Source organism: Silurus aristotelis, assembly GCF_946808225.1.
Source record: "Silurus aristotelis genome assembly, chromosome: 11".
In the NCBI taxonomy this organism is placed as follows: domain Eukaryota; kingdom Metazoa; phylum Chordata; class Actinopteri; order Siluriformes; family Siluridae; genus Silurus; species Silurus aristotelis.
In genome coordinates, this window is record NC_139584.1 from 23,923,414 (window position 1) to 24,050,810 (window position 127,397).

The window sequence follows — 127,397 nt, forward strand, 5'->3', positions numbered from 1 at the left end:
AATTTTACAAGCAGATGTTACTTGAAAATAGCGTGGCTTGGGGATCTGCGCTTGTCATTTAAATTATAGATATTCAACACCCCCCAAGCCCCCCAGCTCATTGCACACCCATTTCTTGTGTTCCCTCCTTTTTGTCTCTTTTTTTGTCGATAAAAGAAAGCACGAATATGTTTTATAACCCCTTATTCTTATTTGTTTACACGTTATTGTATGCATTAACATATCGTATGTATTAAATGTTATGTTTTCAATAATTTCAGTTCTGGAGGTATGGTAAAATAGCCTTTGTTTATTAGTTAAGCTCCCAGATATAGATGATACAGTATATAAAAAAAATAAATAAATGAAAGACTGGAGTCAGGAGAAAGCATGCATTCTGATGCAAAAGGTTTTGAAACTGGTTTGAAATATGCAAAAGCGAATAATACCGAATAATACTGAGAAAAATAAGCGTCTACAAACCAAAAAAAACCAAACATTTATAAGTGTGATCACGTGTACAGATTTTTGAAAACGCCAGCCTATTGTTCTGCGCCTCCAAACTTGAGCGCGTGGCTTGTGTGGGGCGTTCCCGTGACGCGGTGAGCGTGGATAAATAGCGCGCGCGCCGAACCCTGCTCAGTCACAAACCGCGTCTTCGCAAGAGAAACACTGAAAACCTCATCCTCTGCAAGAATCGAAAATGACTCCGGCTGTGTGTGTCCCGTCTGGAGGTGGTGGCAGCACGGTGGCCATGAGGAGAGAGGCCTCGGAGATGCGTAAAACTTTAAAACCGCTGATGGAGAAGCGCAGAAGAGCGCGCATCAACGACTGCCTGAACCAGCTGAAAAACCTCATCCTTCCTCTAATGGGAAAAGATGTAAGTAGAAGTGAATCTTCATTGACTTTCAATGAGTACGGTGCGTTTTTTTTCCGCTTAAAACTCACGTTTGTTCCGTTTTTCTATTTGCAGAACTGTCGCTCCTCGAAGCTGGAGAAAGCAGACATCCTGGAAATGTCGGTGAAATTCCTCGCCGAGCCTCGCAAAACTCCCACACGTGGTGCGTTATCTTGTTCTCTTCTTCCTTTTTAAATATTTTATATACTTTTTTTTTTTTATATATCTCATCTTGATAATGAATGTTTCAATCACCTAATAAAATCACCTGTGCTTCCCACAGATGCTGCAGTGAATTACACAGAGGGCTACGACGCGTGCCTGCAGCGGGTCTCCGCTCTGCTGCCGCGCACGAGCCTCGACCGCGAGGGCCGCGCGCGCGTGCACGCCTTCGTCCAGCAGCAGCAGCAGCAGCGGCGCTCGAGCTCACCGCCGTCGTGCCGCGCGTGCAGCGCTCGCGCACTCAGCGCGACCGAGCCAGTCCCGCACGAGCGGGTGCTGCGCGCGCTCGAGGTCAGTCGGGGAGCAAAGCGCGCGGGCGTCACTCCGGAGAAAGTGCAGGACGCGGCCCAGGTCGCGGCTCACCACGTGTGGAGGCCGTGGTGATGCGGGCGGAGGAGGAAAAAGCGGCACACCTGTAATATAATGTATATGAATATAAAACAACGTGGAAGAAGAAGATGATGATGATGTAAATATTTGCAGCTGTAACGCACTGACTTGAGCCACTGGTTCAAGTCGATTTCTTTAACCTGAGTATTATATACTTCTTGTTTCTTTTTGTCAAAATTCGCTCGTTTTTGTGTTTATCGGTTCGTTTTCTTCGAGATCCTGCGCGTGAATAAGGCGGTTGTTTGGGCTGGGGGTCGCTGGGTGAAGGGGGTGAAGGGGGTTTGTAGAAAACGCCTATGTAAAACCCTACGGGTTGTTCAGTATGAGACATTTTGTTCTTTCACTTCAGTATTCTGAGTTTTTGCGGATTATTTTATCTGTATGCATCTTATGCTGTTAATCACAAGTCTCGTTTTAGAGACGTGCTATTTATTTATTTGTTTGTTTCTTGTTTACTTGTAAACACGTTTGATGTATTTTATTCAGTCTCGTTTTTGAGACGTGTTCATTCTTTTTTTTGATTAATTGTAAACACGTTTGATGTGTTGTACAGTCTCCGTTTTGGAGACGCGCTTTTTTACTTGTTTTTGTTTACTTGTAAACACGTTCGACGTGTTATACAGTCTCCTCTTTTAGAGACGTGTTTTATTTGTTTATTTATGTATTTGTAAACACGTTTGATGTGTTGTACAGTCTCCTTCTTAGAGACGTGCGTTTTATATATTTTTATTTTTTTGTTTATTTGTAAACACGTTTGATGTGTTGTACAGTCTCCTTCTTAGAGACGTGCGTTTGATATATTTTTATTTTTTTGTTTATTTGTAAACACGTTTGATGTGTTGTACAGTCTCCTTCTTAGAGACGTGCGTTTGATATATTTTTGTTTATTTGTAAACACGTAGTGTTGCCCTCCAAAGTCTCTTTTTTGACGAGACGTTTATTAGTATTTTTTGTATCTTTTATGTAAATATTCTGTATTTTAAATAAAATAAATAGGCTAACCAAATGTTTTATGTCTATTTATTTGTCTTAAGATTTTTGTTATTTTATTCAATTATTTGAAACACATTTAGCAGAGGAATGAGGAATTGAATAAAAAGCATAGTAGAGATGTTTAACTTGTCTAATAAATAAACTGTAAAGGTGCATATAGTCTGAAGAACTGATGTGATGGTGTACAGTTCATCTGTATAGTTCAATTGTATAAACTTAAATTTTAATTATCAGCTGGATTATAAGCCATTGCATTACATTACATTATGAGTTCACATTTGCATAACTAACTATTACTTTATTCAAAATAAAAAAACAACAACAAAAAATTAACAAAATAAACAAAAAAAGTGGGTTTGATTCAGTGTGACGGTCTCTGCTGCCACCGCGTGGCAGAATGTTTTTATGCACATTTGAGCAATACGTCTACTGCCTTTATCATAGCAGAAATAATTACTAATAAAAAAGCCTATTACCCAGAAAAATGTTTAAAAGAGCTATTAGAAAACCCTAGTAGCGTTTTTCATTCACATTACTAATGTATTAACCGTTAAAAGTAGCAATGTTTATTCATGTTTATGAATTTGTTTATTTTTATGAATTTCTACTCTATTCCGCTTCTGCAAGGACTCGGATTCATTTACATGGATTATTTTATACCTTAGTTTACACCTTATCGGGGTTTCTTTCCTCTCCATCATGGACATTTACACAACAAACTGTATCTGGAAAGCCACCAGCATTGTAGCTGATGACACACACCCTTCACAGCTTTATTAATTCCATAGTACAGGCACACAGCAATGAAATGCACACATGCAAATGAATATAAAGACTATGGGCAGTGAAAAATGTGCAGGTGCCGTTGAGCAAGTAAGAAAATATATACAGTTTATATATACAGTACATACACCGCTCAGGCATAACATTATGACCGTATAACATTATGATTGGTAAATGAATAACAATGATTTTTATGTCTTATGTTAGTGGGTGGGATATTATCACGCAGCAAGTGAACATTTTGTCCTCAACTTTGATGTGTTGGAAGCAGGAAAAATGGGCAAGCGAAAGGATTTGAGCAAATTTGACTTCTTCTTCTTTCAGCTTCGCCACAGCTGATCATCCGTCTCTATACCCCCCTGTCCTGTACATATGCCTCTTTCACCACAACCATCTGCATCTCCTCCCTCACCACATCCATTAACCTCCTCTTTGGCCTTCCTCTTTTTCTCCTTCCTGGTTGCTCCATTCTCAGCATAATCCTACCGATATACCCCATGTACCATATACCCTCTGCACATGTCCAAACCATCTCAATCTCACCTCCCTCACCTTGTCTCCAAAACGTATTTGAGCAAGTTTGACAAGGGCCGAATATTTTTTATCGTTTATGGTGATGATCTATGTTATTGTATGTGAAAAATAACAGCAACACTGCTAAAGGGGAGCAGAGATTAATAAAGCACTCATTTACTAATTTACACACACTAAACACACTGACCCTATACACTGTACTGACATACCTCCTAATGTCACTTACATTATACAATATATGTTATATTTCACTAACTATATTCCTTTCTTAGTCTTCTACTGACTTATGTTTGTGAACATACCTATTGTTTACCTATTTATATATTGTTTATACATTGTGTATTCTTAATTTTTTTTCATTCTTCCGTTTATTGTACTTTAAATAAAGTCTTGACACAGTATTTGGTCTTTTGCCATGACATAGTTGTTAAGGCCATGTGGGCTGGTTTGAGTAATTCAGTAACTGCTGATGTGTGATTTAGTTTTTTGGTGGGAGTGGGCAGACGTTGATGTGAGCTAAAAAGAAGGCAATGGCAACTTAAACAGCCACTCTTTAAATCCACGTTGAGCAGAAAAGAATTTCATAATGCACAGACCTTGAGAGCATGTAGTTATAGATTTTATGTGCTTACAGAACCTGGACACATTTTTGCCCAACAGATTTCCGATGACTGGCCGATTGGATTGGCTTGGATTCAAATGTCTGGTTTGGACAGAAGTAGTTCAGTGGAGGTGTTGGCCTTCTGATCAGGAAATCATCAGTTCAAATCCCAGCACCAACAAGTTATGACAGCTGGGCCCTTAAACAAATGTCCTGCTTAGAAACTGAAATGTTAACCATTTAAGGAAAAAATTACATTTTACTCACCACATGTTTGACTGTCTGATTGGTATATAGATTGCTCTGTGTGATCAGGAGGTCATGAGCTCAAATCCCATCACCACCAAGTTACCAGTGCTGGGCAGTTAAGCAGGGTCTTAAACCCTCATCTGCTCAGGTGTATGATTGATAATGGTGTTTGCCAGATGTTGTTATTGCAGTGTAATAATAATTGCATGAAGGTGTTCAAGTGCTGCTATTAAAGTGGCTGCCAAGTGTCAATGAAGGAAACATCTATCATCTTAAACAAGCTCCAGAGCTCTTTAATACTAATAGTATAAAAAAATATATATTATAGTATAATATCTTTTAGCTCTTGTGAATCTCTAGGAGCACACGATATCCGGTGAATCGATTCCCCTTTTGAATCCCACGTGCTCCGAGTGATTCAGAGTCATTTGGGAAGAGAGAGGCATATGTCCGACAGCAGAGCTGCTAACACAGCATCCATCATGTCTGATCCATCATCCTTACCGTCCATTCAGATATGCAGGTAGGATGTAAACAGTGTGATTCTCGCTAACAGGATGGATTTTCTCAGTGTCATGTAAACCGACTCTGCCGCATCCTGACCACAATAAAGCGTCACAACATGCGTGCGCGCGGCCCCGGTAATCCTCGGGATTTGGAACAGACAGCATTATATTTGAGTGACTCTGATCTGAAACAATAACTATATTATTAATGATAATATATTTTTGTTTTTAAATAGTTATGACCACGAATAAGGATTGCGTTCGGGTCTTCATCTGGTTATCTGGTTATCGGATACCGGTGTATTGGGACGCCTGCTGTTTGCTGTACGATGTGATGCTGAGAAAGTATTTTGGCTTTAAAACAGCCTGCAAGGTTATTCAGAGGTCATCAGGGCTACATCAGGACACTAGTCAGCAGATATGAAGATGTAAATGTAAAGATGTGTTGAGAGAATGGAAAGGACAGAATGTTCACAGATATATACGCATTCATGTATAGTGTTTAGTTAGGAAAGGGAAAAATCGTTAGAATTTAGAAATCAAATATGACTAGAAGAAAGACATTGTGGATTATTTCATAATTACTGCATTAACATCTAAGAAAAGGCCTTTAGAATGAATTGGCGCGTTATGACCGGCTGTTCCGCATACTCCTTTTTTGCTTCCCCTAGTGGCTGAGAATTGTAATTACACAGATTTATGACGTACGAAGAACGTCATTACGTGCAACGTAAATCTACGGCGGAATCCCAAATATTGTTTTATTCCCCTACGGAACTGCGCTATGTCCGGTTTAAAGTTGCTGACTGGTACAACCTATGTAGTGCATGTGTGTAGGCGATAGATAATAGTTTGGGATTGAGCCCACGTGCCAGTCCACGTGAAAATGCTTCGTCTTCCATTAGGGATAATGTCCGGGCGACTGGCGCTTATCACCTCTAGGTATGTAAAGTTGCGTATTCACATACCTGGTGGAAGTGCCTGAAACAGCGCATGAAGGCGAGACAGGTTCCTATGCGGAAGTAAACCTTAGGCTATGCGGAGATAAGCGACATAGTTGGAACTTAGTGGGTGCAGAACCAAGCAAGACCACCCCAAAGTCTATCTGTTTATATCTACTGATTTTCATTTTCAATGACTATCAGGTGCAGCCCTCAGTTGATAAAATTGAAAACCTACATCAAACCAGCCTTTTGTAGAAAAAAAAGAATCGGACACTCCTGGCCTAGACCCTAATACCTACATCTAGACCATGTCTGTCTGTCTGTCATAGAAGGTAAACTTGAACCTATACAAGCCTAAAATTAGAACCTCCAATCTCCAAAACCATCCATGGGTTCTTCCAGTCCGCCCTTTTCATTCTGCACACTTGACAACACACATAACTGGAATGTTAATCTGCATTATTTCAATGTTTATTGCTTGAGTTTTGGACTAACAGACAATATGAACTATTGACCTTTATGTTATGTCCATGGTCATGGTCTACGAGATAAAGAGCCTCTGCATTAGACATTTATAGCATTTGGCAGACACCCTTATCAAGAGCGACTTACATCTGTTTCATTCATACACCTAAACAACAGAGTGGTTAAGGGTCTTGCTCAGGGGCCCATTTGTGGGAGCTTAGTGAGGCTGGGATTTTAACTCATGACCTTCTGATCCGTGGTCCAATGCCTTAATTACCAATGCCCACTCCCACAGCATTAGAAACACATTGGTTTTAATAATCCGCCCATTTCCAGATTGTAGGCAACTGTTCTTCCGGAGGATGTGACTTTATGACTGTCATACGGTGAACTAACATCACAGAACTTCTCGAATTAAACATACTGTGCATAGTACTTATGTACATAACATTAAAAAACATATATATTTTCCTGGTAAAGTGACAGGGCTCTTGGTTAGTGGATATTTGCAAATTGTGCAATCAGACGTGAAAATGTAACCATGTCTCTTTGATCTTTTGAAAAGATTAAATTCTTCACTTACTAGTACAACAGTCTTCGTTTACATTTATACAAGTTTTTCAAACTTGATCATGTACTAAAGCTTTTGGAAAAACTATACCCAAGTACTAATTTAACACCAGCCAGATGTTCACAAGTTTCAAGAAATGACGATTTGATAACTGCCAAAAAATGTAGCCAAGATGAAGTAATAACATGACTAAAAGGGACAGAGGTCAGTAAGGTCATTGGAGTCTGTTGGTTCCCACAGACACACACCAAAACCTCAATTTTTATAGGTCAGCATTATTCATTCATTTTTAAATGGAATGGTTTTTAATGTGAAAGTTTTGAAAAATTGTTCGGTAAAATTGTGCATGCAGTTTAAATAAATCAATCCTACAACATTAACAATACATTTTCACATAATCGAGCCACACTGCGCATTTATTTGCTCAATTTCTCGACATCTTCTTAGCTACAAATGTATTTCCAAACTAACTAACTAATATCCGGTTTGAAAAATGAGCGCAATTGTGCTAAACCTCCTGCTAGATTTAACTAGATACTCCAATCATGTATCTTTTTTGAATAAATTCTGCATTAATCGAGGCTAATGTTCTTTCTGTGTGGATGAACTTAATACATTGTATGGACTCTACTCTAAACAGTGACTTCTTTTTCATCTTTTAATTGTATACAAGGGAAAACTGCAAAGACAATATTGATCTGGGTTGCAGACATTTTCTGCAGTTGCAGCTGTTGCATGGATACTCAGTCCACTTAATATTATGGATAGAAGGGATGACGTCAAAAAGATATGCTGAGTGTTTTTAATGCACTGGTTAAGCTGTGAGATGTGTTCGTTTTGCTCGAACTCTTCGGGAAAATGCTAAAGAGTCGGATTATACTGACAGAAGTCCCCTGGTTTCTGCGCTTTACGCTACTCAGGTTGGAATATGGTAAAATTTACAGCTTATGGTTTCTATTTTGTTTTAGAATATGACTCGCGTGTGCTATATGGATGTATTTCAGACAGATTATACACAGCGTCTAGGGTCATGTTGACTAGTCATTTGTGATAAATAGAGATAAAGATGGAAGATTTCACGATGATGATAAACTGTCTTTGGCCATCTGTCATGAGGTAACTCCTTCCACTGGTCAGATTAGAAAATGGTCTTTCTAGAAGCCTATTTAAGGTTGCTGGTGAGTTGTGCATGAACATGAGTCAAATGAGTGTTAATTAATAAATTGGATGTAGTAATTGTGCAGAAAACACAAAAACAGACACCAGACTCTGTGCCACATCTAATGTCATCAGATCAGCATTACATGATAGATCATGTGAAACACTGTGTTGCTAGAATTAGTTTTAATTTCGTGATGCAAGTGGAGTCGTTCATGTGGGGGGTCCCCCCTTGATGATTGCATAATCAGGTGTCCCCCCCCCTTATCCCCCCCTTATGATTGCATAATTATAGTTAACACTACTTTTAAGTCGTTTTTCATTTGCGGATCGCGGTTAAGGAAATGAGTTCTCCTCCACTTTTCTAATTAAAAGTTGACATGTGCAAACCAGTCAAGCCGTTTTTTCGTCAAACATTTCCTGTGAATGTGCACTTGCTCAAAACTTCACCACAGATGTGCAAATTGCCGGGTTAACTCTCATTGGCCCAGAACCACATGGTCTGAGTGAGGGCAGGGCCAGTCTGCAAGAGAACCATGTTACTGGTGGAGAAAGTGACGACATCATAACGTGTAGTATAAACAGTGATGAATGAAAGGCTTGGTTTAATTTCTGTTTCGGCTTTGAAACGCACTCTGCCTGTCTCCGATTTGTCACGCAGGAGTTTAATTGGGAGCAGAAATGGCTCAAATTCAGCTTACCAGGTAGTTACACATTCAACTTCTGTTTAACTAGAGCTTATCGTTGTATCGTATTCTATCGTAATGCATTTTCAGTCATATGCTGTGTCTCATATCAAGGCTTAATGAAGTCACTTTGATTTTCAAGGAGCTTACTGATGCAATGGGCTATAAAATGTCCCACTCAGCAAAAAACAATTTTTGTATCTTCTAGTTATTTCATGTTGAAGGAACAATAAATCAATCTTAATACGTCGAAGGTGCACACCAAAAGTACAAATGGTGTATAATGGTGTATCAATGCTTGAGAGAAACAATTTAGTGGTTAGGAATGTTAGCGATTAGTATTTTCTGACAGCATCGTCTGATTAACGTCCGCACAAACCGGTTAAGGATGTCGGATGATTGTGTCATCAGATAACATAGATTCTAGTTTGGGCAACCTGGAGGCACATAGCTACGTTCAATATTGTTTCTTTGTGTTAGTGGTTTTATATTGGCTTATACATTACACTTTAAACCTGCTGTACTTATACAGTCTATAATAACGTGACCCCACCACAGGCACGCTTGTGTAAAAAGCAGTTAATTGATATGGATGATTTTTATATTTGTCATCTCTTAAACCACTCCAGTGTCTACAGTGTGCCCGGGCTTTAACAGTCCGTTTAATAGACAAACTATATTGTAGTGACTCATCTTCCTGAAACTCCAAAATGTGGCATGATGGATGTTGCTGACTCATATCCAGGTATTACACATTAAAACAATTGGTTTTGTTTGTGACACAGAATTATGCGACCAGACGATGCCAACATCGTGGGAAACGTCCATGGTGGGACAGTCTTGAAGATGATCGAGGAAGCTGGGTGCATTATAGGAACTCGCCACTGTAACACGCAAACTGGGGTGAGTTATGGTTCCATGCACATTTTGAGCAGCGAAACTAGTGAAGGCCGTGAAGACGAAGGCCATCACATAGTGTTTACTTCATTTTCATCCTCAGCAAACTATTCAGTGATCCTTTGTGCCAATGGCAAGCAATCAGAAGAACAGTATTGACTTGCAGCAACTGTTCCCAATGAAGTTGATGATGAAAAGTACAAGTTTAATTTTGTTTTAACAGTTACAGATTGTTGTGGTTTGGAACGCTGATAGTTTTTTAGGATGTAGCTTTGTAAATTTAAAAACAAATACCTGCTTTTTCCTTAAAATAATGTGTGAGTGTTGCATTAATGGATTAAAACCACAGCTAGATAAATTCTAAAGCCAAACAAAACTTAGGCGAAAGTTTTTTTTTTAAAGGAAATCAGCATTTTTCACATTTATCCTTCTAACGGACAGTAGAAATGGTGGTCTAGTATTTAGGATGCGGCGCTCTCACCGCTGCGGCCCGGGTTCGATCCCCGGTCAGGGAACCATCCCCAGACACTCTTAGTGCCGGTCCCGAGCCCGGATAAATGGGGAGGGTTGCGTTAGGAAGGGCATCCAGCGTAAAAACATGTGCCAAACCAAACTTGCGGAGGATCCGCTGTGGCGCCCCCTAACGAGAGAAGCCGAAAGAAAATTAATTGACAGTAAAAACCAGTCAGCCGAACTAAGAAGATACGTGAAATGATCCCAATCAGCGATGCATGGAATCTCGATTTTTATGAATTAGGACAGAGAACCATACAGAACAAATCAGCTACATCGACTTCATGAACAGGACTGCTTTTCACCACGCAGAGTTACTTTGCAGTATTAATATATTTGTCTGATATCAGCCGAGACACCAGTCAAGATTGAGAAAGTACTCAATTCAAATATTGTAATACTTTTGCTGCATTAACGCTTCCTTTCAAATAATAATAACATCACACGGATACTGCTGGTGTGAGTCAACAGCAAAGTGAGTCGGTGAAAATCCCTTTTAGATTTACGGGGTGATCAAACACTGCAAGACGTCAGTTTATCTCCAGTAAGACGTTTGTCACTGTTGTGTGTTTGTGGTTTTTAGGGATAAGATGCGATCTGTGTTTATGTGTTGTGTAGATTGTATCTAGAAACCTTTTTCTAGATACAATCTACAAAAGTTTCCCATGTTTAAAAGGCACATCTGGATAATTCCAGACACATAGTTATTATTATTATTATTGATAATAATAATAATAATAATAATAATAATAATACATATAAGATATATGTTATGTGTACTGTATTTCTTGGACTATAAGCCGCTACTTTTTTCCCACGTTTTGAACCCCGCGGCTTAAACAACGAAGCGGCTAATTTATGGATTTTTCCTGGGTTTTTCCCGGTTTTACAAACTTTACAAACCCGGGTTTACAAACTTACAAATTTCATTAGACCAATGAAATTTCCGAACGGAAACGAAAATACGCACCTCACCTGTGTTCTGAGCTGCACAGCATCGGGAGAAAAAACTTTTTTTTTAAAACGAACGACGATGCCAAAAGATAAACTCCCGAGAGAAATAGTTGTGAAAGAAAGGAGGAAGACAGTGAACAATGACTTTCTTGGTAGGCTACTGTTTAGATACAAGCCGTTGTAACGCGTTGAGTCTGGGTAAAGGGAGAGCTCGCTAACTCCAGTTGCAACAGAAATCATATAAGCACAGACAGCTTTCCAAAACTCATGCTTTTTTATTTTTCTTAGCAACAGCGTTACGGGTTAGTCAAAGAAATGAGCATCAGGAAATAATAAGGACATAATTCTCGTCTTGAACACAGGCAGTAATACCAGAAAAATGCTGTGCCGGTCTTTTCCCAAAATACCGCTCTGCTCCTAAAGGAAGCGCAACATATTTCACCCGTTACACCGTGTGTAACGTGTCTTTCATTAAAGCCTGTGTAAAGTACATTAGTGTAGACTGCAGCTTATAGACAGGTGCAGCTTATTTATGTTAAAAATAAAAATATTTGTAAAATTCAGTGGGTGTGGCTTATATATGGGTGCGCTTTATAGTCCGGAAATTACGGTATACTTCTGCTACTTTTACATTATCAAGTGCTGTCAAATCTGTTTAAGTGATAAAATGCTAAATGATAAACCCCCCCCCTAATGCAAATCTAACATATGCAGATACGAGGCTAATAAATGATCATTATGAGATGTACTGTATGGGTGTGTGTGTGTGTGTGTGTGTGTGTGTGTGTATATGCGTGTCTCCAGTGTAAGCCTTTTGTTTACTCATCGCTCTACTTCACTTCAGGCCCTCCTGATCTTCAGTAATCCTGCCACTGTTTTTCTCCTATAAATCCGCTCGTCTCATTTATTCCTCGATAACGTTTAAACGTGTGAACATGAACGCCGTTCATCAGAAGTGACTGAATAGATTGTTTTTCCAGTATTTTTGTATACAGTAAAGAAATTCTGTTCTATCCTGTTTTTCCACCTTTTTTTTTTAACCTTTAAAATGTCAGTTGCACTTTAAATGTTATTCTTTCCATATTGAATGTTAGAGGTGAAACTCACAAAGCATTATAGTCTTTGTGTTTATGTTTGAATTAATACAAATTATTTAGTGAGTGGAATGTCACATTTGTTTGGGGTGATATTTAGAAGCATATTCTTCTTAGTACAAAGTTCTGAGTAGAGAAATACGCACCCTGCTTATTTATCATTTTGTTTATACACTTGATACAAATTGATTTTGCCCACATCAGCCTGAAGGTACTAGTTTTAGGTTAGTAGTAAAAAGAAAAAAAAAAAAAGAAAACGTATTTGGATAAACAGCTTGATTATTTGTTCTTTCTCACATTTCCAGCCCACAAACACAGAGGAAAAGTATGATGTTACATAAAAGTTACATGATGTTTATGGTTAAAATGTACATGTCTTTATAAGGTATTATGAAATGCAAAATATAAAAATAAGATTATATTATATAAAGAGTAAGCGTAAATCTTTTCTCAGAGAATTTGACCATTTGTTTTCAGTAACATTTTTTTATTTTATCCACTAGAGGGCAGCAGATATGCAAAAATATTCTAGCTTGAAGTTTTTCTTCAAGTCTTTCAGAAGGCTAAAAAATGTGCCCTTTGAGAAGCACTCTATATAAAATATGTAACAATTTTAAACAACAATAAATACTCAGATATGAGAACAGATCTTGAAGTACATGAAGCAGCTCTAGGAATACATACGTAACTGTAGACGTTCTGAGTTGTCTATTAAATCTAAAGATTAATTGCTAATTTTAAAAGGAGCAACTAGTTCAAGAGAAGAATATAGCCAAGGAAATGAAAATATAGTAACCTGAAAAGGCTGCTTTCTTTTGGCTTACAGGACCGTTGCGTCGCAGCCCTGGCACGGGTGGAGCGCACCGATTTCCTGTACCCCATGCTCATTGGCCAGGTGGCCCACGTGAGCGCTGAGATCACGTACACCTCCAAACACTCTGTAGAGGTGCAGGTCAACGTGGTGTCTGAAGACATACTTTCAGGTTAGTGGATATTCAGCAGGATCCTAAACAAGTCTCTGAAAACCTGTTAAAGGCCACTGTGCATGAAGGATTATTACTTGCATGCAAGGATAACACGAAACATCAGTTTTTATATAAACGTGTGGAATGTACGCAGTCTTTAAACCACAATGGTGACACACCAAATAATAAGAAATTGAGAAATTCATGTCAATATTTCTTATATTCGACTGGTCACTCGAAAAATTTTGCATGAAAAAATGTAATACGAAAAGCATTTCTGCATATTCGTTTAGACCATACTGCATAAATATTTAATTAAAGGGACAGGCTTTCTTACACCTACTGTATTATTTAACAGTATGTATGACTGTTTATTATCGCTCATCAGATATTCGAAAAAATGCTCGCAACAGCATAAGTGCATAAGTACGGTAAGTTTCCCAATGTTGCAAACGCTTTCCTCCAGCTTTTACGTTGATTGTCAAGGACAAATCTTCTCAAAGTCTAAAAATGGATCTGCCCAATTAAACAAAAGTAAAAGTTTTATCAGCTGTAGAATGTATGCAGTTTTATACACCAGACTGACATGAAGGTTGCACTGTGTCACTCTCTTATCCATATGTTTTTAAACGGCAGCACGGTCGGAGACGTAATTGCATAGTTTTCTGAACCTTAAAAATGAGTTAATCCACTCCTTAATTGTTTGACAGTGTTGTGTTGTTTGCTTGACATAAATCATGTAACAAGAAGCTGTTGAATAAGATGATATCTGCATTTTCAGCCTCTAGTAGTGTGGTTTGCTTTATGGATTTACAAGATAAGTATAGCTGAAGGCAGCTGCATGCCTTAACACACTGTTTAGTTGTTTAGAGGCTTACAAAAGCCTTTGTGGAGGTTTTTCTTTCTTTTTTATAAACTTCAGCCAAGTCTGGTTTGAATTAATTTCTGTTGGAGTGTTTTATAATTTTTAATGAGGCGGGTGAATCATAGTTTTTAGGAAAATACGTCATGTGGACTGTCGCATGGGATAGAAAGGATGTCATGGGAGTCTAATGGAGACAGGAAATGTTTCCAGATCTTATACTTGAAATACGGTTGTCAGAAATTGCTGCAACGCTCCTCATCCGAAAGCCACCATCAGGAGACCGACATAAGATAATGTGAACCTTACAGATCAGCTCCAAACTTGGTATTGGTAATAGCGAAACCTAAACAAAACTTAATAATAGACAGTTTATAATGTTTATTACCTCAGGTTGACATCAGGTAAGATCACCTAAGCATTACCTCATTCATTGTGATTCAGGTCTACCTCTGTGTTCGTCGTGGAAATGGTTCACATTGTGGAAATCAGCATTCCAGTAAATATGCATCAAATGCAGTTACACTGTTCGAATGCCATGGGTTCCAATCTGTGTAATGTTGGTTTGGTGGAGAACCTACACCAATTTAAAGTGACTGAAAGCTCAGGATTAAAAAGAGCTGACACAAATTATATAGATTGTACTGTTACAATCAGTAAAAATATGTATTTTTTAACCTTTCAAACAACACTAGCTTCACTCCACTGCAGTCTAGTGCATAATAAAGAGTCTGTAGATGTCGGACATTTTAACCCGTTTCTTTTTCCCAAATGCTGCTATGGGGCTCTTATTTTAGTTTTTTTCCTCAGATCAAAACTTTGTTTATTGCCTAAAACCTTTGTGGGAATGAATCTGTAATGATTGAATATTTTTTTAAGATATGTTAAACTTGTAGTACAATTTCTTGACAATATTAAGGCTCTGTTATATATTTATTATAAATCAATACAAATAGAAAGGAATGAATTTTTATACTGACGAAATGCACATCGGAAAAAAATATTTTAAATATTTTTTCTTGCTTAAAAAATTGTGTTCTAAATTGTCAGTCGAATCGAATTCATTTGAGCGTGTTGTTAAACCCCTGGTCATAATGTACGTAGAGTGTAATAAAAATTTTTTGTTGCGGGTTTAATGTTATAGGCTCTTCTGATTGTGTGAACAGTCTGCTACTCAACAGGACCAGTATTTTATTTGTGATCTTGTTCAGTGTGCCAAAAAAACGAGAGATGAAATCACACTGGTCCTTTTTGCAATATAAAAATATATTCTACAGCTGTAATAACTGTCCAAAGTTTCACCTTCTTGAGCAGAATAACGCAGAATGATTTGACCGAACATGTGCTTAGTTGAATACAGAAGGAACTGATATAAAAACGTGGACTGAAACATGATTAAACACAAAGAACTATCGGTCCCGGTGTAGGCCCCAGCTCAAGATGGTGCTAAAGCATTATAAATATAGATTTCTCCACAAAGCCAGATCACACGTCTTTTTTTTTTCTCTCTCTCCTTTCCATCCTGAATCTATTACTGTCCTAAACATAGCACTATTCAAAGCCTAAAAACAGGGCAAGCTGTCCCAGAAATGACAAATTCTTACCTGAAGAGATACTTCTTTGAGCGAGATAATGAATCAGTGATAAATGGCAGGAAATAAAAAGGGATGGCAGATAACACATTAAGCCAAAACAAAAGAGGTATCCCCAAGGTGCATGGTGTTACCACAGCAACCGAGTTGTCAAGGAAGCAGGGACGAGCTAGGGAGAGGTGAGATGCCGAGTCGATGGAAGGGATCCGCAGAGGCAGACAGACATGAACACATGATCTGAGGATGCGTTCTGGTGAGGAAGTAACAGGAACAAAGACAAGCACAGTGACATATAAGAATAATAACAAGCTCATTTACTTATATTTTTCAAACAGCTTTTTCACCCTGTTGATATACACCACAAAGTCAGCACATGTCTTGAGTTTGCATAAAGAGTATCAAGGACATTGTCATGTTGGCTGTTAGAGCTGTATTTTGACATTATTTGACAGGCGTTTAGCAACACTGGAATAAATCTCCCATGAGAAGGGCTTTCCGTCAGGCCTGCCAGACAGTGATTAATAGTTTTTCCACTACTTAAAGTGCTTTAAGTCCCAAGTTTAGACCAGGATTGAGAAACATTGTGTTAGGGCTTTTTTGGGGGGGGCAAGTTCATCTTACATGATTTGGTTGGATATACATTAAAAAGACAAAAACTTTTATCACTCCCAGATTCCTTAATCACAATTCTACTGTAGGTTCACACTTTGAGCCTACTGAGCCAAAGAATGCTAGTGATCATTCTCTTTGTTAGATTTGTTCATCCTGATTCAGCAGCATGCGCTGTTGCTTCTGCTTGAGTGGTGTAGGTCATTTTTAAACCACACCCACACCTCTAATTTACTTGATGAATGGTTGTTGAGTATAACATTCAACATTGGTGTTAACAATCATGCACTACCTTTCTGGGACATAATGGACGACAGGAAGTTGTAAATAATCTTGTTTGTTAATTAAATGTTTTTTTTTATATTTCGACTAACAAAATCCATGCCAGGATTTCAAAAAGAAATAATATTGGCAGAACAAGTCTCAGACTTCCTATCCTGAAATAACACCATACTGTTTCTACTGTGTTACTGGGTGGTCACGGCTCATGTTGGTATTGCCCCTTTCGTTTGCCTGCTGTGCCAGAGGGCGAGCATGAGGAACAGGAGCAGACATTATGTGCCTCTGTCATGTCAGCTTAGTGTCACGCTTCACCCGCTTTCACAGACCACAGCTACACAGGCAACAGCACCTGCAAATGTCGAGGCCTGTGCTCTCTCAGAATAAAATTAATTATCTCTCAGGATATGTGTGTTTGCTCAAAGCTTGAACATAGATGCAGAGTTTACAAATGCTATACAGATTCTATAATACTCTAAGACAGGGGTCACTAACATGGTGTGTATTAAACTGGTAGCCCTTCACATTCATCGGTATCTAAGAAGTAGCTCTCAGTGTCAAAAAGGTTGGTGACCCCTGATATAAGATATAAGATATAAGAGCCATTCTGCTAATAATAATAATGGAGGAAAATAAAAAAAAACATGATTGCTAGGGGAAAATAATTAAGTTTCTACATGCTTTGTGTATGTGTGTGTGATCAGAGAGCACCGAGTTTTGGTTGGGCTTAGGGCCATCACATGGTTTATAGACACACACACACACACACACACACACACACACACACACACACACACACACACACACAGTCAGAGCCAATCTAGTCTGTCTTGTCTTACTCACACTCCTCAGGGGTCTCCTGCTTCTGAACGCAGGGGCTGTGATGATTGGGGCCGCAGGCTAGTCTTCATCCTTCCCTTATTTAAAACACACACACACACACACACACACACACACACACACACACACACAGACACACCCCTAATTACTTCCATGTCAGTAACCAGATGAAATATTTTTAGTCATAAAGTTTAGTTAAACATTCTCTTGGGAATAGCAAAAAGTCCTCACATTGTCAAAAGAGCGAAAACATGCTCACACCACACCACACATGATGTACGAATTTCTAGTTGTTAAGTGTGTATGTGTGTGTGTGTATATATATATATATATATATAATATACGTATATATATATGTCGCAACACTTGTTTTTGTTTTTGCATTTTTAATGAGCTGAACTTAAAGATCGAAGAATTTTTCTATGAACACAAAAGGACTATTTATCTCAAATATTGTTCACAAATCTGTCTAAATCTGTGTTAGTGAGCACTTCTCCTTTGCTGAGATAATCCATCCACCTCACAGGTGTGGCAGATCAAGATGCTGATTAGACAGCATGATTATTGCACAGGTGTACTTTAGTCTGGCCACAATAAAAGGCCACTCTAAAATGTGCAGTTTTACTGTATTGGGGGTCCGGGGGGTCCGAAAACCAGTCAGGATCTGGTGTGACACAATTTGCCTTACGTGTTTTTCCATGTGCCGGGATTCATCCGTGAAGAGAACATTTCTCCAAAGTGCCAGACACCTTCGAATGTGAGCAATTGCCCACTAAACTTACGACGACGAACTGCTGTCAGGTCGAGACCCCGATGAGGATGACGGTTTTTGACAGTTTGAGCAGAAATTCTTTGGTTATGCAAACCGATTGTTGCAGCAGCTGTTCGGGTGGCTGATCTTAGACAATCTTGGAGGTGAAGATGCTGGATGTGGAGGTCCTGGGCTGGTGTGGTTACACGTGGTCTGCGGTTGTGAGGGCAGTTGGATGCTGCCAAATTCTCTGAAACTCTTTTTGGAGACGGCTTATGGTAGAGAAATTAACATTCAATTCCCTCAAAACCCGCGACATCTGTGGCATTGTGCTGTGTGATAAAACTGCACATTTTAGAGTGGCCTTTTATTGTGGCCAGCCTGATGCACACCTGTGCAATAATCATGCTGTCTAATCAGCATCTTGATATGATTGTGGATGGATTATTTTGGCAAAGGAAAAGTGCTCACTAACACAGATTTAGCTATATTTGTGAACAATATTTGAGAGAAAATGGCCTCTTGTGTCCATAGAAAAAGTCTTAGATCTTTGAGTTCAGCTCATGAAAAATGGGGGCAAAAACAAAAGGGCTGCGTTTTGGTTCAGTATATATGTATGTGTGTGTGTGTGTGTGTGTGTGTGTCTCAGCAAACATTTTTCTCTTTGTAATATAAGTGCAAACAAAATATATAAAAATAGTTTAATAGATTTTTTTGCTTATTTATATTTACATAAAATTTTATAATTAGTAGCATCTAACTATTATATATACAGTTCATTGATTAAAAATGTTTTATTTCTTATGCTGTAGTACAATACATATATAGTATAGTAGACTATACTGCTATGGTTTACTATAGTACAAAATACAACTGTAGTATAATCTGCTGTTATAGCACATTACAATATACCACTGTAGAACAAACAACTGTTAAAATGCAGTACAGTATACCTTTATAGTACAATCAGCTGTTGTAGTACAATCTATTGTTATAGTACAGTACAATCTACGTATATCTCTATAGTATAAAATCCCACTATTGTAAAGTCTACTGTAGTAGTACAGTACAATATACTACTATAGTGCATTCAACTGTTACAATTCAGTAGTCTAGTGCTCTAGAATAGAATAGCCTTTATTTGTCACATATACATTACAGCACAGTGAAATTCTTTTTTTCGCATATCCCAGCTTGGTCAGAAGCTGGGGTCAGAGCGCAGGGTCAGGGTTAAGGGCCTTAAGAGTGTCGGTTTGGCGATACCGGGGCTCCTGAACCCCCGACCTGACGATCAGAAACCCAGAGCCTTAACCACTGAGCTACCACTCCCCCCACTACCGTTTTAGTAAAAAATCCCAGTATAGTACAATCAGCTGTTATAGTACAGAACAATTTACTGCTATAGTACAATATATTGGCATAGTAGAACCAGAACTTTATACTATAGTTTATTGAAAGTTAGCGTTAACAATCTATTAGTGAAACTGGTGGAAAACATAAACAAAAAAGTCATATTTTCTATTCTTAATAAAAATACCTATTATTATTATGATTATTGTTAATATTATTATTTTTACAGAAATGAACATGTGAACAGTTAAACCAGAGATATGGTGAAAATTCCAGCAACGGATATGCACTTCAGCAGTTTACAACATCTGGACAGAGCATAAAATACAGTCGAATTACCACTTTTCAGAACCCATTTGCTAACTCTCAGACATTGTCACACAAACCACCATAAGTCAGCTGTTCTAATTGTATTTTTCTCTCTCTCTCTCTCTCTCTCTCTCTCTCTCTCTCTCTCTCTCTCTCTCTCTCTCTCTCTATCACACACACACACACACACACTTCCCTAATGACTAAAGAAAGGTTCGGGTTCAGCAGAGCTTGTGCTAATTACTACTGTTCTAAAAGCTCCAGCAGTTAACTAGACACTGACACTGATTTTAGCCTTTGCTGTGTGTCCGTGTGTACATGCATGAGTGTGTGTTTAAAGATGTGTGCAGCTTCAGACCTTAAAAAGCCAGACAATCTGTAAACAAACTGCACCCCCGCTACACCATCTGAAAACGTTCCAGTTGCAGAGACCCGCAGCACTGTGTTGCAAAATTGCAAGCAGTGCGCAAATAGCTGGCAAGCTCAATGGAAACTTTGAGTTGGTTATCCAATGTCCTAACATATTCAACAAGCCAACCATTGTCTCAGTCTACTGGCAACAAATGCTCCTGTGGGGTCACTGGTTTTCAGTGTCAAGATACAGGAAAAATAAATTATCTCTAAAATGTCATTCAAATGGATTGCTATAGACTACACAAAATGGTACATGGTTACATAATGAATTCACTCATCTATCATGGAAATAAAGCAATGTACTATGTCTAAGACTAAATACATGACGATTTGGTTGGGAAATCAATATACCAGCATCAACATTAAAGAGTGTGACACAGATCCCGCACTAGCTTTCAGTTTCATGCCCCCGTCATACAGCAGGTAGCTCTCGCTTTCCCGTGTCTTTAATTTCACTAAGGTCCCACCAGGAAGGAAAATAATCAGTTGCTTTAATATTTGAGAGCAACAAGCGAAAGGAGGTAATGATGTTGTGGAGGCAGCCAAAGAGAACAGCACACCCTCTCCAGTGGGTCTTCATCTCATCTAATTACGCTCTTAGTCACAGCTGCAGTGCCAGATTAATCTTTTTTTCCCCCTTCTTCTCTCACCCTCCCTACAAGCTTCTTAAGATTCAGTGAGCCATCGCAAGAAATTCCCAGTTTTTTTTTGTTTTGTTTTCTTTAAACAACCTCCCCCCCAAAAAAACCTTTCCCTGCTTGATTGTCAATTCGAAGGAGTCTGCGGCGTTTTTTTCTCATCATCAGATACCCGAAAGCACAGAACAATATCGAACTTCCATCTGTCCGGCACGCACGCTATTTTTAGCAAGTCAATCTCTTGCTAGCTGACGCCATGTAAATACGCCTCATATGTGGAAACCGAAAGACAAGCTGCCACAGGAACCAATTAGACAAGCCGCTCTCTCTCCATGGCAGCAAGCAGTGTCTCGGTGCAGTTGTCAAGGCAACCGGCCTGTCTGCATGCCGTGGACGGAGTGGAAAATGCAAATGCTATTCCCAAACGTGGTCTGTCAGGACTCGTCACTCACTTTCAGACGATCCCGGGCTGTTTGTTAAGGCGCCGATCATTTGTGCTTAGCTGAAGCACTTCTTAAGTGGTGTGAATATCTTTTGGAAGACTTTTGTTAGTTGCTGTCCTGGCCTTGCAACGACTGACCATTTCTACTCAGAAAACAAAGGATAGCAAAAGGATAGCAGGGTGTTTATAAAAGTGTGTTCGTGTCAGGGAATGGAAATATTTTGCATCCATTGACAGCATTTCGATTACATATTTAACATATTTTCCATCAGCAGACTTTGATTGGTGTGAAGGTGTTAAATCATATTCTATAACCACAACTGGCAGTAATTCTGATCCCAGTTTCATATATTATGAAAATGGAACTCACCATAATGCAGAATCAGTGGGGGCTTAATTTATTGATGCATAGAAAAACTGCGACAAGTGCGGAAAATTGGCACAGGCAGAAATGGTCTTTTTGTATTGTATTGTATTGTATTTTTTATTTATTTATTTTTTTTTTTATAAAACTTCCTGTAGACCATGAAAGACAATAAATTGTGAGGCCCAGTACCAAATGATATAAGGCCCTGTACCAGTCAGCAGTGGATAAAGGGAAACTTTAGTGCCACAGCAAGACTTCCATACAATTGTTTGTAGTAACAGTTTGTGTTTGTTTATTTTTATTTATTTATTTATTTATTTAATATATTATGCAGTTCACAGTATATGTAATCCAGTATATTATCCAGTATACACCATACAGTATATGTAACACGGTATATTAAACATTATATGTAACATGTATAAGTATATGTAATAAGTATATGTATTGTATTTGCAAGTAGACTGTGTACAGTGGCTAATAATTTAGGTGTCTCCTAAACCTCTGTAAGGGCAAGTGTTCCACTTTAGTCCTTTTGAGCAAACGGTTTATAACAGTTCCTCACCCCCTCAGAGCTTTTTTTTTTTTTTTTTCTCCCTGAAATCATAAATGCAGCTGACCCAAAATAGCCTCACTTGCACTTTGGAGAGAGCGAAGAAAAAAAAAGGTTGGTTGGGAGATTCTGAAGTCACCATGACAACTAAAGTAACACCATGCAACAAGCAAGCCACTTTACTGAATTTTTAAAAAATGGGCTTGTTTGAGAGCAACAAATTTTAGCAGAATAGAAATTACATTTATTAAGCAGCAGCTATTCATTGTGAAATCAATTTTCAAGGCCTTCTTGGAAGTTAGTCTTTCTGGCTGATACGCTGGTATACTTTGTTGGTTTGAAACTCTAGGATGGAAATGTTTTTATTTAAGCCATATCTCAGACCACACATGACTATTCTTTTCTGAAAACTGTGCATGTCTTTTTCAGGTGCCAAAAAGTTGACCAACAAGGCAACGCTGTGGTATGTCCCCTTATCCCTCCAAAATGTGGACAAAATCATTGAAGTTCCCCCCATTGAGGTAAGACACTATTTTGTCCTCCTAGAACAAACAATAACTTACAGTAATGTACACTATATGGACAAACATTATAGGTCATCTGACTTTTTCAGCCATATGTGGTTCTTCCCTGAACTGTTACCACAAAGTTGGATGTGATAATAATTGTATAGAATATTTTTGCATGCGGTAACAAAGTCTTTCCCTTCATTTGACCCAGAAGACCCAAAATTGTTTTACCATAACAATGTCCCTGTGCACAAAGAAAGCTCCATGAAGAAAAGGTTTACATGGGTTGTAATGGAAGATCTTGAGTGGCCTGCTACAGAACTCTAAACTCAACTCTACTGAATACCTTTGGGATGATTTGGAATTTTTGTCAATATAGTGTATGCCTATCGCATGCATAAAAAACTCCTGGAATTCTAAGTCTGCAGTTAGTGCATTGTTTGCTAATAGACTTTCTGCATAGTGACTGTGAAAAGTCAGTGAATAAGTATAAATGAAAATAACAGTTTATCTCTGTATGGATAAAAACACAATGGAATATGTTTGACGGAAAAAACAAAACAATTGAGAAACAGTTCAGATATTATTTTACTAATTGGAGTGGCCAAAATTATAGTTCAAATGCATTGTTGTGATTTGTCCTCTTTGTACAAAAGACAGATATTTGGACATGTGATTCTTAGAATCATAGAACAATTTTTCATTTTTTATTTATTTATATAATTTACAGCAAGGACAACATGCTATGGCTAATAAATAATTATGATTATGAGTGTTAAACCAAAATTATATTGAAAATCTTATCTTAAGAATATTTGATGACAGCTGCATGAAGTAGCTTACAAGTAATTACATCTTCTGATCCCTTGGCTCGTTTCAGGAATACAATTTATTTACTTTTGATGTTTAGGAAACAGGTTCACACATAAGCATTAACTTTACATATCATGTAGGTTTGTGTTGGAAACATATTTTAATGTCGGGTAGGTAAGTTTATAACTGGTGTTGTTTAATCTGTAAGTAATGTGTGACTCAAAAACTTCAAAATTCAGGTATATATTTTTTGTATGATGAAACGGTTTGAAACATTCATTCATTATGTTTTTGTTGCGGATGTTGTGGTTCTACTTCTGTCTCCAGCCCTGTCCTGTGTTTTTTTGTTGTTGTTGCTTGTTGCTTGGTTTGTTGCTTGATAGTGCTCACCTTTTCTGTGTTTGACTGCTTAATTACTGTACAATCACAAATCTTATTGGGCAACTTATCTGTGTTTTGTTTCCAGAATGGGTATTTTATAAGTTAACTTATTTATACTTTGTTTTTAAACATATATCTTATACGTTTGTGATATTTGTTTGCTGTATCAAATTTATTGTTCAAAATGATTGATTCTTACATTCAAGATAAAGCACATACTGTAACAGGTTTACATACCAGGCATTTGCGTCCTGTGCCATTACACATTCATTTAGCATTAAGTGCTTGAACCAGGTCAGGGTTGTGGTGGATCTGGCGAGTATCCTGGGAACAGTGGGCAGGAATACAGCCATCTTTAATATTAAGAGCATCTGGTAGACAATTTTGTTTTTGAGCTGTCAGCATTGCACAGTCTGACTAAAGCATGAGTACAAGGTCACAGGAATCTCCAGGACACTTGCACTCAGCTTCTTAGTGACTGTTGGGGTGTATGAAGGGGGTTATGATGTGGTGATGGCATTATATAATGTGTTGTGAATAATGTTCATGACCTTCCTTTAGGAAATATTAGTTAATAATGAATTAGTTGTCTAATGTTAGGATGGTCGGTCGGTCGGTCGTTCTGTCTGTCTGTCTGTCTGTCTGTCTGTCTGTCTGTCTGTCTGTCTGTCTGTCTGTCTGTCTATCTATCTATCTATTTATCTATCTATCTATCTATCTATCTATCTATCTATCTATCTATCTATCTATCTATCTATCTATCTATCTATCTATCTATCTATCTATCTATCTATCTATCTATCTATCTATCTAATCATGGACTCATGTCAATCATTAACTGTAAAGCCAACTGATGCAACCAATTGTTCACTGGTAAATTCAGACTCGCAAACCAACATGCGCTCGCTGCCTCATGCATATATTGTGCAAATAATGTCATAATAATTTTACAAATTACAGTATACTACCCCATACTGATCACCACTCTTGGGTAGGTTAGGCAACGTGTTACCTTGGTAATAACTCACTGAGATCTGATTTTCCCATTATCTTATGCTTGATGTGAACCTAGTGTTCTTTATCTGCCTAATTTTATGCAAGTGGGTCTCGCTACATAGTTGCTGAATGGATAATTGTATAAATGTAAATATGTTTAAAAAAAAAAAAAAAAAAACTGGTTACTTAATATAGTTGTGCTTATATGATTCCACAACACCTTTTATTTTACAGCCTCATGGTCTAATCAAATGACCCATAGTCTGCTTCTATGTATATTTTTCAGTATTCCAGTCCAAAACAGGAAGAGCTGGGTAAGAAGAGGTACGAATCTCAGAAGATAGAACGAGTTGAAACAAAAGAAAGGAACGATGATATTATTACACCAGTTTCTCTTCCAGGTAAAACTTCTCTATTTTAATTAACCCATATATACATGCACATCATATATTCATTTGATGTGCCCTGATTATGTAGAGCATATATATATAATTTTAAAGCTAATTGCTAGGCCCACTGGCCTTGTCATTGCATTATGCTAGTTTTTTTTTTTTTGATCAGCACATAAATAGTCTTTAAAATGGTCATGTGAGGCAACTATGTTGATCATCCTACATAAGCGATAAATATTTCATAAGTGTCATGAAAGTAGTGGTTTTCCAAAACCGCCACAATTTTACAATCCACCTCAGATGCCTCTAAGGATCCTTGCTATGTTGTTGTATTTTTTTGTGAGTTTTACTTTTAAATGGTTGCACCAGATTATTTTTTTATACAATGAGCAACTGTGGACAATTGAGTGAATGTCTCAGTAATGCAAAGCACTTTTGAAAGGATGGCCGAACAAAACCCCAAAAATGATTTTGAATAGTTTCTTATAGCTGCTTATAGCTGATGGTTGACACTTTGAAGAAGAAAAAAAAACATTTACCAGGATGATTTTTCAATGTATTTTTTTTTTTTTTTTTTTTTTAAGGCAAAATTTTAGCTGGACAAATTAACTTATGTGATTAACCTAATAACTAATTTCTGTATTCTGTGTCTTTTTCTGATTGCATGCAGAAAGAAAGACAAAAGGTATATATCTGTGCTGTATCTGTATGTATCCCCCAAAAATTTAAATGACAAACCTTAATTGTAGTCAAGACTACTCTTTCCTTTTTTATTACTGCAAAGAGTTTGCTCGTGCAACTGCTAATGAGTTTTCAGCAGTGAACAAATTAGTTCATTTACTCTGGAACAGTATTCTATTTTGAGTAGTCTACTTTCTGCTGTACTGTTAAACAGCATATCTTTTGTTTCTGAAGATAAAATGTAATCTTTCCATTAGAAAAAATCATGTTCTAGTTGTAAAGGAAAAAAGGTTTTGGTGAGTTGTTCATTAACAGTGTGTGTATGTGTGTGTGCTCTCCAGATCCATTTACCGTTGGATTCAGCCAGTCTAGTCTCATCCACTTGATTGGTCCTTCTGATTGCACTCTGCATGGCTTTGTACATGGCGGTAAGGAACTCAACAGTTCTGACTACACAACATTTACCGGATGTGCTTTGAACACTAGCTGAATGTTTTAAGAAATCAGACGGATTCAGTCTCATCTGGTTTTTGTTGAGTGAGAAGTAGCTTGTTTACTGGAAATGGAAATAAGGAAACAGGGCACAACAGTGTAATACTGTGTGTGTGTGTGTGTGTGTGTGTGTGTGTGTGTGTGTGTGTGTGTGTGTGTGTGTGTCTCGATAAGGTGAAAGTATTGGATCGAGACCGTCATGTCATGGTCTATAACTTCTTTTGCAACTTGCACAGAGCGAGAAATCAAAACTGCTGACTTGAACAATTTACATAAACACGGCAGGATATACAGCGGCTCAGCTCGGCACACAAAGCAATCCTAATGAGAGAGAGAGAGAAAAAGAGAGAGAGAGAGAGAGAGAGAGAGAGAGAGAGAGAGAGAGAGAGAGAGAGAGAGAGTTGCTAAACGGAATCTAATGGTCAATATTTGTCTCCTAATTGGACAGATTTGCTTCTTAGTCATAGAAGACCTGAAAACCTGGATCAAGAGCCAGGCTTTGACTAATCTAATTAGCAGGACCTTAGTAGGATGGGAGAACACACATATACACACACACACACACACACACACACACACACATATGCTCTCTCTCTCTCTCTCTCTCTCTTGTCTCTCTGTCTCACTTGGTCCCCTGTGTATTCAAACAGAACAGTAAAGCATAAAAGAGAGATTTGGACTATATGACAACAGATGAATGCTGTTGGGATTGGAAAAGTGTGTGTCATGACTCAATCTTGAAACAAAATTAGTTTGCAAGAATAACAACTAAAGTGCATTGCTGTGTATTTCGGTTCAGATGTATATAAATAGATCATATAGCCTCTATATAGTCAGTTTATATATCAGCTAGATTGTACACACAGTTGATATGCATTTTAAAAATTTTATTGGCATCCAATAATACTGACACCCTTAGTAAATATGAGCAATGAACCCCCAAGACTGTGTCTTTAACCTTTAGATTTTTTTAACTAACTAATATTTTAACTAACTAATAATTGAAACTAAATTAACCTTTTGACACACACATACATAAATATAATATTATGACAGTTATTGAGCATCAATACCTTGTGCTGCCTCCCTTTGCCATAATAACAGCTTTGAGTCTTCTCATACAGTATAATGCCTGATGAGTTTGGAGAATATATGGCAAGGACTAGCAGGACCTTGATTTTATTGTCAGTAAAACATTTTTGTGTTTACCTTGATGTATGTTTTTGATCATTGTCCTGCTGGAAAATCCCACTATGGCCTATATTTGAGCTCATATATATATATATATATATATATATATATATATATATATATATATATATATATATATATATATATATATATATATATATATATATTTATTAATTTTTCTTCCATATTTGCCATTGCATTCAGGCTGTGCTACCCGATTTGAAAGCTATTTAAATGTATGGCATTTCGGCAGACTTACATTTATTCTATTCATACAACTTTGCAGCTATGGGGTTAAGGGCCTTGCTCAGGGGCCAAGAAGTGACAGCTTGGTGTTTGGTGTTGGTTTTGAGCTCACAATCTTCGAAATACAATTCAATGCTTTAACCACTAAGCCACCATGTCCCCACTTTTATTTACATCAATATCCACTGTTATAAGAGGTTGAATACTGCACACATTAGCAGGTGTTGATACATTTTCTGTGCTGACTGAGAAAAGCAGATATATTCAAAACAATGACATGTAGTCATGTGACACAGTCACTTAAAATTTAAAACATAGTGAACAAGTTTATAGTCTGTGGTTACCTGTGGCAACAACCTTCCCTCAAAATACAGTATGATAATTGTCAGTAGGGGTGTCCCCAAACTAAGGATTTACGAAGTGAAATTGTGGGCAGGTAAACAAGAAACAACTTTCTAATAAAGCGACCAAAACTGCCAGTCAAGCGGTAGACAAAACTGACCTTGCCTTTTTAATGTTTTTAAAGTTAAAAGGCAAAGTGGATCCAAATTCGTAAAACCATTGCTCATAAAATTTTAGGTTATTTTCACAAAATGTTTTTATCCATTTTCTTCTATATGTTTCTGTCATGTTTTGTACTATATGTTGTTCTTTAAGTAATTAAAAACATTCGCATTGGATCTTTGATTGGAACATAATCAGCCTTGTTTTACGTCAGACTGCGTCACAGCATACTGTCGGTTCATTTTCTGACTTATTGATAGCCAAAGCAGCAAAGACGGAGATCAGTTAAAACAAAGCTGCTTGCATTTTCTCTTTTGTGTGGTGTGGGAATAAATTGTTGTCTGCGTCTTTTTATGCTATTCCTCTTATCAAAGAATGTATTTGTGATGAAAAAAAAAACAGCTTTCCTGAAGGCTATACAGCGATCACATTTTAAAGCAAACTACATTGAGACCGACCGACAACCGGGGAAAAAAAAAATCATTATGGCTTTCAGTTATTTGGATTCTCATCCTCCTCGAAATAACTGTGAGAGAACAATGAGTGAACAAATGACTTGGGTATTGACACTTCAAGCTTTTTTATTATTATTAATCACACAGGCTTTTGTAGTTAGCATCGACCATCCAATTTCGAATTCTTTTGAAGTAAGTTTTGCTTTCCATTGCATATTCAGTCAGATACGGATTGACTCAGATACAGCTGGGTATGATTTGGGAGCAAGCAAAGTTTACATATGTATATTAAATACAACCGATTATGAGTTATGGAAAGGTGTAATGCTGTGAGGTCAAGTCTCTGATACTTATACGGATCAGGCATAACTTTATGGCCATAGCCTAATATTGTGTTGGTCCCCCTTTTGCTGCCAAAACAGTCCTGACTCGTCGAGCATTACAGCTTTAACTTCTTTAGCAGTTTTAGCTACAGGAGCTCGTCTGTTGGATCGGACCACACGGACCAGCCTTCGCTACTCACGTGCATCAATGAGCCTCGGCCACCCATGACCCTGTTGTCGGTTCACCACTGTTCCACTGGACCACTTTTGATATATTCTGAACACTGCAGACCAGGAACATCCCAAATGAGCTGCAGTTTTGGAGATGCTCTGACCCAGTCAACTAGACATCACAATTTGGCCCTCGTCAAACTCTCTCAAATCTTACGCTTGCCCATTTTTCCTGCTTTTAACACATCAACTTTGAGGACAAAATGTTGCTGCCTACTATATCCCACCCATTAACAAGTGCCACGATGAAGACATACTCAGTGCTTTTCATTTATCGGTCAAAATGTTGTAATGTCATAATGTTATGCCTGATTGGTGTATGCTTACGGTTCCTGACAAAAGTTTGGAAACACCTAGTCTTGAAAAAAATATCTGGGCTATAGTTTGAATGGAGCTTGATAGAGGCCACTTCACTTGACCGTCACACCTTCCTAAAACCCACACCGAGGTGAAAATCACACCAAGGCTTCATTAAAACAAACTACAATTCCCCAAACTACATGCATAGTCTCCAATGATGGAAATTACATCCACCAGATTTAAGCTCCCACCATCTTTATATACCTTCTCTCAGTTTGAATTCTATTATTTATACTTGGTATATATTTAGATGTTTGCATTCGTCACACTGTGCGAATTCTCTATACTAAAATTAGAATAGAAATACCAGTTAATTTTTCATGCAAGCTTTCTAAGGTAATTTTCTGTGAGCTATTGCGGCCATGCTAATTAGCGCTAACTAGTTTCCTTTAAGCATTTTTGAGTGACAGATTTCAGAGTTTGTTTCAGTACCACCCTCAGTCTCTCCGTTTTGGGTTGCTGTGGTGAGTGTGAAGTCTTGCTACTGTGAGACTTGCATATGCTGTGACAAATGTGTGGCATTTCTGTTACAGTTTGTGCCACACGTTCTCACCTTCACGCGGAGAGTCTCTCTGTTGTATTTTGAGCATAGCCTTGTTAACATCTTGAGTAAGCTCACAGAACAATTGTGCTTGCTGTAGGACGGTGAGAGTGGCGTGGGTTAGACTCAGCATCGGTGAATGATCCAAACAAAAACAATACAAGAGCTTTGATGTATTTATTTTTGTCATCTGTTGTACTTTGTTATGCTGTAATTATACATTTATTATGTTCTTTATCGCACATGTGGAAAAGTCCTATATGCTGAACGGTCCCATGAAATAACAAAGGGGATTTAGAGAACCGTAAATTTGGGTATGGGTAACTGTCATGGTGTTGATGATATTTAGTATGTTAAAACAGGCTATGCAAATCAAATGAATATTTGAATTGCCATGTACAAGAAGAGACTTCTTTATGTAGCTATGCTCCATTATGTTGCAATACTTAGTCTGGCCAGCTTTTTTTTTTTTCAGTTTTTGGTTTCATCAGGGGTTTTTACGTACAATACCCCCTGGTTCCTGATACTGAAAGATCCATTTAAACTGATTAATCCTCCTCCCACTTCCATCATTGACAGCATCACCATAAAAGGAAGCAAAATTGTCCATGTTCTCTGGGATGAAAAGGAAGGCCTACTCTCTTCCATGTCAATCAAATTGAAATTGATGCTAGCCAATCACAGGCATCTGTGAGCTCTTATATGTGTATATAAATTTTATTCATTTATTCCCAACAGTTTATTCTCTTTATTTTGTAGCATTTCTCTTGGATGCACTGCTTCCAGTACGTGTGGATGTGAATTTTTTTCAATCAGATTTCAGTCTCTATGTGCTGCCATGTCAAGCTAATCTGCCCAGGGCCTGCAAAGTTTGTACTGATGGCCTTTTTACCATAGAGAATATTATGAATGGGTCTGTTTCTTTAACCAATCAGATTTTAAATTCGCCTCACAGGGCAGCTCCCTGGCCTAGAATAACGTCAGCATTTTTCCGTCCTCTGATTGGTTGGTCAGAGGTAAACTGTTACAGCCAAGTTCGACTGGCAAAACATGTCTGTAGCGATCTGCACACATTAATACATCTGAGTTAGACTTTTTTATGCCTACGGAGAAAAATAAATTGATTTGGTCTCGGACATACGTAAAAATCCATTTGGAAGAAAAGCTAGACATCGTGAGGAGAGGTCGGCCAACCCCGAAGCTAGCTAGCTTGTCTCAGCCCGGGAAAGGGTTTGTTCACCACTCCCAGACCAGTGGTGCTTTTTTTCTGGTTCTTTTCCTAGTTTGTTCACTATGAATAAAACTAAAAAATCTGCACCTCAGATACTGACTTGCTCACCCCCTGGCAGCGTAGGACTTGCGGAAAACTGCCAAGATGCTCGCTTAAGTTGAATTCAGATAACTGGTTTTTTTTTTTTTTTCGTTGCTGTGTCAAATAGCTTAATGTAAAATGTTGACCATTTGAACCTGTGTGGAGAAAATGAGATAAACCAATTTGTACACATTAGACTGGTTACAATGTACTATAAAGAACAGGATTTCAACAGAACAACATCGGACAAGGAAAACTGAGTGTATTTATATTTATTGTGTTTATTTCTCAGAGCATCCTGCTCTAATCCTATACCCTTATCGCTTTGCTGTATACTGGGTATGTGTGCCTGTGGGTGGGTGTTTCTCTGTAAAAGCAATGGAGAAAATGAATGGCACAATTACACCAGCATGTTAGTGCTGTCAGAAAAGAGTAGCATCCCGGAGAGAAGAGATCATGGGCTGGATGCGTCAACCCACTTTCTCTTATCGTTGCTCCTTGCTTTTGAAGCCGTAAACGAAGTCGGTGCAAATCAATTGCGCTACTCCATTTTTTAACTTACTGAAGACAGGGCAAAGACAAATTGAGCTGTTTTGGAGAAATTGAATGAATCACTGGATGGAGGGCAGAAGCCTAATTGGATTTTAAGGCAGTGATGAAGTGAGGTTCGAAAACTTCATTATTGAAAAGTACATTTTGCATACATGGACTGTGAAAAGTTTGGAAACACCTAGTTTTTTTCTTTTTTAAGACTCGTCAATGGTCTGTTTGTTCATGTGCAACACACAAAAAGTGGACAGTGATTGACTGGAAGAAAGTTCTGTAGATACTGTAGATGAGTCCAAATGTTTGGGTCTAACAGAAAAACATGTAGGAAGAAAAACAATAGAGATGTGAATAGATTGCTTCAGGCAGGATTTATTTGTGAAAATAAAGTGTAACATTTGTACATTTATGTATTTGTATGGTCAAAGTAAATCTTCATGACGTTCAATTACCTAGTTTGTTGCATTTAAACGGAATAAACATGCATGTGCCTCTCATGTAAAAGGCTCGATGTATCCAACAGGCACTGTATTGTCTTTATTAGTTTTTGTCATTTTTTCAGGTAGGAGTATTCAGTCCTGGAGTAGACCCATACCTTTTCTAACGCTTGCCCACAAAATGAGCTCTGTGAAGATACGGTTTACATGGGTAAGATTTGAAGATCTTGAGTGGTCTGCTATAGAGTTTTAAGCTCAAAAACCCATTGAACATTTTGGGAATGAATGTAAACGCTGGCTGCACCCCAGGGTTCCACAATTTACATAAGTACCTGACTTTACTAACACCCTTGTGGTTGAATAAACATAAATGTCCTCAAGTACACTCCAAAAACTAGTGTAACATCTTCCCAGAAATATATAACAAATGGGGATTAATTGTAGAAGAAGTTTAGTTGCCACAAAAAGAAACGTTATTTTCAAGTGTCGAAATATTTGACTATCTTGTGTATATGTGTTTACCGCTTTCTACTTTTGGGGAAATAACAGCTTGCCACACTGATGAACTGTGCAGGGCACTCGGTTCTCTCCTGGAATATACCTAGATCTGTGACATTTAAACACAATAAGATTATTTATTTATTTATTTATTTATTTATTTATTTATTTATTTATTATAAGTATAATGTACATTACATTAATTTGTGTTCTAAGGAAGGAAACTGACTAATTGTTCAGTGCAATCGCTCCGAATATCGCTCTTGGGTTTGGTGTTATGGATTGAAAGGTTATGGATTATAGGCTATACACAGGCCAGAGCAGAGGAAAATGGCACATTTCCTCTTCTATGCCTTCTTAACCACTGCTGAGTCTATAGGCAAAGATGTCTGGCACACGTGTACCCATAGACACACAGTGTGTTTTGTTGTTGATTTTTTTTTTTCCATTCTATTCTTCACGCTGTTTCTTTCCCTCCTGCACAGTAAAAGATGAAAGTGGGAAGCAGAATAATGCTTTTCTAAAGGATCAGAAGGAGAAGGACGGGTCTTTAGGATTGTGTGTGTGTGTGTGTGGCTCTTGGCAGGATCGGAAATGAATGCGGCCACAGCGGTGCTTTCGCACCTCAGCGGAAAGGAAGGATCCTTGTCACCTCGTATCTCTCTGAATCATCTTTCCAATTCTTTTCCCCCTCCCCTCTCTCTTCATTTTGCTACCACTATCTTTCTTATTTGGACTGTTATGTCTGTCTGTCCTTCCTCTCCATTCTCTTTCGTTGTAGCAGGGTGAGAGTGAGTGTTTCTGTGGAAACTGCTGGCTGATTGCCAGGGAGGAAAACAGCATGCGAGTGGAAAAAAAAGCGAACAGCAAGATGGAAATCTGTTGCTTTAAACATTTAAGTTCAGTTCACATTTAAGACTTGTGGACGCGTTGTTTGTTTATTTATGCAGCATCAGGATTCCATGCCGCTATAAGCCAGCGGTGTAGCCAGGAATTCATTTCATGGTGGCAGGGCTAAAGTAATATGCTTAGTAATAGCATAGCGTGATCTGCACAATAAAATCTAGAAGAGCAAGACACACATGAATTTTGGCTGGATGTCAGGCATTTTGTATGATAAACAAATTTCACCATGTTAATATTGGTAATGGGTTTAGAAATTTAAATATCTTTATCACATTTGCACTGATTATAATTCAAATAGCATGCTGGTAAAAGTAGAAAAATAAAAGCCCACACTTTATAATCTCATCTGTGCCCCATTTTCTTTCAGTCGTTCATCATCTGTCGCTTATTCTTTCTGAGTTCAAGGAGAACTATAACATTTCTCTGATTAAAAGTGGGGGTGCACAGTTTTTTCTGGTTTTGTATTTTCCTGTTTGCTTTTTCACTCGGATTTATTCTGTCGCTGTGGAAAGAGAAAAAACGATGTGAGATGATTTGTCTCTTTGTGTTCAAAGAAGCATTAATGCTCTGCAACCATACATTATTGTGCAAAGGTTTGAAAAGCATCTGTAATTTCTTTTCCCTCTGAACACATTGATTTACTATTTAGACATTTGTGTATGCTGGGTATTTTTTTAAAAGGCTTTCAAGCTCATTACATAAACTTTTTCCTGTTATGTAGCTTTATGTTGTTTTATTTTGTTTTATGTAGCACCAGGGTTCTGGAGAACCGTTGTCTCATTTCACTGTGTACTGTGTCAGCTATAATTGGTTAGAATGGCAATAAAAGCTTCTTCTTGACTTTTTGACATTGAATAAATATTTTTAGGGAATGTAGTTGAGCAAAAGTTTCTATTATGTGGCTCAATGTATGGGCAGGAATTGCAGTTATTTTGTTCATTAAGCATCACAATGTGGAGAAATGTGAGTTTTAGACACAACAGTGTCTAAAGTTTACACCAGGGGCCCCCAAACCTTTTTCTGTAAGTGCCACATAATATTTCCTTTTTTTAATGGGAGGTCGGATCGGTGTTTACAGTAAATGACATGGGCCGGAGTGACTACCAGTATTATTGTGGAGATTTTATTATGATTTTAAATGCATTTATTATGCCTCCTAATGCTAGATTATTTTATTCGTTTGTTATGCACCATATCAACAAATGAGCATTACTCTTCAAAAGATATATAATAAAAAAAACAATATTACTATCATGAAATTTTTTTCATATTCATTGTTATTGAAATCAAAACATTTACTTTTGCATATGGTTGGTGGGTAACTATAATAAATAGTTAGCCTATGTTAAGAACTAGAGGTCAATCGATTGATTTTACCGATACCTATAGCTAGGTTGGATCGTACTTGCCGATAACCGATTAATCAACCAGTTTTTTTTTTTTAAATGGATACCTAATAAAAAACAAAGAAACATAACACTCTATGTAAGATAGTACTAAACTTTATTACAAAAAAAAGTACTGGATCATGAATATAATATGGCGCTCTCCATGCAGCACGCAGTCTCACGTGTAAAAAGAAATAGCACGTAGTATCAGGGATTCGCAATTCTTAATGAAAAGGGACCGGAAGCCGGAAAAAATATCGGTATGGGTTTTTGCAGATAGTTCCCGCGATCAACTATCGGTGCCATGACCTGTATAACTAGGGGAAACTAGGAAATTTAAGTTTGAAAGCCAGATATGATGTGAGTAAAACAGTTATTTAAAATAAAACTTAAAAAATTTGTCTCTGGCATTGTTCAAAGGGCTGTTCCAAATGTGTGGGCTGTGGTTTGGGGACCCCTGGTTTATAGTGAAAGTTCAGAGGAGAACTGTTAGACTTTGTTTAAGCTGGCAGGAGAAACGGACTCTTTACAACTGCGGTGAACTGAAAAGCATGACAGAATGCACAATATGTTGAACCTTGAGGCACAGGATCACAGAAATCAGAGTCTACAGTGGGCTCACACTCACTAACACTGGCCATTTGGAGATTGGAAGAAGAGCAGGTGTGTGTGGTTTGTGTGTGTGTGTTTGGACAGAGAGAGGTCCATTAAGCCTTAAACAGCTGCATAAATGCTTTAGGATTTTAGGGATTTCAAGGCATAGTTCTTTGGCTAAGTTCCTCTAGAAATAATTATAGGGCACAGGCAAGTTGCATCCATCATTATTACAAATGTGTGTTTGTTTATATGCAACTCAGACTTGGAATCTGTTTGCAAATATGGCACTGCTCCTGTAATCTGAAAATAGATGCAAAAGAAGTCCTTGCCAAAGCAACACACCGAAGCATTTTTTTGTCCTCTCGCAGCAATCGAGTCGTTGTTGGCGTACAACACGTCTTCGAAGCAAACAACCAAAAAAATAAGTAGTTTCATGTGTTCTTGTATGCAATGCTACTTTAAAAAAAAAAGAAACATTTTATTTTAATTATTCTTATTCCTTTTTATGAGATTCTGGAACCATGAAGACAACATGAAAATCGGCGTAAAATATCTGACTGGGTTTTTTTTTGTGACAATCTTCCAGCACCTGTTGCCATGGTAACGCTTCATTATGAAGCAGCTCGGTTCTTTTGATTATAGCGCTATGATTAAAACACTGGGGGAGAGACAGAGGGAGGGAGGGAGGGAAGGGGGGTGTTCTATTTTCAAGAGGGGAAGTAGATTTTATTTACGGGTCGTAAGTACTCCCTCTTTGGTCTGCGCTTTGAATTAACGCTGCCTGAAGTGGAGTGGGGGAGGAGGGGGGAGCTAGGGGGGGGAAGGGGTGTTTTAGACTAACTAGACGGAGAATGAGATACACTGCTGAACAATGACACAGTGCAGAGGAAGACTCTTTGTGTTATCTTAAATGGCCACTTTCGAGTTAGCGTATTGTGGGAGGACATTTGCGGGTAATTGTAATCGAGGATACGAGTGATGCCAATGAGCTGGGATGCTCTGGAGCTGGTGTTCTAATTGGAATCTGTGTGTGCAGTTCACTCTTTCAGTCCATTGCATCACTTTTTTCTTCACTGCACAGACAAGGCCCCCTTAAGCTACTGTGGCCTTGCCCAGACTCAGCATGGATCCTATTTTCAGCCCAAACACTGACCTTTGTAAACCTGTGTCGCAATGATGAATAAAATGAAGGGTTTTGAGCTATGTTGCATTGCAGTCAATATCCAGGCAGATTGTAGTAATAGTTTAATGTCATGTGCATTAGACTGTGTTTAAGTTGTTTGTTTGAGGAAAAAATGCTTCAGTAACCAGACACTGAAGACTTGCCATTTTCTTTCCCATCCCCAGGCAACTGATTTCTTGTTTGTTTAGAGGAGGTGAATGATTTATCAGTGATTTATAAGTTTCATTCCTCATATACTACAGCACTTTGACAACGCAAACATTTTTGCTTAGAAAACTCTAGAGGTGGACGAAGTACACAAACCATGTAGTTGAAGTAGAGATACAGTCGGTAAAATATGACTGCAGTAAAAGTAGAAGTGCTCCCTTTAATCTTTCACCTAAGTAAAAAAGTACAAAAGTATGTGCCTTCATATGTAGTATCCAAGTACTAGATTTATTATGGCTTTAATGTCCTATTATAATTTGTCAGAAGACTCTTACTTAATCAACTTTATGTGCATAAGACTCACATGGTACTCTCCAATACAAATTCTGCTTTTCAAACTACTAAAAAAAACAAATTACGCAAATAAGGCCACGGGTGCTGTGGCAAGTTAGAATCAGGAGTTTCTTCCATCATTTATTATTACTAATGTTTTGCTTGCTGTTGAACTGATGCTGAACTGTATGTTCGTGCTAGGTAAATACCACCAAGCGGCATTCTACTCTAGTAGTTTGCTATGTGCTTGACCAGTTAAGTTTTTATCCGCTGATAAATATAAAGAAACGACTGATTTCGCAAAATGTAGTTAAGTAAAAAGTCAGATATTTCACTTTTAAATATAGTGAAGTAAAAGTAAAAGTCTCCAGAATTGGAAATAGTTCAGTAAAGTACAAATATGCAGAAAAGCTACTTAAGTCCAGTAACGGATTACATTTACTTCGTTACTGTCCATCACTGGAAAACACTGCAACCTTCAGAACGTTCAGTTAGGTGAGCCTAAGCCGAATATGCCCATGGCTGAAGTAAGGAAAAATGCAAGGTTAACCCACAAAAGTCTGCTAGACCAGACAATATTTCTGGCAGAGTCCTCAGGGAATGTTCAAAACAGCTAATGGATGTCTTTACTGACGTCTTCGGCATCTCCCTGAGCAGCGACTTTGTTCCTACTTTCCTCAGGACAATGACCATCGTCCCTGTGCCGAAGAAGACTCCTGCCTAAGCCAATTGTCCCGTCGCGCTCACACCCATCATGATGAAGTGCTTCCAGAGGCTCATCATAAAGCACATCAAGACCCAGCTTCCCCCCCCACCGGACCCCATTCAGTTTGCGTATCGTCCAAACCGTCCACGGACGAGGCCATTTGCCACGGCCATACATTTGGCCCTCACCCACCTGGACAACAAGGACACATACCTACAAATGCTGTTTTTAGACTTTAGTTCAGCATTTAACACATCACTCCCTCAGCTCCTGATTGAGAAGCTGAGCCTACGAGTCAGCATACAGAGATTAATGGTGTGGAGCCAACAACCTGTCTCTGAACAATGACAAAACTAAAGAGATAATTGTTGACTTAAGGAAGGCACAGAGCGGCCATTCTTCACTAATCATCGAAGGATCCTCTGTGGAGCTCGTCAAGAGCACCAAATTGTTTGGTGTTCATCTGGCGATGGACTTCACTTGGTCACTTAACACCAGCTCTACTTCCTGAGAGGGCTGACAAAAGCCCATCTCCCTCCCTAACTCTAACTCTGTTTTTTTGATGTATTGCATGTTCTGAGACGCGTTTCTGCCCATCATAGCTGTACAGAGTGATTATTTAAACTACCCTTGCTTTCTGATCAGCTTCAACCTCATTGTTTTTTGTCCTAGGACAACACAGACCTGCCTCTTACAGGATGATTTTTGTTTTTTGCAACATTCTGTGTAAACTATGTGTTTTTTTTTGTCTTTGAAAACACCAGCAGAGTTCAAGAATCAGCAGAGGAAAAAAATCAAATTAGACCTTAGGAAAGAGCAACATTGCCACAACAATAAAATCAATGAGATCCCATACTTATATGTGAACATTAACTGAAGCTTTGAGCTATTATTTCATGACTTTATAAATTGCGCTGCTGCCACATGATTGGCTGATTAGATTGCATAAATGTGAAGGAATAAAAATGTTTTCCTTTGAAATTGGCCATATTAAAACTGGGACATACATATTAACATGTGATTTGAAGTACACATGGGTACTACTGTCACAGCTGCTGGTTGTAAATCAGTTACACCATCTGACCAATCAGAATAGAGAATTTACTAAATGAAGAGTTAGCTTTACAATAAAAAAAAACAAAAAAACAACTTCAGCCATGAATAACAGTCAGTGTGTCAGTCAAATGATAAAAATACCCCATAAGTGTCATGAGAGTGAGTCACCGAGAAACTTTTATTATACTCCATCTCAGGTGGCAAAAGGAAGACTGAAGAGGCATTTATAAATTTAATCACAATGTTCAACACCTGACCATTCCATCCCTCCTGGAAATGTGCCATCCTTATGAGCTGGCATATGTGAGCATTTGGTTGATTTATTTTTCAGTTTTGAGAGAAAAAAACATTTCAGACCATTGAAGCATGTGCAGGAGCGTCATTTCTCCCGAACGCAGAAACACTTAATGGAGCAAATGAGTTTAAAAAGAATTCGACCGAGCCAGTCCACTAATTACAGGTCAATTTCACTTTGCTTTACTACATTATAGGAATCCATAATGGATGAGTTTGGAGCGTTAAGTGTTCGTGTGCCTGCTAAATAGTGCTTGCGTGCTTTTATAGACATTAAGTGACTTAGCATTTTTGAATACTTATGAACAGGAGGAGCAGTAATGCTTGAGATTGTGTGAAAACATTTAAATTGCTTCAGTTTCTGCTAAATACTGTTTACAAAGAAGGTTATAATTACAAAATGTAGTGTATGAGATATGGCTAAAATCAATATAATTAAGGTAAACTCTCAGAATTATATGCAAACGACATTATTTAGACACTGGTCTAACATGGTCCAACACAAATATACATAGTGTCATGTACCATGCATCTTTTTTGCTTTGTTTTCAAAATGCTGCTGAAAGAACAGGACAGTTGATGACATTTTGTTGGGGGTTGTGAGGGTCATGGGTTTTATGCCAAACTGACCTAAAAATATTATCAGCCACCAAGGGTGAACAAAGTGCAATATAATGTACACCACTATTGAAATAGATATGGTGTAGTAAAAACAGGTATAGAAAAAAGGGATTTATAGAGCAGATACTTATTTCCCATGACGGTTGTAGTGCCCATTTTTGTGTAAATTTTCTGGGAAAATTTCTCTGACAACTGTCAGATATAACTGATGTATTGGACACAGTTGCACAGAAAAGAATCTCCTGAAAATTAAGAAATATAATATAATAAAGACTGGTGGTTCTTAAATCCCATTTGCCTATTGCAGGGCTACTCACTAGACGCATTATAGGACCATAACAACTATTTTTGCTTTTTTGAGCATCCCATTCCAAATTTAGTTGTTCTCTCATGTTATAATAACCACTCCACTCTTCTTTGAAGCCTTTGACTAGATTTTGAAATGTGGTTGTGGAGATTTGTGCTCATTCAGCCACAAGTGCATTAGAGAGGTCAGACACTGCTGTCCAGCGAGGAGGTCTGGTGTGCAGTCACCATTTTGGTTTACCCCAAAGGATTTCAGTTGGGCTGAGATCAAGGCTCTATGCAGGCCACTTAAGTTCTACCATTACACACCACATCAAGGCCTGGGGATCCATGAAATTACAGAGCAACAAAGGAGCTTTTGAGGATGGATTTGGACTGTAGTTAATGTCAAACGTTTGCTACAATGACTCAGGACTACAGGTTGTATTTGATCACTATCACTGCACACCTCAACAATGTGTAGCTGTAATAAAAGAACATTTGGTGCCACCTAGATGAGGATGGCTTCCCTCTTGAGTTCCTGACAAGGGACAAACTTACAATTATAAAGAACAATCCTATTCATTCTTTATTAACGCATTATCTGTGTAAGATTGCTTTGAGACAATGTCCATTGTTAAAAGCGCTATATAAATAAAAATTTATTGTATTGCAACTTTGGCAAAACATGTCTTTGTCAAGCTTGGTTTGGGCATTGCCTGTTATGCTGAAGCACATTTTGGGCCTCTCAATTCCAGAAGATCGAAATTGTAAGGCTACAGCATACAATATACAATTTTGTGCTTTTAACTTTGTGACAACAGTTTATGGAATATTATTTACAGATGATAGGGTCTACAGGTGTCTAGTCTGACAGTGTGATGGCCTATGACATATAGTCAAGTGGATAGTGGCTTTAAAATAAAATGTTTAAGGTTATGCCGTAAGCTTCTCGCAAGAGACTACCACCTGTTTTTGTCAGTCAATTTATTAGCTAATTTAGCAAATAAATTATATAGACATGATTGTGGACAACAGACCAAAATATTTTTATGTGCTTTTTGAATATTCCATTCCACATTTTGTCTGAATTTGCCGTTTAACCGTCACTATTCTGGGAAGATGTTCCATTCGATTTTGAGGTGTGGAGATTTGTGCTCATTCAGACACAAATGCATTAATAAAATACAGGTACTGATGTAGGGTAAGGAGGACTGGGGTGCAGTGTTTCACTTCCTTTTGAAGGTGTTCAGAAGAATGAAAGTCAGGGCTCTATAGCAGGCCACTCAAGATTTTCCACACCATCCCATGTAAACTATATATAAATAGAGCTTCCTTTGTGCACAGGGAACAGGTTCATCAGGCTTGCTTTGTCATGCTGCAACAGGTTCGAATCTAGTTCAAGGGAACGGAAATCTCAATTCTAGCTCATGCAAAAACATCCTGTGCAACTGTGTGCCTCTGACTTTGTGGTAATAGTAAGGACAGGAACTAAATATGGATTAAAAAATCAAGTGTCCCAGTACTTTTTTGTTCATAAAGTACAAGTGCCACTAGTTTAACAATATAAATATTATACAAATCATTAAAAAAGAACTATTTAAAAACTAAGCTGTGCAATTCAAATGTAACATTTTCTAACATGATGAAATGATGTGAAACTGAACAGGAATATTAAACCACAGCAAAGAGAAAACCTGTAAATGTGCACATTTCAGTCATCAGTCTGTCCTAATTAGTTCCTTCGTTCCGTCAGGATTCTGGTTGTGTATAAATGTAAAACAGTGCAACCAATACTTCTCTAGCATGAGCTTGGCAAAAAAGTACTAAATCTTCCCGAGCCGCTTTTTAGAACGAATCCTGGTGAATCAGGCGCGAAGTAAACATGACGGATGTGTTCTAAAAGAGCGCAGGTGGAAACGTCGCAGTCTCTCTGTTTCAATTTCGATGTGTCCTCATCCGTCTTTTTACAAGGCCTTCTCACCTTTCATTTGCTTGTTCCCATTTTTCACGCAACAGCATTTTGCCAGCACGCCGCCCGTGAGTCGGAGGCAAACTTTCACTAGAAATTGTCAAGAGACTCTTTGGGAGGTGGCTTTTGGGCTTTTTGGGTAACAGATCTAAATTGAAGGGATCACACTTCGAAATGAGACTCCTTGGGAACAGCTCACACTCATAATAAAGCGCTAGCATGCCTATACTTGTAAAGTATTGGGAGCTTTACAAAATGAGCAGTCACGAATCTGCAAAATGAAGGGCATTTGTGTATGAAAATACTGTGACTGTACTGAAATTATTATGACGTGAGCATAATTAGCTGGCACAAGAAAGTCAATAATTAGACTAGTTTCCTATTATTCCTGCACTTCAAATGATTTTTTTGTTATTCTTCCTTTGGCATTTAAAACATGGGCTCTCCGCTTCTTTACAGTTCAGAGATGTTATAAGTGAAGGATTGTGTTTTTATTTTGATATGTCTACATGACTGTGAGTGCGGATCTCCCTGCAAAATGCAAAAACTCATTTCAGGAAGGTGGTGACCCCCAGCAACTTTATCTCACCTCATTCCCCTTCTACCAAACCATTGTTTTCTGCTAAAAAGTAAAGTAAAGGTAATATTGTTAACCGTAATACTAATGTAATCTGGGTATTAATAATCTTGGGTATATACAGATCTGTACTATTATACTAGGGTATATACAGCTATGTACTTTTATATTGTTAGTCAGTTTAAAAAAAATAATTTTTAATAACTAAGTTTGGAGATGGCCTCATCATGTAAGACATCGGTAATGTAGAATTCTAGCAGCTAGCCAGCTAGTATAAATAATATTATCTCAAGTCAAGTCAAGTTTATTTCTATAGCGCTTTTCACAACAGACATTGTCTCAAAGCAGCTTTACAGAAATCAACAGTGAAGGTGAATGGGGTGCATTTATCCCTGATGAGCAGCCCTGACTGTGGCAAGGAAAAACTCCCTTAGATGTTATGAGGAAGAAACCTTGAGAGGAACCAGACTCAAAAGGGAAACTCATCCTCATTTGGGTGACATCAAGAGTTTGATCATAAATCTTTCAACAATACAGAACACTGGAGAGTGAGAACTAATATGATTACTGGAGTATAAGATTATAAGTAAATGTTCTTTCTACAGTCTTTGGTATAAAAGTTGGAGCTACTGAGCTCAACATTTGTGATCAATTATCTCTGCTTATAAATCATTGACACCTGTACTGTAAGCAAAACATTACTAGGCCTTTATTTATGACCCCTACTAAGCTACACCTACTTTTGATCCCTACTAACTGTATTTTCTTTTTTGGAAAACTCTAACTGCAATGGTATTACAGAACACTATAACATTGCTGAACTATACTGGTACACTGAGTTGATGGATGAACCAGAGAGGGAAAGAGAGGTCAGCTTTAAAACCCACCCAGAGAAAAAACTGATAAGTCAAGTTAGCAATCAGGAGACACTCATTCTTGCAACATCTTGCCACATACACTCTCGATCCCTTTAGAGCCTATCCATTATGGGAAATCCACCGGTGTCTCTTTCGCTAAAAAAAATAAATAAATTGCTTCAGGATGATGTATGTAATTTGTGGGTACAGGGAGTCTTCTGGAACCTCCTGGAAGAGGTTTAACTTTTCTATAAACACGAAATTAATATACAGTGCAGTATGTGTCATTTTCAGACAAAAATATGGCCAAATGTTTATTTTTTGCTTTATTAGTGAAAAAAGGGCTTTAAGAATCTCCAACATGTAGTAATCGTCTCAAAATAGGAAGTGGAATTTTACATGGTGAAAAACACGAGCGAAAGTGGTACCCTCAGTGAAACCTTTCATTATGGTTCATTATGAATATAAGTACTCTCGGTACGCTTGGCCAATCAAATCAGTGGGCCGTAAATGACCGCTGTATAAATTGAAATCGAAGTAGATATCATGCCATTGTGATGCACATCAATCGAACGCTGAAGATAGAGAGAGTAATAGTTCCACAATTCCGAACACTGTGCAGGAATCTCAAGTCAAGTTCCTGACTTCTTGCACAGGTTTAGCTCAGATGTCTTCCCCTGGCTGTGTCAAACCCACCAGCTGATTTCAGCACCGAATCTGATGAGCTCCCAGAGCCGTCTTCTGCCTGTAATGAGAACACTGCTGGGTCTGATATTCTCAAGTCTCTGGCAGAACAGTAACTGCTGTTTCCAAGTCTACTGGAGGGACTCTTTTTTTTCCATCCGAGCTAAATCTGGGGAAATGTGAACCTGCAAGGTCCGATTTGTGTTCTGGGAACATGGGATTTTTTTTTTTATTTCTTTCATGAAAACTTTTAAAAATAACTTTTATATATACATTCGCTGCATCTGGCTGTTGCTGTGGAAATGTACAGCATGTAGGCGTACTGTATAATGTATGCATTTCTAAAGCCTGACTACTATCTACATCCAAATACATGGAGATTATAATTGATATGAGGAGATACTGTAGATAAAAAGTCTAAAGGTCTAAATTAAACTGGCATAGTCCTCATGTCCTTCTTTAATTTTAATGTGGGAAAAAAAGGTCAAATTTGGGATTGAGTGTACTGTACGTTATACCTTCAGAATCACATATTCCATAATGTATTGTATAACCATAACAGCTAATGCAAGCTACATGCAAGCTATTTGTGGAAGAACATTTTGTAACTAAAGCTACTGCTGTGCTTTTCTCCTCGGTGCAGATTAATCTCATGGCTGTGAGCGGCAAATCAATAGACATTCACACAGAATTTAGAATCGCTGTGTCCCATAATGCATCATGCAAACTAATTAGTATGCCTAGATTGACATCAAAGGTATGTGCAAGTAAAACATGGCGTTTGAAATACAGCCCAAGTGTTTTCACAATTTAAATGTACATAGGGTGTAAGTGTCAACTAGATGAGTGGTGAAAATACAGCATAGAGAACAAAACAATCATTGCGAGTTGCTTCCAAAGTGTCTACTTCTGAATAATGTATTCGCATGCTAACCAAAACACAGAGCTAGCAGGTAGCCCAGATGACTCACTCTTGATATAAGCTAGTTTGAAATACAAAAACACACACACACACACACACACACACACACACACAAACAACTCTTTATCCTAGATTTATTTCACTCTATCACACTTTTTTTTTCGTCTGTCACCCTGTATTAGGACATCTTTTGAGCTTAAAGTTGTGCCACGCTAACATTTGATGCATTCTGATATAAGCTGCCATGTAATGTATGCATGCAAATTTCCAACACTTGATACAGCTGTGATTGAATCATACCCGCAGGATTATCAAGTTACAGCAGCTCAGGAATATCAGGGTTTTTTTGTTTTCTTTTACTTTTTTTTTTTTTTACCTCGTTCCATATTTAGAAAAATTGATGCACAGTTCTAACGAAGAAGGCCACTAAGGATCACGGACAGTCTCTTGTCATTTCGAGAACCCATTCCTCTGTGTGTGTTCGTGTGTGCTCGCCTTTATGTCTATGAAACGGGTTCAAAATGCAGATTTCTATTTACACCACTATTGTGTTTCCTTTACTGGTTCCCTGTAGTTAGAATTCTGATGCTAGCTTACAAAACCAAAAATGAAGTCGCTCTGCACACTCCCTCAAACCATTCGAGCCACAAGAATGACTCAGCTTGACCCACCACTTTTATAGGACACAAAGAAGACAACCAACATTCACTAAGGAAATCCCCTGTAGTCTTTCAAAACAGAAATAAATTACACACACACACACACACACACACACACACACACACACACACACACACACACATATATATCAAGGTGAGGTGTCCACAAACTTTTGTCCATATAGTGTACATGCTCACAGACTAATGATAAGAATGGAAATATATAAAGTCGGTAGTTAATTGAAAAGAATTGCAGGATGACCTGAAAGCATCAGAAACAACAGAGAGCAATAAGTAAGGTGCTGCACTGCACTTGTTTCTATTCATCCCCTACATAAAAACAAATGTCAGCCTTTTTGAGATAGAAAGGTTGCATATGTAAGCCCAAGAACAATAAAGTTGGTGAAAACTTCATTATATGCTGCTTCTCTTCAAATGGCAAACCTCATAATAGGAAATGAGTGATGTAGCAGGACATATACAGTAGGAGAACAAATTGATTTTATTGGTCAAGAAGTCTGTCTCTAATAGGCTAAAATAAATGAGCCTATAGCCAATCTCCTGCCTTAATATATGAATGATTTTTGAGTCAGTTGAAGGGATCCTCATGACCCCTGGGAACAGGATATGCTAATAAGCTCAATGCTGTAAAGAAAAAGCTTATTACTTTGTAACTGTAACATGGATGCATATATGTAGCACACATATTATTCAAGCCTATGTCCTCTCCCAGTGTTTACTATATAATTGTTTTACCAAGTATACAAGCAGGAACTTGTGTAAGTCACAATTGATAAAAGAGTCTGCCAAATTCTGTACTGTATGTTGACATGAAGTCTGGAGCAAATCAGCATGCACTAGAAAACTATGTGCACTGGACCTACTGCCTTACGTATGACATCCGCAGGAACTGGGATATTTGACAAACCTGCAGATTTTCGCAATTTGGACATTTATCTGTTTAAGCCTAATGTATGTAATAGTCTAATTTTGTAACGCATACATATAACTCTCTTTGTAAATCTGTATTCTGTAGAGACGCCCAAAGCAAAGCAGATGGTGAGGTTGTTGCAGTCCTACTGTGCTGGTCCACTTTGTGTGACAAACACAAAACATGAAGAGACCGAAACATCTGCCACTGTCTTGTCACGGTTAAAAAAAGAAACCCGGCCTTATGTTTGGGCCCATGGGTTTATTGGCTTTGCAGACTATGTCTTGCAAAAGCCACAAGCATCAAAATCCTAATTCTAAAGACACATGGGTCCAAAATTGTATGAAATGCAATTTGGCTAAAATGACTGCATGAGCCTGAATTGAAAGTTCAAAGGTTACATCAATATTTCCAATGATGCCTGTGTAGAGCTTTTGAGATAGGAGTTTCTTTTCCAGTTGTCTCTACAACAAGGCCTGGAAAGAGATCAGTAGAAGTAGATTTTTTTGCCTATTGCATAAATTGGAATAGAATGGCACATAAAAGTTGAAGAAAATATATTTTAGAATAATATAGATTCAGACTAGTCCTCATTTTTGATACCCTCTACTTTATAAGGAATTCCGCTCGCAGTGTGAAAGGTGATTCCTGGCTTGATAAACAGGTTGTCTCCCTCCCTCTCTTATCATTGATTTATTCCTTGAATGTGTACACCTGTCCCAATTTCTGTCTTTGATTAATTTGGGTCATTTATATCCCTTTGTTTATCTGCTTCCTCACGAAATCCTCTCGAGCGCATTTGTGCATTTACTGAGAACTATTCCGTTTTTCTTATCTGTTCCAGGTTTTTGTTCATAACTATGAATTTCCCTTCGTTTGATGCGGCCTTCCTGTTTTTTTGTCCCAAGCAACGGACACTGATAATCATTTTCGGATTGGCCATAATAAATAACACGCTAAGTTTACACGCCTGGGTCTGCCTGTCACGAATCACATGTTTCAACCACATTTTCCACAAAAAGAGATAACCAACTCTTTAACTTTTTTTTTAGGTTTTTAACCTCTGAACATTTTCCTCACAGCAGGCAATTCAACCCTGACCAATCTGTTACTAATGAACATTCAACTCTTCGTCTTTACTACATCACTAAGACATTCACGCAAAACGGTAATTACTGATTGCAGTAGTCCAGTATATATAGCCAGTAATTCTTGTTGTCCTACTTGCAGCAGTACCAGTCTTATTGTGAACAAGTTTTCAAGGTGAAAAATACTGATGCTAAAGCATAATGCATTTACTTATTTTTTCCAAACCACCCTCCAACCCTCAAAGCTCCTAGAGACTGATATTTCACAGGCATGGGAACGCCACGAGTCAGGGAACTAATTCCGCATGCAGTATAACAGCGTAATGCTCCATATGAGGTGTAGATTCTGTTGTACTTTTCCATTTTTTGTCGCCAGTTGTTTTGTTCTCCAAAGCCATTATTTCTGTGTTGTGAATACAGATTCATTCATCTTGCCTAAATCTTGCAGTGGATTCCTGTCACACCTGTTTTCGCTATTAGAGCGTAAATAAGTGCGTTTGTTAGACCAATTTGTGTGCAATAATCTAATGCACTCCTATTAGGCAGGATAATGTGTTTGAGAGGATACCCGCAATTTAGGAAACTCACACTGTGCTCAGATACAGCTTTTTCTTTTCTTTTTTCTTTTCCTTTTAAAAGAGTTTTTGTCTCTCGAACAAACACTCTGGAGGCAGTAAAGCCTGCTGAGTATTGAGGAAAAAAAATCTAATCTTAATTTGAGGACAAGCAGTAAACCAGTATGAATGTACATACTAGGGATGAACCTAAATATTTTCTTATCGATATGTTCGACAGATACAAAAGCAGAAAGGAATTGCAGATGCACTATTACATTCTTGCCAAAAAGAGATTAGGATGCATCGGGACAGGGGTCTGGGTGGAGGCAATAAAAACATGAAAGCTTTTTGCTTTCATGTGCGGTTACTTTTGAAGCTTGTGGGACAAACAAAGACCATGTTTGTTAACATGAGTGAGCGGCTGTGAGTGATAAATCCATGAAAAAACATCATGAGTGAGGGAAAAACAGACCTGTGTATATCTGTAGGCAAAACCCTTAATGAACTTGTGAGGTAATGATAATCTTTACGCACATGTGGAAATATAGTGTGTGTGTGTGTGTGTGTGTGTGTGTGTGTGTGTGTGTGTGTGTGTGTGTGTGTGTGTGTACGTACTGTATATACACATATATGTGTGTATATACAGTATATACATACATATAAAAGCAATGAGAGTTCTAGGGAATTGAGGTTTTCACTTCAACTAGCTCTACCATGATGGACCATTCCCAAAGTGCTGTAATAGCACTGTGCTGCAGAACCACGGGGACGTGGGAACATGGGGAAATGTGGTTATTTATTTAATTTTTTGGTGTGGTGATTGATTGGACGAATTAGAACATTTAAAACATTGTCTTACGGATCTTATCACCCACCAAGAGTGTGATGCCGAGAGAGCATGCGATCATTTGCAGTTCAACTAGGATAATCTTTTTGTGGCAAACTTGAGAAAAAACTGGAAGGCAAACACTAATCAGACGGCTTGGTCACGACTACTGAGCATATACTTCGCATTACTGTGAATGTCCTTATATACTGTAAGTGAATGTGTAATTGGAAACAGTGGGTTCAATCAATACAAAGCCGACTAAGAGCACTGCAGACTGTGAAAAATGAAGTCTGTGATAGCCGTGTTCAAAGGCCGTGGTGTCTGCTGGGAAATAGAGGTTGACTAGCGCTGTGGCATGACAGATATCTTTTGCCTTTTTCTTTCCCTAATTCCTAATATGTACTTTTCTCCTACAGAGCAAGTGTAGATATTTAAACCTACTTATTCTATAAAACAATTTTTTTAACATGCTGCACATTTTACACATCTATAGGTTTTTTATCCCCTTTGATTGACAACCAGATCAATAATTGCCAGCTGTGGATTGCTAGATCTAAGAGTATGTAGTTATAGTTAATGTTCATAATTACTGTAAAAAATGTTCTACGTAGATTTTTAGCAGTAGTGGCAAAACCTTTTTTTGAAGCATTAACTTTTTTGAATAAAATACTAAAAAACTGTTATGGCCAAATTTGGGGACTCCTGAACAATACCAATGTTTTTTGTTGAACTTTCTATTTCAAAGTTAGTTCCCACTTTGCTGTTACAGTAGCATCCTTCTTCTGAGATGGTGATCCACTAGATTTTGTAGTGTTGCCGTGGATATTTTTCCATTCAGCTACAAGAGCATTAGTAAAGTTCCAGTTTATTGTAATGTGTTCAATGAGGATGTGGTCAGGCACTTGAATTCTACCACTGCAAACTTGGCAAAAAAGGGTTGGGATTTGGGTCTACAATGTAGTTTAGGGAAAATGTAAAGCTACAACATACAATATACTGCCTATAGAGTTCTTTCCAAATTTGGATGTAATGGTAAGGTATCTACAGACTATATTGTGTAGGATTTGTTTAAAACAATAAATATCTAGAACGATGCAGCAAGTACTGTAACTGGAATTGCATCACGTCCAAGTAAACACAGTTTCAGCTTGAAACATAAGGTGGATAACACGATTTTGTGCAAAGAGTAAAACAACAGATGCTGATATAATTTTATGGAGCAGCACCTGTCATTCAAAGAAGTTCTATCACTGTGTGCTGTAAATAGGAAAAGAACATCTTCATTAAAGTGGGAGGAAAAATGGCCAGTTGGCTGAAAGATCTGCTGGCCCATTTCTCTTATCCGCCTCATCATACAGGTTCATCAAAGCAATGCCACTTTGATTCCATAAACAAAAAATGGATCGAGCAACCTTAAACAGATTACTCCTACACATTGTGGAACAAGGCTCTATCCTGAACAATAGTATCGACAGACATTTTCTTGCCACTTGAGCACCATCATAAAGCGTTAGAGCCTTCAGGCAGGAGATCAGCTCCATAAATCGAGCACTGAGCTGTGAAATTGGTAGCATTAGCTCTGTGTTTAAAAATAAACACCCTGGTGGACAAACACCCTGGTGCAGGCTTTTTGGAAATTGAAATCCCATAATAGTGCTGAACAGAACAAATGTTTTAGAAGAAAAAGTGCCAAAGGGGCACACTGATAGTTTTGCATCATTGTTTAGTACAGCTGAAATGATCAAACTCACCACTTTATCATCTCCAACACCTGTGCTGTCACAGTAAATGTTCTCATGATGATCCAAAAGTGCAGGCCCATTGCAGGCATCCTGCATCTTTAGCTGATATTTGATAATAAACCGTTTTATGTAGACTTGTGTTCATTTTGCTGTGGTGAAATTGTGTTAATATTTGATTGAATCAAGTGGAAATTACAACTAGCTACCAATTATGTAGCCATTATATGGAAGTAACTATTAGAACACCTGACACCTGACTTTACCCTATTGAACACCTTTGAGATCAGTTGGAACGCTGACTGTTTCTAACACTCTTTTGGCTGAATGAATAAACACAAATCTCCACAATCTCACTCCAAAATCTAGTGGAACATCTTGCCAGAAAAGTGCTTTTTATAACAGCAAATAAGGACTAAATGTTGAATGTCTCCACAAACATTTGTACATATAGTTTATTTAAAGAATATAAATAATGTATTCTTCTTCTTCTTCTTCTTCTTCTTCTTCTTCTTCTTCTTCTTCTTCTTCTTCTTCGGGCTTCTCCCATTAGGGAGCGGATTATCCGTCTCCATACCCCATAACAGTAAATACAATCCTCACATAATTGTTTAGAAGTTCTCAGTCTTGGTCACTGTTGTAATTAGATATGTTAGCTTCTTGCAGAGTACTAAGGGAATTAATAATACATGACTTTTTGTATCATATTCGTGCATCAGCCTGGTGTTTTGTGAAGGCTCATGCATGAAATGAAGGTGTTGGCAGTTCCTGTACAGGATGTGAACATAATTAATAATTAGGGTACTGGAATTGTTGAAGATAAATGCATTTGCAGGTTTATGCAGCTCAACAAAGCCCAACACTTTCCAAATTATCTTCAATTTGCTTAAAACGGAACAAATTGGTTTAATCTCGTGGGGTTTTTTTGGCCTGCTGTCTAGTTAACTTTAATGACTCAGTGTGAAGTAACGAATGTTATTGTGAGGAGTGATTCTTTTTTCAGATGTAGAAAATACCATCATATAAATGCATTTAAGAAAATAAAAACAAATAAGACTATAGGTATAGTCGACTTGCCTCTTATTTCCTATTTGAACCATCCTCCATCTCTGATTGACGCTTACTTCAGCCAATCAACGGAGAGCATTGACTTTGCCATTGTATTTTGTAATGATCATGTTTTAATGCTAAAGTAAATTTGTTCGAAAGTATATTAGCGATATTAGCATTTACAGTAACTCTTTAAATTGAATTAAGATCCATTCTACTCTTTTTTGTTTGTTTTTGTTTTCCTTTTTTTTTTGCAGGTGTGACCATGAAGCTGATGGATGAGGTGGCAGGAATCGTGGCCGCTCGCCACTGCAAGACCAATATTGTAACCGCATCAGTGGACGCCATCAACTTTCATCGCAAGATAAACAAAGGTAAACATTAAGGGAGATTGGAACGATTAAAATGATAAAAGGGGTTGGATGTGTGATTCTGTGATAAACTGTTTTGCGCACGCACACACACACACACACACACACACACACACACACACACACACACACACAGGTGCATCTCAATAAATTAGAATATCATTAAAAAGTTGATTTGTTTTAGTAATTCAATACAAAAAGTGAAACTCGTATATTATAAAGATTTATCACACAAAGACTGATATATGTTTATTTCTGTTAATTTTGATGATTATGGCTAATGAAAACCCAAAATTCAGTATCTCAGAAAATTAGAATATAGTGAAAAAGTTCAATATTGGAGACTTGTGGTGTCACACTTTAATCAGCTATTTAAATCCAAACACCTTCAAAGGTTTCCTGAGCCTTTAAATGGTTTCTTAGTCTGGTTCATGCTACACAATCATGGGGAAGACTGCTGACTTGACAGATGTCCAAAAGACGATCATTGGCACCCTGCACATGGAGGGTAAGACACAAAAGGTCATCACTAAAGAAGCTGCTGTTCACAGAGTGCTGTATCCAAGCACATTCATGGAAAGTTAAATGGAAGGAAAAAATGTGGTAGTAAAAGTTGAAATGCAGCCCATTCAAGAATTTGGGGGAGATTTACAAAGAGTGGACTGCAGCTGGAGTCAGTGTTTCAAGAGCCACCACGCACAGACATACTGTGCCTGGTGGCTCTTGAAACACTGACTTCATTAGCTACAACTGACACATTCCTTGTGTCAAGCCACTCCTGAACCAAAGACAACGTCAGAGCTGTATTACCTGGGCAAAGGACAAAAAGGACTGGACTGTTGCTCAGTGGGCCAAAGTCATCTTTTCAGATGAAAGGAAAGAAAATCTTGCATACATTTGAGAATCAAGATCCCAGATTCTGGAAGAAGAGAGGAGAGGCACAGAATCCAAGTTGCTTGAGGTGTAAAGTTTGCACAGTCAGTGGTGGTTTGGGAATCATGATGTCATCTGCTGGTGTTGGTCCACTATGTTTTATTAAGTCCAAGGTCAGCACAGCCGTCTACCAGGAAGTTTTAGAGCACTTCATGCTTCCTTCTGCTGACCAGCTTTATGGAGATGCTGATTTCATTTTCGAGCAGAATTTGGCACCTGCCCACACTGCCAAAAGCACCAAAAGTTGTTTAAATGACCATGGTGTTGGTGTGCTTGACTGGCCAGCAAACTCACCAGACCTGAACCCCATAGAGAATCTATGAGGTATTGTAAAGAGGAAAATGAAAAACAAGAGACCAAAAAATGCAAATGAGCTGAAGGCCACTGTCAAAGAAACCTGGGCTTCCATACCACCTCTAGCAGTGCCACATACTGATCACCTCCATGCCATGCCGAATCGAGGCAGTCATTAAAGCAAAAGGAGCCCCCTACTAAGTATTGAGTACATATACAGTAAATGAACATAGTTTACAAAAGGCTAACAATTCACAAAAATGTTCTTTTGTTTGGTCTTTTGAAGATTTCACATTTTTTAGATAGTGAATTGGTGGATTTTTTGTTAAATGTGATCCAGAATCCTCAAAATTAATCAAAATAAACACTAGAAATATGTGTGTGATGAATCTATATAATGAGTTTCACTTTTTGTATGAAATTACTAAAAAATAAATCAACTTTTAAATGATATTCTAATTTATTATGATGCACCTGTATTGTATGCTCACACCCAATACATACAAGTGCCACAGATCTCACACACATCATCTTTTACACAAAACCCCTATTTTTTTAGATTCCAAATTACATCTAGGCAGCATGGCATGTACTTGTACCTACATGCCAGCTTTGATAATAAAAATAAAACAAAAAGAACAAACTTCCTGTGTTTTTGTTGCTGCATGACAGCAGCCGCTTGAAACAAGCAGCTCGATTAACAAGGAATAGGCGCCGGTTATTTTTATATCTCAGACACCTGAACGCTATTGTCTTTTTTTTTTTCCGACAATTCCCAAATTACAGTATTACGCCTCTCTGAAAGCAATATCTATCATGCTTCCAGGGCTGTTTTGATGGGTAGCAGGAAAACACAAAGCCCACTTCTAACAGAGCCTCTGAATAGATAAGGTAAGCAAAGCAGATGAGGTAGTGGAAAATTAAATAGATAGAAATTACTCCACACACTGCAGTGAACTGCTGCCGCTGTTTTGTGCCACCTGTTTCACAACCAGATTGTTATCGGCTCGCTCACAGCACAGGCAGACGATGGGGGGAAAAAAAAGACTTTTCAGCACATTGGTGGTAAAATTCAATATAAGCCAAGGGTGCATTTCACTATTCCCAATATGGATCAAATTGCTTTTGCATTTTCTTTGAAAGCCTATTTAAACTAATCTGGGAAATTCTAGAATAGTACTAGAACATATTCCTTAGATAGTAATGTGTGTATCATTGTGTTTAATAATGTATACAGTGCTGGAAAGGGGAAAAAAAGATTTGAAATTAATAATTCACTGAAAATTTGTTGTTGATTTGGCTGATTTTCTGGATCCACACCCTTACAGGTTACATTATATGATTGTTGCTATTTCAGAGTACATCTGTTTGTTTAAGCAGGTCTATGCATTGCAGCCCATTGTAGCGTTTACAATCTTTGCTTTTTGCATATAACAGAAAATATAATAATAGCAAATGATAAATGGAGAAAATAAACAATAAAAATCATAAGTTCCATAAAATTATATAAAACTATTTACGGTAACCTCTGAATGCAAAAGTCCGAGGAGGAAATCTGTGAGCTTTGTGACAGATTGATTTTACAACAGTAATGTATAAGGTGCTAGACAGATTGCAGGTTTAGGTGGATTTTGATGAACAAAAGAGTACAAAATAGACAATCAGGCTTAGAATCAAGGACATGGAACAACAGTCCGGCGATCAACAAACATAATATTAAAGCAAAGTTGAGGCTGAGAGCAAAGAAGCAGAACATCGATTCAACGATGCGTTGTAACAGGATGTGTTTGAAACAGGAAACAGTTGTGCCTAATCAGTATAATGACGAGTTTAGCGTTTGTAAGTTGTGGGAGTCCATAGCAGTCATGTTTGATTTGAATCAGAATTTCTGTCTGACTTTTAACCAAATCAGGACAGGGCAAGCATCTTGATTTAACGACATAATAAAACGCAGACAGTCTGCCAGCTAAGTACAAACAATTGTTTTCCATTTCATGACACACCGATCAGGCATAACATTTTGACCGGTGAAGTGAAAAACACTGATTATCTCTTCATCATGGCACCTGTTAGTGAGTGGGATATTATTAGGCAGCAATTGAACAAAATTGATGTGTTAGAAGCAGGAAAAATGGGCGAGTGTAAGGATTTGAGGGAGTTTGACGAGGGCCAGATTGTGATGTCTAGATGACTGGGTCAGAGCATCTCCAAAACTGTGGGCTGTTCCTGGTCTGCAGTAGTCAGTATCTATCAAAAGTGCTCCAAGGAAGGAACAGTGGTGAACCAGCGACAGGGTCATGTGCGGCCGAGGCTTACTGATGCATGTGGGGAGTGAAGGCTGGTCCATCAGACGAGCTCCTGTAGCTCAAATTGCTGAAGAAGTTAATGCTGGTTCGGATAAAATGGTGTCACAATACATAGAATACACAGGGTCAGGGACAGGCGGCAAAAAGGCGACCAACACAATATTAAGCAGGTCATAATGTTATGCCTGATTGGTGTATAATAATAATATAAACAGTGCAATCACTAAAGCAGTATTACATCTTCAATTGACAAATTGCATAAATTAGTCTTTAACACGCTGTCAACTGAAGACTGAGATGCTCAGAGGTACACTACATTTATAAATTTGGGATCCCCTGATCTTTGAAACATTACTTTAATACATTAAGTGAAGATGGAAAATTGTGTTTATTAATAATTGAGTCACACTTTGTCTAATATTTCATTGCTCATGTCTTATAACTGCCTATAAGGTAGTCACATTTGTTCACATGGCAAGGATAGCAAATGTTTGGCATTAGTCAAAAGACATCTATATTTATTTTATGGAAAATAAAAAGAAGCAACACCCATGCAATTAACATACGGACAAACAAAATATTCTGTGTCATCAGGAATCTCTGTTCGGAGTTAGAGCATAGTATTGCCAAAAAAACCTTGGTGTCCATTATAGTCTCTCACTCACACACACACACACACACACACACACACACACACACACACACAGAGCACAGAGCACAGAGCACAGATGTCACATTGTTTATGTTCTGTTAAACAATTTAGCAGAAATAGCCATTTATCTTTAACTTTTCTTGGAAGCGACAATCGTTGTGTACAGTAGTGTTCCTAGAAAGATGGAGAGATCGTCTTGGTTACAATGTTGGTTAATTTGCGTCTCTCGCAGGCTTAGTTTAAGCATATAGTTTTAAGGTACCTTATTTCAAGCTTAAAGGGTGTTATGACACTCTGTTTGGCAACGTTGCGGTATTAAGAGAGCATTCAGCGTATATAAGCCATTGCTGAAAAACTGTGTATTATATGTCAATAATTAGTAAGAAATAAGTGCTTAATAAATTAAATAAGTACGATAAAGTGCTTTAAATAAGGAATAAACCATAATGAGGTATGGTGTCATGACTAAAAACACCTTTTTCTGTTCCATTTATACCTCAGCCGTTTTTTTTTTTTTTGTGTACCAATGAACTACACATTTTTTTGTACGTTTCTAAAAGATAATCTGGTTATCACTTATCCCTTCTTTCATGTTAATGAGAAACCACAGTCTACTCTATCCTGTTTCTGTGGCAGAAAACCTACTGACTGGTACAAAACTCTGACACTGGAGACTCCTTCCATAAAGTTTAAATGCATTAAAAGTCCACTAAATCATTTATGAATTTCTGTCAATTTTTCTGTTAATTAACTATGCTAATGTTTGCTGACCCTATTAAAATAAAAAATTAACTATTATATAAATCCTAAATAATTCTTACATAAATAGCTGTAATTCTGTAATGTCCTTCAAACCGGCAAATTAAATTAAATTATTTTTATGGGCAGTAGTATATTATTTGCCTATGGAAATATTTGCTACTCATAGAGACAGACAGACAGACAGACAGACAGACAGACAGACAGACAGACAGACAGAGAGAGAGAAAGAGAGAAATTCAATGACCTATTAACAGTGGAAACAGTGTATAAACATTATCAGCATCTGTGTGTTTTAACATTGTTACACAAACACACAAAATACATTTATTCCTCTAGTTAAAAGATGAATATAAAGATCAATTGCAATACTGCAATACAAAGGAAGAGAGAACAAAACTTGTTTCATATAAGATGAGGATGGGTTCCCTTACGAGTCTGGTTCCTCTTAGGGGTTCTTCCTCATATCATCCTAGCGAATCTTTTCTTGCTACTGTTGCCCCGGGCTTTTTGATTAGGGTAACTAATTTAAAGGTAACAATTTATATTTTTTTAATATTTACTTGTTAGCTTTAAGATTGGTTAGCATTATTTAGAGTTGCTGGAGTGTTATTTATCATGGAATGGCCTAAATCCTATTAAACTGCTCTCAAATGATCTGGATTGTAAGTTCAGAAAGAAATATCCAACTAGCAAAGAACACATTTGGCAAGTATTTTAGCTGAATGTTTGGAGAAACTAACTGTCCAGATGCCAAGAGTGTGAAAGTTGTTAATCATGCAAAGGGAGGATTTTTCAGTATAAATAAAGTTTAACATTTGTACAATAATAAAAATTAGTTTGGTCAAAGTAAATCATACAGTTAAATTACCTAGTTTGTTGCATATAAACAAAAAGAACATGAATGTGTCTCTTAGAAATGATATAAATGATGTTTCTAAACTTTTGACAGGAGCTGTAAAATGTAATTGAGTTGCTCTGCATTCCAGCAATTATACTGGCACAACTTAAGTTAGTGCAAGAAACCTCTGGGTTCCCTGGTGAGTCCAATTCATTATATGGTCTCAACTAATAAGAAGCTCTGTTTCTCCACAGACGTGCTTTCCAGACCTATTTTTGCCTAATTGGTGAAACATGAGGTAGTAGTTTTGAAAGCAAAATCTAAGAGACAAGTGGATTAAGTATAGTAACTTTGAAGTGTTGTAACTTTAGTAATTGGAGAATTTAGTTTGTGAATATTAAGTATGCCTGACAGCTGTAGAGAACTAGAAGGGGTTCATAAAGTGAGGTTCATGGAGCGTAGCAAATAAATTCGAAATATAGTTTCAGTGCTGGAACGCACTTTTAAAAATTGGATAATTTTCCATTATCCAACTTGTTATATTAATGAGTACATTTTTAATAATAGTTACGAATATGGTAATAGTTATTATGTCTAATAACGACTTTTTGATGGCACGCTCGTGGACTTCCTTAATGGCTAATAGAGAAAGCGAATAGACAGAGAATTATTATTCTGGTTAGAATATACACTATATTGCCAAAAGTTTGCGGACACCTGGTCATAAGTATGGTATGTGCTGTTTGAGCATCACATTTTACATTTAGTCCCAATTTACTCTTATAATTCCCTCAATTTTTCTGGAAAGATGTTCCACTAGGTTTTGGAGTGTGCTTATGAACATGTGTGTTTATCAGACATGAGGGTGTTTGTAAAGTCAGGTACTGATGTAGGAGGCCTGGGGTGCAGTCAAAGTTTCAAATAATCCCACAGGTGTTTAGTAGGGATGAGATCAGAGCTCTATAGCAGGCCAATCAAGATCTTCCTTTTCGAACCCATTCAAACCATATCTTCATGGAACTCTCTTTGTGTAAAGGTGCATTGCCATGCTGGAACAGGTTTAGGTTTCCAAGTTCAAGTAAAGGCAAAATTCTATAATACAGCATCCAAAGTTGTCCCATACAATTGTGTGCCTCCAGCTTTGTGGTAACAGTTTGTGGCAGGAAAGGTCAGGTGTCCCAATACTTTTGTCCATATAGTGTTTAAATATTCTGATTAATCTATGATCAGGCGACATCCACAAAGCCACTAGCATTATTGTTGACCACACAAACATTTAAAGACTTGATATCACCCAAATGAGGATGGGTTCCCCTTGTGAGTCTGGTTTCTCTCAAGGTTTCTTCCTCATAATATCTAAGGGAGTTTTTCCTTGCTACAGTCGCCATGGCTTGCTCATTCTGTAAAGCTGCTTTGAGACTTCACAAACACACACACACACACACACACACACACACACACACACACACACACACACACACAAACACATTTCTTCCACCATCTGGATTAAGATATTGAAGCATTCGAGCCGTCAAAACCAGACTGCATTACAGTTTCTTTACACAAGCCTTCAGAATTCTCAACAGGAGACTGGAATCACACACACACACACACACACACACACACACACACACACACACACCTTCACTACACATTTTTTGCACATTTTATTGTTGATAAATCATCACAAAACATCTACACGTATAATATTTATTATTATATGGATTATTTATTTATACTTACAATATGTTCTGTGTTCTGGTCGGTGTTGCCTTTTTGTTTTTGTTTTTTACAGTGTGTACACGTGTACTTTATGTGATATCAACTTAATGGGTCTGTTTATTCTAGTCAGCTCAAGATTCAAGAGTTTATTGGAATATGAACAGGAAACATTCTGTTACATCATACAATCAAATTCTTACTCTGTGAATCCTCCAAGCACATATGGAAAACAGACAAAGTTATTAATGTACAAAGTGTTACTAGTGTATGCATTATGTTATTTTACTGTCCTGGAGGAGAATGATTTAATTTCACTGTGTAGTGTTATGTATATGGTTGAAATGACAAAAAGGCTACTTGACTAAGGAATAATGAGGTGAATAATTGGATCTGAAATGATGAAATAAATCAAAAACTAACTGTGATGAAGGGGACGGTGGAATTTAATGTACACAAGCCCTCATCTACAGACGTATAGACTGAATTGATCTATCTTTTTGTTAGTATTTGTATTTATAGATTATATGATATGTATTTAAATTAAATACATATTTAAATAAATTCTCTTTTCCATCCTAGTTGGAAATAAATATAAAAAAGTACATCATATTCTAATGTTTCTTATGTCAAATATAACATAAGGCATATATATATATCTTTTTTTTTTTTTTCTTTTTTTTTTGCTCTCCTAAATGACAGGTTCTTGGATTCTTTAAAATAGCCACTTTTAGGCGCTATAACTAGCAATTTGGAGTGTAAGACTATAATTTGTCTATTGCGCTACTCTATAGAGAACTCGAGTAAATGAGTATGTTCATATTTATATTTACATGAGTCAGCAGCCATTATAAAAATGCAGTACAGTAATGAAGTGCCTTCACAGATACAGGGATGTGTTTCACAGAGCAGGTAGTGACGCAGGGCAGTCAGTGCCAGGGCCTGTGTAATGGAAAAATAAAAGAGCCAAAGTGATGGTTTGGGGGGGGAAAAAGGAGGAGGGGGGGGGGGGACGCTTGGATGATAAGATCAAAGTGGGCAGCCGTGAAGCTACAAGCAGTAATTGGGCGTGTTGGAAGGGGGCTGCTTTTTCCTGGTAGTGAACACAATGTTGTCAGGATATACACGCTCTCCCACACATGCCCTCTCCTTGGAGAGTGCGTCCATGACGTCGCAAACCAGCTGCACGAAATCACTGGTTCTCCATGCTGAAGGCTATAACATTTTATCAGTAAGACCATGTGTTTATGTTTGAAGCTAGTCTGCTGCTTTCCAACGTTTCCAGGCCGCACATGTTGGTCTGGGAATGTTGTAATGCTGAGAGGAGCTGCCGTTCTTACAGTCTTGTATGCGTCAAACAAGACGGTATTATTACACACACAGAGCTGCTGATTTCACAAATCGGATTGGTCTGAAGGTGTTGATTAATTTTCTATAACAGCTGCTTGGACTGCAAGGCAAATCACACATTTCTATTTGGGTGTTTGTTCAATGATGTTCCTATAGTACCAACTTTCACTTGGACTTGTTATGGATTATTTCAGTAGTATTCAGATTAAAATAATGAGTGTGTAAAAATCACACTGTGACTACATTTTTGACATCTGAAATTTTTCTTGATATCAAATCTGCTTGATAACATGATACTAGCTTAATTTTAAATGTAACTATAAATGGATTCAAAAGTGTGATGTGTCACTCTAAAATAAAATAATAAATAAATGAATAATGTTAGTATTGGCAACTTGCTGTGGAATAGCAGGACAAAAACACTTTGAGTGACTGGAAAATAATCAACGCTGAAATCATAACCGCTGTGTATCGGGTCGCGACACACACCCACCCCCGGTCCTTGATCAATTGATTTCCTATAACAGCATGTCCATTATTTCTTACATCACAGATTTCAGCAAACAAACATACTTATTTCACTCTCAGTAAACAAAGAGAATAAATTGTTGTAATGCTCGACTCTGTGGCCCCCCTGCAGGTTGTGTGATCACAGTATCCGGGAGAATGACTTTTACAAGTAACAAGTCAATGGAGATCGAGGTGTTCGTGGACGCCGATCAGCTGGTCAACGCGGATGAGGGGAAATATCGGGCCGTCACTGCCTTCTTCACCTACATTTCCCTGGACACAAAAAATAAGCCGCTCCCTGTGCCTCCCCTGAAGGTAGGATATGAGAATTCTTCATCGCGCATCAGGAATTAGCATACAGCATCATCACAGTGTTCTTTCTTAGTCGTTTATTCAAATGCCCTGCATTACACATGATGAGAAACGCTGACGAACCTGCTTTATTAAACGATTTGACCTTTTTAGCCTTTGTTCTGCATTCCTACGTGGATTAAAGCACATTAGCCTATTAATTTCTTTCAAAGCTCTATTAATAAACACTTCATCTGGCTCTATTAAATCATTATCCATTACCGGTTTGCTCGTAATGAATTTGCTGCTTCTCCACAGACACTGAATAGACTGCCACTTATTTGACTTCCACTTTGGTAGGATGTGGATACTGCATTTTTTAAAATCTAGACACTTTTTTTTTTACTCGTGCTTTTGAGCCTTTGGTGGGACTACGATTTTTTTTTTTGGTTTTATAACTAATTTTGACCAAATGTACTGTAGTTGTTAATACTGATTACCGCATTTAGGCATCAAAAGAATGTCAATTATTTGAACTTACCACAGAAACTAGGAGAAAACATAAGTCATCTGATGAGCTTGATAACTTTACATTCCAATAAAGGGTAATATTTTACTGGATTTCATAGGAAACTGTCATCCACTAAAATGTTGGGAAAATGTCCCCACTAGTTTGAATTGGTTTGGGCTAAGTAAGTAAAGAAAAATCTGAATAAAAGCTTATCAGAGACCTCATCAATTTTCTAATGTTCTATCCACCATTCGTCTCAAAAGTGTTCAGTAGGGTTGAGGCCAGATTTTGATAGCAGGCTATTTAAGATCTTCCACTCCAGTTCATGTAAACAGGCTGTGCTCAGGGGTCTTTGTCATTTGTAAAAGGTTTGGGTCTCCTATTTTAACTAAATAAAAAAAAAGACAAAGACATTCTAAATGATTGTGTGCATCCAACATTGTGGTAACAATTTGGGAAGAATCACAAATAGCTGGAAAAATCGGGTTTCCAAATACTCTTGTCCATATAGTGAATATCACTATATACTATGTGATGGACATTTTCCCAGCTGCCACATTACCTTTGTTATTTGTTCATCTACCAAACCACATAACAGTTTAACATGGCTTGACCTGCATAAATGATTTTCCATTAAGCAAATAGGAACGACAAGAGGCACTGCAAGATAAAGATGGTGTAGCCAAGTCTACATATAACTTTATGATGCCTTATATTTGCTGTGCAGCTATAAAGATAGCTACGGCACCAACAGCACCATCGGGATGTCGTTCAGGCAACTGTAATAAGAATAACTAATATGCATTATAAGTAAGGAATGGAAGCAAGTACACAGTATCATCCGGTTGGTTCGATTTCGGTACGGTTAGAGTGAAGAAACGCAAAACATAAAATTGCTTGTCGTTTTTTATTAACCCAGTTTATGATTGTTAACATTTGCGATCGTGATTTAAATAGTTAACATTTTTAAAACAATTTTAAATAAAATGCCTGCTTGGCATACAAAATAATATTTTATAATATTTCATAAAATAAAATTTCATAATTCAAATCAATGCAATACACGTATTATTATATGATTACATTAAGTAATCAATTAATTTGGCACAAATCAAACTGATTCAATGAATTTAAAAACATTGTCAAATTGAATTAAGTTGTTTACATTAATTTGGGTAATTCATTCATTCATTCACATTCATTTCCTCATTAAGAGTGGAATTTTCTCCTTTTGAGAGAAATTCTTGAAGCTGGACATAAAACTCCAAAGAATCCATAGCTCTTGCGTTAGCCGCTAGCCACTTCCTGGTTTGCGGCTAACGCTAGCGCTATGGGTTCTTTAGCGTTTTCATGCATGCGCAAAACAAATCTTATTTCAGGTATGGAGCGAGTACCCGCAGTCACACTAACTGTAGTTTTAATTTTTTTTATTATTATTATTATTATTATTTTTTGTTTTTTTGTTTAATCAACCCCTGGCAATTTTTTATATTTCCTATTTTATTTGATCTCATTTTGTCTTCTCCAGTTTGTCAAATTCGTCTAGTGTCCTGGCTCATTTATAAAAAAAAATTAAACTAATATTGATATTGATATACTGATAATAGAATATAATTTTGGTCAGTTACAGATTTATTAAATAATAATATTTTGTCATCTTGAAAATTTTCACAGACTTGTTAATGATATATTTTAGCATTACTGCAGTTGTATGTGGGTTTTTTTTTTAGATTTATCATTTATCATTTTTATCATTTTATCATTTTATAATTCTGGGTTTCAAGAGCAAGTCGGTTGTTCTGTCACTTTAGATGTTACAGGTTAACTCGAGTTTTAATCTTATTCATACCGGATAATGAACCGCTATGCCAGTAGGCTCTGCTATTGCAGGCTTTATCTTGGTCTGGTCCAATTTAAGAGCACATGAAACGCTGCTTGGCGATGCATGTGCAGATTGAGTTCCAAACACACAATTGGTATAAAAATAGATGCGCACATCACTGCATCTAAAGGCGTATTCCCTAGAGACCTTCCTACTTTGGAAAATGGCTGAGCATCCTTCCTTTAATTGAGCTTGTCATTCCGTGGCCAATAGTAAGTGTGCTCCAGATTATAAATAGTACATAAACAAGGCTGCAGCAGCTATTTTTTGACTTCAGGTGTTATTTTTTCTCCCCTCCTGAGTGAAAGATCCAGGTTTATTTTTAGCCTTTCCCGTTTAAGCGCTTCACCGAGGGAGACTGTGGGATGAGTGAAAAGAGGGAGGGGGATGGGGAACGAGGATGGATAGCAGTGCAGCCCTCTGGGTAGAAAAGGATAGAGCGATAGAGGGAGGTCTCGGCATCCCAGCCAACCTCAAATGCCACATGCGCACGATGGTTGGGGCACAGAAACACAGGAGGGATCACTCAAAAGGGCTGCACTTGTGCCTTTTTACAGCCGCCTCTCCTCGGGACAGCATTTGAACAGCAAATGAGAACTAAGAGAGAGGAGGAGAAAGTGCAAACTTAAGTCTTGTTCTTGTTTTTTTTCTTCTTCCTTTTAGTCACCATCTTTTCAGGACGCATTACCAATTGCCGTACCAATTGCGCAAGTTGCGTTACCGTAGCAACCTCTGGTCCTCGATGTGAATTTCGCATTTATTTTTAGGCACAGCTCATGCAGTGCGTATGCACTATGAGGTTAAAGAGTGCACTGATTCCTTGCTTTATGTATCACAGGGCTGCTGCTATGACATTTTATAAACAGGAAGGCAAAATTAGTCGTTAGTGTGTGTCGAAAGTTGTATTGTAGTGTATTTAGCATTAAACCATTTTCTGTCTTAATCATTTTTAATCTTATGATACCATTCAGGAACATATTATGCAGTGGCAGATTGTTAGTAGTGGAAATACACAATACATCATTAGATTATGAACAAGCCTCGTACCAGTGCTGGAAAAAGTTATTTAGAAGTAAGTCAAATACCCAGTTCTCTTTGTAAACAATTTTACTTTCTCTAACATTTACATATACCTTTCAGAGTCCTGTTTTTCTTTAGAACCTGCGGACAGAATAGTTTTTAGCAGAAAAATTAATTATACAGTGCAAAATATGAACAAGAATAAATGACACAAGACAACGAAAAACAAAGTAACAAAGACATTTTGAGGACTGTGGATTATGACAAGACAAGCAGTGCAAAGTGGGACATATATCCTGGTGCTCGTTATCTGCGAATGTTAATCAGGTGCAAAGATCACGTGACTAAGTGCAAAGGATGATGAGGAGTATAATCACAAGTCTTTTAAGTCATAAACCTGACGTGTGTGTGCAAATCGCTATAACCACAATTAAATTACACAATTAAAGAAAAGCCTATCTAATATTTTTCTTCTTTTTAATGTAATATCAAAGCAATACACATTATATAGACTCAAATGCTAATATATGATTGAAAAGACTGCAAGCACACTGAATAGGAGTCTCGTATTTTGTCAGAATTTTGCTGCCTGAATAGTCTTAATTGTACTCATAATATAAATCACTGCAAACTTGTTTTGAAAATACAGTTTCTACAGTAACTGTGCAGCAGATGATAAAATAGCACTTGATCAAGCATACGTTTGTGTTTTTTAATATTGTACTCTGACATATTTGTTTGCACACGAGATAAATACAAAGTACACTGAGATAAAAAATACAAAGTACACTGCAAGGCTCTTCTCTGTTCTGGCACCGAGGTGGTGGAATGAACTTCCCCTAGATGTCCGTACAGCAGAGCGACGACTGAAGACCTACCTCTTCCTGAAATACCTAAATTAGCACTTTCCAAGTTTGTTGGAATTCGAGTTATATTCATATTAAGTTTGTAATCTTGCGTACCAGTGTAGATTTATTTATTACTAGAGATTTAAAGCACTTTTGTACGTCGCTCTGGATAAGGGCGTCTGCTAAATGCCGCAAACTTAAATGTAAATAAATAAGCCACGAATGAAATCATAAAATATTAGTCGGATACAGTTTGTAATTTGGCTTCCCTGTGCTTAATGGCGGGAAAATAGAATCATTTTTTATGACATTTACAAATGTCAGGACAAGCTGGAAAGACCAGCGGGTGGGGGAGTTGGGGGTGAAGATGAAGTTCAGCACCAGTTGATCTGCCTGAATGAAACATTGGTTAAACACTCTGATTCTGTCTATTCAACTCACCAGATAACAAATTCAGCTGAGACTTCAGCAATATGATGTGTTTTCATTTGTATTCTTGAACCAAAACGAGCGTAAAGCATTGAAAATGTTATCCGGTTGCAGTCGCAGATGGGAAGGCTTTTAATGAACCGTACACTAACATATCTATCGACCGTATGACACCATAAGACACCATATACAGCGCCTTTGTCATATGGATTATAGCGAATGTGCTGAATTTGCACATACTCTCAGGATTCGGGTTTCCGACAACACCAACTGCTGAATATGATATTCATAAAAATGTATTAGACGGTGTATTGATTTCAGATACTACAGCGATTGTGTTTTTTTTTTGTTTTGTTTTTTTACCTACTCAGTAAATGTGATTTAGAAATGTTTTCAATTAAATAAATTACTGACCCTTGGCTCATACAAGTTTTCTGATCCAGAAATTCTTCTGAGGCTTCAGATGGTTTGACTGTTTATAGACTGTAAACCGAGTTATCTCTTATCTGAACATAAAATGGCTAGCAAAGAGTAAAAGCAATGACATTTTATTTCAGCTATTCCAGTAATTATAATAAAGCAGCATGGGTTTGACGGCCTAGCAAACATTGCTTTGAAACATAGGGAGTCTAAGGACAAAACCAGAGACAGATCATTCGATTACATTGCAGCATTTTTCATCAGGGATCCCAAAGATACAACACCTACAGCAGAACTCAGAATGAACAAGGACACACAGAGGCTTAAAAGTGTAGAATATAACACATTCGTAGGGGAACACTGGAGAAAAAAAAAGCAACTTACAAGCAGAAAAGACAAAAATGGAAGTAGTGAGAAACAGGATCAAGAAAAGTGATTAAGGGATATATATACAAGTCGTAGAAAAAAGAGAGAAAAGAAAACTAGGTGGGTTTTTTTCAAAAAGGGAGGACCTGAATAATAAATATTCTGAATCCTGGGTCAATCAAATAGGTGACTCCCCAGGGGTCAGTGAAGCATAGCATTTATTGTGAAGCATCATTATTATTATTATTATTATTATTATTATTATTATTATTATTATTATTATTATTATTGAGATACTATCAGTGAACAAATTCCTAAAAAATTTTTTTTTTAGACCTCTTTTAATTACCTTTCAAATGACCCTGAAACTTCTACTTGTTTTTCTGTGGTCAGTTACAAGTAATAATGATTGGCTTGGCTATGATGCTTGTTAATCTCTTACCCGACATTTGCTGCGCACTAATTACCTTTATAAAAGTGTAATAATCTGTAAATATTCTTGCTCCTCTCTAAGAGCTGACATGTTGCAGTCCTGAGAACTCGGCAAATGAGTACAGGATTAAATGCCTCTTTGAGTGCATAAAGCTGCCACTTTGGAGCTGTTGGTTCATTTTAAGCGGCTTCCTGCGTTAATTTGTGTAATTAACTAGCCAAAAGGCTCAGGGGCTTTGCAGCAAGAGATGATTATGTCCTCGGCAGGACCCCTCCCAGAACCACATCCATTTTCCTAATTAATAGTCAGGGCTACTCGGCATCAGTTGTCTCCGGGGTGATTTGGGATCGTGGCACAGAGTCAGGTGACCCTCGCTGATTCGAAACCTGTTCTGTGCAACAGAAATCAAGTCGTCTGACTGTGAGGCCACAAGGCAGCTATCTAAACTGCAGAAATGCTTGGGCTGCTGCGAAAGCTTCATGTACTGTTCTGTGTCCCAACCATGCTGTTAGTCTTAGTAGTGCTCACCATAAAGACACTTTTCCAGCCATATGTGGTTCTTCCCTAATTTGTTACCACAAAGTTGGACGCAGTAGCATTAGATTTGCCTTTCATTTGATACGCATAGCTTTTGCAGCAAGACAATGCACCCATGCACATGAAGATGAAGATATGGTTTACATGTGTTGAAGAGGAAGCTCTTGAGTGGCCAGCTATAGAGCTCTAAAATCAAACCTATTGAACACCTTTGGGATCAGTTGGAACACTGACTGCAACTATTTACATTTACATTGATGGCGTGTAAAAGAGGCTCTTATTCAGAGCGACAGTTATTATTGTTATACAGCAATTGAGGGTTGCTCCAGGCCCCAGCAGTGGCAATTTTGCGGTGCTGGGATTTGAACTCATGACCTTACAAACAGAAGTCCAACATCTTATTCACTGAGCGACCACTTCACCTCAGGTCTCCACACCCTACATCAGTATCTGACTTGTGGTTGAATAAGCAAAAATCTCTACAACCACACTCCAAACTGTAGTGAAAAATCTTCCCAGATAAGTGGAGGTTTAAAACCTGCGTCCACAGGGTTTTGACAATATATGTTACACCACAAAGCGAGAGCAAGTAAAGAAAACAAGCAGATAAAATAACAGCCCATCTGAAGCAGAGGCCAATGTTACTCTTAATGTTCAATCACTGCAATGAATCAGTGTTGTGACATGACCTGACACCAAGCACCAAAATCTTATTAAGTATACAATTGGATAATATTATCAGATTTTTTTTTTCAGCTCAGGTAACAAAAAAAGCAGTATCTCAAACCATATCTGATCATACAGTATTTGATAGAGTGTTTGTACATTTGTTGGACACTTTATTAGGAACCCTGCTTGGTCATGCAGTTATCCAATCAGGAATGGATATGATGGAAAAAAGAATAAAACATTGTGGGATGTGCTGTTGTCAGAAAACAATCAACATCAGGTTGTATCACACCAGCCCACTAAAAGTGTTTTATTCCCTATTTAAAAAATGCACATCACTTAACATTGATTGCTTGTCACATTTATCGGCTCAGTAATTCTATTTCCATTTTTATGTAATTGAATTTGAACAGTTTATGTTTTCCCCTCTCCTATCAACTGTCATAATTGATAGTGTCTCATACATATACACACACACACATGCAAAGTACACTGTGTGCCAATTTAAATTGTTTAATACAAGCAGCAGGGCAACCAGTGACCCCAGAAAGAATGTCCTTCAAGGTCAGATGATGCTATTTTCGAAAGGAGGAAGAGAAAAAAAAAAAGAGGAGGCTTTCCGCTTTTCCTCATATCACTGTCACACATGCAGTTTGACGCTAAAGATAGGATTCAATGATTGCAGATCTCAGAAGCTGTGATCACTAAATGGCCTGAAGAATAAAGAATGTCAAGCCGAAATGTCTTTAAGATTATACACTATATGGACAAACGTTTGTGGACATCTGACTGTAAGATACGTATGTGATTTTTAAACATTTCACTCCACATTTTGTGCTTATTTGCTATTATAATAACAACCTCTTCTGGGATGATAATAAGTTAGATTTTGGAGTGGGTTTCTGGAGATTTGTGCTTATTCAGCCGCAAGGGTGTTAGCAAAGGCAGCTATTGATGTAGGGTGAGGGTCCACTACATGGACAAAGGTTTGTGGACACCTTACCCTAATATTCATATGTGCTTTATGCTTTTAGTCCCAAATTGCTGTTAAATAATCAATCTTCTGAAATGGTTTCTGTAAGATCAAACCAGTCTGGCAGTTCTCCCTCATCTTCTCTCAGCAAGACCCTTTCCAACCCTTTCTCGTCTAAACTCTAGACACTGGTTTGTGTGACAGTCCGAGGAGATCAGCAGTTTCTGAAACACTCACTCCCTTCTGGCAGCAACAACCATCTTACAGTAAAATTCACTGAGATAAAAAATGTTTTCCCTCCATTCTGATGTGTGTCTCATTCAGGTTTTTTTTTTTACTGCAGCAGTTGAGTGGGAAAACTGTAATTTTTCCATTGAGCTTTGATATTAAAGGGGAGTTCACCTTACTTCTGTTCCAGGCAACCAGCTTGGCAACAGCTAATCTCCTTTTGTGTGAACGCTCCGAGCAGTAATGATCATGCTGACTTGTATTTGTCTGTACAGAACAGGGTTTTGGTGTTCGTTTGTTCTCTTTTTTTTTCTGGCCCAAAATTTTTCACATACATTGATAAAAATGGCCAAATGTTTCAACCTTTTATCTGCATATAATATACACCGGGGATCCGTTCTGTATATATTTAAGAACCCTTTCACTTTTATGCACTGAACATAAAGATTTTTTCAAGAGATCCGTCTTGGCCAATGTCCTCTTGGCAAAACTCTGCTTGATTTGTCATTGCACAGCTCTTTCCTGGAGGTTTCCTGCCATCTGCCACTGCTGTGCATGACTGCCTGTTGACCTGTAGCCAATGATGGAAATATCCACGCTTCAGAGTGCAGCTCTAAAGAACTACTATTTAGCATTAAGCAACGTTGTTTGTTCTGTTTCAGATTCCACCATCCAATAATTGAAGGTGATTCAGAATAACACTCAAAGCTCCCTTTTCAATTCAATTAAGATTTATAAATCGGAAAGGAACCCGTGGGATTGGTTCAGTTGCAGAACTGATACCACAGATCTTATTAATGTTCATGGAGGTGAAAGAACATGGCATGATTTATCAATAATGAGAAAATGATGGATTGTTATAGCATAGGACATTTAGAGGTTGTTGTTTTTTTTTTTTTAGTTTGGGCCTCAATTAAAATAAAAATAGTATATAAAATGCTTTAAATATTAATTAAAAAATTGTCTAAAATAAAGTCAGAATTTACATTTTCTAACTACTCATTCCTATACAATATACAAAAGTTCAAACTATGTAAAATGTTTCTTATCCTATTATCCCTAATGCATACAATCCTGCAGATACAGGTCAAGAGCTTTTGTTAATGTTCACATTAAACATCAGAATGAAAAGCAAATATTTCTATGAATTTAACCCTGGCATGGTTGTTGGTGACAGATGGTCATGTTTAAGTATTTTAGAAACTGCTGATCCTGGGATTTTCATGCACACACACTCTAGAGTTTACACAGAATGGTGTAGAGAAAAAAAACATCCATTTAGGATTAGTTCTGTAGATGCAAATGCCTTGATGAAACAGGTCAGAGGAAAACAGCCAGACTGGACTGAACCGACTGGAAGGCTACGGGAAACACTCAACGCTACCATGGTGAGCAGAAAAGTATCTCTGAACGCTCAAGAGTGCTGCGTGTTGCGCTGATCATTTCAGCATGAAATATGCTCAGTTGCAGAACTCCAGATTGTAATTTACAGCTTAGTGGAACAACGAGAACACAGTGTGAATGTGGGAATGATCATTACTGTATAGTGGCTGCCTTTGCTTTTCCAAGTAAGGTGGAAAATACGAAACACTGAATATTCGAAATTCTGCATTTTGTATTTTTTTTTGCATTTGTTGTTATGTTATGTTAAAATTTAAATTTACACCTTTAGCAATACACCAGAACAGAACATTGCAACATATGACAATTAATGTTCTGCCCTTTAAAAAAAAAAAATACTATACAATATAGGGGTGTAACGGTACACAGATTTCACGGTTCGGTACGTACCTTGGATTTTAAGGCACAGTTCGGTCTATTTTCGATACAGTCAGGGGAAAGAAATGCAAAACATATAATTGCTTGTCGTTTTTTATTAACGCAGTTTATTATTATTAACATTTGTGAACATCAAAAGTTTTAATATTCGAAACAATTTTCAATAAAATGTCTGCTTGGTTTAATAATATATAAAATGTTTTTTTTTTTTCTAATATTTTATGGAAAAAAGTTAAATAAAATGGAATAAATCAAATGAATGCAATAAACTTTTTATTAGTTTGATTAAATTGAGTAATCGAATAAAATTTGCACAAATGAAATTGACTAAATCAAATGAAATACAGGGAAAAATGTAATAGTTTTCATTTTTTTTAGACCTCATCTTGGTAATACATGTGTGTGTGTGTGTGTATATGCACGAATATATGTACCGCTACACCCCTATTTTAAAGTCTTACTTTACATAAATAACATAACTTCTGTTATTAAAGACAGATATACAGTGGGTACGGAAAGTATTCAGACCCCCTTAAATTTTTTACTCTTTGTTATATTGCAGCCATTTGCTAAAATCATTTAAGTTCATTCTTCTTCCTCATGAATGTACACACAGCTCCCCATATTGACAGAAAAACACAGAATTGTTGACATTGTTGCAGATTTATTAAAAAAGAAAAACTGAAATATCACATGGTCCTAAGTATTCAGACCCTTTGCTGTGACACTCATATATTTAACTCAGGTGCTTTCCATTTCTTCTGATCATCCTTGAGATGGTTCTACACCTTCATTTGAGTCCAGAAATTTTTGATTATACTGATTGGACTTGATTAGGAAAGCCACACACCTGTTTATATAAGACCTTACAGATCACAATGCATGTCAGAGCAAATGAGAATCATTAAGGTCAAAGGAACTGCCTGAAGAGCTCAGAGACAGAATTGTGGCAAGGCACAGATCTGGCCAAGGTTCCAAAAAAATTTCTGCTGCACTTAAGGTTCCTAAGAGCACAGTGGCCTCCATAATCCTCAAATGGAAGACGTTTGGGACGACCAGAACCCTTCCTAGAGCTGGCCGACCGGCCAAACTGAGCTATCGGGGGAGAAGAGCCTTGGTGAGAGAGGTAAAGAAGAACCCAAAGATCACTGTGGCTGAGCTCCAGAGATGCAGTCGGGAGATGGGAGAAAGTTGTAGAAAGTCAACCATCACTGCAGCCCTTCACCAGTGGGGCTTTATAGCAGAGTGTCCCGACGGAAGCCTCTCCTCAGTGCAGGACACATGAAAACCCGCATGGAGTTCTCCAAGATGGTGAGAAATAAGATTCTCTGGTCTGATGAGACCAAGATAGAACTTTTTGGCCTTAATTCTAAGCGGTATGTGTGGAGAAAACCAGGCACTGCTCATCACCTGTCCAGTACAGTCTCAACAATGAAGCATGGTGATGGCAGCATCATGCTGTGGGGGCGTTTTTCAGCTGCAGGGACAGGACGACTGGTTGCAATCAAGGGAAAGATGAATGCGGCCAAGCACAGGGATATCCTGGACGAAAACCTTCTCCAGAGTGCTTTGGACCTCAGACTGGGCTGAAGGTTTACCTTCCAACAAGACAATGACCCTAAGCACACAGCTAAAATAACGATGGAGTGGCTTCACAACAACTCCGTGACTGTTCTTGAATGGCCCAGCCAGAGCAATGACTTAAACCCAATTGAGCATCTCTGGAGAGACCTAAAAATAGCTGTCCACCAACGTTTACCGTCCAACCTGACAGAACTGGAGAGGATCTGCAAGGAGGAATGGCAGAGGATCCCTGAATCCAGGTGTGAAAAACTTGTTGCATCTTTCCCAAAAAGACTCCTGGCTGTATTAGATCAAAAGGCGGCTTCTACTAAATACTGAGTAAAGGGTCTAAATACTTAGGACCATGTGATATTTCAGTTTTTCTTTTTTAATAAATCTGCAACAATGTCAACAATTCTGTGTTTTTCTGTCAATATAGGGTGCTATGTGTACATTCATGAGGAAAAGAAATGAACCTAAATGATTTTAGCAAATGGCTGCAAAATAAAAAAGAGTGAAAAATTTAAGGGGGTCTGAATACTTTCCGTACCCACTGTATATCCTTCTTTTAGAAGGATTTATTTTGGCATATGGCCAAAACATATTATTTTCGGATTTAATATTTCTTGAGTGCTTTCTTTGTCAGAGACCTAAAAAAGGTGAAAAAATGTCCTCTGCATCAACCTTAAGGATTTTTGACAGGTTTCTGTCAATTTCTTGCAGTTTTTATATTACAGTGTTGACTACACACACACACACACACACACACACACACACACAAACATACACACGCGCACACACACACACACACACACACACACACACACACACACACACACACATCTGTATCCAATGTGTTGACACACGGTTTACACTTCTTTGAGGTTTGGAATAATTTTTTTTTTTGGATATGCTGGAATGATTATCTGATGGAGTTTTGTTTGCTTGTGGATTCATGAACTTTTAATTGAAGGCTGCTTTAAAGACACTAAATTTAAAAGCCTGGATTTATGTGTCAACCCCGTACACGTGAAAAGCATAATCACATGTTCCATACAGGTTTTAAAGCTTCATCCTGATTGCAATTGCGGCCGGCACGTCATCCATCAGCTTGATTTAGAAATATGTCATAAGCTGACCTTTAAATGATATGTTCTCGGAAAACTCGCTGTCTCACATCCGTGTCCATGTGGTGAAAGTAGTCATTTTTCATTTCCTGCTTTTTCTCTCTCTCTCTCTCTCTCTCTCTCTCTCTCTCTCTCTCTCTCTCTCTCTCTCTCTCTCTCAATCTCTGTGTGTCTGCAGGTTGAAAGTGAAGCGGAGCAGAAGCGGTTTGAAGAAGGAAAACAGCGTTACCTTCAAAACAAATCAAAGAGATTGGCAGATAAGGAGCAGAAACAATGATGCCCCCTGGTACACAGAAATACAATGGTAGTGTAGCAAAATATTTCTGGAAAATTATTATTCAAGGTCCTAATTAAAAAGATATATATCCTATCGTATCCAGTCCTATCCTAATTGTAGCTGAATGGATGAAAAGGGAAAATAATATTGTGCATCGTTTGACTGCTGCATACCAAAGCACCTTGTGTATGTAGATATGTGTAGGAACAGAGTATTATATTATATAAATCTTATTTTGTGTCTGACGAGATCTATTTATGAAATGCTTCGATCATTCTGTGTGCTAATAAAGATAATGCTCTAATAAAAATGCATCTGTCTGTCTTTAATAAAGTTTGTACCATCAATTGGATTTATACAGCTTCTTTATGTTTATATTATATGTAATATGTGAAAGTTATATATATCATGGTTTAATGTTGCGGTGGGTGTGTCCACAAGACACTATATCACTTGCATTATAGCAGCTGTAAGCAGACATTTCAGGTGCTGTTATGCTAGCTTTTCATGTGACATTATATAATAGCTGCCATTCTGAAGACAGAACAATCCAGAAATCAAGAGATGTGTTTGATTTATTGTGCATAATGTGCTTTATTTTAGGTCCAGGTGCTAGCTAGTTATAGCTATCTTGCATATATATATCCAGTGGTGTCCTATCTGAGTCAATCCATCGCTCAATACGATCGTTATGACGTCACGGCTATAGAAACTATCAATGTTATAGTGAAATGCAGTATAACAGAGCGCTACATCACAATTCAACACAATTCAACAAGTCTCCTTTCACTGCAGCCACAGCTGCACCACCAGCATACATCATCTCTAGCAGAAGCATCAAAATTAACCTTGTAAAATGACCCGGGTTTTTCTGTGCACTTTTGTGCTTTTTTTTTTCAGTGCATTACAGTTTTCTTGGGGATTTAAAATCAACACAAATTGTGGTTTTTTTTTTTGTGGGAATTCTACAGGAAAGAAAATGCAACAGAATAAACAGTTTATGAAAAAGCCTAACAGTTGTTTTGAACTGTTTTGGCCAACCTTTCCTCACAATATCCAGCTTTTCTTGAAAGTCTTGTAAATGTCATTGTAAGTATATCTATGGCCAAATAAATGTTTTCCTCTGTCACCCATTGTGGAATAAAAAGCTTAAATTCACACAAATATATTTCACCATATACACTTTGCACATGCAGATGCAGTTTGATAGCTCTGATTAGTGCAATCTGACCATCCAATCAAAGAACGTAAAAATGCAAATGTGTTCAGCCTGCTGGATGCCCCGGAGTGGCCAAGTTGCAGTCTGGTTGGTTAAAGAGACATCTTTAGGCAACATATTATGCATGGTAAAAAAAAAAAAAAAAAAAACAAGCCTGCAGTGAATCACTGTGATGGCTGAAATTGCACTCTGTTGCTTTGCTCCAAGACACAGTGCACCTGAGAGAAACACTATGAAATGAAGAGAATACACTATTAGGAATAATTTAATAAATATAAATGTAGAAAAATATATATAAAAAAAAAGTAAGTCAGTGATTTTAATTCAAAGAAGGTCTTTCTGGCCCTGATCGTCCACTACTGTATACACGAGTCCTTTATGGCACATTTTACATGGAATCATAAATAAAGCATTTCTATGGCACTTGAGAATTTGGCAGTAAAGTGCATTCAGTATATATTTTTATTCCAACTGACACCAAAGATGTATGCAGATGCTAATACAAATATGCTAATAATATACCCTGACACTGTTATGTGTAGTCAAGCAATGCAGTTATTACGCTTCCCTGAAAAAGTCACGTCTGTCCACAAAGGACAAATTAACCAAATCATTTATTACCTGCATAAATGTGAGCAAGCGATCTTCCACGTAGCAATTCGCTCAGATTGAGAGTGTTCTGTCAAAAAAAGCCATGCTGATCATCACAAGCAGTTCATCACCTGCTGCCACATATATAGGAGCACAGAAAAATGGATGCCCCCTGAGGAGGGACTAAAAGCATCATAGTCATAGTTTTTTCTTTACTTTAAAACAAGACAAGCAGTAGCATTTGAACATGCTGGATAAGATTAGCGAACCCAACCAACAAGCTAATTTACCCAGCTACTGTACTGTAGCATTCCGCAGCCAGCATTTCTTTTACGCTTTAGGTAACATTTTCATATTTCTAAAAGTTGTTTCTCAAAATTTTTATTTTTGACAGATGCTGTGAAATTACATATTATATCATTTCAATATTTGTTGATAAGTACCTTTCATTTAAAGGTTTTTTGTTTATTCATTTATTTGCCAAACAATTATACTACTGCAAAACCAATTCTGGTTTTCTCCTTTCTTTTATTGTAAAAACAATGAAATAAAAAAAAATGGAAATTGAAAAAAACAATGAAATTTTTAAAAATGAAACATTTTCCTTTTTTATAACTCAAAAGCAAATTTCTGCTATGCAGCTTATTTTGCCCACAGATGACAGCAATTATATATAATAATGTAATTACAGTATTTTCAGTGAAAATGAAACCCATGATCCAACCCATTTGTGTCAGTGCTGATAGGCATGTATTTTTCCATGACTTTAAATAGGGCATCTCCCAAAGGAAGAAAAAAACAGTTTCACCCTGGAGTGAACTTTAAAATACTGTCAAAAGATTGGATAAAAAAATGAAAATAAAGTATTTGAGGCACGCTGGGTCAACAAGGCTAATACAGAAGGCGGAACTGTGCTTTTAGGAAAAGGGGCAGGCTACTATAAGAATACTGTTGAAGTCGAGTGAGTGACTGTATGACTACACTTTGTGAAAATGTATTTTGCCAAATATCATTGTTGGATCTGGTGTTGCTTCAACATTATGTGCCAAAAAATGAGATAAGCTGACTTCCTGAATAATGACCAGGTTTTTCCATCAATGGGTCTTTTTTTTCTGATGTATGGGCGTATTTCATGATGAAATACCAGGATTCATTGGGCCCAAGTTGTGAAGCGGTGGTTCAGAGATCATGAGACATTTTTACACATGGATTGTCCACCACAGAGTTCAGACATTAACCCTATTAAAAATCTATGGGATGTGCTGGAGAAAACTTCAGCAGTGGTTTAACATTCCAATTATTTTTAAAAGATCTTGGCAAGAAATTCATGTAAACCTGTTTTGCATGCAAAAGATTGAAACAGGGTGTTTATAGACAAGCAAATGGCTTAACTATGAATCTATGAGAATGATTAATCATAATCAAGATATATTTAGCCAAACAGGTCAAAGGCTAAATTTAGGTTAACAATTACCTTTTAAAAAAGCTGATCTTATGAGCGTTTTGAATGTTGAAGTGACATAAGAAAACATCTTCCACTGGCTGGTACTTGAGACTAGGCCTACAAAATTAGCAAAGTGCTAATCATGCTGTTTCAAGAAATCAACAAAACATGTGAGCAAAGCTAAACCATTCAGAACATAAAATGTCATTAGCAGGACACTGCAATCAACAGACAGCAGGTGTACATTGAATGATTTGCTTTTTTTGTAAGATGCCTCCATTTCCTTATAGTAACTAAATGTAAACATTTGATTTCTTATATTCTGTGTACTGAAGCTTAAATCTAGAATATAAAGAGAGATTTTTTTACACAGCTGTAGACAATTTATAAAAACATCTGAGCTGACCTGAACTGCAGATGCAACATGTTTTTGTTACTTTTGAAATAAACAAATGTATAAAATACATGTATATACATTAATGTACATATTATAAATATTACTATTTATCTTTATTTATTACTATAAATATCAGTTCAACCAATTTAATAAATTTTTTAATCATGTATGCCATTAACATCATGCCTGCTATACAACAAATGTAGATTTTGTGGTTAAATCTGATTTTCTAGCTAGCAATGTTACCAGCTCTGTGTAATGGATTGCTACTGAACCATCAGCCCTCAAGCTCATGTTTCTACACTGAAACTCAGAAATCATTAGTGTGAAAGTCAAGAATTTCTCCAAAAATAGCCAATTGTGTGACATCTATAGCTCTGCAAAGTTTTAAACATCCCCCAGAAATCCTTCTTCAACCTTTTTAGTTTTGTGCTGGTGTCATCTTCAGTATCAAAAAGCCTTGAGCCTGGTCAATGTGTACTGGTAGACAAAATATAACAGTAATGTGGACTGGATGAAGATAACTGAGGACTGATTTTAGATCTCCAGATGAGATTAATGAGACCTTAGACATCATAATTACTGTTCCCTCCAAAGCATCCAATTCATCAATGTTAATGGTGTGGAACAAAAGAAAGACTAAATGGAAGATCTGTATTTGATTATTGATGTCTTTAACTGTTTCATAATTCCTCAATCCCTGGATAGGAGCTTTGCTTACAAATAATAAAACAGGAAATCATTTATTGAAAGAATAATTAAAGTTGTGTAGCTTGTATTTTTTTTATGAGTCCTTTAGCATACAAGACATACAAATCACACAAGATACCCCCCCCCCACCCACACACACACACACACACACACACACACAGACACACACAAGTACTATCGTTAAGAATGACCTTGCCATGGCATTATTAATGTAGCTAATTAATGCCTCAACTAACTCTAACCCCACAATTAACCTCAGTAAAGAAAATGTCACAGAGACCACAGAAATGAGGACCAGTGTAAAGTCCCATACACTGTACATACTGTATATGTCATCCCCCCCCCCCCCACACACACACACACACAAGTTTATTTGATCTTTGAAGCAATATGATGGAAAAGTCATGGCTCTAAGTACAAAATATCAACGTGAAATCAAATCTAGGTAAGAGGACATCCTTGGGTTCTATGCAAGATGAGCAAAGGGAGAGCTGTCTTTCTTTTTGTGTTTGTGTGTGTGTGTGTGTGTGTGTGTGTGTGTGTGTGTGTGTGTGTGTGTGTGTGTGTGTGTGTGTGTGTGTGTGTTGTTTTACTGCTAAGCTTCCAGTTCCAGTTCCAGCTAAGTTCCCCAGAGCACCAGGCTCAGACATGGAGGTGGCTGTCTTTTCCAAATTTTATTTCCAGGTCACCTGGCTTTTGTGCAAGATTAAGGCAATCTATCATTTTTACACTTTATAGATTTTTGGACACTTGACCATAAGATTTGTATGTGATTTTTGAATTGCATTCCATATTTAATCCCTCTTTTCTGTGTAATATACTCCAATCTTCTGGGAAGATATTCCACTAGAATCTGGATGATGAGGCTTAGTAAAGAAGGGTACTGATGTAGGAGGCCAAGGGTGCAGTATTTCAGTTTAAGTAAGGTTGAGATCAGAGCTCTATAGCAGGCCACTCAAGATCTTCCACTGCAACCCATGTAAAACATATCTTCATGGAGCTGGCTTTGCGCACAACAGCACTGTAATGCAGGAACAGGTTCGGGTCTTCTCGTGATAATGACAAGCGGTACGTGTTTATATGCAGAACAATCACAGGTCTTTCAGTGAAGACATTCTTACCAGCACACTCATGTTGTAGACAATACAATAGCATGTTTAAATACACAGTAAAATTCCTTATGGTATGCCTACAGTTTGCTACATGATATGAACACTAAGGTCACCTTTGAAGCTTTACACAGTGATGCTGGTGGATGTAAATGTCCTTCAGTGATAGCAATAGCCATGAAATTATGTGTCAGCTGCCATGGGCTAAAGATTTAGCTGTAATACCATCCAGCAGGATCATTGAAGCACTAATATCTAGCCACATCAAGCCATTTATATTTATCACCATTTACATTTCTAATTAATTTTGTGTAAGATTACTCAACATCACCTTCCGACCATTTAAATGTAACAATTAAAGAAAACAAAGATATAAATAATAATAGTATTTTAAGTTTAAAATGACAAATATTTTGCCATATGATACAAAACTTAGTGGAGGGCAAAGTCTGTTCATCGCAGGTTTTTATGGTCACGATGCAGAAGAAAAGCCGAGCACTGTCTTAAGATACTTTAAAAACACTGTTTATCTGTTATCCATAACGATCTCACTCTTCAAAACTGGGTGTGCTGATGAAGACACAGAATATCATTTATATGCTTCTAAATATTGATGTGAAGCTGAGTGCAAGTCCATGTCTCAGTGCACTTGAAATTTGATGAAATGGGACAGGCCAATGCCACCACCTCTTTCATCCCATGTAAACACAGGACACCCACACTCTCTAAAAAGGCTCTAGATGACCTATTTAGAAATTTATTTTGTTTCATATGCTTCAATCTAGCAAAAAAAAAGTGTTTCAACATTCAATGTTGACCTTTGTTTTTTCTTTGTCTATTTTCTGATCAGAGCAAAGCAGCGGTACTTTAATCTTTTTGTCTGTCCTGATTTTTCATCTGTATCTTCCACTCGAAAAGGTCAACTTTCAACACATTGATTGCATTTTGATTGCATGTATGACCTCGCCCCCTGATTACATAGTCCCACCTCCTTTCCTATTGGTAAACCAGTAAGACTCACATCCATACTGAGTTTAGCTCAAACAGTTCAGTATGAAGTTCACATTAAACCACAAGTTCCAGAATCAGAGTACGAAGGGGCGTGGTCTTTCCGTAGCTCCGCCCAATGGCATACTGGGAGGGGGGTGTATAGAGACGGATGATCTGCTGTGGCGACTCCTAGACATGATAGACAACAAATAGATAAATAAATACAAAATAAGAAGCAAATAAGCACCTTAAATATGCCATATTTTTATGTTTGCATGCTGAATGTGTTTCGGAGTTGAGTTTTCCTTTTGAAATGTGCTGATTTATCTTTTTATTTGTTGTCCAGAAATTGAATTTTTGGAAACACACACCATTTCCAATGCAAAGGAAATGTAAAGAACATCTGTTAAAAACTGGCTGGGATATTCATTTTGTTGCTGTTTTGTTGTTCATCCTATTCACCTGTAATGATTTACCTTCAAGAGTGACAGAACTTCTGAAAAACTTTGAGAGTCTTCTTCTAGATAAAAAAAAAAAAAAAACTACAACAAAACAAAACAAACAACAAAACTAAACAAGGGAACTCGAGAAAGCGCAAGAGAATGACGTTAGGAAGTGAACCTCAAGCGTGATGGCTGGATCTCCGAGCAGCATCTGTTCCTGCTTCTTCATTCATTCCCTCCTCCTAGAGCTGAGCGAACCTCAATTGGCGGCGTGAGGAGGAGGATCTGAAGGAGGCTGCGCGCGCGCCCGACCATCATCTTCCTCACCACCACCAACCAAACACGTCGACACGTTTAACTTCGCCCGTACTCCATTTCCACACTTGTTCCTGATGGCAATGACTCCTGATCCTCACCGATGAGGAATAATTATAAAGGACGCGCCATGTTGCTTCGCCAGCGTTTTTGATTCTGTCGCGTGCATCCGGAACCGAACGCGCAAACTGCGTGGACGTATTGATAACAACGCGACACCTTTTTTTGGCGGAGCTTTCGGTGCATTTCAACCGATTTTATTCAAGGTATCTACCAGCGACACAGTTTACACACTTGCACACACACACACACACACACACGCGCGCGCGCGCGCGCACGCGATCTCGAGTATGCTTTTTGGTTTGGGCGATATACTGTATAATTATGGTCCTGGACTATAGGTGATGTCTCTTGTTTAAACGTGTAAACCCACATTGTAAAACCGCGTTAATATGAATGCTCGTTTCCTCTGCGCTCCATCCTAAACCATTCTTTAAACCGTGAATAGGTGTTTCGGACCACAGGCAGCTTGTGAATGAAATACATATGGGAAGAATTACAGGCAGGCAAACAAGCGGGCTGCGTCCCAAACTGCACACTCCAGTACTAAATAGCTCACTTATAATGGTACTCTGCATATTGTAACTATGGTAACCTATGGTATGTGCCCTACTATTTTAAAACGCTATTTAGTACGCGGCCAAAAGTGGCATCAAAAACTCACGCTTGTAATGTAACCCAGAATCGTTTATATATCCGTCAATAAAACAAAGAAGAAAGTGTGAAAACAGTTTGACAATGGTGTTACCAGGTTAGCTTAAAAAATAAATATAAATAAATAAATAAATAAATATATTAATAAAAATAATACTTAGGACTCCGACATTAACCAGCAATGCTCTCAGAGCTGTATTTTCAACGCTTCGACTATCAGCTAGAGTACTATATAAAAAACTAAACAAATAAATATTCTAACTAAAAGGTGCATTTGGCAATTTTTTCAAGGAGATTTCTAATAGTTTCTTAATTGCGTCATTAACTCTTCTATACAAAGCTCCGCCCCCAATAGTAGCTACACTAAAAAAAAAAAAAAAAAAATGTATATATATAAATAACAAATCCATGTTTTTGTTCTTTTAGCTACACAATGCACTAGTTTTGAACCTTAACATATTTTTCTCTTCTTCAATCAGATTTTCCTTATTATTTGTACTATGAAAAATATCGAATGTTGTACCTTGAAAGCCAAAAGATTTCAAGAAAATGACAAGATCCACCAGCAGATGTAAAATTATCAAAAAAAAAAAAAGGTTGAATATCAAAACAAGATATGACAAGTGGTCTTTTTTACTATGCTGTCACTATTTCTAGCATTGTATTTACTAAAGCCATGATTTCAAATACAGTATATACTGTCACGTGTTTTGGATGAAATCAAAACATTCCTTTTGGTCAGCTGATCGGTAGAGTAGCGAATGAACACGTTCCATATTGAAACAAGGCAGAAGACTTTATCCTGATTTAAGCCCAGTCAAGGAGTAGCTTAGTGTAAAGAGGGATGCATTTCTATTTATGGTGAACGATAGTAGGTGGGTTTTGACCAAGATCAGTTTGATGTAAGTCTGACAACCTGTTCATGTATCTGTAGAACACATTTTGTGAGCAAATTTACTGACTTTGACCATGTATGATGTTGACTGACTTGACCCAGCTCTTGTAAGTAAACATTAGACACACACTGACCTTATCATGCTATGCATGGCATGACCTAGACAAATCCCTAGACATGGATGTCAGTAGGGAATCAGTATTGTTATCAGATGGTACTCACTGGACTGTATAGTCATTATTGAACTGTAAATGAATCTATCCATCCCTAGTTACCATGGCAATGACAGGTAACTAAGGGTGGTAACTAGGGATGCATTTCTGACAGAATGTCACTAACGTTCCTTGATGCAGGAAAACTACATGCCACATTAGAGCACAGTCGTCCACATTTTTGTGAAAATGCTGGTGCATTGTGTAACATTTGGAGTGCACAAATTACTCACATCACAAAGCAGGAGATCTGTGAATTACTGTTCTCAGGACAACGCTTAATGCTTTTGTTTAATGAAGCATTTCATGCAGAACTTAAGGCAGGCTGGTGAGGTACATTTTCTGGTGAGGTTCATTACTGCTTAAAATGGTACTCTATTCTTAGCTAATGCTCATAATGTTTATTTGTCTTTTTTTATATATACATAAAGTGTGTTTGTAACTTTTTTCCCTATTTAAATAATGTATGATTATGAAGCCATTGGTTTTCACTAGTGATAATAGATATTCTGTAGATCTATTGGACTGCTATATATTATGAACTTGCTCCATTACAGCAGTTAGATTTAATCAGATTCAGTATGTATGTATGAACAGAATATGTACTGAATCTTTACTTTTACAACATGTTTAATGAGAAAAAATCCATAAACAGTACAAAGACTTTTACTGAATGGTCCGCCATGAGATGTATTAAAAAAATAGAAAGGATAAAGCAGTATAAAAAATAAAAGATAAAAAATATAATATAAAAGAAATAAAGAAGAAACATCAAAGCAGTAAAAAAAACCCTATAAAATCGAAATAAAAAAAACCTCGCACTTGCAGCCAGAACTTTGACTTATTTAGAGTATTCCTTTTTTAGAGTAAATGCAACTTTGCAAGATGTGCAATTATTTTATATATATATATATATATATATATATATATATATATATATATATATATATATATATATATATATGCTTGTGTGCAAAAATAATGTTGTGTAGTAAATCCAAGATTTAATCTTTGATGTTCTTCTGGTTGAATCATGGTAAGTTATATTGTCGTACCATGTTTGCTCCCACTAATATGACAGGGTTGTTAAAGTAGATATGCATGTAATTAGCAGTGTGAGTAATTGCAGGGTCCAATGAAGCATTTACATTTGTAACAGTCTCATTTTCTCTTGCTAACATTTTTTTGTTCAACAAGCTTTAAATTATATCACAATCGTTCTCTATCAGTATTTTAACAATATGAGCAGAACTGTTTTTTGTTTTTTATTCCTGCTCAGTCTAGAAAACATTCAGGTGCTCACATTCATGTCCAAAACTGTCTTAATATCAGTCACAGTGGGTTTTATTTATTCCATGAGCTTTCTATCTGTTTGAACCTGAATGAGAACCAAATAATGTCAGCTAGATAGTAAATGTAAAGTGTTTCAGTAACATGTCCTCTTTCATGTTCTTTTCATTCACGAGTACTTTTGTTTGGATAAAAATGATTTTGACTTGACCTCTATCCCAGTGTACATAAAGGTATTTTTTTTGTTCTGATAAACGTATTAGCTAAATCATCAGAGGATAATTAGCCTGTACTTAAATGTGCATACCACATGTGTATATCGGCTAATGTGGTTGCGATTATTAATAGCAAGAAAAGAACCTGATGAATAGATCAGATGGATAGCAAAAATATGCACAACAGATAAATATAAAGGCAATAAATATGTAAATATATGCACAACAGATAAATATAAGGACATATTTAAAACAATGAGATATATACATTTACAGTATGACGAATGTGCACTGTATGTTCAACTGTACAAAAGGATACATGATGTATACACAAGTGGTATACAGATACTATATAGGAGATCATCTAGAATATATAATGACTCTACAAATATATACATTTATAATACTACAGAAATTATACAGAATTTATCATTTATTTAGGTTTATCTAGGCATTATGATGTAGACTACTGTTTTTCATATCTGTTTAAGTGTCCAAGCCTGTGACTGTGGATTGGTGTAGGACTCTGGATTGTGACCTACACTGTAATTCTGAGAGAAACTGAATTCAAACCATTTAATTCACTTGTATATTTAAAATAATTGTTTTCCATTAACAAAAAAAAGCTTCATTTGCAGATTTAGTGTATCTGCATATAATCAACAGACACTGTGAGGTAGAATAATGTTCATCTCAACAAGCTTAAATTTATGTTGATTACAATCAAATAAGTGTCTAACATCTAACCCAAGGTGAGCTTCACAGTGACTGTAAGATTGGGGAGTTTTTAATTACTTTGTGCTGGGAGAAGGACCTTGAATTGGTAGAGTTCAAATCCACATAAAGTTCAGCTGTTTTGTAGCAAATTATGGTTTGAGTGTTAAATTGTGATTGTTCTTGAACTGATGCAGTATAGCAATAATGCTAAAAGAATACTCGCCCTCTCAAACATACTGTCAGTTTATCTTCATAAATGCTTCAGGTCATGTATGTGTCCAATCTAGATGCATAGAACTGTTCAAACTCCATCTAAATGTAAATTTAGTGGTGATCAAGAAGGTAAGACAGTCTATTATATAAAGTCATCAATAAGTCATCTTGAATGAGAGGCCCCATGTGATTAGAACCAGTACAAAGGTTAAAACAAGTGGTTACTGTCTCTGAGTAATAAAAAACCAAAACAGTATTACAGCATTGCAAAAAGAATAAGCGGTGAGTGAAATCACAAGATTTGCGATATTGAGGTTAGCAGGTCAGGTAGTGTGTAATTACCCAGCGGGTTTGGAAGTTGAGTCATTTTGAAAAACAGACAAATGTGGAAAAAAATGTTATCGACTTTTGCTGAGGTTCTCATGAAATGGAGGGTCAGTCCATCTTTGCTCAACATTTATTGCTCAGAAGTTTATTATCGGGTTTATTATGATTTGATAGAGCAAGGCAATCATCAAGCTTTCGAAAATAGACTCCAGGGTTAAGATGAATTAAAATGTGTGTTTTAGATGTGTGTTTGTTTTAGGGGTTTTTCTACCCATTTTTCCCGACCAAGTCATGACTGACATGACAGGAAAAAAAAAAAAATCTGAAGAAGGGGTGTACAAACTTTTGTTTGGCTGTGTGTCATTTGAGGTTCAAATTACTCCAAAGTTTGTTGCATTCACAAAATGTACCTGTTTAGTACTTCATTGCAGATCTGCTGTGGAATAAACAAATAAGAAAAAGAAGTCAGTCATTATGCTGTGTGGTCTTCAAGGTCTACTTGACATTGGATACTTCATTCCTCTCCAAAAACCGGTTATCTGTAGCAGCTCTCTTGGTGGTCTGTATTACTGCTTAGCCGTGCATCTAATTTACCATTTCACATGCGAAACATTTTGTTGAATTTAGCAAGTTAAACGTTTTGTTCCTGCTAACAGTACTCCCTGCATGCATATTCATTAGATTAATTAGAGCACTCTGTTCTTGTTGGGGGCAGCTTTCTTTATTTTATTATTTTGAATGGTGATTTTATTTATTTTTTTGTTTTGTGTGTGTGAACCTCAATGCAGATCATTTCACATGCTAAAGATAGGTCTCTGATGTAGAAATAGGAGTAGGTGTTATAAATTGTGTTTAATGAAACCTTAAACTAATTGTATTTATTTATTTATTTTTAGGATGATCAGTGCTATATATTATTCAGCAGTGTGCATACGTTATACATGAAAACAACATTGGTTTCTATTTACTTGCATATAGATTGTTATTACTAATAAACACACATTTGCATTTTAATACAGAATAACCAGAACGGATTTGCATTTCAATTCAAACAAATATCCATTATTCAATAAAAATACATTGGCACTGGTTCAATATTTGCATGATTTATTTATTATTTGGCTTATATTTATATATAAGCAAAAACTGAATGTAACTGATCAGAATGTAGCACTGCTCTTTTCCAGAATGACTTACAAAGTGCATTAAAGTCTCCTCACCCACCTGAAACGTTGTTGGGAGAAAAGAATGTTAGATGTTTGCATTTTTTAAATGCAAGAAGTGCTTATTTAAAAACCTCTGGAAGAGGTATATCTTTAAATGTTGTTTGCAGACTGCTAGTGACTCAGCTATTCCGACATCCGGTGTAAGTTTATTTCACCTCCACAGTGCCAGAACAGAGAAGAATCTGAAAAAGTCTTCTTCGTACCCTGAGAGATAGTGGGACCAGTTGGGCAGTAGTTGAGGATTGAAAGGAGCATGATGCTGTGTCAGGTGAGATAACTGCTGTAAGGTAGAGGAGTTGCTGGTCGGCTTTTGGCTTTGTAGGCAAGCATCAGTGTTTTTATTGAGATGCAGGCAGCTACAGGAAGCTGGGTGCACAGCAGTGGAGTGGTGTGGGAGAACCTGCTGTAGGAAGGTTGAAAGCAAGTTGTTTGGCTGCATTCTGGATCAGTTGCAGAGGCACACAATTGTATAGGATGCTGTTGGATGAGGTAAAAGAGAATTTTCCCTTCATTTCAACAAGGAAACCCAAACCTGTTGTTAAATATAATAATAATAATAATAATAATATGTTTTTTATGGGTTGGATTGGCCTGCTTTGGTTTTAAGTTTTGAGCTTAAAACCTTTGGGATGAATTTGAAAGCTAAGTGTACCCCGGACATGCCTTTACTAACACCCATGTGGCTGAATGAGCACAAATCTCCACAAGCACACTCCAAAATCTTGTGGAACAACTTCTCACTTATTATTATAACAGCAAATGGGGATTAAATATAGAATGGAAAGGTAAAAAAAATTATATACCAACTTTTTTCCATATGGTGTGCTATTATATTTTTCATTTTGCAAAGGTCTTGTTGCTAGGATTTAATTTAATATAGTGGGATAGATGGATAGATGGATAGATAGATCTTTATTGCCATTGCATAGTACAGCTAAACAGCAACAAAATGCAGTTTGGCATTTTCAAGAAGTGCAATAAGTAGCAATCGTGCAGGAGCTTAAACACTTTTTCAAAGACTAAATAAGAATTTCACTAACAAAACAGAGGTGTATGAATTTAAAGGGTTGAAGAACAACAATCAGAAAGTCATACAATTATGGCGAAGGCACAAGCTAATTTTACCTCAGGTGACTAGACAGAGGCTGATGATAATATTGATAATTATATAACTAACCCATTTTGCAACATTAATTTATAATAAATGTAAAGAATTGGTTGTAGGTTGTAAATTCGATAGTCAATAGACACACATGAGTAGGCGTGGCATCTTTTCGTTGAAATCTTTAAATACAGTATGATTGAGATACACACATTTAAGTTGTATGTTTTAACCCATTCTATTGTAAGATCCAGCCGGATGTCCATTCTTACATTATGTATTCTAATAAACATGGTTATTCTTAGTTTAATAGAATATTTGATAGAAAATTGGGGATGATGTGCTTTAAACTCAATAATAGCATAATATACCAAGACGTTCCAGGGGTAAGAGTTGATCAAATCGTTTTGGTCACTATGCTACTTTTCTATGCCTTAAAAGGAAAGCAGCGGGACCTGAAATTAGTCTCTGACTTCTCTGACAAACATTTTTGCCGCCGTGTTATTAGACTGCTCAAGCAGTGCGATGAGAACATAACGCAGATGTGTATGCAGTTTGTTCACAGATTAGTTTATACAGAGCTAGGGACTTATTAATGACATTTTTCTTATGCTAGGTGTAGAGGTTCAATCGAAAGCTGGACATTGATTAGACAGACTCAAGGTTTATAGTACACTCGATTTTGTCAATATATTAGCGACCGTCCATGACACACAACCATTTATTATTCAATCAATGGGCTTAGTGTTGTTATTATAGTGGTCACAAATAGTCATTTGTCGCTAGTTATATTCAACAACAGCCAGTGAATCAGAGCAAGATTCATTTGCATGAAAATCCCACTAATCTCTGATACCCAGCCTGTTTTTTCTCCTCCTACAGTCAGGACTGGCATTGCCTCGACCGCGCCTTTTCTCAGACACAAGGCCTGCTTCTTGTCGTGGTTCTTCCAGACTCTCCCTTTTTTTATTTTGTTTTGGAAACTCACTTGACACTACAATTATAAGCGAAGTGTTTCCACTCGGCTTATACACATTTTGTTGTTTTTCTCCTGAATTCTGGGTGAATGCAGGCGGCAGCGTATCAACAGAAGCTTATGAATTAATGAGCCTAAACAACAATGTAAAACCATGGGGCCTACTCAGGTTTCCATGCTTTGATCTACTTTTAACTAGGGTGCAAGTCATTCTCTAGCTCATACTTTCCGACTTTCACACGCGCACACGCACTCGCACGCACGCACACAACGGTGATGTTGATTTATTTTGTAGGACAGAGACTCCTTTCAGTTTTATAGCCTTGAAGACCTGGAGAGAAGTAGGTCAGCATCACACCTCCGCCTCGCCGCTCTCAGAGCTTACAGACTGACTAGGCATGATGTGGGGAATGTGTCATGATATATTGTGGTGTCATGTATATAATTTGGCAGGTGAGGGCAATGCTATATGTCTCTTCACCACACACACACAGCTCCATGAAACAATGTTTTGATTTGAGAGAGGAACATTTATTAGTTTTATATACTGTATATGTGCAGTATCATTATAATATTATAGAAATAACAAAAACATTTCAGGAAACCTTAATGGTATATAAATATATAATAGGGCCTTGCTATTATAATTCCATAATTATCTAAAAAATTATCTAAGTATCTAAATATAAATGTTAGATTTTTTTCTCTTTATATACATCCAATGAAATAATCCCATATGGTAAATTAAACAAATATCCATGTTGTTAATGATTTGCTTTGCTTTGCTTTGCTTTTTTTTTTTATTTAATTATTTTTTTTTGCTCAGTAGCTCTAAGATCTGTATTTAAATACACAGCATTGAAGTTGCAGATTACAATTTTAAGATTTAAAAATAAAATAAATAAATCTGACACTCGAACACAAATTTAACACATTTTAATCTCAGAAATCCAGATTGAATTATGGACGAATAATTTCAGATTTTCTTTGGGAATCCCAGATTTTCTTTGAGAAATCTTTTTTTAAAGTAGTAAAAAAAAGGAAAGAATCATTAGTCAAATGAAAAGATTTCTATATTTTGCTTAATGGGGTACCCTTTGAGCTGGTTAGGCTATATAATGTTGCTGACAGGCATTCAGTTTTTAGACACTGTTTGCTGCCTAAAACATTATTTATCTTTTTCTGTAATTTAAAAACTTAAGATGCTCTTAGTGTTCATAACTTTCATTCTGATTCCACTTCATTTCAGTTAACTTTATAGCCATGAACACAGTGTGGCAGACGATTGTGATTGGACAAATTATGAGTTCAATCCCAGGCACTTTGCTTTGGCCTAATTTACATAAAATCTGTATTTTTTGAAATTTTAATTAAGGTTTTAATTATTTTTTTTTTGGGGGGGGGATCTTACAACCGTATATTAAATTATTTGTTTTAAAAACACATACAACAGGCATTTTCAAAACAGTGTGAGAAAAAATGTATATTCAAGGTTTTTGAGATTCATATATAATATATCGCTATTTTGAGTTCTTGAAAGTGTGTCTTCATGAAGCCCCCTGGTTTGCACTCCAGCCCTTCCAAATCTTGTATGCAAAACCAGGACGTTACTCAAATACAGCAAGTGGGAGGGTATCGAATGCAATTCAGCTCTCTTGCACAACATCAATGCATGCTCATTTTAATTCTGCTGTCAGGATTACAGCTAGCGTGTTATCTAACAAGTACACCTTGTGTGGTGCTTTTGTTTGCTTAACACACCCTTAAAAATATGTTGCGGTGCAGGTTTGGAAGAAGTATTGTCTTGCTGAAACCTGTGAGCGATTTAGCAAGCTATTATTATCGAAAGGAGATGTTGCACCGAAATCTTGTTTGTGTAAAATTGGTGTGATTAGTCACTCAAGATCACATTAGATGGAGAAGAAAAAAAAATCAATCTTTCCAGCTCAGCCTCCTCGATTTTATGTTGTACGTTTTAATCACCGTGGTCAAAAAGAGTGGTGACTGAGTTACAGTTGCCTTCCTATCCTTCACCTCTGACCATTTCTTTTACTTTTTGTTTATTATTATTTATACCACCTTTTTTAAACCCTACTTTAGTGACAATTTAATGAATGCAAATCACAGATCATCAGTTTCTGAAATCCTCAAACCAGCCCATCTGGTACAAACAACCCTGCAATGCTCAAAGCCTCTGAGCTCGCCTTTTCCCCTCGTTTGATATGAGCAATGATTTTTTTTTACTTCGCCATTCTGAAAAATGGTATAGGGACATCTCTACTAAGCTACATCATGCTATTTTAAATGCTGAATTAAATGTCCAAATTGCACACAGTCCCATCTGGAAGATTTTCTTCACTGAGGTTTTATATAAGCTTATAAAACCTGACCTAGCTGCTTAAAAACGATAAAAAAATAAATGTGCAACTAAAGCTTATCACCCTATGCATGTGGTGCAACTGAGAAGCTGTGGTTTTCTGAGGTTATAATAATGACGATAATGATAAGAATTTTGTCTGTGATTGGTGGAATATTTGGAATCAACGCTTACACCTGAATGCGGCATTTAAAGCTTATAGCACTACAAAACAATCACATAGATACAATTCTCAAGCTTTCCAAAGCACTGATGAAATACTGATGGCTGGAAGTGAATGACATTTTATGACTGAATTAATTTAATGTGGTTCATATAATATAATCATCAGTCTTTAAGAGAATGTACAATGAAGCACAAAATAACTATTCCAATTGTGTTCCAATCGGTTGTCTGGTTGTATCTGAATACCTTTTAAAGTCCAAAAGAAGGGTTTCGAAATAGGATCACAGAGATGATCGAACAGAGGAAATTAGTGTCGAGCGCACGTTTTATGTATTTAGTAAACTTAATTTACCATAAATATCTTGCAATTTATGTATGTCTGTTGACCAGTTTTATTTATAGAGAAAAAGCATAACAAGCTTTGCAGAATCTTAATCTTAACCTCTCAGGCTTGTAAAGATTAAATACATAAAGTAATTTATTATTATTATTATTTTTAATACTTAACATGGGATCTTTCCTATATTAAGTGATTAAGTTAAGTTATAAAAACTACCAGACTTTTGCTTGCAAGCTATTATTTTAAATTATTTTATAATTTATGTGCTAAAAATTTCTGTTAGATATTTAAAATAAAGAATTATACTATTGTATAATTTTGGAAAATAATATTCTCTTGAACTAATTTTATATTACAAAAGAGTAGCTTTCGGAAAAAGCTGTGATGACGCACAACTTTTGTAAGATTATTAAACAACTTTATCATAGATCTCTTATCCATTAGCCAGAAACAGATCAGTGTTTCTAAAAACTACTCAGAGCTTTGTGTACTTTTTACACTTGGGTCACTTTCAGAATCCATTATTGTAATTCCATAGCTAAATTGTTTTGCCATCGATCTTGTTTTTATTTTAATTTTGAACAGATAAAAAACTTGTGCTGTCTCCCAAACTCAAAACAGAGAGAATTTTCTCCCCTGGCTATTTCATGTAAAATTGTCATGTTTTATAGGAAGCTAGTGGGCCTACTTTTGAAAAATATTTTAACTTGAAGCCAATGACCTGGGTGAACCTCTGCTAACTTATTTTCTAGAAGGTTCTATAGCTAACACACCAATGCTTGATGAGAAGTCTGCATTTTTACTGCATAAAAATGAAACTGATCAGACATATTAAACTAAAAAATTTATCATGAGCAATAAAATGGCTTTCTTTTAGGTAGGCAAAGATCTTGTTGCACCAATTTGTTCATAATTCGACAGAAACATTATTTAATAATTTCCAGGGGAAAAAAAAGTCTGTCAGTCATTTAGGTATTGCATATTGTATTGACCAGCTGGAACATAATTTCCGGAAATCAGCTACAACACTTCGCTACAACTTTACTTTTTACAGTCCTTTGTGGAAAAAACTATTTCACACGACATTTGGGAAAAGCCAATTGAGTATTATGGGAAAGTTAACCTTCTACTTAACATCTTTGAGAGACTTTTCATGGATCAATTTTACTTATTTGTAAAAAGTATTTCAGAAACCCCCAGTTTTCCTTTTCTGAACAGTAGTTTAAATAATCTGTAATCAGCTATATGAAATATTTAGAACCTTTTTGCAATTAAAATTTTTGCTTGAGAGGATTAATTAATCTGCATAAACGATGAGTCAGAGAACATTTTTCATTTACACCATTATAATGCCAGTACTGTATATCGCATATGTCATTACCACCATGACAAAGTGTTCTCTGCTAATACATTATGTTGCATTTATTCATGCATTTTACCCTGTTCGTTGTGAAGACATTGGTTTGTAAGCAATAAGTAATCTTTGTAGCTCATTATGGCAGTTAAACTGTCCGCATTATTATTAGTTCAGTATGTATGACAATTGGTTTCACAGTTTTGTGTCATGCTACTGTAGTTATATTCAATGCATCTGACATGTATTATTCAAAGAAACCTTTACATTGTGAAAGAAATAGATCGCCTCTGAAGTCATTTACTGGTAATATTTTTTATTTGTCTGTTCATCCCTCTGTTTAATCTCCAGAAAGGGTGGTTAGATTTTTGTAGGATTTATGTGAGTTATCAGATGAATGATGATTAAATTTTGGGATTCTTTTCTGAAGGGGCAAGTTCACAGCAAGATCAAATGCCTGAAATAGTTTTTCTGAAATAGCTTCCTTGCTGCTTGTTACTTATAGTACCTGCTCACTTCCAGGAACTCGATGTCCATTTTTGGCTATCTATACCATTTTTGGCACCGCTCCATTCTACCGTCTGTCTGAGATACTCATTAGCATGATATCTCAAAAAGGCAGGATTAAATATTTGTAGGCTGTATACAGCATTATTATTATAGCCGGTAGATGAACTAATTAGATTTTGGAATTCATTCAAACATAAGCAAGTTCACAGCAAAGTCAAATGAAAGAGTCTAAAATAGATTTTTCCTTAAACGAATTCTTCTTTCTTGCTATAGCAAGAACATTTCTAGGAGTTAGCACAAATCAGTAACTAGACGTGTTTGATTTGGTGAAAATGGAAATCACACTGACACCCAACCCTTTGACAGCTATTTACTAGCCACATTAACACCCTCAGCCTCTATTTCTGTCGCATGATTATATTAATAGTTATAATGTCTTGTCAATTTTTCACAATTGTGGAAATACATTTAAAAAAAAAAAAAAGCTTCACAAAATTAAATCTAGCTCATTCAAATGTCTTAATACAGACAAGCAAATAATCCCAAACGATCCACTGAATATGTGTATATCATGTGACATACCAAATTACATTTAAACCAAATTATTTAATTGATAAATTATTTTAATTCACTATGGTAAAAAATACAATGCAGCATGTATATAAGTTATTTGTGATAAATTGCTCTTTCATCTACTTTATCTGTTCACTCTGCTCAAGCAGATCAGGTTTCAAAGCTTCAACATTACTGCTAATGCTGCCATCCCTGCCGTTGGCGACTAGCGGGACTGAGCCGAGTAATTGCAAAATCTCCACTGTTTCTTATCTGTGTAAGATCGAACGTCACAAGTATTTCAAAATATGGTTCAGTAATATAGACTTTACTGTACTCTCGACCTGACAGCAAAGTAGACCATGTAAGGATGTCATGGTTTCATGAGACTCCCCTGGCACAGAGCTACTCTGTATTGAATTGATTATCATGATTTATTTAGCTCTGCTTTGTTGGCACATGGAAGCGGAAAAGGCTGCTGTTTTTCTTTGCTGTCCTTTTTTGAACGAGAAAAAGCTGTAGATGACACATGCAGTGTGTTTAACATATTGTCTTATTTAAATGAAAGCTCAAGAAATGAGCCAGCTGATGAGCAAGCTGATGGCCTGACTGCATGTAATGAGTCACTGAATTTCTGCAAATGCTAACAATTTGTGGCTCACTGTTTTGCAGTAACGTCTCGAATGTGTATGAGTGCACCATGTTTTAGAATAATTTGCAGTCCTACTGTTTTCATCAACGCCTTACAGATAATGAGCATCAAGCTATGAGCAGATTGTTGAGAACGAAGATTCTGTTGGCAGGATTATGTTGAATAGGGTATATAATTATTGGACATGTGCATATCGTTAAAGTAAGTTTCTATATAATGTATTTGGCAGATTAATGGGGACAATGGTAGCATTACAATTTCTAGTAACAGAAGGAAACAATCTCAAAGATGGATTTTAAATAGAGATAGATGTCAGGGTTTAAAAAAGTGTCAAAGACGTTTAATGTCAAATAAATGAGAAAACCAGTGTAGAAGTAAGGGAATATGCATATGTCTTGAAAAGAAAAAGATTTAAAAGACTCAAAGTTGCAGAATACAGTACAACTCAACCTGTTAAGCCGAGGTCTAAAATATGAGGAGCATGATGGAGTTGACAATGATATTGGAATGAAATTAGGGGCCTCGGAATGATACTTGGAACCTGTTTTGTTTGATTAAAGTACTGCCAAATTACACTCGTTAGCTAAGCAAAGATTGCGGGAAACCAAACACCAAAGTGGAAACTGATTAAAGAATGGTTTGGAACTCAAATTAAATGAAAAAAAAAAAACAAGTCACTCTTAATTTAATTTCAAATGAATGTTAAACACTGTTGAAGAGCACATGCTAACAGATTAAATGTAGAGATTCATTTGAGTAAAGATAAATGTGACAGTCATTTAGGAATGGCATTTACTTTAAGTTCTGAACATTTGATTCTCCCAAAAATAACTTTTGTACTGCTCCCGTTTAAAAAAAAAATAGCTAAAAGGTCGTCATAAATAAATGTACATTATATACACACACATAGATAATAGAAACTGTACAATTCACACGTTAATTTCTTGGTTTAGAATACGAATTTTCACATTGTTTAAGTTGCAAAATTGATGCTCATTTACCTTTTATGTATTTCTTCTTTCCTTTTTACATCCCCTTATATCCATCTGCCTTCTCTCCTTTCTTTTCTGATCTTCACTCTTATGGTTACTGCCTTTTACTTTTTTTTTCTTGTGAAGTAACTTTTTCTTTCCTCTTCCTGCTCCTTGTTGGCTGGCATTTCACTTCCCTACATCTCCTCCTTTGCCCTTTAGGATTGTCTAGAGCACTGGCTTCTACTTCTGCTGAACCTCTTGCTGTTACCTTCCTCTTCATCCTCCTGCTCTTCCAGTCACAATGCCCACCATCTACAACACCTCTATCTGGTACACGCACGAGGAGTTCCACCTTCTCCCGTAGTGCAGTAATGCCCGCTCTGGCCCTGTGCCAGTCTCCACCCGCTGCCCTAATCACCGCTCCTCCTCTTGCCATCCCACCCCTTGCAATTGCCATTGTTGCCATCTGCAGGCTCCTGCACCATGAAGGATGAGGTCATCAGCACCAACGCACTGGCCTGGCTGGTCTGCTCGGGGGTGTCTATCCTGGCAAATGCCTGGGGCATCCTGAGCGTGAGTGCCAAGCAGAAGAAGTGGAAGCCTCTGGAATTCCTGATCTGCACACTGGCCGGCACACACATCCTCAACATGGGCATTCCTATCACCATGTACTGCGTCATCCAGCTGCGCCGCCAGCACTCCAATTATGAGTGGAATGAAGGCCTCTGCAAGGTCTTTGTCTCTACCTTCTACACTCTCACTCTGGTCACCTGCTTCTCCGTCACATCACTTTCCTACCATCGCATGTGGATGGTGCGGTGGCCTGTCAATTACAGGTAGGGCAAAATTTGCTTGAATAGTTTTATGCTGCTTGTGAGATTATTTGTTTCTTAATTTTTTAAAGTATCAGGAATTTAAGCAACAGAAACAGATTTGTGAAGCCAGATAGGTTTCCCTGAATACAGGTAGTTCCCGAGTTACGATGGTTTGGCTTAAAAAAAAATCTATCTTGCGATGACGATAGCGATATGAAAAAATGTCTGAAAATAGAAAAAAATTTACGTGGCTTTTTAATTTTCGTATGATACGTTGGGACGCTGCCAGGATGTGCACATTAGAGTTCAGTTGTAATGGTGTTAGAGCACACATCTTTTTCTGTTTGTTTGGTGTTTCGAAGCCCAAATTTAGCTCTTGCCGCTCTCCTTTTATGGCTTCGCAAGACATTGAAACAGAGCGCATCGGGCTTCCCCCTCCACTCATGAACCAGCGCTTGTTCACAGACCCACCACCACATACTTATATACTAAAATGTTTATATATTACAGAACTATAAATTAAATTGTAACAAATTACAGTATTTTACTGATCATAATTCTTTAAGACCCCTGGGTTAGCTAGGTCATGTCTCGACTTATATTTATATACGAATATTTTCAAGTTAAGATGGGGTCGTCCCAACACATCTCAATCATAATTCGGGGACTGCCCGTGTTATACTGTACAGTTCTTCTCTTGTAATAACACTAATTAAACACATGCCTTTTCTAAGACTAGATACCTTGAGCCAAAAAAAGGAAGTATCACAGCTCCCCTACCACAGTCCTGAACACTGAAATATTGCTATTCTTAGCAATGGATACTGGATCTTCTCAGCTTATCTCATAAAAAAACACCCCAATGCCTCATGTACAGCTTTTGATATTGCAAATGATTTCAGGCGACTTATAATAGCCAGCTGCAGAGACAGTCCTTGAAAGAGTTTAAAGTTAAGCGCAATGTTCCGTGACATCAGCTCAGGCTTATTTATGTCCTCTTCAGTTATATTGAAGTTTTCTGGCTAATTAGTAACTTCTGAGATATTCTAAACTTTGACTTGAAGGAAATGTGATTATGGCTTTTGATTATGCACCAGTCAGATGTTAGGATGTACCATGCTGTAGCTCTTGGTATGTTAACTGCTGCTTATTTACATTTGATAGGGAAATAATGTGGTGGTGGCTGTTCCACATACGGAATGGTGCTATCGCTGTTTACACATTTCAATAATGTTTTTTTATTATTATTGAACAAAACCCCATGCACAGCTACATTGGATGTTGTACATGGATGATTGAGACAAAATTGCATATTATCGCTTACATTACAGCAGCTCTACAGAGTTGATACCTAAGTAAACATTAAGTCCTGAACCTAGATATCTGCAGCGGGTGGACTGGATGGAGAGTTTTTCCAGTTGGCCATTCATTTTCAATGCGTTTCCTGTTTAGTCTAAAGAAACAGAAATGTGGTGCAGTGAAAAGATCAAGGAATAAACAAAATAAAAGACTTCTTGTGTTCATCATCAGCTGCTGGTGATTTTGATGATGGGGACAGCAGGGGAAAACATGTCCTCAGTGGTAGAGCCTAGTAAGTGAAATGATGGCAAGGAATGAAAAGCTTTTTTTTTTTGGTTCCTTATTTCATGTTAGAGAGCCAATAATTTTTATTATTTTGTCTCTCAGACAATTGAACAAGCTTTTTAAAGCAAAGCACAGGCTTTACTCTGCAGCACACACATTTTGCAGACAGCAACTGTTGAAGATTTTGCTGAATGGTTCTGTTTTTGTTTTCTAGTGTTGGTGCTCATAGCTTTGTGAAATAAAAGCAGCGGTGCTACCAGGCGACAATTTAATTTGGAACACTGCTCTGAATTTAATAGTTCACATTGTACTGACTAGTTTCACTGTTAACATATTATTCATTTGATTGATGATTATGTGAAAGCTGGTTGTGCTTATGTGTGTATAGAAATAGCCTTAAAATGTATGTTTTTGCTGGTTTACATTTTCAGTCAGCTCTTTATTGTTTATAGGAAAATGTTTCTTATTTATGTGGCATTATATTCTGTATTAAATCGAATCGGGTCTACTCGCTAATGCATTTTCAATGATGTTATTCCAGACAAATGTAGGGGAACACATTAAAGCAAATTGAATATTTGCTCACAGTGTGCACCTGGTTATAGGAAAACCCAAGGCCGATTCTCAGACTTCCACCGTAGCGGACATTAAACTATATATTAGAACATTATTATCTTGGAAATCAGGAGCACCATGGGGTAAATGTGTTTGCACCATAAGGTGCATCTGGGCCTCAATAACCTAATTTTAAAGAAGCATGCAAACTATTTGTCAAGACCTAATGACTTGTACAACATAGCCACTCAAAGAATTATATATCTGTAGCTATGGTGATGTTGGCAGCACACCATTATTTAGTAGCATTTCTGTAAATGTACATGCCTGGCTTTAGAGACTGTAGTACAGGCATGTAAATTATAAAAAAAAAAAAAAAAAAACATTTCTTAGTGCAGTTCAAATAGCATTGTTTTTTTTTTTTAACTGTTAAACCAATAGAATGGTGTAAATATATGATACAGACCTTCTATTTGGTGCATTGTCGTGTTTGGGTAATTGCTTCATTGCTTTGAAAACTCACATGAAAGTACTGATTGTCAGGCTGCTTTCATAACTAGCACATAATGCATAATTGCCATTCAAGCTAATATGAGTCACTGAGTAGCTCCCTTTTGTAATTGTGATTTAGATGCTTCAAAGTTAAAGTGCTTTTTTTATGCGCTGTTTTCATTATTTTTAACACGTTCAATCCTCTATAGAAAAAACAATTGCACACTTTCAATTGTCTTCATTAAATCCGAGCATTTTATTTATTCTACCTGACCAGGATTTATTGGGTATAACCCATTAATTATGTGTGATACCAAAAATTCAGAAAACTGTGAAATTAAACAGTGTCAACAATGTTAATCTTAAGAGCAATCCAGTAGCAAAACCACGAAAAACAACAAAAAACTTGACACAATAAAATGAAAAAAAGCCCAAGTCTCAAAAGGGGAACCTTTTGATAAATATTTGCATTATTTTGCATTATTTGTTGCTTTGTGGAGTATAAAAAGATCTTTCTGCCCCTTTACAATGTTCCATTTGCATTAATTACAATGATAATACATAATAATAAAAAATTATAAAAAATGGTTCCTCTCAGCAAACCATCCCTTTGGTAGTAAATGTTGTTAATCTCAATTTCAGCACACACAGTTTAAGTTTTATTGGTGTCTTACAGCACGGTTATTAATCTGTTTTCTGCAATGCCTAGATTTTTCTTCATAGGATGATTTGTAGATGGATGCATTTCTGGGACACAATAATGTAAAAAAAAAAAAAAAACCTCAAACTAAAAACAGGCGCTTGTGCTCATAAAGTTGCGTTAGACAAATACAAAGAAACACAATTATGTGTGTGTGTGTGTGTATATATGTGTGCTTGTGTGAAAGAGAGCAGTAGCTTGGTGAGAGAAGAACAAAAGCAAACCAACTGAATTTGGTCTTTTTTAATAATTAGTGTCTGTATGCAGTGATCCCTCCTTCAGAACACTTTCCCCAATACTGCCTTTCGTGTATGTAAAAAGAATCTTAAGAAGGTTACTGTCTTACTAAAGAGAACCAAATATGCAAGACATAAATAGAATTTTAAACTTTCTTTAGTTCACTTTTTTCAGATGGTAATGAACTTCATAGCCAGAGAACTGGGCAATAATGCTAAATGAGTAACCTACGTCAATGAATGCTGTGATGCATGTGTATTAATAACAATTATTTTGAAGTTGTTGCCCTCGGGTTTCTAGTTAAGATTGATTTGTTTGCTTTTTTGTTGTTTTTTGTTTGTAGTTGGTTATTCCAGTTACTCCCCACATGCTACCAATGGTGGCACCTTTTCTGCTATGTAGGTCCTGTGACGTGTAGATCACAGGTGGCAAATATAGCCCAAATTCTTCACTCTGGTAAAAGTCGGAGTACAACTTTCAAATTCTCCACTTAAGTAGGATGAAGAATGCAGTAAAAGATGAAAAAGTATTTGCTGGAAATATAATTTTTCAACATTCAGAAAAAATAAGATCTCTGCTTCAAATCACCCACTGTTGTTATAGCCTACTGCTCACTGTAGTTTCAGCTACCTGTTTTTGCCTCAGAAGTAGATGTGGCTAATGCATCTGATGAGGTCCTCTGCTGGTGTAAGCTGCCTACTTCAAGCTAGTACATTCTGAGATGCTTTTCTGTTATAAGCAGTGGGTATTTGATCTGCAACCTTCCTGTAAGTTCAAATCAGTCTGGCCAATTTCATCTACCTCACATCAATTAAGTTTGCAGACTTGCCACTAACTGAATGTTTCCTGCTTTTTTGCTTTATACACCATTGTTGTGTGTTTGTGTGTGTGTGTGTTCATTAATTATAAATGAACTCTTAAAATAACTTCCTCTGCATGTTTTTTCTCATTGCTGCTCTACAAAAGATAGGGCTTTTTCTTTTCTTTGCCTTAATATTCTCCTTTTGTGTCCCTTCTCTCTTTCTGCTCATGACTACAAGCTGAGCAGTGATATGGCTTTTCCCTAAAAGATCCTCTGTCAACATAGAAAAGGCCAAAGTTTTGACCCCGACCATCTAGAGAACTACCTCACCTTCTGCATCTCTCTTTAATTTTTAATCCCGTTACATTACCACTGTCCACCTCTTTATAGATGTTCCTAGGGCTTTATTGCTTTCTTTAGCATCTTCTCCAACTAGTATTTAGGTTCAGGTGTAGGTAGAAGTATAGATCAGTTAAAAAATATTGCTCAGGAAACAAATATGAGCAGAAAAGAAGAAGAGCATTGGCAAGTCTCTTGAGTATGGCAGAGCATTGTGATTAGCATGGTGTGTAAAATCCAGCAACGCAATTATTATGAATGATTATTTTTGGCATTCAAATGTACTTTAATAACAAAGGTTCTTGTTGGGTATTACAGTAGCATTTATAAAAAGGTGATCTTTTCAAAGAGAAGAATATAAATGTTTGACCTCAAATAAAGTCTTTGAATAAACAACTGTAATACAGAGAAAATATGTGAGCTCGTAGTAATAAGGGCCTCCAGAAAGAAACAGACATTCGAAAAATACTAAAAGTGATAAAGCATTCAGTCTGTTCCTGGTTTGAATCCTTATGATGTAAGTGATTTTTGTTTGTTCCGTTCGTTCTCGGCAGAACGACGGCATTACCCTCTTTTCTGTTATTCAGAATGAGAGTAGGCAGTTGTGGGCTTCTCTAAACTCATGTATTTTGAAGATGGTATGTTAGACTATCGCTCTAGCTAGTGAGAATGATTGCTATCACTGAAAATCCATGAAAAGATTCTGTCTGACTATATAATGAATATATAAAAAATTTATATTTTATTTCCTTTTCAGGCTGAGCAACACAAAGAAGCAGGCTGTGCACACAGTGATGGGCATCTGGATGGTTTCTTTCATCTTGTCCACACTGCCCGCTGTGGGCTGGCACGACACAAGCGAGCGCTTCTACGCTCATGACTGTCGCTTTATAGTGACTGAAATCGGTCTAGGCTTTGGCGTCTGCTTCCTGTTGCTGATCAGCGGTAGTGTAACAATGGGAGTCATCTGCATCGGCATTGCTCTATTTCAGACCTTCTCCATGCAAACAGGCCACAGTGCTGACAAGAACAAGTTCAATGTGCCTACTATTGTGGTGGAAGATGCGCAGGGTAAGCGGCGCTCGTCCATCGATGGCTCGGAGCCAATCAAGACCTCTTTGCAAATCACGTACCTGATCAGCGGCATCGTGTTCATCTATGACTTCCTTACTGGCTTTCCCATACTGGTGAGTGGCACTGATTACAAAGTCTTGGATTACATTTCTGACATATACCCATTGTTCAGGTCCTGATTTACTAAGGTATGAAATAACAACTGCTAATTTGTGTGTGCTTGTGAGTCTTAATTTACTGCTATCAGCGATATCCTAATCATCTACCTACTATAATTGCATAAATGATCACCTCTGCAAGAGAAGGGAAGAACAAAATATTTGAATTGGTTATGGGATGGATGTATGCATGGATGGATATCATAAATTTAATACACAAAGTGTTGGTAATAAGCATAAATCTACTTTAATCTAAGTCACTAATTTACAAGGCTGGTGAATGTTCTGTCATGCAATTACATTTTGCAGTGGATCATCGTTTGTCCATGTAACTTGGGGGAAAAAAAACTTTATTTCTTCAGTGACTCATGGATGCTATAGAGAAGGAGTTATGTGTCAAGTTGAACTTGTCCCCGACTCTGACCACTTAGAGACTTTTGAAAGCTTTCAACCACAGCATTGGGCTTAAGAGCTCCACGCTTAAACTTTAATGACCAATTCCAGTTACATGCTTGTCAGCAATATAGGAGTTCTTCTCACATCAGTGATGGGCTTTATTTATATTTATTTTTTTTCTTTGCAGAGGAGAGGAGAGGAGAGGAGAGGAGAGGAGAGGAGAGGAGAGAGAGAGAGAGAGAGAGAGAGAGAGAGAGAGAGAGAGAGAGAGAGAGAGAGAGAGAGAGAGAAGCAGATTGAACACCACAGGATTATTAATCTCTGGAGGCTTGATAAAAAGCATTCAACAGAGAGTTAAAAATTGTCATCACAGAAGCAATGAGCCCTGCCGGTTCGCTTTTAATTAGTTAAGCAATACTCCCAGGGGATAAAAGAGATACTTATGGAGATATTTTTTAGTATTATAAAACAAAGTTTTAGATTTAACCCCGGCTAGTGCCGTAAGTGGGTCATGCTATGAGAAAGATACATGGAGTGAGAGAGTGAAAGAGACTGAATTACTTGAAAGTTGTCATACATCAACATGGGCATGGACAAAAATGGATTCTTTATGCAAATGTATGTTTTTTATTAGTAAAACCAAACTCAACATAGAACATGAAGACAAAATATTCTTGTAAATCCTTTAAAGTAATGATGGTGTTTTAAATTACATGAATCATCAGCACACCAAATGGAACTTTTGGTCTGTTTCCACACGGATGGTTTTAATTGCCGGATGGTGCTTGATTTTCAACTTGTAGCAACAGTAAAACAAATGTTTTAGTGAAAAAAGTGGAAAGAGAAAAAGTACTTATATGAATATTACATTATTATTACAATATTTCATTTAAAAGGCATTTATTTTGAGTGGTGGGAAGAATGTGTCACCTCTCAGTACCTCAAGGACCCTGTCTTCACTCATAAAGCATAATGAGCATACATTAGTTTTAACACTTGTGACTGTGCTGCAAATGCTAAAATATTTTTGAAAAGAAGTGTAAAATGTAATGTATTATTGCACAATATGTGCTATGATTGAAGTCATGCTTGCTTTTCAGGTTTTAAGGTGACTGGTATATTGCATAGGAATTTTCGTTTTTTTGTCAAATTTGGCTTGGAATTTTAGAAGTGCCTTTATATCTACCAAATTATTCCAATGTTTTATAAGTGGTTCAGTTTTTGAGACAGTGTCTTGAATATTGCCTTAAACTCTGTTTGCTTTGGTTTGAAATCTGGTTTTGGATCAAACAAAAATGACTAAAATATCAAACTAATAAGTGATGTATTTATCCAAACAGTACAGAAATAATTAAAGTGACAGAATATAAATAGACTTTTTAATCATAGTATATAGGTTTACTAGTGAGGTGTCAGCAGAAAAGGAACTTGTGATAGATCAGCAAAACATTCTGTAAAAAATCAAGACTATATACTTTAAAGCTTTCTGCACATAGACATCTATTAATCAACCCTACTTTTTATACCTGTGCTTTTCCTCATCATGCTTCATGTAGAAACTTCACCTGTTTATTGTGCATCTGTTTCATTCAAGTCATTATTTCTCTTTTACATTACTCCTACGTAGAGTATATTCACCCCAGCTTATAAACTGAGGCATGTTTCTTTCTACCTCACTGGGATAATGAGCTATTTAAATGCATTAACGGCTATATCACACGCACACTTCAATGACTGCGTTTTTTTTATGGCTGGTTTGCGCTGACAAGCTCGCCCAAGTGCCCGACATACTACACACGCTATTGAATATACTACCAAGTATCGGGATAACTAATGGGATGAGGCGGATTTCTGGAATGCACTTTTATGTAACCGACTGGATAAAACCCTTGTCTGGAGTTCAGTGTTAATATTAGCCTAATGTTGAATCTGGGGGATTAATCACTGACACGGAGAGGAAGCCCAGGCCAGGCCACCCACGTTGACCCAAGTATTTCTGCCTGTATTAAGGATGCTTGAAGTAACGTTTTTCTACCTTTTTGATGAGGAATCATAGTAATGTGTTCCCCATGCTCTGGGGCAAAATATTTGTGAGGAAACACCTTCTGATTTTTATTCTCATTCAAACTGCTTCATTAGCAAATGCCAGAGGAGGCTGGAGATTAATGGTATAGAAAACCTGCTAGGAAATGGAATATCTCAGTGTAAATATAGGTCATAATTTTGCAAACTTACATGATATCAGCTTTACAGTTTAGAGCATAAATAACAAAGACATGTGACATGAGGAGTGGCAAGTGAGAAGTCAAGTTTTTAAACGGCTTATGACTTAAGAAATAGTACATTTATTTATTTATTGCTTTCATTCATTTATTCTTTAGTCTTTCAAAAAAGAGCTTTATCCTTTTTAGGGTAGTCCGGAGCCCATCCCATAGTTTATTTTACAATTATTAAAAAAAATTAACAATATGAAATACCAAATGCTAAATTGTAAAATTTAATTTGGAATTGTAGATAGAGGAAAACAATAATATTTTAGTATTAGTATTTTAATAATGTAGCAGAAGGGCAAACGTCTAGCTACAGTGAAGTATAATGAAGATACACGAAAGCTCTGCCTTTTCAGTTTTCCCATCTAAAGCAGTCAGACCAATGCAAATAAAATTTGCACGCAAAAAAAAAAAACAGTCCAATGAAGGGAATGGAAATAGAATGTGAAATATTTGTTAATTCCATCTTGAGGATAATTCCACTTTTATAGGGAACTATGAAACATTTAGGTGAATTATGGCATGTAAATATGAATAATCCCTGTAAAAGAGTGTACTACATCCCATAGTACATAACATCAAATTCAGTGTGTCTTTGTTACAGGTAGTGAGCTTTGCCAGTCTGAAGTATGACCGCTCCTACAGCTGGATGGTACTGTGTGTGCTGTGGTGCTCCATAGCACAATCCATTCTCCTCCCAATGTTCCTGTGGGCCTGCGACCGATACCGTGCTGATGTCAAGGTGGTCTGGGAGAAATGCGTGGCCATTATGTCCAACGATGAAGTAGACGAAGGTAAGCGGTACAGGGAGAACGTCTGCATGGTGCTAGGAGAGGGAGGAAACTGGGAAAGGAGATTTATTTTGTATTTGTGTATTGAAAAAGTGAGTTGAGCGATTTAGGACAGCCAGTGATTATTCTCAGTAGAACCATCATCTATTTTATATGTGAAAAATTATTGAATGAGAAAATGTTGATTCAATGTTATAATCGATGATAAAAAAATTATAATGATACTAGACATCAGAATTAGTTGATTGCTTGAAACGTGATGTCTTTTTTTGTGCAGAAAATACATGTAGCTTTGGGATTTAATTGATGCAAAATTAATGAATGGCTTCTTTATCATGTAGAATCTTGCCAGGGTACTTATACTTATCTGAAGGGTTACATCTGTCTGACCAGTGGTGGCTCGTCCATAGAGGCAGGTTGGGCAGAGCCCCACCAGGTAGATCACCTGTTCAACAAAAGTCTTTGTTTTGCGCAATCATGGGAGAGTGCACTAATTTAGGTTCAGTAAAGTTCTTAACCTTGTGGTTACAATATGTGAACTGCATTGAGCACTAATAGAGGCCCACTGGGATTGTTGCCCTATGCACAGAAAAGAAGCATTGGACAGGAGAGTTAATGCTAGGCTTGCCAGGATTGTGGGGTTTTTCATAAGTAGTTCAGAAGCCTATAGCACTCAGTCTGAGGCAAACAGAGTTGTTATTAATGCCCTGCCCCAACCCAATCTATGGTCATGAGCCACTGCTGTAACTGAAATAGACATCTATTTTATTTTAACCTAATATGGTACAGTAAGTGCATTCGAAATGATTTTTAATTTTTAAAGGGTCTTCCTTTTGCTTGCTAACATGGAAACAAGATCACAGGTTATTTGTAATATACAGTATTATGACACTATTTGGAAGATAATTGTGTGGTGGTCTGTGAAATACATGCTGGATGCTGTTAGGGCTAAGCATCTCTACCTTCTAAAACAGAAATATAGTTTACCAAAACAACATGAAACGTTATATTTAGATTAATATTTAACCATGCCTCTCTGCAAATATCGAGTTACGGTAAGGTATGCAGCGAGTAATTCAAACGCAGACAGCTGGTCTGTTCAAGATCATACTAGCGAAGTGTGATTTCTTACACAATGCATGTCATGCTCTGAGCGAGTTGTCAGAGAGCTACGGTGCGAAGAACGTAATTTCCACGTAATTTGAATTCGTGTGGTAGGTATCAGCTGCCAAACGCTGTGACCCTCCTGAACCGTCATGTCATCATAATAATGGAGAAGAGCGCTCAACCTTCTGCACTGATGACAGCATCCAAATGTTAAAACTAAACAAAATTGAAAAAAGAACAGAACATATGATAAACAGATGTTTCCTCACTGATGTTAGCATGAAAATCTTGATGTATTTAATTCTGTAAAACTGTTCTTGATTCGAATAAACAGAGATTACTTAAGTGAAAATATTGTCTATTTCTTGTGCATTTAATGATATTTACCTGAAGTTTTACCTCAGAGAGGCTAATATAAATAATACTGATCAACAAAGGAATAACTATAGGTAGCAACAAAAAAAGAATAATAACTGATCATGTTTTCCCAGGCTGCCACTCAATTTTTGTTCTTTTACAAACCATTTTTTTTTTTATTGGTACGGTTATTACTAGTCTAATTAGCAACATAGAAACGGTGCATCGTTTTCTTGTTACAATGCATGATTACTAATCCAAAATCAAATGTGCGATGGGTGCTTTTTTTTGTTTTGTTTTTTGTAAACTTAATGTTACCAGTGCTTCTGCTTCTTTTCAGAGGGCTTGCCCTGTATAACGCAGCTCGGGTGTATGTATAAGGGTCGTTTCTTGTTCTTACCTGCAACGATCTGCATGCTAAACTGCCTGTGCTAATAAGCTAACACCATTCTTCATGCTGCATCCAATGCCATATTTGCTTAAGATCAGCATTTTACACTGCCCTAGCCCTCCTCGTTTTCCCCGCTAAGAATCAGTCTTGCTTCTTGTTGCATTTTTTTACTGACATAAAATTACTCTTGAAATATGTAAAACGATTACCCAAATTGAATTAGACAATAGAGCAGACCAGTCAGAATATTACTAGTCAAAAGTCTATAATTGGATTTGCTCCATTGCCCCTATAATAAACTTAAAATTTTTAAAAACCCCAGAACAGTGAAGTGTCTCCCTCTTTATTTCTCTTTCTTCATAATCGTCTGTATGTCTGTCTGTCTATGTATCTGAGCACGTTTTTTTTTTTTTTAATCCTGATATATGCTTTCTGCATTTGCAGAAAACAACCAGGATGGAGGCATTCATCCGGACTTAATATATGACAGACCTTATGACTATAGCTCCGCTGCTGATATCTTGACGGTAGACCGTATTGCCAAGTACGAATTCTCGACCTTAGAAAGGGGAGTCCCCCAGTGTTATCGATTGAGGGAGCCTCAGGAAGATAAAATGCACTATTTGCAGGTATATTTCCATTAATTTTTTTTTATTTGAATAATTCCCCATGAAATGATCTTTTATTTTGCAAATTTAACAATTATAGCTGAAATTGTGCATGCGGCAGTGGCCAGAAATACATCTGATAATCTATTGCTGTCATAACCTCCACTGGAATCATTGAGTTTTTTTTGTGTGTGTTATTTGATCAATTTAATATAATCCTACTTGGTATTCAGCAAATATCATTCCTACAGTGCTCGGCTGTTTGGAAAATGTTTTTTTTTTTCATGCTACACACGTTGACTGCCTGTCAGCTTACATTAAAATACAAAGCTTTTTTTTTTTTTTAAAGACAGACAAATTAGAATCCTGACACAATATTAGGGCAGTTACACAGGAAGTACACATGAATAGTTTGTGCCTATTGTCGGAATGATCTGTAAATCGCTTAGTATTGCAGAGATTCTTTACGGATTCTCGGCTCACTTTCTAAATTATAACTGCTGCCACATAAAATGTCAGCCCTAATGAGATAAGGAGTAAAACACTTCAGGGCATACTGTTATGGGCCAAGACCAATTGGATAGTGTGATGAAATGTGACATAACATTGATAGCATTGTCACAGTCCAACTGTCTGCGATATTTGGACATTTTTGATAGATTTATTTTTATGATTTTCTTTTTAAAATAACAGTAAAAGTAAATTTGTTTTAAATTATTAAATACAGCCCCTGAGTGCTTTGAGACACAGGCAGGTTCCTTTTTTTTTTATATGCAACAAGCCAGGTAAAAGGCAAAAACACATACATTTGACAGTGAATGACTGAAAGAAAGGTTTGGAAGTAACAGAAAAACTTATATAATAAGAATTACAGGGGAGAAGATGTTATCAGACTGCTTCACCCCCACAGTCAAACATGGAAGTGAAAGCTTAATAGTTTGGCATTGTTTTGAAACAAGGAATGTTGGAGACTTATTCTGAGGAATTCTGAGGAGGAATACTAAACCAACACAACTACCATTCCATACTTCAGCACCATATAAATCTGAAGCTACGACTGAAGCTAATCAGAAGCAACTTCACCATACAACAAGGCAATGACCCGAACCATACATTAAAGCTCTTTAAGCATTATATAGAAAGAAAACGGTCATCTGGAACATCAACTATCATGGAATGGACTGCCCAGTCATTAGACCTAAATCCTATTGAACTGCTCTGGGATGAACTAGATAGTGAAGAACACCTTTTTCTAGTTTTATAAGAGGATGGGCAAAGTATTTCAGCTAAAAAGTTTAAGAGTCTGGATGCCAAGAACTTGTAAGCTGTTATTTATGCTAAAAGATTTTTCTGAGAAAGTAACATTTAACATCTGCAGATTTCTGTATTTGTTTGGTCAGGAGAAGAAAATCTTTAAACTGATAAATTGTACCTAGATTGTGGCAAATAAACAAATGGAACATTTTTTTGAAAAATTTTTTTTTACCAAACTCTTGACAGGCAATTTTCTACAAAGTGCTGATGTTGGAGACTCTTTACAAAGTAGATATCAACCTCACAGCTGGAACTAAGAAAAAGGTTCATTAGCACATTCTGATGAATCAGAACCTGCCATTCAGCAGCACTGTAGTGTAATTGCTTAGAATTGACATGACTCAAATTTAAAAGTGTACTTATTCTCTTCAGGTGTTTCTCAAATCCAAGCAAGAATTAAAAAACCTCAAGTACTAACATAATTAACTGCTCGATACTTCGGCAAGAAGGCCTTGCTGTGTCGAGAACTGCGCCTGTCTGAAATATTTCTGATGTAGTTAGCTGCGCTTCTTTATCTTGTAGACACGTTGCTTTCTGACTTTCTCAATTCACATGACTGATCGCTTCCTGTTTCAGATAAGTTTTTTTTATTCTGACAGTTAACCAATATCTTCAAGATAGTAACCTGACACATGGATAATGTCTTGGTGGAGGTTTCAGGTGTTATGTCAGGCCTGAAGCTGGCAAGCATTTCGTCTCCAGACACTTATGTTTTAGTCCAAAATCAATAAAAGAGCATTTTTTTTCCCCCCTCGGTAGTCACGGCAGTGACATTTTACAATAAAATGCTGATGATGCGCTTTGCATAAATCTAAACTCATATTGCTTTGACGTGGCAATGAGCCAGCAAAATAATAATAATATGCATTTTCATTGATTAGATGTGTTTTTACTCACTTACTTATAAGCATTCTTCATTTCGATTTTCTCCTTGTTTTGAGAAAATATTTTTAAAATGATTGCTGTTCAGACAAACCCCCAAAGAGATGAACATAACAGCTGTATGGTTCAATTGCATATTTACATATTGGAAGTGGATTAAAATCATATTCAAGGTATATATATGGACATGTAATTTTTCCATATACCTGGAATATACTTAAGGCATGATCATGATCTTTTGCTTCCAGTGTGGATATGTGGAGACGCTAACCTCATTAGAATTTCTAAATTGAAATCTGTGTTAATAATTATTTTAATTGTAATTTATTGGTAAATGAAACTCAGCACAATGGATAAGGGGTGTGTGACAAATGCTGTAAGTGTAAAAAATTTAAAGCTGAACCAAAGCTTGAGCTGCTTTACTGAAATAAAGTGGCATAATATTATTTTCATCACAATAATTTCTAGCATATTATTTTACTGGCTCGATGGACCGTCCTGCTCAGCACTTAGTCCTTTCATCTTATTCGTGCCATAACCAAGCAGTGCATTTGTACTTCATTGCTCATATAAAAATGCTTTGCTTCCCTCTGCTGGCCAAAGTTCTCTCACATACCCCCCTGCTTTCAGCTCGTCACCCTCAAAATAATATGTGCTCCTCTGCACAACAGCCAAAGTGACCAACCTGCTATCTCATTCTTTTATGTATGTACACATATTAATAAAAATAAATAAAATCTTTAATCAATTATATTTTTCTTGTGTAGTTCTCAGAACAATGTGGAATGTGAGTATTGATTCTATAGAACCAGTGATTACAGTACTGTACTCTGATAACCCTCTGTAATCTGATTTGTACCCTTGAGAGGGATTCCTTTATATGAAGGAGTAAGCTTTATATACACTCAGTGGTTAGTTTACATTGTGCATGCAGCTTGTATTCATTTATTAAACTAAGGCATGCATACACATGCAAATATGTAATTACTGTCTGTAAGGTGTTTGTTGCTATGTAACTTGTCTGCCCTCCATCCCCCAAGCCATCACTGGAAAGGGTCCAACATAGGACTCTTGGTTTTGTGCAATTTAATCATTTATGCGCCTGATTGTTTTATTAGATTCAACTGAACCTGCCAACCTCTACATTAGAGTATGCTTGACTCAAAGCAGTGCATTTGTTGTGCTAATAAATACAGAAGCAAACAGCACATAACTCTGAAATAACTTGCACATTGTTTGTTTTTCAACTCTGGCAATATGTTGAAGCCTTACCTCCTTCCTCTATTATACAAACTCCCAAGTGGACTCTCATCACCCTTGCTTTCTGCCATGGCACCTGAATAAGTATTAAGATTTTACACTCTGCAAATAAATGGTACTGATAGACACATATCCAAAATCGCACAATTAACAGTCCAAATGGCAGCCATTTCAACATAAAACCCCTTCCAGCTGAGACACTGCCAACAAGCAGTTTCTGACTACACAGGTGGTAATATCTTTGCTTTCGGTTGGATTACTCTCTCTCCCTGAAGAGATTTGGGGTGATTAAATCATTTGTCACGATTTTTAGGTAACTTGTGAGCAGGGACAAATCAATATCGCACAAGCCTTCTGCTGCTGGACATTGTGTTATAAGTGCATCACATGTAAGCACCTTTGCTGGGATTTTTTTAACTGTGTATGCTCATGTTAACACACAATTATTTTTTTATTCCATCTTGTGGATTTACAGATTAATAACTGATTTTCCTCATGATCAGGTTTTTTTTTATTTCAAGGCTCACTATAGATCATTTTGGTTGCTGGGTTCTCGCTTCACCTGTCTACAACATATCCATGACCCTAGTGTTTTTTAACGTAAAACATCCTCATCAGCAGCTTTATCCACTGAGCCACAAATTATGTTTTTGCTGTTTAAAAATCCCCAAACTGCTCGACCTGATACACTTGTTCTATCACAACGTCTTATTAACTGGGAGTACATATTGTGCATAGCAAGAGATTGAAAACAGTCAGTAAACTAAACCCTTATAATGGGAGTGCCTGATCAAATGTGAATGACTGTAGCGTAGTAAAGTGGCCACTGAGTGTAACTCCTATAGCTACCTTGCCTTGTTCATTTATATTGCCAGACCTTTTTTAATGAAGTAGGTCACATAATGTATAATGGATATGAGAGCATGCCTTAGTCATTTGTAGCCTGATAATGCACTGCAGAATAATACAATGTTAAGGCATGTCCCGTTTCTGTCTCTACATCAGGTGCCCCCTACAAGAAGATACTCCCACGACGAAACCGACATGTGGACCACAGGGGCGATTCCTTCCTACCTGCACCGCTGGGGATCTACCGAGGACATGATGGGTGTGCCGCGTTACACCTCGAACCGCCACGAGAGACGCCGCAGCAGTCTAGCCTCGTGTCACGAGGAGAGCAGCCGCCATCAACGCGCACGTAGGAGCTCTGACGGGACTCGCTCTCTCCCACGATCCCAGCGCTCCGAGGATGAGCTGGGGTGCTTCAGCCGTGACGAAGTGATCAACTTTATTGATGAGACACCTCTGGCCAGCCCGATCAGGAGCCCCAGACGGGCATCTGCGCTCTCTTTAGTGGCCAGTGTTCAAGAGCGCCAGATTATTCTTTTACCACATTTCCCGCTTACACATTTCGAGCGGGAGCCTCAGGCCCTGCGGCGTGGCTCTGAACACAAGGGATCGCGCGCTGAACTGCATCAGGGATCACCTAGAAAGGACAGTAACAGCAGGGGGAGAGCAGAGGAAGTGGGTTTGAGCGAATACGGATCCGGTAAAGGTTGTCATGAGCAACGGCGAGATGGAAAGCGTCCGTCCGAACTGATTTTAACAGGCCAGGGCATGTGGACAGCAGTGCACTCGTCACTCAGGGGGAAATCAGGACAAGGCGAAGCGTATGTGACTAAGAGCGAAATCCAAGGGAGCATGAACAGCTTTAGAAACTTGCAATCGCCATCGTCGAGATATAAAGCATATCACTCCGCTTCTATCGGATCGACGACCTAAGATCTTTTATTATTTGTCACACACACATCTCTTAATATAAATATGAGTATTCTTGTTATACATATTCAAGTGGAATGTTTTTGTAATTTGGGCGCTTCGTGATCGAGTCTTGAGAAGTGGTCTAAGGCAGAGATACGTACGTTCTTTTATAGCTATTTTTAAATGTTACGAATATACGAAACATGATAATCTTGTATTGCAATTTTTGGAATTGATATTTTAATTTAAAGAGAATTTTGAAAGTAGAAAAGGGCCTTTTTTCAGCTGGTGTTTACAATAGCCACAACTAGCCATTGAAAATTTTTACTGGATTCCTTTTCCACTCTTTTCACTATTTCTGTTGGTTATGGTTGTGTGGTGTTATTATGTTATTCTTTTATAAAAATGATTCTATAAATGTACAGTAGATGATCTGATTTGCACCCAAAAAAAATTAGGCTGTCTTTTTATTTTTTATTTCATGCACAAAAGTTTTCGAAGGATTAAATAAAGTAAAATCTCCAGATTGAATTTCGTGTGTGGATGTCAACCAAACCAAAGTTTAGGTTTTTATCTGTAATGAATTGCAGTTTCCACATGCCCCGTTTTCACTGCTTTGATTTGTTTCAAAGTAATGTATGTTCTTCGCAATATTCAGAAAAACATTTGAATGGTGGAGTAAAATATTTTTTTTTGTCTGAGAAGGATGTTGTTTTGCGATCAAATTTCTACAATGATCTCAATTTAGTTCTAAACCCCAGGAATTCATTTTTACAATTTTTTGAGAATTAAAAATGTGTTTGCCTTTGTACAGTAAATACCACACATGGTTATTTCTCCATTAAAATAACACAATTCTATTTCAAATCAACTTTGATGTCTCAGATCTGCATTACTCTTTACCACTGATAGTACCATTTCAATCCTCTAACCTCTAACCCTAACCTCTAATGGTGCCTTAGCAACCTGTCCCTCTTTTCTCCCACTGTATTATAATTTTCCTCCAACACTAACTTTTTATATGATACAAACATGGAAACTTGACAGGAATTGGATTCATGAGCTCCTTCTGCACATTGAGTTAAATGTTTGCAAGGGGGATTTAATTGATTGTTGTGGTTGTCAGATAAAATGTTTTTTTTTAAAAAGTGTATCACTTCCGTATCAAGCCGTTTGGAAACTCTTCTACAGTGTATAAAAAAACCTACAGAAATGTTCGTTGTGTTCGGTGACAAAAATGAGTTGGAAGCACGAGTGCACTCTGGTACCTTGAGTGTTCTTTTAATAAAAGAAATTAAAGAGGGATTGTAATTAAAGAGGGTTTTCATTTTAATTCCACCAGGCAGCAATACTCATTTTTAATACACAGAAGAAATCATTAAGTATCATCAAAACCCAACAGATTCTATTTAAGCACTTCTGAGTTGTTATTTTAAGCGTGTGTTGTTATTATCCCTACAGAGATCCTGGGATTCCTAAATAATAGTCTGCTTTTTAGAGTGCATGACTGAACACACTATAATGCTAATCAATAGTTTTATATTCTGTCCACCAGTCTCCGGGTCTGCTGCTTTTCCATTGAGTCAACTAATTAGAACAACAGCCTTAAACATTCGTACGTCTTTAAAAACTCTAAACCACAAAGTATAGTTTGCAAATAATATTTTTTATGAATAATCTATGTGTAGGAATGTAAATTTATGAGCTGGAAATTTATTGTGAAACATTTATTTATTAAATACAAGCCTATCATTATTTGGAATGATCAAAATAACAGCAAATTTGCATATTGAGAAATCTGTATGAACTTCTAAAGTAATGCATATTTCTATTTGATTAGAAAAAAATAAATAACTAAATACAATTACTTCTATTTTTCCATACACAATATACTGTATTTTCTGCAGCTACATTGTTTTTTCTGCCTGGACAGGGATACCCTTGGGTTAATAGTATACTAACCCTTTATTGAAAGTATTTTTAGCTGCATGATTTGTAGTTTCTGAGGTTTCATCTTATGACTGGATTAGAAACAGTTCAATCTGGCAACCCTGATTTAGCCAATATACCATCTCCTCCATAAGTGAACATAAAGGTCACATACTTTTATCATAATATGATTCAAATGTATTAGTCACAATGTGTTTAAATAACAAGATTGTAAACCAGTAATTGAAGTAATAGTTTGAACCTGCACCTGAGAAAAGATACTAAATGGATTCCAAATACTGAATCCTCATTCACAACTCTACAATCCCAATTGCAAAAAAGGTGGGAAAATGTGCAAAATGTAAATAAAAACAGAATGATATGATGTGAAAATCCCATAAATCCATTCTAGTAAAATGAAACAAACAAAAAAAATCATATCAAATGTTTAGGAATACAGTATATAGCATTTTAAGGAAAAAATAAGGTCATTTCGAATTTGATGGCTGCAACAGGGTTTTAAAAAGTTGGAACAGGGCCATGTTTACCAATGTGTAGCATCACATTGTCTGTCTGTATATATCTGGGAACTGAAGAGACCAGTTAAGTTTTTGGGAGAAGAATGACGTCCCATATTTGTCTGATACAGGATTCTGGCTGCTCAACAGTCCTGGGTGTCCTTTGTTGTATTTTTTGTTTCATGATGCACCCAAATGTTTTCAAATGGTGAAAGGTCTAGACTGCAGGCAGGCCGGTTCAGTATCCGGACTCTTCTACTATAAAATCATGCTTTTGTAATAGATGCAGTATGCAGTTAGCATTGTCTTGCTCAATTACTGTATGCAAGGCCTTCCCAGGAAAGCATGTTTTTTGGATCTGTATATATCGTTCAGAATTGATGATTCCTTTCCAAATGTGTGAGCTGCCCATTCCACAGGCACTAATGCACTTCCATACCATCAGAGGTGTGTTTTTTTTAACTGAGCACTTATAACAAGCCAGATGATTCGTCACCTCTTTAGTGGTGTTCATGGTTTCCTAAAAGAAATAAAAATTTTGATTCATCTGACCACAGAACTGTTTTCCCTCTTTGGCTAAGTACATTTGAAATAAGCTTTTTTAGCATTTCTGGATCATGTTGATGCATGCCTTTTTTTGTGCATGATAGAGATTGTACCTGCAATTGTGGATGATGTTCACAGACAATGATTTCAGCAGGTGTTAATGAGCCTATGCAGTGATTTCCATTACAGAATCATGACTGTCTCAAATGCAGTGCTGCCTGAGGGTCCAACAATCATAGGCATCCAATATTGATTTTTGCCCTTGTCCCTTATTGACAGAGATTTCTCCAGATTCTTTTAAACTTTTGATAATATTATGTACTGTAAATGATAAGATATTCAACTGTTTTGCAATTTTTTTGTTGATGAACATTTTTCTTAAATCACACAATTTGTAGGCAGAGGCTTACACAGACTGGCAAAGCTCTACCTAATCTTACTTTTGAGATCCACTGCCTCTCTAAGATACACTATTTATATGCAATAATCTTACTGAACTACTGTCAATTATCCAAATGCAATATTTTCTCCAACTTTAATTGTTGCAACCATCAAATTTAAAATGACCTTATTAATTCCTTAAAATGGTTCATTTTCTCAGTTTAAACATTGAATATGTTTACAATTTGTTTGAGATCTGCAAATCATTGCGTTTGGTTGTATTTGCAGTGTCCTAACTTTTTTTGGAATTGCGGTTGTAATAAAAATTTGGTTAAAATACTAATAAGCAATTCTTTAAGTGACCAACAATCTGAATATATTCTTATATTAATTAATATAATGCATTTCTACAAAAAGACAAAGTGTAAGTACAGACAATGTGTGCATTTCTATTATAAAAGATCAGGAAAGAGTACTCTAAGTGTAAATGTGGAGTGCATTATGTACATTGTTCAGAAATATGTGTGATTTATGTAATTGATTGTATATGTTAAAAAAATCTTGTAGGTCTTTTGTATGGATTTTGCTGTGCAGTTGGGTTAGAAACTTTGTTGAAACCTTGCAATTGTAAATAATTATGTTACATATACTCTGTGGCTCAGATGGTGCAGATCTGATGGTCATGTGGTCAAATCTCAACACTACTGTGGTTAGATCCCTAGCAGGTTAGATCCCTAGAAGCCATCTGTCCAGTATCCTGCAGCTTATATACCATGTATGATATTACAGTACCTTTCTCTTTGTCTTGCATAGTCACCCCATTGAACTGTCCTTAACAGACAGCTGCTTGTCAATAGGCTGGTAAAAAGCGGCAGAGGCGTGCCTGCGATTCTCCTCACCGCATGGTGCCGTCCTTTTCAGCTTTATTCTGCTCTGCTGTGTCTGACGTGAGCCAATGAGCAGAATGTTTACATCACATTTCTCTAATTGGAAATTGTTAATCATGTCGTATATGGAGCGAGTTTTGGTATCCAATATTATGCAAATATTATGCTTTCTGTAAAATGGAAAAACAGCCATTGCATGCATTTTGCTGATTCTGTTGCTTTTTTAAACTGCAATACTGCAAAACTTAGATACTTTTTTTCTCGCCAGTCACCAGCTGGAATTGTAGATATGTGCTTGTTACTTGTTCAAGGGACTTCCAAGTTCTTCTTTTACACACTAGAGTACTAAACTGTACCTTTCAATGTCACTGGAATTTTTACTTCAAATGTTACCCAAAAAAACATGAACTATACCATGAATATGTTAAAAACATTTTAAGATACAGTATATTCATGTGTCCCAGTGGGTATAATCCACTCCCATGCTTACTTTTTGTAAGAAAATCTTTTTGAGCAACTATTGAAAACAAAATGTGTCCATACAGTTGTCCATAAACTAAATTCGTTCAAAGGGCAGAACTTGCTAAAGAATAACCTCTGCCCTGCTATATTTTGCTAGACCTTCAAATTGATACAAAGAGATGACGTAATTCAAAAAATTCAGTTTTATTATAAAAATATACATTTACACATGCTTTATCTAAATATATGATCTAGTTCAACATAGAGTAAAAAACTATAATCTCTATCATAAACACAATTTGTTTAAAATATCTATAAACATCTACAAGGTCTATAAGGTGTTACCAAGGCCGCCAGAAATTGTGTTGTATGTTTTTAGGAGCACCGGCGTGCTTGTGTGATGTTTTGTGTTTGTTGTAGATTTCAGTCCGTTTCCGTTCAGTGTTCTGAGGCGCTTTCACTCTTTGGGAGAAGCGCGGCAGGCGAGGCGGAGTGGGCGCGGGGGGCTTCAGTGCGTCGCTGTCCGCGGTGCTGGAATCCGGAAGTCGCGCACCGAGGCAGAGGAGCGCGTTGGACAGGTGCGCGAGCGCGTTCGAGCTGATGGCAGGGTTCGCGTTGCTCGTGAGAAGATACTGATGCACACCGGCCATGCACGTCTTGAACCCAGCCTGATACTCTGTTAAAGCAGTGTTTACAGCAAATACTGTGGAAGGAAAAATAAATAAACCTTTTATTAATTCTGATTATTATACCAGTTCATAAACTCACATACGCAAATGTTTAATTCATCAAATAAATGTGTTTATTTGATAAAAAATAAAAAATACGAACCTTTTTCAGTGTTCTGAAGATGTTTCAAGTGTATTACTGTCAGTTCCAAAATATCTGCTTTTTCAAATTTCCGTTTCCGGATCTAAAGAATGATTAAAAAAGATTAAAAGTTGAAAGAGAGTTGAATATTTTTAGTAAAACTAGAATAACCGAAACAAACTTATCCAAATGATTTAATATTGTAATGACAATACATTTTTAAAAGATAAAAGCATATTAAGTCAAATATGTTAACACCTACATTATTAGAGTAGAAACCTTCCAGTAAGGATTTTAGCTGATCTAAGCAGGTATTAATGCGCGCTCTTCTCTTTTTCTCCATCAGCGGTTTGGAAATCTGGAAGAAACACATCAGATTTTATAAGTTTTTGCACATTAGGGTGGAAAAAAATCTCAAAACGAGTTCATCCAAAACTCCTCTCACCTTTTTACCGCCTGAAACTTTTGTCTTTATCATGTTCTCTGAAGCCGAAACCATCGTTGCAGTGCCCGAGTAACTCCAGCGCACATGCGCACGGCCTTTTTATACCAAGACCCCTGGTTAACATCTCAATAGGGCGTGCGCCCTTTAGGACTTCCGCTTGACGTGAGACAGCCAATGAATATCTTGCTCTGCAGTAACTAGTGACAGTTTCGCCCCAGGATTAAAGAGTTTTAAAGTTGCTTCAAAATACTATTATTTATTTATATTGTATATTGCCTATTATATATTTTTTACTCAAAATCTCAAGGCTTTAACGAAACAAAAGATATCTACATAAATAAAAGCCCTGACTCTGGATGGAGATCCCTTTAATTGGAAACCATTTGGAAACCACACTGTGCATCTGAGACTGGTTCCACATGAACATCCTAAAGATTCAAAAAAAGGTGCTGAGAAAAGAACTGTGGGCATGGATTTGGACTGTAATTATTAACTCAGGACTTAGGACTGAAGTTTGCATAAACACTTCTGCATTTAAGGACGTTTCACTAAACAGTACACCTCAACAATATAAAACTGCAATGAATGTGCATTTGATGTCACCCAGATGAGGATCAAATAAAACTTTTATAACCATCATTAAATAAAGTGTACAGATTTTTTATAATAATAAAAAAAAATACTCAGTTTGCTGTGTAGGGTTTATATTTTCTTTTGTGAATAAATCCAGTCAAACCTCCATGACTTATAACCTGGTTTATCAGTTGGAGTGAATTTTTTGGCACGTGTGGTCAGATTTCATCAAGAATGATGTGCAATGCAGATACTTTATGGTCTTTTTATTTACATATTTATTAATAAAGAATGCATTTAATGTTTGTTTGTGCTGTAATAATATATAGTGGTATGTTGCAGCAGGATCCAAAGGGAACAATAAGCTTAATTATTTTCTAACATTACACTTGTCTGTGATGAGAGCAATGGCAATATAAACATGGTTGACTTTGGCTATTTCTGAGTTTTATTCTAGATATAAGGAGGAAAACTATTAGGAATTAACTCTATCTTGAAAAATATATTTAGCCTATGCAGAGTTTTTCATGAACAGAATGTGTAACTGAGAATGGGGCTATTTGTCAGATTGACCTTCATGTTTTTTTACATAATTGGCCTACGTGTTAGAGAGCCCAGTTTACCAACTAATCCATTAATATACAGTAGTTGGAGCTGGTGTTGGTTCGGTGATGATCGCAAATGTTGCGCTATTATATGAGTTGCTCAGTAGCTCCTAGTTTTATAACCACAATGGCTGTATAAGACTTTAGAAAGAACATTACTTATAATCTTACATTCCAGTGCTCATGTTCGTTCTCATTCTCCAGTGTTTTGTATTGTTTAAATATTGATATCACCCTACTGAGGATGGGTTCCCCTTTTGAGTCTGGTTCCTCTCAAGGTTTCTTCCTTATAACATCTAAGGAAGTTTTTCCTTGCCACAGTTGTCATGGCTGCTCATCAGGGATAAATGCACCCCATTCACCTTCACTGTTTATTTTTGTAAATCTGCTTAGAGACAATGTCTGTTGTGAAAAGCGCTATAGAAATCAACTTGACTTGACTTGACTTGACTTGTGGCTAAAAGTAAGTAAAAAATGAGTGCATACCATGTGCAGACTTGGTAATACAATGTGAACCAAGAGACCATCGTGTGGGGTGAGGTTCTCTTGATAGGCGTACAGAATCACCATAAAATAGGAATGTTACGAATTCTGAGTCGCTCTGTTGGGGGCACTTGTACCAGTTCTGCCCTTTCAGCCTTTTCTCTGTGTTTCACGGTAGCGTTGCGGGCAGAACCGTGCAATTCATGTCTACATCTTCATACAGGGACCATACAGAGTGTTTTTCTTCACACACGCCACAATAAAAATCTGTAGTTTTGCAAATGTGGCAAAAAAAAAAAAACAAAAAAAAAACGCACACGTTCTTTGTAAGCCTTTGAATTGACTAAATATATCCGTAAATATTTTCAAGCCCAAACAGTGATAGAAATGGAACAGATGTGGCCTTGATGGCGCAGAGCGAGGAGAATCAGAGGAACGCCTCCTGTCCAGGGGCCCTAAGCGCCTAATTTTCCACACTGCCTCCTCAATAGAGCGCAGGTCTTGGGAAAATCTTGGACATGGCACACACATTGTAGTCCAAATGGTTTCTTTACCAAGAGTCAGCATCTCATTCAGCCTAATGTTAACGCTAACAAAAACCAATCCATTTCAGGATTTTTTTAATTTTCCATTTCCTTTACCTGCAGGGTGATAACTAGGCTTATTTCATTATGATGCAATAAATCGCTCGGCCTTAGCTTGAATTCGTTTGATGTCCAAGAAGCAAATGCGCATGCGTCGAGTCTTAATCAGTTGGGGAATCACAAAGCCCATTTTTGCTTATCAGTTTGCCATGTTTGTTTTTTACAAGTCTCACAGTCTCATAACTTTTATTTCCGCCTTGTCAATCAATCTGAGTATTTATTTTATATATATATTTTCATATCAATCTCCGTTTTTCCTATAGTTTTGCTTCAAAACTAGTTTTGCCCGTAGTTATAAAAACAATGGGCTTTTTATAATGTTGGGCTGAATTGGGTCATCATGCTGAATGCAAGCAAGCAAAAACAAATAATATATATCTTATTCATTTATTTTCTTATTCAAAAACAAATACAATCCAGTACTTGAATTAATGCATAACTTTGACAGATATAAAGATATCGATGCAAACGTGAATTTGTTTGGGTTGTGTTAAAACAAAATTGATGATAGATAGATAGATAGATAGATAGATAGATAGATAGATAGATAGATAGATAGATAGATAGATAGATAGATAGATAGATAGATAGATAGATAGATAGATAGATAGATAGATAGATAGATAGATAGCACTGGAATAGCACGAGGAGGACCCTGCATGTTGACTGAGAAGGTTCTCTCACGACTTACTGCTCTAACAGCGTGAAAGGAAGAAGAGAAAAAGGGAGCTTCGCATTTGATGTCCTCTTCAAGCGCGCGCCACGCGACACAATGAAAAGGCGATGCATTGAGAAAGCTGAGCGCTCGAGAGCTGGGTGAGAAACGCACTCCCACCCTTTCCCCAAAGCCCACTGATCTTTACTTCAGCCTTTTGTCTGCCTTTTTTTTTTTCTAAAACTCTCCATATGAGATGATTGAAAGAAACCTTTTACTTTCAAGCACAATGTTGTGTACTGATTTAAATGAATCAGATGATTTGGCTTTCACGCATTCCTACTAGTGTAGATTTAAACCCTGAGATTTGCACCAACAAACTGACAAACAAAAGGCACATTATTAAGGCAAGAAACAAATAAAGAAAACATGCTCTATATCACTATTACTACTTATGAAAAATGATTGGTAAATTTAAATATTGTTTTATTTGTGAAATGAATCTATATGATCGTGTATAGTATATCTGATGTAAAGCCCAAATTAGCATATTGTCTATGAAAGCTCTTCTATTGCTCTGAAAGTTGCAGGGTTACACCACTTTCCAGTCGTACTTAATTGGGGCAATTTGTAGTCTAATTAGCTCGCGCTTCTCCACACAGCCAAAAATCAGATGTTTCTCAAGCCAGCATTGTCTCACTATTTAGGCTTTTTTGATGGACAAAGCGTTGTCTGTTGACAGGTAGCATAACCCCTGTAGATTTGTTAACATCCAACGCTTGTTTAGGCACACAGGAAAGACTTTTCTGGATGCATCCACAATAAACTTGCATGTAATGCACCGCAAAATTGGTGCAAATCGCGACAGCGTGCATAAAAGCGGCGCTAAATCAGTATGAAATTGGAGCAAAAGCATCCCGGCGCATAAAGACTTTTCCAGCTCCATTGTGCTGCTTGGACGCTGCGGTTTCACGCCGTTTACACGCTCCAGCGTTACACCATATTAGTTCAGTTTTCAGAGAGGAAAAGTTTACCCCCCCCCCCCCCCCCGAATTTTGTTTTTATCCTAAATGAATTGTCGGTTATTGTTTATTTACATGTTGATTTGTTTTTAATATTTATATGAAATCACTGCTAAAAATATGTATTGAAAATTGTGGAAACTTATCATATTGTGGAAGGACAATCTTTTTTTTATACAATAGAAAATCAAACAACTGAAATCTTCAAGTTTAAACGATGCAAGGTGTATTAAAAAAACACGTACACAATAGACGTATGTTAAAAATCACGACCCCAAATGTTGTGCTAGATCAAAGATCCCCCTCTTTAACTCGTTTAAATGTGCCTCGTCAATAACAATGAAGCAGAAACGACTTGTACCCATACTCGTGCATGAGAATCAGTTGCGTTGAAACAAGTTGAGTGTATGTTTATGAAAAGGTTTCTCGGCTCTGGGGTCGCATTCACTTTTCATTCTCTGTAACTCATTAACCCTCAGTGGCTTTTTTAGCTGAGCTCAGCAGGGGCATCCTGCACTCATTTCACGCTTTCTGCGACTTGTTAACAACAATTAGTGAGGCAATTATACAATTACCCGCAATAAACTTTTTTTTCCTCATTTCTTTCTCAGGGAAATCATTTCTTGCTCTTTTCATTTGCACGTGAATGCAGAGACAAAGCACCTACATGAACTTGAATCGAGGCAGAATCGCGCGTGCGCACGGTGAATTCCCGTTTCTGCAACTATGTTATTAGGTGTTTAGGTGTTTCTCGATGAACGAATCAAAACTTCGCCAAATATGCCAAACACACCAATCGCCGCACACACACACACACACACACACATTCTTATTCACAATATATGATGAACCCCTAATGTTACATGAATTTGACCATGTTCTTTCTTTATATGCTCAAACAAGGGCGTGCTTGTATAAATAAAGATTTTTGAGGCCAGAAAAGTACTGTGTACATGGCAAACATGGCAAAATATCCAACATAATAATACTTAATAATTATACTGTCCTTTATGTCCCTGATACTATCAGTGCATTGTAGACTAGAGGATGATTTGGCAGGCCAACATCAACCATTTAGTTGTTCCAACACTGAGCAGAGATCATTTTGTCCATTGCCAACTTTAAGCCAGCAGGCCCAACAGACTTCAGTCACTCTTTAATCCCAATATCATTTGCCAACTTCAGCCATCTTTTTTGGGTCAGTGTAAGAAATGGGCCAACATAGAAACTTTGCATGGGGCGACATCTGTTTGCTTCCTGCTAACATGTATATTTAAAAAAAATGTCAGAATGTAAATAGAAAAACAGACATGCACACATGCATCATTTTTAGTCGTGCATTATTTTTGAATCATGCAGGCTTTATATTTAGTATGCAAAGTGACTTAACGCAGGCCATCCCCGAACAGTAGCCCAGGTCATCTGAAAGCGAAACAAATCGTAGAACCGCCTCAAAACCATTCATAGTTTCAATACCAAATAAAGAGGAATCAAATGGCTGTTTGCAAGGTTCACACCAAACCCAAGCATATACTCTGCACAAACCCCAACCACAAGCACAGAGTTGCACATAACCTGCAAGAGAGAAAAAAGGGGAATAAAAAAATGCCCATCACGTCTCTGTTTGCTTTGGTCTGATCAAACACGTTCTATCATGAATTTCTATAGACTAGTCTGTAGGTTATTTAAGAGTCTTTATTTTGCAGCACGAGCACAATGGCCTGTGTTT

General features: G+C 37.1%; 4 protein-coding genes across 15 annotated transcripts; 3 read left to right on the forward strand and 1 right to left on the reverse strand.

The window, feature by feature from the left end:
- The first annotated feature begins 481 nt into the window (after nucleotides 1–481).
- LOC310733851 (transcription factor HES-2-like) lies at nucleotides 482–1,735 on the forward strand. Of its 2 annotated transcripts, XM_083555283.1 has the most exons (3): nucleotides 482–859; nucleotides 953–1,040; nucleotides 1,161–1,735. In XM_083555283.1, exons 1-3 carry the CDS (start codon nucleotides 683–685, stop codon nucleotides 1,481–1,483), a joined length of 588 nt encoding a protein of 195 aa, XP_083411409.1. In that variant the 5' UTR covers nucleotides 482–682; the 3' UTR covers nucleotides 1,484–1,735. The 2 variants fall into 2 exon arrangements, with proteins under 2 accessions (XP_083411409.1, XP_083411408.1); XM_083555282.1 differs by having other exon boundaries at nucleotides 482–1,040.
- Nucleotides 1,736–5,041: 3,306 nt separating this feature from the next.
- On the forward strand, nucleotides 5,042–76,095 carry acot7 (acyl-CoA thioesterase 7). 7 transcript variants are annotated; one of them, XM_083554693.1, is made up of 10 exons: nucleotides 5,059–5,172; nucleotides 9,765–9,882; nucleotides 13,264–13,420; nucleotides 22,838–22,929; nucleotides 25,394–25,508; nucleotides 26,170–26,184; nucleotides 26,522–26,608; nucleotides 52,955–53,071; nucleotides 62,563–62,747; nucleotides 75,687–76,095. In XM_083554693.1, the coding sequence occupies exons 1-10, from the start codon at nucleotides 5,096–5,098 to the stop codon at nucleotides 75,783–75,785; spliced, it is 1,062 nt and encodes a 353-aa protein (XP_083410819.1). In that variant the 5' UTR covers nucleotides 5,059–5,095; the 3' UTR covers nucleotides 75,786–76,095. The 7 variants fall into 7 exon arrangements, with proteins under 7 accessions (XP_083410820.1, XP_083410819.1, XP_083410825.1 ...); XM_083554695.1 differs by lacking the exon at nucleotides 5,059–5,172 and adding an exon at nucleotides 5,915–6,097; XM_083554696.1 differs by lacking the exon at nucleotides 5,059–5,172 and adding an exon at nucleotides 8,854–8,997.
- A 6,342-nt stretch (nucleotides 76,096–82,437) lies between these two features.
- Nucleotides 82,438–116,579, forward strand: gpr153 (G protein-coupled receptor 153). Of its 5 annotated transcripts, none has more exons than XM_083554686.1 (7): nucleotides 82,438–83,270; nucleotides 98,035–98,651; nucleotides 104,097–104,526; nucleotides 107,842–108,031; nucleotides 109,833–109,862; nucleotides 113,455–113,474; nucleotides 114,953–116,579. In XM_083554686.1, exons 2-7 carry the CDS (start codon nucleotides 98,299–98,301, stop codon nucleotides 115,727–115,729), a joined length of 1,800 nt encoding a protein of 599 aa, XP_083410812.1. In that variant the 5' UTR covers nucleotides 82,438–83,270; nucleotides 98,035–98,298; the 3' UTR covers nucleotides 115,730–116,579. The 5 variants fall into 5 exon arrangements, with proteins under 5 accessions (XP_083410812.1, XP_083410808.1, XP_083410809.1 ...); XM_083554685.1 differs by having other exon boundaries at nucleotides 82,854–83,270; nucleotides 97,960–98,651; XM_083554682.1 differs by lacking the exons at nucleotides 109,833–109,862; nucleotides 113,455–113,474 and adding an exon at nucleotides 110,328–110,512 and having other exon boundaries at nucleotides 97,960–98,651.
- Nucleotides 116,580–120,627: 4,048 nt separating this feature from the next.
- Nucleotides 120,628–121,743, reverse strand: her3 (hairy-related 3). Its single transcript, XM_083553954.1, has 4 exons — nucleotides 121,687–121,743; nucleotides 121,504–121,599; nucleotides 121,263–121,344; nucleotides 120,628–121,134 (listed from the first exon to the last, which is right to left on the reverse strand). Exons 1-4 carry the CDS (start codon nucleotides 121,738–121,740, stop codon nucleotides 120,773–120,775), a joined length of 594 nt encoding a protein of 197 aa, XP_083410080.1. The 5' UTR covers nucleotides 121,741–121,743; the 3' UTR covers nucleotides 120,628–120,772.
- Nucleotides 121,744–127,397: the final 5,654 nt, after the last annotated feature.

Excerpts from the sequence above, each read along its gene's own strand:
- LOC310733851 (XM_083555282.1), top strand. The coding sequence starts at position 683 with ATGACTCCGGCTGTGTGTGTCCCGTCTGGAGGTGGTGGCAGCACGGTG. Across the intron at positions 1,041-1,160 it reads TCGCAAAACTCCCACACGTG|ATGCTGCAGTGAATTACACA; the intron begins GTGCGTTATCTT and ends TGCTTCCCACAG.
- acot7 (XM_083554693.1), top strand. The coding sequence starts at position 5,096 with ATGTCCGACAGCAGAGCTGCTAACACAGCATCCATCATGTCTGATCCA. Across the intron at positions 5,173-9,764 it reads CCGTCCATTCAGATATGCAG|AATTATGCGACCAGACGATG; the intron begins GTAGGATGTAAA and ends TTTGTGACACAG. Across the intron at positions 9,883-13,263 it reads ACTGTAACACGCAAACTGGG|GACCGTTGCGTCGCAGCCCT; the intron begins GTGAGTTATGGT and ends TTTGGCTTACAG.
- gpr153 (XM_083554682.1), top strand. The coding sequence starts at position 98,299 with ATGAAGGATGAGGTCATCAGCACCAACGCACTGGCCTGGCTGGTCTGC. Across the intron at positions 98,652-104,096 it reads CGGTGGCCTGTCAATTACAG|GCTGAGCAACACAAAGAAGC; the intron begins GTAGGGCAAAAT and ends TTTCCTTTTCAG. Across the intron at positions 108,032-110,327 it reads CAACGATGAAGTAGACGAAG|AAAACAACCAGGATGGAGGC; the intron begins GTAAGCGGTACA and ends CTGCATTTGCAG.
- her3 (XM_083553954.1), bottom strand. The coding sequence starts at position 121,740 with ATGGTTTCGGCTTCAGAGAACATGATAAAGACAAAAGTTTCAGGCGGT. Across the intron at positions 121,345-121,503 it reads AAGGTTTCTACTCTAATAAT|ATCCGGAAACGGAAATTTGA; the intron begins GTAGGTGTTAAC and ends ATCATTCTTTAG. Across the intron at positions 121,135-121,262 it reads TCTTCAGAACACTGAAAAAG|TATTTGCTGTAAACACTGCT; the intron begins GTTCGTATTTTT and ends TTCCTTCCACAG.